Source organism: Pezoporus flaviventris, unplaced genomic scaffold (assembly GCF_033815535.1).
Source record: "Pezoporus flaviventris isolate CSIRO_AGI_PZ_B2104156 unplaced genomic scaffold, CSIRO_AGI_Pfla_v1 ptg000030l, whole genome shotgun sequence".
Classification (NCBI taxonomy): domain Eukaryota; kingdom Metazoa; phylum Chordata; class Aves; order Psittaciformes; family Psittacidae; genus Pezoporus; species Pezoporus flaviventris.
The window spans coordinates 7079684-7223862 of NW_026892578.1; the positions used below are offsets into that span (position 1 = coordinate 7079684).

The 144179-nt window shown below is 38.5% G+C and overlaps 1 protein-coding gene across 1 annotated transcript; it reads right to left on the reverse strand.

Annotated features, from left to right (window-relative positions):
* Positions 1-37992: 37992 nt before the first annotated feature.
* PRKX (protein kinase cAMP-dependent X-linked catalytic subunit) lies at positions 37993-107927 on the reverse strand. The gene is made up of 9 exons (XM_061459842.1): positions 107425-107927; positions 70199-70367; positions 65718-65981; positions 58781-58900; positions 54162-54257; positions 49152-49209; positions 46802-46879; positions 40731-40878; positions 37993-40225 (listed from the first exon to the last, which is right to left on the reverse strand). Exons 1-8 carry the CDS (start codon positions 107606-107608, stop codon positions 40753-40755), a joined length of 1095 nt encoding a protein of 364 aa, XP_061315826.1. The 5' UTR covers positions 107609-107927; the 3' UTR covers positions 37993-40225; positions 40731-40752.
* Positions 107928-144179: the final 36252 nt, after the last annotated feature.

Consider the following 144179-nt stretch of genomic DNA (forward strand, 5'->3'; position numbering starts at 1 on the left):
AAGTATCCACATTCTTCTGTGGTAGTGTAGAATTGTTCCCCATACTTACTGATGAATCTGACAGTTACTGAAATTCACCTTGGATGCCAGAATTGGTGTCAGAAAAGCAGCCAAAGCAATGCTGACTCTCATAGCCCCTAAACCCATTGTGGACTTAGGACATGATGCAGTCATGCAGTTTTAAAGCCCTATCAGCACCATAACACAGCTAGGTCAAAGTGCCTGAATCACAAAACCACTAACATTTTTAGTATTGTTGGAATATAAATGTTTCTCTAAAACTGGGATTAAACCTTACTGGGCATTTAAGATATGTATGGCAGAGTCTTTGAGTGGAGCCAATCACTTGGGGGACCCACAGTCATCAACAGAGGGAATGGGTGCTCCTAGGGAATGGTTCATCCAACTGGTTAGAGAACTTCTTAGGGGTAATCTGAATAGGACACCAGTGCAACTGCTCAATTAATTGTACTATTATTCAGAAATTTTCATAATTCACAAACAGGATTTGAGCCCTGCAGGAGCAGAGTATGGAGGCAGTTAAGTCTATGGACATATTAATAAATTCCCACAAACTTTTTATTGGTGTGAAGTTGGTGCCTTGGTAGGCTGAAAAGTAATAGATCAATTATTTATATATCCCTGTGGAATCCAATGGAAAATAAAATAATTAATCTGAAATAAATATATTCAGTTTTCTCCTTCTGGGTGCAAATAATTTTTTTTTTTTTAAATCTGAGAATACTGAATCATACAAGTCATACAACTCTCTCCTTTACCTCTTCTGCCAGCCTAAGTAGTATTTTATGCAGTTCTGTCTGGATGAGCACTGCTGGACACGTTACAGAACATCTCCTCATATGGAGATTTTTATCTCAAAAGCAGAGGCAGCAAAAGCTATCATTCTCATCCCTTGGCTGTTTCTGTGCTCAGCACTATACATTGATGAATGTCTGAGCATATATCTTCTCCTTCAATCATGCTAACATATTGGCCATACCTCTCTGTCTACAACAGAGGTCTTTCACATTTTATTCACTCTGAACTAAAAAAAAAATCATAGGCAATTCCCAGTAGATCAGGGGAATATATGTGCCCAGGAATGAGTTGAGAATGAACTGGGATCTTCAGTGGTAAATATTTTGACCTTTACTTCTAGAAAACAAAAGACAAAACAAGTGACATCTGTACCTTTGAACTTCAACAGACCTTGCCATACTGACAAAACTTAGCCCCTAGTAAGTGTGTGAGGGCTGTGTCTTTCACAGTAGTTGCATATCCGATGGAGCTCTTTACCTTAAGACACAAGTGTCCTAACTTGCCTCTGGAAGCCCACCACTGGTAGTGCCCTGCCAGGCAGCTGCTTGCTTTGCTCCTGGTCCAAGGCAGAAGAGAGGTCCCAGTGCCATGCCGTGAGCTTAGCTACCTGCAGAGCCCCAGACAGAGATCTGTGGCCACATCTCTTCTGCCATCCCCTGTTCTCCTTCCCACCTCCCCCCCATGCAAGTGGGCAAATGGGTCATGAGTATTTTGGGAAAAGAAATTTAACAAGTCTATTTACATCTGCTCAATTACATCCCTTACTTACAAGAGGAAATCTCTTCCCTTTTGAGATTTCTTTGGTATGTATACAATCAATTATCATTGTAGGTTAATATTCCCATAGAATCAGCCCAACATCAGTCCATACTCTGTATCGACTTCTCCATAAAACTATTTTCCCCAAGAAATTCACAAACTCCTAAGCCCTGAACACTCTGTGATGATAATCAATTGGCTGTTAAAGCAGAGAAATTCTACAGTTATTCTGAAATATGTGTTTTCTGCATATAAATATCTTTCAGATTAATACATACATTATGTCACCCCATATCACATCATGAGGAAAGTCAGTAAACTATGTAATAATTTCAAAACACTAGGGGTAGCACCACATTTCCTGGTGTAGCTACTTAGGAGTGTTTACAGAAACAGTTCCAGGGATAGTATCCAAACTTTTTAAAGGAATGAAAGAAGACAGGTTTTGGATATGCCTTGTATGAAATTAATACCACTTCTTGCATTTGAACCTCATATCCGCATAAAAAAATTAAATTGATATGGGAAAAGCTCAGATTTATAAATTTCCTGGTAAAATAGATTTCTGCTGCATACTGAGGCATCTAATTCAAAACTGGTCTCTTACAGTATTTAGGAAATGTGGAATGTGTTTCTGGCATCCTTGAATGGTAATTCAATCATTTCTAGTGAGCTTGCTCAGAAAAATTGCTCCCTCCAAAGTGTTTGGGTGTGCCTGCTCATACATGAATTCTGTACTTGCAAGTGTCCACATGTAAGTGTCCAGTAACACAGACCTATAAATCCTGTTATGACATGTTTAAAAATAGAACCTATAGAAAATACTTATCAAAAAAAGCCTTTGTTTTTGACAAATTTTCCCAGTTTCTGCGGGGAAATCCATGACTAGGATTTGTAACTTCCACAGCCAGCCCCCTGCAACTATTGTTTGGTCATCTAAAAAAGAAAAAACAGTGGCTGAAGAGCAGGAAAAAAAAAAAAAAGAAAAGTGGGAAATATAACTTAAGCATATATGTTGAGGTTGTGATGGCTTATATCTATTCTAGTGGAGACATTTTGGTTTAGTTTTGTTTTTTTTTCTTTGAAAATGCTCTTCAGTCTTCCATAATGATATTAGTAAATATCACACAAAGCCTGTTTCTTCCCTGCTTTTCACCTTATGGAACCATGACATAAAATGAATAAGCAGAAGGTGTCAGACACCACTTAATCACAATGGGAGCACAGTGACCTTCCTGCTGAGTGGTGTAATGACTATTCCAGGTGTGCATTAATGGTGAATTAAATTAACATCTTTTCAACATGCTTAGTTGAAATATCTCCAGAGGGATTTTCTATTAACTATTTCTTTGTCATTTTCTCAAGTATCATTAACACTTATGCTGTATTAGTGTACAGTTTATACCTATAAATCTTTATCAGGAATATTAAGAGAACTCGTGCCAGGTCCATATCTGAGACAACACCATTTCACCTCCTTTTAACAGAGAAGCATTGTCTCAGGTAGCTGTTGGTCATGGCCCACACAGCTAGCACCAAATCACAGTCTGTGTTAAATAATTTGTGATACAAATGGTGCTGGGAAGAAAATGATGATCAGTATTGTCCACCACCAGTTGGAGTGCAAGGAAAATCACATGGACACTATTCTTACGTATGCTGGATACATCACCTTCACAATTACTGAAGTAGTAAAATAGACTACTGCTGCACATGGTCAGCTTCATGAGTTCTGACAACTATATGCTGGCCAAATGCCAGTAGGTGCTGCCTCAGGCAAACAGTATCCATGACAACCCACTTTTGTGTATTATCATACTTCGCAGCTAAAGATCTTATTTCATAAACAGTCGACATGCCCACCGCCACCCCACCCCCAATATGATATCTTCAGTAATAAGTTTTTTCAATACTGCCACTGTGAGCCTGGGAGGATTGTGCTGATGAAATTTTTAATTCATCATCCCTAAAATGAAACTGGAATGTCAGTATATAACTGAAGGAGGAACTCTGATTTGGCATTATTTAAAATGTTCAGTAGAATTCAATTTAGAAGAAAACCCTTAGACAGTTACAGACTTCTGTGTATGTATGTAGATAGATATCATTTATATATATATGTGAAATTAAATTAATTCAACATCTACTTCTGCTATGATAAATGCACACAGTTGGGGTTTCAATTATGCTGGTAGATAAAACAGACCTGTTTTCCTACAAGCCTTGACTACTCAAAAGATATCTATGTTTTCACTCTGTGTTCATCATCTTGCAACCTAAGCAACTGTATATTTCATTTAAATATCATATTTTGAGTGTTAGCACTAAGGAGAACAGAAAAATTTCTTCCCAAAAGCTTTTATGACCTTTAGGGGGCTCAGGTCCTTCTCTCATCTCTTCCTTTGCTCTTGTGTAGCTCTTGTATAGCAGCGTAGAGTTTCTTAAAAAAGAAAATGAAAATAAAGCCTCTCCTGAGATATTAGAGTCTGCAAGCCGCAAATGATTTTATGAATCTTCATATGTCACAATTGCTGCTACACAGCATCTCCACAAGTAGCAATAACTTGTTTCTATCACTGTGGGAGGGTAAAGGACAACAATGAAAAAACACTTTCTTCTCAAAACACATTATGAAGTATTTCTGAAATCTCTTCTATTGAAAGCATGTGTATTTAACGTCTACTCTTTTTGAAGGTAATCTTATTATTCCTGTTTAGTCATTTTTCTGCTGCACAGTCTGTGAGATCTAATGTGCCAAATATGTCAGATGGTTGTATAACAACAAGGAAATCTGAAAATACAAGCCAGTTCTGAAGAATTGACACCATCTTTCTAAGCTTTCTTCTAAGTTAAATCTCACCCAAGTGCTGCATAGCCTAATCTAGCCTGAGTCATGAGTTTGCACAATGCACATCTCTGGCATTTCCTGACAGATATCTTTATCTGCAGGGAAGTGGAAGTCCTGCTTCCAGGGTGTTCTTTTTTTTTGTTAAATTTAATCCAGGTTCATCAAGATCAGCATTTTGTGAACTGACAGACTATCCTAAAAATGTGCTTTGTTCTCATGGCAAAAGCCAGTCTCGGATATATTTAGCATGCTGTCATATTGCAAGATATATCATGGAAGAATAATAGGCAATGCTGGAGAGAGTTTCAAGTTATACCTGGATACATTTGCCTCCTCAAGCTGCTCTACTTCACTGTCATATCTAACTTGTTTTTAAAAACTACAACTCCTTAACCTTCCTCAGTGACCTACTCCAGTGCTACAAAAGCTCATCCGTTTACTATTCATGTAGCCTACAGAGGCATGGGAGTGATCTGAAATAATCATTGGCAGGTACAAAAAGTAGCAGGAAAACTGAAAAAAGCAGGTAGAGCCAAGTGCTCCAGTAGTACACTCATAGCTTGGAAACCCCCTGCCTGTTCTCAGACCTTCTCCTTTGCCTTTCCATATAGACACAGCTGAAAAAGCCAGCTGGAGCAGCTTGCACTTTTTATGCAAAAGATCAGCTTACAAAATACGGATCGGTCAGATGTCTGCCAGCAAGGGTCCCTGTGTTCCAAGCACTTATCACATAAAAGATTTCAGAGAAAACAGAAGTTTTTAAAGCATAAATGCATTTTTCTTTCTTCCAGAAAAATGCTGAATGAAAATAATGAAATAATTAATTATGATTAACTGCCAGAATCTGAGGCAAAATAACTTAGGCCTTCTGAAGTACAAAGTAAAAACAACCACCAGAAAGTTCATAAATAAAGACTAAGTAAGACTTAGGGAAACTAAAAGAAAAAGGTTAATTAAATCAAGTAATTCATTTGTCCCTTTGAAACAATTAGCCCTGTGCTTACAGCTGCAGTAGAGAGGTGAATGATCACAAATAAAAAGGAGGAACAATTAAAAATACATAAATGAATGACTTCTGCTGCTGTAATTTTCCTCGGTCCAGGCACTGAATCCAGACCTGAATTCATAATGGAAAAGAAATCAGTAAGCCAACAGATCATTAAAAGGAAGAAAAATTAAATCCATGCTGCTCATTAAACATTAACTGCTTCACACTCATACCAGATATGCTTTGAGCTATGAAAGTAACCCTGCTGTTTGCAGATGGAGATCTACACCAATCAACTCTGCAAAGGGTGTTTATTGAACATTTTCAACAGATTTGGACTTGGTCCTGAGACTGAAGGAGAAGAGTATTGGAAAAGACAGTGTGAGTGCTGGTTTCTGGTGTTTTCTTTTTCTTTCCTTCTATTTCTTTATTTTGCAAGGTTTCGAAGAGTTTCTGAGTTTCCGTATTTCTCCTGATTATGTCTATGGAGTTGCTATTCAAAAATTGAGTTAAAGGACAGAATTTTCCTGAGAAGTATTCTTCTTTTTTTCTCTCTATTTTCTTTTTTTCTCTCTGTTTTCTTTTTTTCTTTACTTCTTTTCTTTTTTCTCCAAGTAAAACCTGTTTAAAATATGTTTACTGTCCTAGAAAACAAAATACCCTTTTTTTTTGCCCACAAGTCAAGATCATTACATCACCTTGTCACAGAAATGGGCCTGAGTTACAAACATAAGCACAGATCCCAAATCCCAAATTTCTGGATATTTTTTCTTCCTGAATGTTCTGTTTTATCCTTTTTTTTTCATATAGATGCCAAATCCGTATGGAAATGTTTCCAGAGATTCTCACTCTAAATGCAAAACTAAGTCATTCAGCTCCTTGCTGTGTTTTGGCTGCTAGTGATGTCTTCTTTTACTACAGAAAAACCCAAGAATCCTAAGCTCAAATCTTAGCCAAGAAGAGGACAACAATATCACTTTAATATATTGCCTTCCACTTGCAAATCACCTTTTCAATCTGTAGATCATGTAAATTTGGGCTTTAAAATCCTGTCCTGTTTCTATCTTTTGTTTTTCAGTAAAAATAAAAGAAGTCCCACTACTGTTATTTGTTAGAAAAAAAGGTAGGATTGTCCTGGGTTCAGCAGTAGCAGTCATTTTTCTCCTTCTTAGTAGCTGGTACTGTGCTGAGTTTTTTACTTTCAGCCTGGGAGCAGTGCTAATAACACCGATGTTTTAGTTGTTGCTCAGTAATTTTTAGTCTGACCAAGGACTTTGTGAGCCTCATGCTCTACCAGGGAGGAGGGGAAGCCGGGAGGAAGCAGAGACAGGACACCTGACCTGAACTAACCAAAGAGGTATTCCATACTACAGCACATCATGCCCACTATATAAACTGGGGGCAGTTACCCGGAAGGGCTAGATTACTGCTTGGGTTGGGCTGGGTATCTGTCAGCAGGTGGCGAACGGTTGTATTCTCTTCCCCTGTTATTTCCCTTGTCATTATTACTATTGGTGGTAGCAGTAGTGGTTTGTGTTACACCTTAGTTATTGGAATGTTCTTATTTCAACCCATGGGAGTTACATTCTTTCGATTCTTCTCCAAATACCCCCAGGAGCAGGGAGAGGAAGAGGGGAGAGTGATCAAGCAGCTGCATGGTTCTGGGTTGCTGGCTGGGCTTAGACCACGACAAGGATCTAGCAGGAAAAAGAAAAAAAAAAAAGAGTGGAAAAAAATTGATTATATAAAACTATAAAAGAAACATGAAAGCAACTGACAGAGAAGTATTCTCTTGGTCATTTAGAATTTGTGGAGGAAAATTGCTAGAAAGATGCTGTGCATCCAATAAAACTTCAACCTCAACGCTGGTGATAAAATAAGGCTATCATTTTACGTCTTAGTTTTCTCTTACTTCCCAGACAGATCTCTTTAAGTGTAGACTCACACAAAGAACTGTTGAAACAGGCCAGCCTCACTGAGAAGAATGATCTGTGTGAGTTCTCTATGTTTTTATAAGGGTTTGATTTTCATATATCAGCTGTGTATATGGACAAGCGTTCCCACAGTTTTACGGCTCAATCCACTCGGCAAAACTTGCAGTCGGTGGTTTAATGGGTGTTACCATTTCTCCATATTTAGCAAACCATTTCATGTGAAAATATTTGAAACTGTAAAAAGAAAGACTGCTTAATTTTTATAAAAGTCAATGGTGATGTCTTTTCCAGACAAATAACTCATCAGCAGGCCTAAGTCTTCCAGGAAAATTTATACTGTCCAGGTTAAGATCAAATCAGGTGCCTTCACTTTTTCCAGAAAATTCTGGGTGTTTTTGAACACCTTTCAAAAGATAACACATCATCTACTTTTACTGTACTCACTGTATTTGTCACGGAACAACCTACAGTAGTCATGCATTTACAGGATACAGGAAAGGAGGCAAAAGCCAGTCCATGTGACAGTCAGAAGATGATATTATATTAAGAGGTTAAAATTATCATTTGCCAATGAAAGATTTATTTGTTCAAATACTAAAACAAACAGAACAACCAAGTTGTGTGTAAACCAAAAATGTTTAGACTCACACATCTGTAGCAAGTTCTGCATCCTTACTGAAATTATTATGTCAAAAGATTTTTTTAATAAAATACCTCATATAAGTTTTAATTGTGTCTTAAAGATTTTAGCTGAAGTGTATGTCATGCTTCATACAGCTCTACCCAGAAGAGGCAACAACTTATGACCTTTAGATTGCTAAAATATTCAAAACCATTTCATGTAGACATATGAAAAACAGCCTTTTTGGTTTTATACCCTCAATTTTCAGGAAAGGAAGATTACTAATATCCAGTTATACATTGCTGTGTCGCTGGGATAAATGGTAACCAATGTCTTTGTCTCTTTCCCTTTGACTTTAGGACTTTGGAATTATATCTGTGAAGAATTACTGAGAAACCTAGAGACATCAGTTGTATGTTCTCATCTTGTCTTCTATTTATTTTCCTTCCAAAGTGCTACTTCTGAATCATACCTATTTTCTCACACTGCTCTGGTGGTCCTGAGCTAGTAGGGAAAAAAAGAAAAAGAGGTAATCTTTGTTATCATTTCATTTTGGCCTACTACCATACTCGTAGCAATAAGTTAAGAAAAAACTCCAACATGTATATCCTTTATCCTTTCTCCAATATACTTTCTGAGATACTGATCTTTCTAAAAATACAAACAGAAAAGCCTTAGTTCAAATTTTTTTAGAATAAAACCACCACACTTCTGCTTCCTGTAATAAACCGTTTCAATACAAAATACTTCTTTGGGAAATCAAAGCATGTGATGCTGAAAAAAAGTCAATATAGAAACACCCTAAGAAGCAGTCTAAAAACCAAGATGTTACGTCGACTGAGCATTACTCTCAGTAAAAATAAACAAAGTCAGTACCAAATGGCAAAACTGGCATAAAGTCTTTTTAAGCCTGGAATACAAAACTTTGGTTTTTCCCAAAGAATAAAAATATCAGTACAGGGGTTTTTTTATCTGATATAAGTAGAGGTACTTAACCACACACATGGTGAGAGCAGCTGAAACTGTAATACAACTTTGCAAAGAAAAGCACTAGTGTTTCTATATTTCCATGAACATCTACCCTGAGTCCTACCAAATGTAGGCCTACAGAGCTGGCAGTGGTCTATAATTTTTGGAAAACAGTTATTCAGGATGTACTATTGGAACATGGTGTGCTTTCAGGAGAAGCTAAGGTAGACATGGGATTGCTAGGGTCTGTCTGCTCAAATATCCTAATATTCCATCACTACAGGTAACCTGGATAATACAAAAAGACAAGTAATACAAAGCAAATATACAAAACAAATATACAGAACAAATGTCATCTGGTCTAGAACAGGGAAAGAAATAAGACATAGGTGGTTTCATCAGCCGTGGTGTGAAGAAACTCTGAGCTGGAGATAGCCTGGGAGGTGGAATCCACACACCACAGCAGTTCTCTGAAGGCTGTATTCTTTCATGTAGGCATATGAAGTGAAAGCTCTCTGCATGAATAATGCAAACCCCATATGAACCATATGTAATGCAGACTTGACTATAATATTCTCAATGATCATGGGCTTAATGATGGATTTACTTCAGGGTATCTCAGAAAGCTCTCAAGTTGAATTATCCTGGAACAGTGCTCTTAATCTTATTTTCTTCCCTAAAAATGTGGTTTTCAGAAAAGCTTAATTTTGAGTGAGTATAACTAGGAGCACTTCAGTGTCTTCAATGAAGTTCAGCACATTTAGATGATCAGAGAACTTGGTCATCAAACAGTCATCGACTCTTGAGCAAATGGAAAATAGTTTTCACTGGTATTATTTTTTTTTTTAATGTAGTAGCCTTCCCCACCTCTTATTTATGTAGCTGCAACTGAACTCACAAGGAGTAAGAAAGCTAAGACAATTAGAAAATGAAGATTCCTTTTCCAGAAAGATGGTAATAAATAAAAGAGGAGAACTACTGGTTGGACAGAACCTTGGGAGACATGGTTTAGTGTAGTGTCCCTGCCCATGTTCAGAGATCCTGGCTGGAAGTGCTTAGAGCAAATCAACAAGGAAACCTCTCAGAAAATCAACAGAACCACTAATCCTCAGAGGTGACTGTATGAAAGTCATTGGATTTGAAGATTGTTAAGGCTTTCACTCCGCTTGTTATTATTCTGAAGGCCTTGTTTCCTTTCCCATTTCCCAAGTTACAAGGAAGGGACATTGGAAGATAAAACAGTACACTGCATTCTACTAGAACACTGTTTTCTTGAAGGCTTCATATAAAACAGGCAAGAGCATATTGCTGGCAATAAAATCCTACAATAGACACCATTGTATGTTCATTCCCCTAGCTTTCCTCTTCATAGAGCCATGCTCAGCTGCCAGCCAGCTATTCAAAAGAGAAAATTCATTATAATATGCTTTATAATGTATCCACTGAGATCACATCCATTACTATACTTGGTAGCTATTTCAGCAATATAAAGCAGACATCATACTGACTTGCCCTTCTCCATTATGCTTGGGGGTCTATTGTATTATTAAAGCAGTGGAATGTAATAAAACCACACCTATTTTAAAGTTCATATAAAATACTGATCTCTGTTGGGTAAAGCCTTTCATTTTTAATGTCTTACATAACATTCCCGACTTTAGTGGCAGAGGTTACAGTTTAGGTTATTTGAATTTATTTACAGTTTTCATATGAAAAGGGATTTTTCTCTTTGGTTTCTGCAAAAGCAAGCAAAACTGTTGAGATGCCTGCATCTTCTGGGCTCAAAGAGCCAAAATGTTTGCTTAATAACAAATTCAGTTTTCATTTCTTAACTGGCATATTGGTAAGTGAAATTTTCCTCTGTTCTCAGGTATAGGAGGTACCTTAGCTTCATTCAGGAAAAAGATACAGGCATGCAACATTTCCCAGGAGTCTGATTTCTGTAGGAAAGTACATCAGCATCTTCAAGAGATCCCCAGGATCAGGGGATCAAGCCTATGCCAATATGGTCATAGCCTCACTCAAGTATAACTCTCATTAAAAGTGTATCCAGGGAGACTTTAGCCCTTTCTAACAGTTTCCTTCTCTGATTTTTTCTGACCTTTTTTTTTCTCCTTTCATATTTTACTTTTTGATCTAGACCTGGTACTTGATACATGTTAAGGACAGACCTTGTTTAAAACAGGCAAAGGTGGGAAAACGGAAGGGAAGGCAAGGCAGGGAAAGGTGAGGAGAGGCAAGGCAAGGCAGGAAAGGAGAAGAAATTGAAAGTGAAAGAGAATGGGAAAGTGAAAGGGAAAAGGAAAGGGAAAGAGAAAGAAGGGAAAAGGAAAGGGAAAGGGGAATGAAGAAAGAAAGAAAGGAAAAGGAAAAGAAAAGGGAAAAGGAAAGGGAAAGAGAAAGAAGGGAAAAGGAAAGGGAAAGGGGAATGAAGAAAGAAAGAAAGGAAAAGGAAAAGAAAAGGGAAAAGGAAAGGGAAGGGAAGGAGAAAGGCAAAGAAGGGAAAAGGAAAGTAACTTTTTATAATGTTGTCAGCAGTCCTTGAGTCAAGGCACATCAAACCAGGTTATTTGCTGACCACTGATTTTATTAAGCTTTGTAACTTTTTTTTTTTTAATCATTTCTTTCTCACAATTCTAAACTACTGCTTTTCTGTTTTGTTTTGGTTTTTTAGGCAATCTTCCTTTTCTCTCTCCTGGTATTACCAAAGCTCATTTTTTTTCTCGTATGTTGCCTAAAGCAGGCTCTAGCCAGAGAACTACTCAATAAATTAGGTGAAATGTCTGTAGGTATTTCCTGAATCAGTGTAAAACAAATTATCAGAGTCAGCAATGTACAGAAGAAATACAAGCTAGATCAAGAGGAACTTGGGACAAGTTTTGGAGAAAAACTGTATACAACGCTACAGTTAATAGCTATTTTGGAGCAGGAGGAATTACAAGATGCAGATAGTTTGGTGTGCTTTGAAATTCAAATTGTCAGAAAGACTATGCAATTTTTTTTCCAGTTCAGAAATGTTGCTTAGAGGAATGTCAGTAAGACACTATTGCACCTTCACACAAATTCTTGGTGGCTGTGTGTAGAGAAATCTGGTGAAGTACTATGAGTGACAGGTAATCTGTGTAGTAATAGAAACAGGCTTTCCAGGGAAGTGAAAGTATCACTGTCCCTGGAAGTGTTCAAAAAAAGTGTAGATGAGGCCCTCAGTGACATGGTTTAGTGGTGGCCTTGGCAGTGCTGGGGTAATGACTGGACTTGATGACCTTAAAGGTCTTTTCCAACCCACTTGATTCTATGATTCTGTGATTCTAATGTTATATTTTTGACTAAACCAGAAATTCAGACCTTGGTCAGGGCCAGAGCTCAGCTTTTCTGAGCACGGGGCAAGTACATAAGCAAGAAGCCCATGTTTTTCTGTGCTCGCAGCTGAGGACACCTGTATTGCTTGCTTCTCCCACATAGCTTAAGGATGGAATGAGTTAAGTAATCCCACTTGGCAAATGGACCACAGATACAAAGAATCTAGTGAAGGAAAGGCTAAAAAAACTCATACTGTAAAGTATGTACCCCTTGTAACTCATTCCCAATAACCTGATCAAGCTTTTAGAGCTTTTATGTGTTGCAGGTTCCCATTCAGTGAACGCTGGACAAACATCAGGAATCAAATTATAAAAACGTCAAAACAAATTACTGGTTTGTAATCCCTGATTGATTCCATTGATAATAAATAATGACAAACAAGGACTTGAAGATAATGCTTGTGGAAAATTGGCCTCCCATGTGTATTGTTTGTTTTCTCCATTAGTTTTTCTGTATTTATGTTCTCCCTTTATGTGGCTGGCTCATCTGTGCATTAGGGTTGGAGTGTTGGCTGTGGGTTCTCTAGAGTGAGGCCACTTTTATGTGAAACAGAAGAGCAGAGTCTAATCAGGCATTGTAGCTGTACTGCAAGGAAAGTAAATATGATTAATAAAAAGATTTAATTTTAGTAAATTTTTCCAACTTAAAAAACAAGAAAGTTATTTAATAGGCTATTCTACTGAAAGTAGTATAACCACAAATATGTATATATTTTTCTCTTCTGACAAGTATATTCCTCCATATGCCAGGATTCTAGAAATACTACAATAAAGGACAGGCATTTTGGATTTTTTCATGTTATTTAATGCATTCAATCCAATGGGATAAAAGGATTTTTAAAATCCTGCAGTATATCTCTGGTTCTTTACATAGACTAAACCCCATATAACTACATCTAAGGAATTTACAAGGTAAGTGGGAATTTCAAAAACTTGTTCTGATATAAAGCTGTCATGTTCGGAGAGGAAGACAGTTCAGTGCACACATGTGGTTAAAATGGGACAGTACATCTGGAATATGTCCTCATGCTTATTACAATATGAAATACCATTTTTGTGTTTACTGTGAAAAACCCTATAACTTCAAAATATGCTTTGGAAGAAGATCATCTCTAGAAAGAATAGCTTACTGAATATGGATTTTAAGTCCTAGAAAAAAATGGCAAGATGAGAAAGGAAATTCACAGTACCTTATAACATACTTAGATCACCTAAACATTTCTTCTGTTCCCCCTCTGAATAGGCTTGATTTGCCATACTGATTCCCTTTATTCCTATTCACTGTACATTTATCATAATCATAATTTCTATTTTTTAAAAATCCTGGCATGGCGAAAGTATGTTTAATTTGCATTTCATATCTTTTACAGTGCCCTTCTTGCAGAACATGATTTTGGAAAAGAGGCTAGTGAAGAGCAGGTCTAAAAAGCTTTGAGACAGGCCTGTGTAACTCTAGTGCAATGGGGTCTCCTTGGGGGTGATGGTAATACAAATAATAATAAAATGCTAAAAATTCTTCCTGTCCGATTTCCTTCTTCAGGATATTACTATAGTGCATCTGAATGCGCTTTGACCTGGCCAATCCTTTTTATTTCCCTATTATGGGAACTGTTTATTCCTTCCTACACATTTGTGACTTTCCATTAAGAGAGACGTTAATGATTGAACAGATTTAACCTTATTTTGGCCAGAAAAAGTCAATGAATTGCTGAAGATTCCTTTTTAATTCTTGGTTTCACAGAAGCTTCAGAGCTGCCAAAGGAAATACTACACAAAATATTTCTTCTGAAATCTTGGGAAAGCCATACCTTTAGTCATTTAGCTAAGTGTTAAGAAACCATTCAGATGCGGTCACTGTAAAATTTATAACCAGAACCTACCTTTAATTGAAACCTTACTGCAGAGGAACAGTGGGCTTTTCCACCCAGCCAAGTGCAATCTGCACATTCTGGTTTATAATTCAATTTTTACAGTGCCTTTTAGAGGAGACTCTCTTCTCCTTCCTGTCTGTCTTTGATTATTGCTGGGCTGGTGCCACTATCATGGTCTGTGCACCGCAAGACCAAATTTGAGTTTACGCAACACAAAAGAGCTGGTCCAGCTCCTCAGTCACTCCAGACTTCCATCTGACAGCACTCTGGAAGCACAGACCTTGCACAAACTGCCAATAAAAGCTAACCTTCCCAACTGCGTTCTTTTAAAAGCCACTATTGTTCTCATTCATGACTGAACAGCTCAGCCTTCATTCCAAATGAAAAAAAGAAGTCCAGGCTGCACTGAACAACTTCCAGACTTTTCCTCCACCCTCAGAGAATTTGAGTCCTATCACAAGGCTTTTGTGTGTGCAGTACCCCTGAAATGGGTATGGTTGTTACTATTCTCTCCGACAAGACAAAATCTCCCTAGTTAATGCCAGCTCAATATTTCTTTAATATTTTAAAGAAAGTTTCTGTATGTATGACCATGCAGAACTGGTAGGACTGAATAGTAAATACATGCAAGGCATAGTTTTACTGGCAGACAAGTAGGCAATGGATTAAACATGGCGGTACTTCAGCTTCTTCAGTAATAAGCCATTTTCATTGTGATCCCAAATTATTTGTCTAAGTCACATTCTGGACTTCAAAACAATGCAAGCAATTGTAATTTATTTTCATTTTGCTCAGTGTTATGATAGAAAAACAATGAGACCCAGGAAGATGTCATGAGCTGAAGTGCTTTAAACACAAAGACATCTAGATAACAGTTTTCACCTATTTCTTATGTTTCTAAATTTATCCCTTTATTATAATTACTATCTAAAAATATGCTACCAACTTCCAGTATGCTAGAAACCAAAGACAGAACATGCTTTTTACCCAGGAGACTTAGCAATGTAAAATGCAATGTAATTAGGCAATTAAAAAAAACCTGCCAATATATCCATTTAAAATAAGCAGTTGTATTTTACTTCATCTGTTTTCTTTTTTTTGACACATTACATTAGTAAAAGAAAAATGGTGATATAGATTATTTCTATTGCTTGACAAAAGTTTAGATTCAATACATATAAAAAAAACCCAAACAACTGGTTTCTCTGTAGTGAACCAGCAAGGATGGAACAGGTCAGACAGGATCTGGTGCTTTTCTTCCCATTGGAACAGGAACCAAAACACTGAGGCCTCCCCTCCATAACACAGAGGAAACACTAGGTAGATTCAAATACCATTATTTAAAAAATCCAACCCTGTCAGTAGGAAAGCACTTACGGGAATATGCAAAGTAGAAAGGCATTCAGTCCTGCGTTCTGGTGCTTAAGTGCCTTTTACTATGAGGAAAACCACCTTAAAAACCAGAAGCCTCTGCTAAAGGTGAGTCCTGGCACAGGTTTTCTTTAAGCACGGCCCATGGAGGATATAAGGAAAGAAAGCTTCTGTTGAGCACACTCCTGGACAGAATTAAATCCTTGGTGTGGGAACACTGAAAGTCTCCTTCCACTTGGAGGGATTCAGGCCCAAAGTTCTGATGAAGCTGGGAAGGGAGCATGCCTCAGAACCCCCAGTGAAGCTGTGCGTAATAACCACTTAAAGCTCACTGTAAGAGGAAGCATGGAGACATAGAGCGAAAGCGTATTACACTTTTTGCATGAGCTTGCAAAGCCAAATCCATATCCCCAGCAAAGACCACTCCTATGAACTGCACAGACACCTAAGCAGGAGATCTGTACAGCCCTGTGGAGAACTACTTGAGCTACCTAGTAATAAATGCCAACATTAAGGAGCTGTCCCATGTCATTGCGACATCATGTTGTCCCAGATCACCAGTGTTTGTCCTCATGAGCTGGGCACCAGCTATCTCTGGGATCCTCCCCAAGCAACTGTCATCTCTAACAGCTAATGGTCAAGTTGTTCAGTGTTTACATTGAAAATCATAAAGAAGGATAACCTGGCAGACCAGTTTTCCCTCACAAAAGCAGATAAGTTGGGTTCCATGCTCTATATGGTTGAGTATCAAAGAATTTTTTATGTAGTATAAGTAGCAGTAATTAGCCATCAGGAAAGGACTTTTCCCAGTGCTATGCCTACTGGACAAGAGGTGACATTTCAAATCCTGACAAGCAAAGAAGAAACTGAACTGGATCCTGCACAAACTGGATTAATTTTCTCTCCACTTACATAGCAGGAAATCCAGAAGCCACTACTTTGGGCACAATCTTATTTAGTCCAAATGCTCAGAATGTATCTATAAAACGAGTCCCCTGGACAGCATTAACTAAACCATACTGATTACTGTGTCTTGCTGGGACATTGATGGACTAAATATACCTACGCTGGTCTGGCAGTGGAAGGTACATGCCTGTGAGATAAAGTGGCAGATGAAGGAGAGTTTTGTGCATCTCATGAACACACGATGCTGGTGTAAATTCCTTCATACTAAAGAGATGCACGTTGGCTGGGAAAATAAAGTACGTAATGGGATGAATAAGGTCTGCTATCCTAATCTCTCAAGAAGAATAATATAGTAAAGCATTGTCTACCTACACCTAAATTTAACATAAGGGAACCCTATTGTCTTTATTTAGTGGATTAATAGTTACCTTATCCAAACATCCTTTTCCCTCTCACTGTTTCCTTCCCTTTTCTACAGCTGGAAGGAAGCACCACTTGGTCCTGCAGGACTGTCCATTGGGTCACACTGCACTTGGCCAGTGCCCCTCACCCCAATTTGAGCTGAACACACATATCTTAGAAGTTCCATAAGCCTAAAATAGAGGGACAATGGTAAATAAAGATTAGACACCAGGAACTGGGGAGAGAGGAAGTTTGTCATGAAATATTGGGTTGAGAAGTTATTCCCTCCATTCCTCTCCTTGCTGTCAGGAAGGAGAGATGCTCAGGAAGGTTTCTCATTTAACACAAGTCTCTCAGCCCTTGTATTGCTGGAAATGGGTATCTGATGAATGCAGAGCTTAATTTCCCTTCCCTGCCACCCGTACCCAGCTCCCCCCTAGCTGCTAGAAAGGAAGGAAATCTCCCTTTCTCCCTGCTTCTCTTCCTCCTCAAACAGATGTCCCCTGGCCACTCTCCCATTACAGCACCCTTCAGCAGCTCTGACTGATGCTCCCAGGTCACTGGCATGTTTGAGAGACTGTTCTCTTTCAGGAAAACTCAGTGACATGGGGCCAGACATTCTGCACACAAAACCCTGGAAGGTCCTAATGTGTTCAGCATGTGCAACTTGATTAACTTCTGACTACAGGGAAACATATAATCACCTGCATATAGTTGGAGGTAGTAAGAAGAGAAGTTATTAAACATGGTATAAGGGAGTTTATTACAAGTAATAGGATGAAATTGAGAAAGCAAATCGCTGAACATATGGAAAAACTGCCTGACAATGAGATCAACTCTAAGTATGAAAGGTTAGTGTAAGGAAGTGGTAGAAACCACATTCAGAATTAGGCTTAACACTAGAAAATGCACTGTGGGGAACACGCCTGCCCTGACAGAGAGATGTGCAGCTTGATGGAGTATATCTTTTTTCTCTGCACCTAGCATTTCCTGCTCTGAAAACAGGCCAAATCACAACAAAACCAGACTATATTTTGAGGCTTCATTCCATGTCTGCTATGGTCAGGAGAAAAATGTTATCTTTGTAATATATGGTAGGAACTACTTGAAATTGTAGCCGAGCTGAAAGTCACAAAGATGATGGGGAAAATAAACAAGGGGGATGAAGCCATCCTTGCACTTGCAATGGCCAAAAAAAAAATCTTACAGGACTGTAATAGTTACTTATTTCCAGATTTGCCAGCTGTGCTTTGTCTAAAGATTTTATTATGCATCCAGTATTTTCTAGATGGAGAGGGGAGTGAAAGGAAACTGCGATATGCAAGACTAAAAATGAAATTCCTTAAAATTATGTCCAGGCTCTAGGAAGCTTGTTTTGCCTTTGTACATTTGTAGGAAATACGTTTTGTCTTTCATGCTTTCAGCATTAGGAGAAGAGAGCTGTCAGGAAAGTCTGGCTTGGTTATTTTTACAGCTATATGTCTATTGCTAAACAGAGCATGTAGACACCGCCAACTGGAAATACACACACACACACACCCCCCCCCCCACGTGTTTATTGTGAAACCAAGGCAATAGCAGAAGGCACTGGTGCTGCTGTTATTAAGTCAGCTGGGAATACCAGCAATTCCCCCATCCTCTCAGCAGCCATGCTATTCTGCAGCTCCAGCTAGGTAGTAAAATCTTGTTTCTCAGCTGATAGAAGTGTATATACGGGTCTAAGAAGGCTTGAATTAACTTCCAGACATTGCCTCAGGACACAAAGATGCATAGATTTTTCCAGTCTCCTTTTTTGCAATCTCCCTGCTTAATCCCACACAGCAGTTTCAGTGAAACCTGATAGGTCAGTGGTGGGTTGCTTCCTACAGCTCCTGCTTTCTTCCTCTGCAGACAGTCCCAAATGAAGCAGCTAAATCAGGTTTAAGTGTCTGGCATGCAAATACCAGAAAAGAGCAGAGGTTTGAGTGGATATATTAATTGGCATACAGATTTTAATGGATGAATAGTGCTTTTTAGGAGGTAAATACAGAAATAGCTAAAATTATTGTGCAATATGGTATTTTTGGAGGACATTCTGGTTTTAGGACTAGAGATTTATAGTTTTGAAAACAATCTCTTGCTCTATTTTATGCTATGTTCAGTTTTACATCATCGTTTATGGGCTTTGGGGGTGCCTTTGTCCTCTTTTGTACAAATTTTTATGTACAAATCAAGAGTATTCCACTGTACAAACACACACTCAAATGAGGCAAATTGCACTGTTTCTGTTCCCAACTACCTGCTTTATTTTGGAGTCCCCACAAAACAATTACATGGCTAAATATAATATCTGTAGAATTTGATGCTTTTTCAGTACAAAATATTGGCTAAGAAATTCTGACTTTATATTTAACATCGTTACTGCTGAAGACTTCAACAGCATTACATAAGGAAATCAAGTAATGTCAGTTTCGTTATTTTATCCAAATGATATACGTTTTCATAAGTGTGGTTTTTAGAAAATATTGTCAATAAAATGCCATGGGGAGTCGACGGAATACTTCCTCATCAATATATCCCAAAAACAATAGCAGGTGGATGCTAAAAAAAGACCTTTCAGAAAATGGTCAAAAGATTTCTGTAGCTGTGTAAATTCACTGATGTTGGAAAAAAACCAATATTTATATTAAAACTCATACATGTTTTTTCTTGATAATACTTCTGTTCAGATGCATACATAGCCAAAAGAACATCAGGAAATACTACAAGTTTGTGTTTGCTCTTCTGTAAGTGAGAGAAAAGACCAGTGTGTGTTTACATAACTTTTCTGAATTACATTTTCAGCTGGCCTGTAAATGCAATGAATCTGTCTTCACTTCTATGTAATCTGAAAAACTTTTCCCCATCTAGGTTCCAGATCTGGCCTCTGACATAGGTGACAGGATGGGAAACGGGTTCCTCTTAACAACTGCAGAACACGTTCTTAAAAGGTTGTCAAGAGTTATCTCAACTGTCCTGAAGTCTTTGGTAACTCAACTCCATCATACTTCTTACTTTTCATTTAGAGTAGATGCATGTGAACAGAAGCTACACGGTGCCTTTTTTCCTGCTGTGCTCTTGTGTCATGTGGTATTACCAAGTGACTGATTAGAGAGAAACAGGCTTTGGAGGTTAGGAGTCCTGGATGGCAGGCTGAATTTAAACATTTAATTGAATGACCCTCAGCAAGTCATTTCGTTCTGCACATCAGTTTTCCCTCACGGCTGTCATTTGTAATACCCAGGACACAGATTTCTGGGTGGGTGGCAGTGTTATTAATTATTTGCCTGACTCACATCCAAGAGCTCTGGTCACAGAGTAAACCCATCTGCAATGAACACAGTACAAAACTGACAAATGCATATACACAGATTGTAAAATCGGTGCTAAGAACAAAGTAACAATAATCCATAATGCAAACAACATTAACATTAGCTGTCTTTCATGACTCTTGCAATAGAAATCCCAAAGGAAGCAGAGTTTTGAAAATGAGACAAATAGATGAAGCATCCACTAAAAATGAGTTGATCACAAGTTCCCTGATCACCAGCAGATTGTTTTGAGAAGCTGCTATCTGGAATATTTAAGGCAAAGCAGCTGTTCCAAGCCACCCTGCTCCACAGTAAAGTCCGCATAGAAGGCTATGGCAAGGATACATGGAGGCAGCCAGTGACTATATGATGTCACCATGAAATAATCAGACATGAGGTTTGTTTTATTTCATAACGCTTTTTTCATTAACAAAGCCAAAGGTCATATTCTGTTATCCTAATCCTTAGCACAAAAGGATTATAGCTGTCTAGTTTATCAGAGTTCATTTTTTGCTAATGATGCCCATGTTTCCTTCTCTTTACAGTATGGCAAGACATTAATCTTTATTTTCTACTCATCGGTCCAAGGGTTTTAATACTTTATGCATGGAAAGCAAAGAACTGTCAGCATGATCTAATTAAATTCTCTTTCACTGACCCTTACAATGTTTAACAGCACTTCTTGCAGTCACATAATTACAGTAAATTGCAAGAATAGCTTCCAAATTCAGTCATATCTCCTGACTAACAACGGCATTCTGCATTCCTGAACCCACATCTGTTAGCACTGCTGTCAAGAAGCATTTGAAGAACCTTGAGAGAGTAACAACTATATAGTCACAGAAATACTACATAGAAAATCCTACTTACGTCATGGGAGATTTGTCAGATATCAGAGATCTCATTGGAAAACATTTGATTTTCCATTCAGAACACAGTACCTAGGATTTAATCGAAACAATTTACTGGATGTTGTCTCTCTGCTCTAGTTACTCAGTAACCAAATGTACACAAACAGAAATCAATTACAAACACTTCTGATTAGAGATACTCAAGGAAGTATCAATGAGTTTCAGAAGAAATGACTACCATCTTAGGGCCTTTAGAGGTAAGACTCAAGAACAGGTATATGAAAAACGAAATATCAAAGAAAACTTTAAGACTGTTTGTCAGTCTCACAGACATGGAAAGGAAGCCAGGGTACCAACTGTCCTAATCCTGGGAGAGCCTTCCCTTCATGTTCAAGAGAGTGCCACCTGATAATACAGTTCCAGACATCCTAAATGAAGACTTTTTCTTTTTGCTGTTTCTTAAGATTGCTAACCCTCATTTTGATTCTCTACATGTACTGTATGGGTAGGATTGCACAGACAATTTTGAATTGAAAAAAGCAAGGTTTTTCTTTATTCAAATGTTCTCTTTCACAATTCAGAACTTCCATGCAGTGACAGCTGGGATCATCATACATACCACCCTCCCCCCACCCCCTACAAACATTGTCATTTAAATAACTCTGAGAAGACATTGGTTTGCCATTTGCATTTTCTGCAGGTCCATTTCTTGGCTATTGATTTACCAGAAATTCCTTCCCTCTCCGAATTCTCCACACAGGACTGACCATTCACAACTTCACTGAGCAAGTGAAGCAGAGGACCTGTATTTCAAGGGACATCACTGCTGAGCGAGAGCAGCCATCCTTCTGATTCACACCAGCAAAGCTCTGTTCTCCATAAATCTGATTTCCCTAGACTTTTCCTGCTGATCAAAGTATTGCCCAGTGATAATGTGGAGCAGAAGTGGAAGTTTCTTGGCTGCTAGATGCAGACACGACAGCATTCAAGGTTAACAGATGTTTTTGCTTTATCAGAAAATGATCTCAGCTTCCACCTCCTAAATTTCTCATGCTAGGGGAAAATCAGACCAAATCAATGGAGCAGGTATTTGAGGAGTGGGAGAAAAGCTATGCTTCCTTTAAACTAGGCACCACAAAGAGCCCCAGCCAGCTCTGGCACATCTATCCTCTAAATGCTGTGAGCTTTTAGGATGGGCAAAAGCTGTTTTCCTCTATCTTACTCCACAGCATGTTCAGGGCAGTTTTCAAGGCTGTTATATGTTTCCCCAGCCAGACATAACAGTTGGGTCTGGGGCCAGGAGTCCAGCTCATGATCCAGAAATGTGATTCTGATTTGGACTTTGCAACGGGTGAGGGAGCTGTGCTGAACTTCCTTGGGGAAGAAAGGAGCTTGGCCAAAGCCTTTGTAACACAATGCAAGTGTAAACCCCAGAACTGAAAAAGGCATAGTGATAGAAGCAGTTTAGGCCAGCCTCATTTATATCACTTGCAGCACTACTATGACTTGCAGATGTACCACAATTTTATTGGACATAAATGCTAATACGTCAACACTGTGTTCACAACCATGAAAGGGCACAGGAACCCTTTGACTTATGAACCAGAGTAAATGCTTCACACTGACCTCACAGCTGTTTGCCCCTACTTTGGAAGAGGATTAAAAACACAGAAAGCAAGGAAAGGGGCTCCATGCTGGTATCCTGCTTGTGCAGGGCTCTCCCCCTTGAAAACTGTAAATGTGGGAGAGGAGAGATGCAGGCAAGTACCACTTCCATGAGTACTGGCTCTTTGCACATTCAATGGGGTGTTAGGTGGATGGGGACAGAGAAATTCCGTAAGTCAGGCTGCAGAGGCTTGGTGGCACAGTTGTAATTATTTGAGCTGTTTGCATTTTGTTCATTTTCTTGATTGTTATATGATTATATAAGTAATCTGTTCTTCATTATTTATTCCTTATCCTTCCAGTTTCCTCAGGAAAGAAAGGAACAAGAGAAATTTAATAAGCAGAAAAAGGAACCTGATGTATTTCCAAAGTCTTCTGTCCTGCAGGCTCAGGACTAGAAAAAGAAAGAAAGTTCCTGAATGTATAAGTACAAACTACAATGACTGAAAAAGTAGTTAGGATGCTGAGAAAGCAGGGATATGTGTCTCCCAGTTACACTGGTTTATACGGCATAGAAATAATCTCTGGTGCAGGGATGGAGCCCAAAAATCCCTACCAGGGATGTAAACCCCTGAGGTTTTCTCTCTTCCTTATTCATTTGTACTAGAACCTTGCCCCTCTAATATCACCTAGTTTGAAGAAAAAGCATGGTCATAGCTGAGAAAGTAAATGGCAGTCTCTAAACTTCTGTTTTCATCTTTTGGGATAAGTAATCACTCCATTTTACAAAAGATGGCAGCAGCAACATCTCCTTGGGAGACTGGGTTTTCATGGTGATTTGTGCCAACCTGTATGATGGGATATGAGGCTTTCACTCAGTCAGACTGAGGCACCTTGTGAGTGTGCCTCTGTGTGCTGCCTAAGCTCAAAAAAGGAGAAGAAACTCATCCCCACGACAGAAGTATGCCTATTGTTTCTAGCGAGAGCACTTACGTGCTTTCTCAGATACACACCCAGCTTTTACCAGCTTGCCATTCCTTCAGTAATTCTATGTGAGTAACCATGTGCTTCCATTTTAGCACTTCTCCTAAGATGTGAAAGTTTAACTATGTTGGGATGGTGAGCAGGCAGAGTGGAATTTTGGAAAACCAGCACTCTTTCCTCAGTCACAATCTCTAGGAAATTCATGGCTCCACATCTGCAGGTAGTCTTTTACCAGAATTATCCTGTCAGGAATCACACTTCTCACACCAGTGGGATCTTGTTTGACTTTGTAGGGTTCTAAAAAAGGAACGGATCTTTCTTTTTAATTTGTGGGGATCAGACAGGACCTGGTTATAGCTCTAGGTAGGATATGACGTTTCATGCTTTAAAAAATAAGACCTTTATGTAGAGCAAGTACCAGGTCTGGATTCATTCACACAATAAGACTTTACATCATTCTCTTTTTAAGCTTATCCCATTGGATTTTTGAATCCCATTTGAAAATCTTTCAAATAATTACCCTATACTTTATGCTGAACTTAACTCCTGACCTGTACTGTTACCACCAGACTATCATACTGCAAACAAGTGGGCACAGCAGTTCTCCTGTAGAAAGGCCAGAAAAGGGATAGACAGACACGGGAGTTAAAAAACAGAGCAGAAACTGCTTCAGGACTCCCGGGGAGGTTTTGTTTAGCCAACAGCAAAAGCTAGTTATTAGTAATTAGCCTTCAAACCCAGCTGCCTGCTTACCCGGTACTGTAATTCTTCTGGTGTTTTCTTCATCTCTGGCAACAGAAAAATATTCAGCATTCCCGTCTCTAAATAATTTTATCTTCTCTCCCACTATAGTCTTTCTGTATATGTTTATCTCAAGAGTACTGAAAAATATAAATTCTCACATGGCAGTCAAAGCTTATATACTTTGTACTGCTAGGCAAAGGTACCAGGCAGATACACTTACCCGTAGGATATCTAGCACGGGTAGCACTAATATAGGGTCTTACTACAAAAACTACTACAGCTAACGAGGTTAAGCCATCTATTTATACTAGGAAGCAAGCTGTAATTTAAAGTTCTGGTACTGCACTATGGATAACAGATACCTAATAAGGAAGCTCCCTTCTTACCGTAAAATCTGTGGGAGTGAAGGAGAGAAGCCTGTATTATATATATTAACTATATATATATATATATATTAACTATATATATATAAATATATATATTAACTATATATAAAAAATACATATTTATATATAGTTAATATATATTAATATAGTATTATATGTTATATATTATAATTATATTTAACATATATTTATGTATAAAATAGTATATTAATGTATACATTAATATATATAATATATATTAACTATATATATAAATATATATATGTAACTACAGTAATATATATGTTTATTTAAGTTACCCACAAGATAATGAAACAGTATTCATCAAAAGCCACCAAAAGAGAGAGCCCTGCAGGGAGAATGCAAACCGCACATTTACAGCCTCCACATCCAAAGAAGCCAGGGGTTCCCAGCACAACAATCAGCTTTGCTAAAGGAGCAGCAGCAGCCGCCAGAAACAGGAGCCTTGCCTGCTGAAGTGAATGGGACTACACCACTGTGAAGCTAGGTGGGGTGAGGCAGGCCTGGCTTCCTCTGCAGCTCCCCTCAGAAGGGGATTTTTCTGCAGAGCAGCCTATGCCGTAAGAAAAGGCCTACTCTGAGGGAGCAATGTGTTAAAACCACTTTAAACATATTTTTCCTTTCTAGGGAAGTTGCTGCTTCATTCAAGAAGAGGCAAATGAAACCTCTCCATTCAAGTCCTTTCAGCCTTGTTCCTTCTTATTTCATTTTGGCTCTGTGACAGCTTCCCTTTCCTACCCTGTTGCTCTAAGATCCTGCCTCTTCCCCCAGCTAGCTGTCAGAGCTCCACTTTCTGGCTGCTGTTTAACATCTTTGTTCATACCCTAGACCACAGGTTCTACCCCACAAGTCTTTTTCTTTTCTTTCCCTTGGACTGTGCTTGCAGACTCCTGTCTTACTGAAACACAATGGAAAAAAAACACTCCTGACTTTGGCTCTGATATTTATGCTACTGTTATAGAAACAGTCTGCTGAAAGACAGAAGAGGTGTGCGGGTGTTTGGCTTTGCACATTGCCCAGCAGAATGCTTCGACACCTTCACCACAAGCACACTTACTAAAAAAGCCCTTCCCGGCTGTGTGCCTGCTGACAGGTGGAGGCAACCGCTCTGCTGTCCCTGTTCCTCTGGTCTGCACTATGCTACTGCCAGCAGGCTTTTACCCTCCCCAGCACTAGCTCATCCACCTCCTTCCACTTCATATGCTGACATGTCCTTGTAGAGATAAAAGTTAGCAAGGAATCTTAAGTTCTAATTTCACTCCAGAAGGACATTTACAACAACTGCTGATAGCAAATGCTGGGTAACCACCTGGAAAATGCTAAACCTGGAGTCCAGCTGAAATATGTGACTCAAGGTGCAAAGGCTCTCTTCTGGCATTCCAGCAGCTTGAAAAAGTCTATTGTACACAGTCCTTCAAGAGAATTTTTACCCACTACTTGGATGTATTGTGGAAAACTCAGATTGAAAAAGGTTTGCAGAAGCTCTTTGTTGAATCAAGGCACTGTCATTGTACCCAAGGATGATGCACTTCCAGCCTGCTGAATCATACGTTTTAATGATTGCCTATGGGACCTGGATATGAAAATATTTTGCTATATTAGTAAAAGTTTCTCTCATCTATGAAATCATGTGTTGAAGCATTCTTATGAGTCACAAAATCACTTTGCCCTTAATTTATCTCTCAGCTGTTTCTCTGGACACTATTTAAAGTAAAAAAAAACGAAAAAAACAGAAATTTTTATTCAGATTTTGATTTTTTTAATTTGTTTTTCTTCACAGTATTCTGGTGCTAGCCCAAGTACCACACATTTTTCCCTTCAAAATGCCCGATTTATACATACAAAGTTGATAACCATTGTTTTATTCAGTTAAAAAAGAAACATTATGATGTTAACTCACCATGACTGGTTTAAGGGAGATAGACTCACAGAGAGGGGAAGAAATTTATCCTGTTTTTGTGAAGTGCTTTGAAACTCCTGAACTATCAAGGAAGAAATAATCTTTTTAATCAAATTACCATGTTAAAGTATAAGCCAAATTTACAGGTGCCATTAATGTGATGATAAATACATTTTCAGTGAGTAAAGGCAAACTAAAAGGATAGCAGAACAGATCCACATCACAGGCTTGTTAAAACACTTGCCATCTGCACGGCCTTGACTTAGCTTGAATAGGGAGTCTTTAATAATTACTCAGTTAAACAACTGCACAGTTTTAATATGAATAAACCTATAATTGCCACTTCTCAGATGATATCAGAAAAACAAATAAACAAAATTACCTTTGATTTTGAAAGTGCTCCTACTAAATGGACTGTTTCTTGAGTGTTGTCTACCACACTTACTGATCCCAGTGATGCTGTTACTTTCAGAATCACTAGAATTTGCAGACATAAATATCACAAAATATATAGTTCAAGTTCGGCATACTCAAATCTTGTGACTGAAGTCAAAAAACCCTTCAGCCTCCTTATAATCTAAGTCCACACTTTATGTCTCAAAGAAATCCTTGATGCCCCATGAGAACAGAGACACAGCCCCTCCAGAGGTCACTGCAGTCTCCTTTTGTCTAAGGTCATTCTGAAGCTTCTTGGCCATTTACTTCAATTGTTGGGGCAGAGTTTTCATCTCCTGGCTCATTTATATCACTCTTTTTTGAATCAGGACCATTAGGAGGAATCGGAGCACTTGGCGCATGATAGTTAATGCTATCTCACTCTGCCTTGCTGCGCTTTTACACTATGGATTATACTTTAAAGGTAGTGACTGACAGCATTAGAAGGCAATATATAATGCATTCAAAATACCACAAGCTGAAAGTGGAATAATTTCTGTACACAGTATGAGCCCATTAAGATGTTTCTAACAGTGGTGTGGCTCTTTTTAAAGAAAAAAAAAAACAAAACAACCAAAACAAAACCCAAACAGCTTTTTTACAACACACACTGGATTATAAATTCATGCTTTTAATGTGAGTACATTCTGTGATCCTTGACTAAACAGGACAGTTCATGGGGGAGTAATGTTTGCCAAGTTAATTAAAGAGGACCCCGAAGTCTCATCAATTCACACAGGAAATGAGAGAGGAAGAGTGTTTTGCTTTCCTGCACACAAATTAATTCTCTAACTCCAAATTTAGAACTGTTTGGAACTATGCCTGGTTGAAACAATTGAATGATTTACTATTGTTTAAAAATAAATATGATGACTCTGGCATATACTATAAAAGCACTTCTGTGGTTATTTTATTACTGAACTCATTTGGGGGGGCTTGGTTTGTTTTCTGTCTGGTTTTCTTAGAGGGAGAACAATTCTTCTCTATCTTCCTGTCACCAAAAGGACAAATACCATTCAGGTTCAGTTAATCAACAGTGGTCAAACATTTCTCGACTTTGATTTTTTGTTTTATTATTATTTCAAAAGAGGGGGATTAAAGAAATAGATGGTGTTATTATTATATGAACATAAAATGATTGCCAAGTAAGCAAGCAGTATATCAGAAGAAAGGCATTACTTGGAAATGGCATCAGCCTTCCTCTGTTTTCAATTAAATATATTCCAGGCCAATTCCCATGGCACTGGAGGAGGAAGGAGATGAACTCTCTGTATTAGTAAATCCCAAAATATTAAATGGAATTATTTTGTTGACACACGGCACCCTGCATGAGCAATAAAGTAGTTACACATTTGGGGTGCTTGAACAAAGCTGGGTGGATGCAGACAGGCCTATGTCTTCACACCTATCACACAACTCTGTCACCTAGCCAAGGAACAGACACAAAGCTGCTCCAGCCTTTGCCTTTAATGCTTTTCCTGCCCGAGGTAATGTCTTCTTTTTTTGAGAGATTGTGCTGTCCTGTCTGCCTATGATGAAAGAGTGGGCTGGCAAGCTGAACACAATCATGCTTGCGCTTATGGTTCCTGGAAGGGCTTTTTTGTGGTGATGCATTCTGTTTCCACACTCCAGCTAGCTGTATGGGAGATCTTCAGCCTTTATGAGTCATCCAGACAATCATGTCTGGTTTAAATGCAAGCACAACATTACAAGACTTCATTATTTGCCAGCTTGTTTCATCACCATAGGAAGAATGGGATGGAAATCAGTTTCTGGTGAAACTTCTTCATCTGACAGAGGTGTATTCTGAACAGCATCCAGTACTCTTTGGACTCAGTGGACATCCAGCAGCATGTAAGCACACCAGCCTTCTGTCCCACAGTTTGCAAAGAGCTGGATTCTGCACTTACTTCATCCAGCCAATGAGGTAGCATTATTTCTACCATGAGCTGATTCACGTTAAAATAAATAATTTTTCTTCGAAATGAAAATCCAAAGCTGTTTATAGAGATGGCAAATCAGCACTAACTTCAAACAGGACTTGCTTGTCATGAGCAACTAGCATGTAGCAGTTCACAACCACACATAGTCCATTTCATGACTTTAGAACTCAGTTAAGCACAGAGGGGTTAAACAGTCCTTCCACAGCATTTGAGAAAACAAGCAACTTAGCTCATTATTTCAACTTTGGTAAAGTTCTGAGAACAATTAATTTATTACTTCAGTGTCTGGAAAACTTTAAAAAAGAACAAACAATCTAAAAATAAATGCTTTATTTTTTAGTGAAATAAAACCAAGCATTATATATATATATATTTCTTTTTTTTTGTTTACTTTTGAGGAAAGTGCCAAAAATGTCATTTGGGATGAATGTGAATACTGGTTTATTATTTTGACTCTATGTGGTCCTCTATGAGCAAAGGGCATGAACCAGATGACATCTGGATGACCCTTCCAACCTCAACCAATCAATGCTTCTGTGAAATGGTCAAGTGAATGTCAAAACTATGTCTAGTGAATTTCTTTCCTACCCTCCAAATCAATTTACCTAACTTGATTTTTGAAGTCCTGAGTACCTCTGGTGTAACATAAGGCACAGAGTATGAAATTCAGACAGAACCGAGGAAATAACATTTCCATTCCTGAGATGCTGCTATTCTCTAGTTTCAAGTACTCCCTCCACTCCTCGAAGCTGCATCTGCCTTAAATCAACTACTTCATGGGTGGTGGAGTTTTTTTAGTTGGTTTTGGTTTTCTTCTTATAGACTTAAGAGGATACAGTACCAAAAGAAGTAAGTGTTAAAGACTTTTATTTTGCATAGTCTCTTTTCCAATTCTAAAAAATAAAAACTCCAACCAAAGAAAGGAGCACTGCCTGAATAGGAAGAAACAAATACAATGTAGACATACCCACCCTCCCCCCCCACTGCTCACCACAGGTAAACATTTGTTATTCAGGGTTACATTTTATGTGAACAGTTTGTAGAAAATAATTTTTTCACTTATTCCCAGATGCACTTACTCCCTTATCTTGAGACCTTCTTTTTTTTCCAGCCAATTACTCGCACCCCTATTTACTGACTTGCCCCTGTTCAAAACATGCAATATGAGATAGCTTGGGTAGAGGGAACAATTGACATTTGCAGGAGAAATTGTCTTTGATCCTTAAACTTTGTATCTCAAGAGCTTGTTTTAAGAGGAGTTTTAACATAATCATACTAAGGGAAATCCTTTTAAAGACTCTGGCATGATTGACAGGGCTTTTTCTCTCTTCTGTTTGTCTACTCCTCATTCGTAGTCTTTCATGTGACTCACAATAGTGCATTGCTTCAATCTGTAGTTTATTGCTGCTATCTTCCATTACACCTTGAGAAGAAACAGGATCAGAGATTTTTTTGATAGAATTAACAGAAGTGAACTCCACTGAACATCACCATCAGGGCAGGAGTGAAACAAGCTTGGACATGAAGCAAGCACTTCCAAAACAATACAGGAAAATACAGCTCTGGATGTCTTTAAAGGGAACTAGCTAAAAGAAGCCAGTAAAATGCAACAACTTTTTGGCAATATATGAAACTATATTGTAACTCAGACCTGATTTCCAAGGTGGGTTGTATTTTTTCCTTCCAATACATCATGTATTATGGCCCTATGTAGAGGTTAAAAACCCCAAAACAAATCAAAACCCAACCAAACACATGTTCGGATAACATAAGTTCTAAAAGTCATTGACTGTTCCTATAACCTTCCTGCAGTTTTTCTCTGCTTAGCTGCTCGAAGCTATGCCAATCTAGTATCAACTAAAAAGATTTAGAGAGAAAAAAGTTATGGACTGAATTATTTCGAGTAGGATGAGATCTCCACTCGCTGTAGGGAATAAACTAGAAGCTTAAAGACAATACAAGGTAAACTTCTACTCTTTTGAATTTTTATAGTCTTAAATGCTATTATTATTGAGTGTTAGAAATTAGAAAAAAAACACAGACTCATAACAAAGTTAAATAAGGAGGATATGTTTCAGCACTGCTCATGATTTCTGCACTCATATGATAAGGAAATCTATGTTTTCATTTTTAATTACAATGACAAAATAATCACTCCACTGATCACTGAATCTTCTTATTTTATACTTGGAAATTTGAAAAATCTTTTGCAATTCTTGTCTACCACCACAAGCCCAATGAAGTTTGTTTCCTATGCTGATAGGTTATTAATGGAGGCTATTTCACTCCACAAATCCTATTTTTAGAGTAAATTTATTACATAGAAAAAGCTATCTTTTCTGCAGAAAACCTAGAAGCTGAAAACTTGCTTGTATTGGCAACTTAACTCCCCCTTTGACATCCATATGTACTGTTTAATAAACATATAGCAACAAAACCAGTGAACAAGCTCCATATTCTAAAGCTGCAATGCCTCCTTCGCTTAAAAAATGTGACATCACATAATGAACTTCAAGCTGTTTACTGTTTCATGTAAATACTTAGCAATTATGTATGCAAAAAAAAAAAAAAAAAAATGGTTAAGGCTATTAAATCAGCTACTCCTTCTCCATCCAGGTAAACACTGCTTTTGGGGCAATACTTCAGATTTTGCACTTCTATCAAAGACTTAAGACTTTAAATTCATATAAAAGGCATTTAGAGTATCAATAAATGACAACAAACAACAATATGTTTTCAGAGGTAAACGACTGTCGTGGTTTAAACCCAGTCAGGTAATTCGTTCGCTCACTTCCCCCCCTTTCTTGCCCTCCCCCTGCTCTCGGAGGGACGGAGAGGAGAATCAAAAGAATGCAACTCCCACGGGTTGAGATAAGAACAGTTTAGTAACTAAGGTATAACACAAATCACTACTGCTACCACCAATGATAATAATGATAAAGGAAATAACAAGGGAAGAGAATACAACACCTCACCACCCGCTGACCGATAACTCGCCCCCCAAGCCCGACCAAGCTCCGACCGATACCTCCTCCAACCCTGCAGTCTCCCAGCCCTTCCGGCTAACTCCCAGTTACATCCTGGGCATGACGTGCTGTGGTATGGAATACCTCTTTGGTCAGTTTGGGTCAGGTGTCCTGTCTCTGCTTCCTCACAGCTTCCCCTCCTCCCTGGCAGAGCATGAGGCTCACAAAGTCCTTGGCCAAACCAAAACATCTCTATCAGCTCTGTTCCCGAGCCGAAAGTCAAAACACTGCACTGCACCAGCTACCAAGAAGGAGAAACACGACTGCTACTGCTGAAACCAGGACAACGACTCCCAACATGTCTCATATCATCAATTTTACAATGAAAACACCCTAATAAAATCTAACACAAAACAGAGAAGCTGTGGAGCATTCACCATGACTTGGACTACAGTTTTGAGAAATGCCCGAGATAGTTAAGCTTAACTCTTTTAACACTACCTATTGCTGTAGCTACATCTTTTTCTACTACATAATTTCTGACATGTGAGTAGAAGAGAGGAATGGGTACCAACTTCCTCTTTTCATTCCTTATTCAATAGCTTCCAGTTTTAATCCCCAGCTGAAACATGGAAATCAGCTCACCTTCCTGACATCAGATTATTCAGACATTACTCTAATTTCCAATTTTAAAATATTTTACTTTAAAAGCTTTGATATATTTAAATAACTTGTTCTTAAATTGGATTCACAGATTTTCTTTGACTGCCAAGTCAGTGTATTAAAGTATTAACATTTTAAATGAATTTATTAGTTTCAAACCTGTCATATTTTGCATGTAAGTAATCACCAGCTGCATAAATAAAATTTAAAATAATTACTGGCAGAATCCACAGTATCTAAACAGACTTTACAGACATTTTCACTATCCAAAAATTCATTATCTCATAAGCAAGGGTCCACATAAAAACCTGACAAGTAATGGTTACTCATGTACTAATGACCTGCTAAACAAAAAAAAACACAAACCACCCCCCCCCCCCAAAAACAGCCGAAAAAACAAAACCCTAAGAAATTCCATTTCCTCAGTGGCTGCACAAAGAAGTTAAAGAACAGACTCAGTCTAACAACACCTGCTTAAATGACCCATGTCCACACTCTCTTTCTTGCATCACCAAGATTTTGTTGGGGGTTACATGAGTCACAGGAGCTTATGTAAATACTTTTAAATGGGTTTGGAATATGCTGTTCGAGTTTTGTGTTACTTTAGAACAAATTGCAATAGTCTTGCTCCCTGGTGGCAAATACCTGCAGGGAGAATAGAAGGCCTTCCACTACATTCAGTTATTGAAAATCCCTTTTCAAACCAAGTAAGTGGAAGTAGTGCTTTTGATCCAAAGTTCATTTCACAGCAGGGCAGTATTTTTCATAGATCACTTGAGTTAATGGGCTCACTCGTTGCTATGTGGTTAATGGCAGACTGGCAGGAGGAAGTAAGCATCATGACACGAATGCTCCTAGCCTAAGAGAGAGGCTAGTAAGAAAGATCCTAAGTCTGAATACACTCAAACATAAATGCATTCATCTGGAACAAACTTCGCTGTTTGATAATGTATTTAAAAGTATCTTTCCCAGGTCATGTTTGTTAACATAAAGACAAATATTTTACCTACTTCTGTTTACTCAGCTGTGCTTACTTTTTGCAAAATATGTTGCCAGAATAGGCAGAAGCTTGACCAAGAACTAAGAGGAGAATGTTGAGTAATTTAGTCAACATGCCTCAAAGGAAATTGTTAATCCATAGAAACAAGACATACCACTTGTGAGAGTTTTAATATATTAACGCCATGTACCAGCCCTGCTTCAACTAATTATTTTTACAAGCATCTTGATTACACAAGGGTCCAAAATTAACATAAAATTTCTTTTTAACTGAAAAATTAAGACCAGGTCAGGTAGGTATCACACACACAATTTGAATCACTCCATATTTATGGCATTAGTTCATCCAACTTCAGAAGACCAAACAATTGAGATTTTCGTACCCTAAATCAAAGATTGAACTGTCTAATGCTTAACTCCTGAAGAAATATGGACTTACAGAGAGCTGCCACAGGACAGCTCAAGAGTTTTTCTAAGGCTAGGTCTTAATACTTGCTAAGCTGTGCAGCTAAACTCTCACACAGCTCCTGAAAGAAAAAGACTTTGTTCTTCAAGGTGGGAAGACTTATGTTTATGCTCTGAAGGACGCCTGGCATTCTGCATACTAGAGCAAGCTGCTGTTTCCTTCAAGTGATTTACAACAATAGCAGCATTAAAGCACAGCCCCCTACTCTGCACAGCTTACATTTGTGCAGAACTGAAAATTAAGAGGATGCTGACTATGAAGAACTTTTCCCCTTTTCCAACCATAAGGTTTTTAGTCTCAAGGATTCTCTAAACTAGACTAATTTACTAAAATTGAAATAAACTCTGTCTTGCACAACTCTTTTCTATGCAGTACTGGGAAGAGCAGCAGTTTATAGCTTAGAAGCCAGCATAAAGCTAGAATAGGCAGCATTTTCTCTACAACCTTTAGAGCAAGTACATGTACAAGTACGTACTGTTCAGGCATACCAAGTTATTTATTGGCTTAAAGTCCAGTTCAAGCTTATTTGGTTTCTCTCTTCCATTTGCCTTCATTACCACAGTCCAGAATGTGGACAATATGCTGGAGACAAAAAGGAATAAATAAAAACCTGATAGGCTAGTTGTTTAAGATGAAATGAACGACAATTTTCAAGGTATCTATGACTTACTCTGATAAACTAAGTAAAAATTGGTGCAGTGGAGACAGCACCTGTGCAGCGCCTTAGAGTTTCACATTCTAGAGGTAAGATAGGCCTGCATTTGAGGTGTTACAGGTTACATTATCAGTTTTAAGATTTCCCTTAGAAACTTCAGTGGCCTGTGTCCAAAACTACAGATGCAGCAGAAGGTGCTTGGCTGTCAGCTGCCCCAACAACTCACTCTTACTGGCACTTAAACAAGTGCAGCAAATCAGATATAATTGTTACATATATCCAAGCTGGTATAATAATAGGTCTACTTACTACTGAAATTTTCTGTTTTCACAGTTTGGAATATTCCTACACACGACTAGAAAAATATCTGGATATATTTAAAGAAATTCTAACAATTCAGCTGGTTTCAAGGATAAATATGAAGTTTGACATACATGCACGTATGGCTTTTTTTTTTTTTTTTAATGGTACCTGGAAGGAGGAGCAGAAGAGAGAAAGAAAAGCTAGGTTTTTCTACTGAAGCCAGTAAAAAAGCCTTTTACTTTCCCTCTGTGAAAAGCTGTGTAAACTCTGAAGCTGAGATTGTAGTGCCTAGCAGGAGTTCGCACAAGGAAATACTCAGTATGTGAATTAGATACAAGTTCAGAGCACTGGGCAAGATCCAGAGTTGTAACTCTGTGCCAGTTGCTTTCAACCATTTCTTATAGTATACTGTTACTGGTTAACAACAGGGTTAACTGGGTTCTTGTCAAATGCTGTTTAAACAGTGCTAGGACTAACGAACCATGGAAGTAAGACAGATTTGGGAGTAGCGAGTAAAGCTATGTGAGTGCAATTCAGTTATACAGCAGCACAACTTACCTGCCCGGCGTGAGTGAAAAAGCATATTTAAAATGTGCCTTTGCTGGATAAGATCTGGAGTTATATGTACAGTCAAAAAAGATAAGAGTATGCACGTTAGAACAAGTGAACAAAACCTCTACGACATGGCAAAAGGCTGAGGTAAGAACAAGATGCCAAACCAAATTCTTTACAAACATCCTGGACACTTGCTAACATTCAAGAATTTGGTATGTTTTAACTGAGCAGTTCTTTTGATTCATGTCAAAGACATGACTAAAAGCTTGCCAGGGCTCATTGCAGTGTTCTCTCACTTTCCATTAGCACATGACATAGTGGTTTACAGGAGAAAAACGTCTATGCACAAAATCTAGAATTAAGCCAGGCAGGAAGCTAGCACAAAGTTCTGTGCTAAACCCCCCCAAAACTTACCTATTCCAAACATAAGGATATTTTCTTATGCTTAAAGAAACAGACTGAGTGTTCCAGACAGTGTTCAGGTCATTAAGTTGTGAAAATGTCAAAGCAATTAGGATCATATAATAAAAGTTTAATGAGAAGTCTGAGTTAACACTCTTCATTATTGGTGTACTGAAATGAATTCGAAAATACACTTTCTGGTTCTTCTTCCATGCCAACTGAAATATGTTCTACCACTTGGGTCTTGCTCTGGAAAGACTTAACGCCTGAAAAGAACAAACACAGTTGTTTTACTGCTCCTCTCCCCTTCACCAATATTTTTGATGAATAACCTCTACCTCCTCCCAACACAAATGGAAACAGACTCAGTTTAAGCATTTAAAAAGATAGAAAGGTTTATTAAATGAATCCAAATTTGACAAATATTACATAAATTAAACAGCAATAAAATCTTACTAGGGTTTATGTACAGATCACAGTGATTTTCATTGTGCAATGAGGGCTGACTTTGTAACTTTGAACAGTACTTATACATGTGAGCTACAAGCAATCAGTAACATACAACGTTAGTCCAAGTTAACCTTGCAAGTCTAGCAGTTCAAACTTATTATGCAGTACACAGATGCCTGCTACCACTATCACTACTTACTATGCAACATAGTATTTATAAAGCAGTCAAAGTTTGCGATAAAAAAGTGCAAAACATGGGAAGTCTGTACACAGTACAGTACAAAAAGGAATCATGCTACAGTCATTTAAAGCTGAAAAATAATTCTATAGCATAGAAAACACTGCATCACAACTCTTCTCAATAGCAAGCAGATGGGCTGTGGAACAGCCAGATCTTAATTGCTTTCAAAACTGCAAAATCCCTGTTCATCCATTTAAACATAGTTTAGTACCTATATTTGATCCCTTAACAATGACTTTCTACGGTGGAAGATCACATTAGTTAAAGCTCAGCAGCGGACGTATTCATTGATCAAGCTAATTTACAGAAAAATCTACAGCATATTCTCCATTGAAATCATGAAGCATTTATATTCATTTGGTTACAAGGCAATTTAATTTATAATGCATGTTTATCACTTAAATCCTCCAATTGGGTAATTAAAAATATATATATATATAAAACTCAAAAATAAACGTTGCTTTTTAATGTTTAACATTCTTGTTCATCAAAGCAGAATACCAAAGGCCTATGGGCTCTTGCAAGAAAACAGTCCTTATGCAACAGTTTATACGCAAAAACACATTAACAGATGCAACCAGAATAAAATGAACTTCAGAGAATACCATATTTGAACAGAAAACAAAGAAGTGTTCTAGTCTGTTAAAAAAAAAAAAGAAAAACCAACCAAAACAAAACCCAAAACAAACCATAAATCTTGAGTCCTTAGTGCAGTGTCCATCTGGGAATTTCTGTGTGAGTGCTCAGACAGAACTACATTAGTGGGCCACGATGTCCCAGCAAAGACTTAAAACTTAAAATAAACTCACTTGTGCAAATAAATAAAATGGGCTGCTTTAGCAGCAGTTTAAGACTGCTGAGAAAATAACTGATCACTTAATGCTTCAAGAACGTTTTGGGTTGGTTATTTCTTTTAAGTAAGGATAAAAAACGTGAAAGCAGTTTTGTACTAGAAAGCATGTTGACGAGGTCAGTAGTTAGGCATATGTAAACATGGCTCTGGAAACAATGTAAAGTCAATGGATTAGCATTATTAATAAGATTGTACTGGTTCCTTTAGTCGCTGTCATAATGAGTGTCAGTGCATCCACTGCCAGCAATGGATAAGATTCATGAAAAAAAAAAAATCCACTATCTCTGTTGTTCAAGCATTGAAAGCTTAGCTCATGTAGCACGTAAGTTAAATGCAACTTAATTTCCTCGGCTTTGAAGACTTAAACACAGTGTAGATTTTAAACTTGAAAAAAAATATTTAGCCCATTTGCTTGTTGCAGTAAGTACATTTTTAAACAAGAAACTGGTTTTGTAGTACTCAGAATCCATAAAAGTTAAAGCTCACACACACACAAAAAAAAAAAAGAGCTGAACTGTGGCTGCTCCCATTAGATAAATTCAGTTGTTTCCTGTGCTTCATTTTTTTCTGATGGATATGGAGTAACTCACTCCACAGATACAAAAACAGTGGACTGGATTAATTTTTTTCAGGAGAGCAAGGTATTTTTACCAGGTTGAAATGATCACTTTCTATGGATTTTCCTGTATTTCATTATACATTCCTACACTGATTTTACTGAGCAGCAGGTGGGGTCATTAATCTGTGGCACTTGCATAACATCGAGATGACTTTGTGACATTCCAGAATTACCACTTTGAAGTATCCTCATTTTGCCACATGTTGTGCATTTCTGCAATCTCTTCAAGGTAAGACTTGCTTTACTAAGAAATAGATCTAGTAACCTACAAATTGCAAGATCTCAACAGCATTTCTGTACTCTTTAGAGTTACCTAGAAGAAAATGGAAGTCACTCTTCCACGAGGAGACTCCAGATGCAGATCTGTCACAATATTATGGTAATTTAATTAGAGATTAATAGAATGTCTACTTCATAAGCATTCAGGCTTTAGTTCAGAAAAAAGATTTTTAGCCTATGTTTCTTGTAGCATTTCAGATAAATGTGGAGAGCAATTTGTTGGAGAAGCTTTAGGTATGGTCTACTTACACAGTTTTATGTAGAGCTATCGTAGTGGAACTTCAGTGAGCTGACATGCTTTGGAAAAAAAATTTGGTATAAATATAATGATTTCACTAAAAGTTATCAAAATCCACAACATCTGAAAGAATATCATTACTTTTTGAAATCCAAGCACTTCAAAACCAGTTCCCCTATATTAACACAAGTATCACAATATGTAACATAAAAAAAATCCTAAAAAAATATCCTGACTTTTACACAATCTACCTTCATATTTATGTGTATTCATATACATAGGTACATATATATGCACATACTCATATTTGGTGCTACTTAAAATGAAGCAGTATTGAAAATACTTCCTAAATACAGTGTACGCAAGCTGCTAGAAGGACGTTAGTACAAGATGAAAATAAGAGACTCCTTACATTTGAGGTTTGAATTCTGCACATATGGAATTCCTGTCAGCAGAGATTTTAGGACATTTCCAAAAGCAGGAGCAGAAGAATCAGGCTCTAATATATTTTCAGTCTTCCCTCTGATATTCTGAACTGCCAAGCACTCAAAAACATCTATTTCAATAATGGAAGAAGTCTTTTATGGCTCATACTTTACATTTGGAGAAGACAACAAGCTTGAGAGACAACTCCGGTAAGAGCCAGTTAGAGCCCTTTTATCAGTATGCACTGAACTGCATGTTTACAGAGAGTATTCATGTGAGGAATCTCATTTCAGACAATACATAAACACTCAATATCTTGGTTTGTAGAGACATCGCTGCAATAGAACTTTATAAATCAGCCATTAAGATGATTAAGATGCATCTTAAACAGCAATAAAACATGCCCTTGTCTTTCTGCTTTCAAGTACTATGGTTGCAATTGTGAGGCATTGGAAATTTTAGGTACAAATATTTTTTAAAACTTAATTATTTTTATTTTTTACAAAGAATTATAAAATGTATATAGGATGATGAAAACCTCATTTATCCTTTTAAGATTTTTATTCCTAGAGAACTTCTTGAAAAACACTATTTGAAAAATAAAAATCATAGACTCTGCAAAGTACAAAAATTTACATCTTTGCACAGTTCCTGTGCTTTAGTTGTACTGTATTCATTATATACATACATACTAATTTGTGCTTTTAATTACACAAGTTTAGTATAAACTTATAAAATTAAGTCTATGAATTAACTATGCAAAAAGGATCTGGGAATAGCAGGAAACTTAACCATAAGTTAAAAAAAAAAAAACAACAACCCACCTAAAATACACCATTTTAGCAAGTCTACTTCAGAATAGACTATCAATATTACAATTCACTAATATCAAATGTTTACAGCAAAAAATTATTCTTGCCTGCCTCCAACTCTTTAGATATTTACTATACACTGATATGCATATTTAAATGCAGTATCATTCTTATCCACAAAAATTCTTCATTTACATATGAACTCCATTTTTCTTCTGACTTGCTGTTAGCACTTCAACTTCCTTCCAGTTTCTAAGACAAAATATAATGAAAAAGGAACACAAAATACAAAGAGGAGCATGTGAATTGAATGACGAATATCAGCCTAGCACAGTTGTAAGACAGAACTTAGCGTACAGAATTAATCTGACAATCTTATTTCTCTAACTAGAGTCTTCACTCTTACTAGGAAAATTCTGTGATCAAAACCAATTACATTTCCTTATCTGTCAAATCAATCTAGATATTTGCTTTTAACACCATTTTAAAAGTTTTAAGGACAGAGGCACTTAAATATCTGTACACAAATAACTCCTTATCACAGAACACCAAAGCCTGTGAGATAAATTACCTTTGTCATTCTGTAGACCTGTTTACCAGTATTTTATTTCAACAGTATTACTGTGATTCATGTTTTTTTTTACGAGGTGTAAGGAAGTATTAATCAGTGTTATGGAGCAGATGATGTAATTTCTGCATACAGCTCTCACTCACAGATCTTCAATGTTTTGAGAGGACTCCCAATATTTGGACATACCTCATCAGTGCAGATGTCACATTCAGAAGTTCTTGAAAATTTCTAGATCTTTAGGGGGTACTGGAGGTATCTTGTTCCAGTCATCTTCAGGGTAAGCTTCAAAATTGGAAGTATCCCCATCATTGGATACTTTTGGCACTATGGGAGGCTAGTCAGAACAAGCACAACAAAAATGTTAGCACAGTTTCCTCAAGTTTCCTCAGTAAGTCCCTCTCCATCATATTAAAGCAGAAATTCTGTAAAAGACTGATAAGCATATTTATAGAAGTTCACCTTTTATACTAATAATAAATGGCATGAGAGAAGGAAGCCTGCAGCAAGAGAGACATGTTCCAATGCTTTGTCTATATCATGGTTATGACACTTATAATACAGATACCTATTTTATTTAGCACCCAAGTTCTAGCTGTTTTGCAGACTGAATGTAACTACTGAAAAAGGTTACTACAACTAAGTTTCCAGGCACCTGACATTACAGCAAGATCTACCACTCTCCTTCCTCACTGCTCTTCTGTAGCCTATAAGCAAAAAGGTGTGTAATCACATCAGGTTCCTTTCAGCTAAGAAAGAGTCTTGATAACAGTGGGGGAAATTGCTTTCTAATTGCAGAGAAAAAGCCTCATCTTCACTACTTTCAAACTGATTGCTTTTATAGGTGCAAATGACTAATTTGTGTCTACCTACTATGCTTTTTCCTTTTGGCTAAGAAAACTTTAAGGACAATAACAAAGCTGGCTACTGTAAGTCATGCCACAGACAGAACTATCAAATACAGCAAACCCTAATTCTGCATCTTCTCAAAAAGTGAGTCTGGCTTCTTCTAGCTCTGAGAACTTACCTGATCTTTTGGGCTTAGTTTTTAAACAATGCCATCAGCAGGTTTTCAATGGGAAAGAAAGGGTCCCTTAAAGATGGTACTTTTAAGCTTCAGCCAAAAGCAAAGTCCTACTTCTACAGTCACAGTATACTGTAATGTTTTAGAAGATGCAAACAAACAAGAGGAACTAGAGATGTGTGCACGCCTACAGGGGTATGATATAATAGGCATCGCAGAAACATGGTGGGATGGCTCCTATGACTGGAGTGTTGGAATGGAAGGTTACAGGCTTTTTAGAAAAGACAGGCCTGGCAGACGGGGAGGGGGAATTGCCCTTTTATGTTAGGGATAGGCTGGAGAGTATGGAACTCTGTCTGGGGACAGGTGAGCAGTCAGAGAGTTTGTGGGTCAGGGTTAAACGGAGAACAGCGATGGGAGACATTACTGTGGGGATCTGTTACAGACCACCTGATCAAGGAGAACCTGCGGATGAAGCACTCTATAGAGAGGAAAAACCTTATGCTCACAGGCCCTTGTTCTCATGGGGGACTTCAACCACCCTGACATCTGTTGGAAGGAAGGTACAGCCCAGCACAAGCAATCCAAGAGGTTCCTCGATTGTGTGGAAGACAACTTCCTTCTGCAAGTAATAGAGGAGCTGACAAGGAAAGGTGCCATGCTTGACCTCGTGCTCACCAACAGGGAAGGGCTCGTTGGAAATGTGACACTCCAGGGCAGTCATGGATGCAGCGATTATGAGATACTCCAATTTGAGATCCTCAGGACAGTGAGAAGAGTGTGCAGCAAGTTCACTGCCCTGGACTTCAAAAGAGCAGAATTTGGCCTCTTCAGGAACCTGCTTAGTAAGGCTCCATGGGATATAGCCCTAGAGGGCAGGGAGGCCCAAGACTCTTGGTTGATACTCAAGGATCACCTGCTACAAGCTCAGGAGTGTTGCATCCCAACTAGAAGGAAGTGCAGCAGTAGGGCCAGGAGACCTCCTCGGATGGATAAGGAGCTGCTGAGGAAAATTCAAATGAAAAAAGAGGCTTATAATAAGTGGAAGCAAGGACAGGCGGCATGGGAAGAGTACAGGGATGTTGTCTGGGAAGCTAGGGACCAGGTTAGGAAAGCTAAGGCCCAGTTAGAGTTAAACTTGGCTAGGGATATTAAGGATAACAGGAAGGGATTCCACAGGTACATAGCAAATAAAAAACAAACTAGGGAAAATGAAGACCCCGTCAGGAAGCTCTCAGGCGAACTAGCTACACAGGATTTGGAGAAGGCTGAGGTTCTGAATGACTTCTTTGCCTCAGTCTTCACTGGCAAAGGCTCTGACCACACCACCCAAGTCTTGGAAGGCAGACTCCAGGACTGTGAGAATGAAGACCTTGCGCCCAATGCAGGAGAGGATCTGGTCCGAGACCACCTTAAAAACCTGAACGTGTACAAGTCCGTGGGTCCTGATGAAATCCATCCGCAGGTCCTGAAGGAGCTGGCAAATGAAGTTGCTAAGGCACTGGCCATCGTATTTGAGAAATCATGGCAGTCAGGTGAAGTTCCCGATGACTGGAAATAGGGAAATACAACCCCCATTTTCAAGAAGGGGAAAATGGATGACCCGAGGAATTGCAGACCAGTCAGTCTCACCTCTGTGCCTGGCAGATTCACCTGGAAGGCATGCTAAGGCACATGAAAAACAACAAGGTGCTTGTTGACAGCCAGCATGGCTTCACTAAGGGGAAATCCTGCCTGAGCAATTTAGTGCCCTTCTATGATGGGGTGTCGTGGTTTAAACCCAGTCGGGTAACTTGTTCACTCACTGCCCCCCTTCTTTCCCTCCCCCTATTCCCAGGGGGACAGAGAGAAGAACCGAAAAGAATGCAACCCCCACGGGTTGAGATAAAACCAGTTTAGTAACTAAGGTATAACACAAATAACTACTGCTACTACCAATAATAACAATGATAAAGGAAATAACAAGGGAAGAGAATACATCACCTCACCACCAGCCAACCGATAACTCGCCCCCCAAGCCCGAGCAAGCACTGACCCATACCTCCTCCAACTCTGCAGTCCATCAGCCCTTCCGGCTAACTCCCAGTCACATCCCCGGCATGATGTGCTGTGGTATGGAATATCTCTTTGGTGAGTTTGGGTCAGGTGTCCTGTCTCTGCTTCCTCCCGGCTTCCCCTCCTCCCTAGCAGAGCATGAGGCTCACAAAGTCCTTGGCCAAGGCAAAACGTCCTTGTTATCAGCTCTGTTCCCAAGCCGAAAGTCAAAACACTGCACTGCACCAGCTACCAAGGAGAAAAATGACTGCTACTGCTGAACCCAGGACATGGGGCTACAGAACTGATGGACAGGGGTCCATCCAGAGCAGTTGATGTCATCTACCTGGACTTGCGTAAAGCGTTCGACACTGACCCACACAACATCCTTGCCTCTAAAGTGGAGAGACATCAATTTGATAGGTGGACCACTTGGTGGATAAAGAACTGACTGGATGGCCATACACAAAGAGTTGTGGTCAATGGCTCAATGTCCAGCTGGAGACCAGCAAGGAGTGGTGTCCCTCAGGGATTGTTGTTGGGACCGGTCTTGTTCAACATCTTCGTCGCTGACATGGACTGTGGGATTCAGTGCGCCCTCAGCAAATTTGCCGATGACACCAAGCTGTGTGGTTCGGTTGATATGCTGCAGGGAAGGAATGCCATCCAGAGGGACCTCGACACGCTTGTGAGGCGGGCTGATGCCAACCTCATGAAGTTTAACCAAGACAAGTGCAAGGTCCTACACCTGGGTCGGAGCAATCCCAGGCACAGCTATAGGTTGGGCAAAGAAGAGATTCAGAGCAGCCCTGCGGAGAAAGACCTGGGAGTGCTGGTTGATGAGAAAGTGAATACGAGCTGCCTTCAGTGTGTACTTGCAGCCCAGAAAGCCAACCGTATCCTGGGCTGCGTCAAAAGAAGTGTGACCAGCAGGTTGAAGGAGGTGATCCTGCCCCTCTACTCTGCTCTTGTTGAGACCTCACCTGGAGTATTGTGTGCAGTTCTGGGGTCCTCAACATAAAAAGGACATGGAACTGTTGGAACAAAACCAGAGAAGGGCCACGAGGATGATCAGGGGACTGGACCACCTCCCGTATGAAGACAGGCTGAGAAAGTTGGGGCTGTTCATCCTGGAGAAGAGAAGGCTGCGTGGAGACCTCCTAGCAGCCTTCCAGTATCTGAAGGGGGCCTATGGGGATGCTGGGGAGGGACTCTTCATTAGAGACTGCAGTGATAGGACAAGGGGTAACGGGTTAAAACTTAAGCAGGGGAAGTTTAGACTGGATATAAGGAGGAAATTCTTTCCTGTTAGGGTGGTGAGGCACTGGAATAGGTTGCCCAGGGAGGTTGTGAATGTCCATCCCTGGGAGCGTTCAAGACCAGGTTGGACAAGGCCTTGGGTGAGATGGTTTAGTGTGAGGTGTCCCTGCCCACAGCAGGGGGGTTGGAACTAGATGATCTTAAGGTCCTTTCCAACCCTAACTATTCTATGATTCTATGCTTAAGAAAACATACTGCATCTAGTCTGCTTTAGAGGACTATCTACTCCACTGTGGACAATGCCTGATACTCCCACCCCCTGTAAGTAGTCGTGCAGGAAAGCCCCACACCCACCCTCCCCCTCCCCCCCAAAAAAGGCAAAAAAAGGAAAATCCTCTATTTTAGATTAAGAGAAGTATTTTCTCTCTTTCAGCCAATAGTATCATTTATGTAATACTAACATTTAAGATCTCATCAGGACAGTGAATCAATACATCACATACAGTAGACAAATTCACAGATTTTGCAAGGAAAATGGAGCACTGTACCCATTATTTCATATTTTTAATCTCTTCTTCAGTATAATATATAGCCATATTGTGAAAATTAATTCTGAAGAATATAGCTGCCTCTAGAAATAATGAAGTAAACTTCTGACCCAATTAACATCTTCGCTCTGAGGTATAATTAAGCAGCATCTCACCGTTTAAGAGCTTACTGTAACCATCACAAAAATTAAGAAACAGGCTTTGGATTCATAATAGTCTAAAAGCCATGGTGACTTTTTTTTTTTTACATGAAAATGCAACACACAGGATGTTTTGACCCGAGACTCTCCATTTGTACCTCTAATATTCAGTGTTTAATATTATGGGTTTGTTATTTATTTGGTAATACAGTATGTTGTCATAAACTTCAGAGTTTAAAAACTTACAAAACATGTTATTATTCAGTTTGTGTTTTTTTTTTATTTTTGTGACCAAAATTTACAGTAAATAACTTGAAAAATGTGACTTCATTACAAAAGATCTACATAAAACTAATAACTAAAAATAAAAAAAAAAATCCATGCATTTAAAGAAAATGTGGATTTAAGGAAAAAAGTTACCTATAACTTTGTATTAGGATGTCTACAAGAACACATCAAGATCATTTTCATATCTATGTTGCAAGAACTCAATTTATGATATCTAGCCAGAAATTCATTGTAAGAAACTAATGCAAAGGAGAATCAAACATTTAATTCATATTTGATTGACTGCATATAACAACCTATGCTACCAAAAAACACTAGTAAGAAGTTGTACTATAGCTTTTAAGGAAGGAAAGAAAGAAGTTTTAAAACTTTAAAAAGCATTTTACAGTGTTGATAGCTTTTGCAAACATCTACCCTCACATAGTACTAGAATTTGATGCTGTTATAAAGTATGTCAGAAACACATTCATAAATCCTTCTCTCTCACCTTCTCTATTCCTCCTACTCCCATATGCTTTACATTTTATTAAAGAATTTACCTGAATTGAACTTGGCACAAAAATGTAAAGCCCAGAGTAAAACATTTGCACAGATATAAGGGCAAAGAAAAAAATCAAAACAAAAATCAAACCAACAAGTCACCAATCCCCTCACACGAAACAACCACCTATAACAAATAAATTACAAAATTCTAAAACTGAGAATTAAATGTTGTGTTAACTAAGCTTGAGCAAAACAAGGCAGGGAGTTTTTACAGACATTTTGCATATAGACAAAAATGCAAGCGGACAATCCTATAATTCTGCAGTGTAAAAGGGAAAAAAATGCATATAATTATTGATGTGTTCATATGCACACATACCCATACACACATCTGAGCACACAGATGCAACAGGAAACAAAAACCACTTAAAAGAACAATGATTTCTGGTTGCAATATCCTATACAGTATTTTGCATAATATACCTTTAGTCTCCTTTGAGGTACAGCATCCCAATCTATAGACCTGAACCACCGATGTCTCTTCACATCATCTGCTCCATTCTTTAAAGAAAAAAATAAAAATAAATATTTAGTAAGTTGTATGTATACTAAACCATGTAGTTCATCATAAGAACTGTGGTATAAAGGTAGACTACTGGTCCGTGCAACCTTTTTTAATTTTCTTAGGTAATAATCATTAAAAGATTCTACAGGACAAATTTGTATTTCCCTAGCAGGCCCCTAATTCCAGGAAAAAGATCCACATTTCTCTCTCTTCTTTTTTGTGTTTTTTTAAAGCAGCATTCTTCTGACTCAAGGAAGATCGCAAAACCATTCACTGCAGTTCTATCCACTTCTTTCTTCTCCAACATTTTAGAGAATGCCTCTAATTCTTACACAAATTAAAAGAAATATAACTGAAGTTGATGGTGTCTAAAATAAAAATCACATCTGGCAAGCACACAGTTGTATCCAATATTACTGACATTTAGTGGTGACAAGAAGAGGTTTTCAGTACTGTTACAAAAGTATACATATAAAAGCATTTGTTTTCATTTTAGATATATGGTTAAAAGCATATCTGTCTTGTAATGGTAATTCTCTCTGGGATGCCTATTTTGATTATGCACATAAGGAACAAAAATGTTTTGCTTTTGTTTTGTTTCCCTTTTTCCTTTCCTTCCCCTCCCCAGGACGAAGCTTGATTCAAGCACAGGTTCATTTCTGAGGCATTAAACACTGGAGAAAATCAGATGGCTCTCTGTCTCAGGCCTGATCACAGCACTATTTTAATGCACATCCAAAGCTCATAAGACATGTAGCTCCATGAAATGAAGTGTACCATAGCTCTGGTGTTTGGTTGTTTTTTTTTTCAGATTTATATGGAGTGGGACTATCCATATGCACATCCAAAGATTCAACAAAGAGAGTATAATTTCTCACCTAGTTCCCCCTCAAAAGCAGATCTCATTGAATGGTTCACCAGAAAATGTCCAATAGGTTTTAAGTCTTTTTAAACCAACTGTGATTAAGGAAAAGGATCAGACTTGAGACTGACCTACTGCCCCAACCCCATATTCTGCTTCTAATTAGAACTGTCTTTGATTCTAACATTTTAGCCAATTGTAGGGAAAAACTTCCAGTAAATCAAACATTCACAGACTTAAAAAAGGCAAAAAATCCAAACCAAAGCACAAAACCAAAAAATCCCAAAGAAAACCAGAACTCAACAAAAAACCCCAGCCAAACACATTGCCCAAAATCCATGTTTGAATAAATCAAAGTTTGGTTTTGTTTTTCTTCAAAAGATACAAAAAGTTTTCTGGCTAATATCTTTCTAAATTTTTAGCTTTGGGCTTGGGTTTAATCTCCCTGCTGACTCCCCAAAACACTGCAAAGGATTCTGAAAGATAAGAAAAACATTGATTTCCTAGCTTTTCTTACCAGTCTAAGTTCGTGCCATAAAAGGCTCTGAAAAGGACCTCTGGGCAGCAGGTTCTAGCATCTATGCTTATATATTGTACAAAAAAGCAAAGCTGTAACCTCCTGCCCAAGGAAATGGAAGTTTTAGCTGTCTCTAAAGAATTAAAACATTACACAGGTTAATTTAGGCATCTGCAACACTCTAACAAAGCTAACAAGTCAATGAATAAAGGATTAATGTGTGGTTTAGCTACCCTGTTAAAGCACCTGAGTTAGTTCACATGCAGCTAACTTCCCACTGCATTACCAACCACAGCTACTGCACAGCTGCAAAATCAACTAAGTTTCTAACACAGCTGTCATCTTCTGTGCCTTACAAGTAGTACCAGATCAGGCCATCTTGCAGAATTCACCAGATTGCTTTGTGTTTCATCATGACATATCACAGACATAGCTGTATTTCTCGGGTAGGTTGGAATGCTACCTGAGATGCGAGCAGACTTCTTACTAGTAAACTATTGCCTTCAGATGGCTATTTGGAATAGGATTCTTCTTGGTGCAAGACTACTTGACTGTGCTTAATCAGCCCCATCACCAAACTACCAGGACAATGACCAAACATCATGGTACAACAACCCTTATTCATCTTAAAGTAATTTTTAAGCCTGAAATTTTATTAGTGCTCCTTCTGGGATTAAACAGCTCCAAAGGAAGAATCAAATAAGCTATGGGATTTAGCACCAAGTCTTGAAATTAATCAGTAAACAAGTAGGGTTTCTGAGTAATGTATGGGAAAATGTGTCTCAATTTCATGATTATAAAAACAAAAGCCATAGAAAAGTTGTTCTAAATCTTTCCTACAGAATTCTTTCAAACTTGTGCTTTGTTCTGTGTTACATTTTATACTGACCTTCATATTTCCTAATCGTCTTGTCCTGTCAACTACAAGCAGCTTCTTAATAAGGTCTCTGCAGTAAAGAAAAAATGTTCTCTGTTAAACAAAGGTAACTGATATTTTACTGTCGCACAAAATGCTACAGAATATAAGCATACTTCCCTTTGACTAGCCAATACTGTTCATAATTTACCCATTCATTTCCTTCATATTTTAGATATTTAAGAATGAATAATAAAAAGGAATAGCTTGTTCTAAAAGGGTCTTGCAGAATTTTGGAAGTTCCTTTTAAACTCTTTCAAGAAACAAAGGAGAAACACTCTCTCTCCCCCCTCAAATAGCACCATATTTTTCTTTGTATTTTTGTGTTTTGCTGGGCATTCAGAATCTCAAAATTTATCTCAAGCCTACCTGGCAGAACACAACTGTAACATATATAGCATTCTGTGGCTGCTAAATATTCAAAAGAAGCATGGAAGAGCCAGTCATTTGCTTAAAAGTAGTAACATCTATAAGCTTTAACTTAATTGAAAATCAAAAGCCTCCCTGGAAATTCTAGTTTATTGAACAGTTCTACATAAAGCTAAATAAACATTTTAAAAGATGAATGTAAGTTTAGAGACATAAAGGGTTTCAATTTTAAATAGCAAAGAGCTTTAAATATTAAGCACCAAAAAACACTAACATAAATCAAAGCGAGTATCACACAGTTAGCTTGGTTACTTACGAGTTGAGAGAAAAATCTGGCCTCACATTTCTATGAACAGTTATTTTTATCTCAGAGATTACTTTGCTACTCACTTTTAGAACAACAGCATTCTGGCTTCATTGCATAGAGTACCAATGACAGAAATGAACAAAAGTTTAGCCATCTTTCTTCTTTCTACAGCCTCAAATAGACCTGAGAGATGTAATATTTCAGAAAATGCTGGAGATCTACAAAGCACAGCTAATTCCAATTTTTAATTTGCAGGAGGTTAAAAAAAAAACCCAGCACCTTTATTTACAGAAAATGTAAATGTATTAATGAGACACCTGCATCTCTCCATCCGTAAATATAACATCTACTAACCCGAAAAAAAACAAGTATTCTGTCACCTAACCTTGAAATCACAAAAGTATATACACAAAGAATGTACGAATTGAGATTGAATGTGCTAAACTGTTTTAAAAGCTGTTGTATTTGGCAGAAATGTAGTTCTAAAATTCAACTGGAAAAATATTCAATTGGCAGATAAAAGGAGAATAAAAAAGTCAAGATAGAAAGCAATTTTTAAAACTCTCATGATCATTCCAACCAATCAATGTTTGGATTACATTAAATCATATGACTGACTCCTTTTACAGTCACCTTCACAGAAATATCTCTTTTCAGATATCTCTCTCAGCAGAGAAGTCTATTCCTTATGGAGAAGGCTACCAGAATGGCTATAAGCAGACTTTAAAACAGATGCAGGACTAAAAAGAAATCCAGAAACCCAGAACTAGATTCACAGGCTCTATGACCAAAGGTAAATCATGGAGTTTCCTGTTCCTATATAACCAGAAAACATACAATGGATCATTCATTCTTGGCTTCCTTCAAAATTTTATCTTAGAAAATAACAATTAGGAAAATAAAAGGATGACCTTGATCAGTGATACTGTGTTGTCACCAGAGATTAATACATTTGCTGCATTCAGAAGAATGAATGTCCATTTAATTGAAAGAACTAACAGTTTAGTCATTCTTTACTACGTAGTTTCTAAAGAATAATTTAGAAATGATCAGGTTAAAAGTCCATCCGACAGATACACTGCACTTTGTATTTGGAGACTGAAATTCTACATTAAGGCCTTTCTAGACCAGTTATCATTAAAGTGCTGTAGCGCTCATGTTTGACTTGGTATTTTCCAAAACTGTCTTTGCTAAGAAAAGCTCACAAAAAGCAAAAAAAAACCCAACAACCCAAAAACCAAAGCAACAAAACAAAAAAATACAAACAAAAAATCCCTGAAATTACTTATAAACTCATTAGCGGTCAAAGAAATACGTGGAGCATAATAATTATGTATTACGTATAATGAAGTAACACAAAACTCCACCAACACTTTTATTTTTTAATTTCTAGTTGATTAATTTATCATCATCATCATGGCAGAAGCTGCTTTTCAGAAGAGACCTGACATAATGGTCAAATATGCAAGGACTTCATGTATACAGGACAAAAGCCTTAGAGAAAACATCTGATCATATTGCAAGGCAGCTAAAAAAAGGGCCACAGTAGTGAAAAATGTGAGGAGATGCTGGTTCAGTCTAGAAAGAGCAGCACTTACACAAGACACATAGCAGCATGCAGCAGGAGGGAAAGCAAAAGTTCGAAAGGTTAAAAGTGTGGAAGGGTGATGGAGGCAGGCAGGTAGAAAAATATCAGGTTTATGTAGTACATATAGGTAGAAAAGTTTTCTCAGAGTCCGAAAAGGAAAATACTTCTGCTGTGCGAGACCAGAGTATTAAACTTCAGTTATTATAAACACTATATAGTACTAATACTTCAGACCCAGGGAGGTTGTGAATGCTCCATCCCTGGCAGCGTTCAAGACCAGGTTGGACAAGGCCTTGGGTGAGATGTTTTAGTGTGAGGTGTCCCTGCCCACAGCAGGGGGGTTGGAACTAGATGATCTTAAGGTCCTTTCCAACTCTAACTATTCTGTGATTCTATGATTCTATAACATAGCCTGAATGGATAGTCTTCAACCTTGTTGAGATACCAACTGATAGCAAGAAGAGAGAAAGCAAATAGGATACAAACAAGCTAAGAAGTAGACTGTCTTCTTAGGACAAAATAATCTTGGCACTTGCTTTAAGCCAGTGGTGCAGAGATGTCAAGACTATCCAGTTCTGCTTTTGATTTTAAAAGAGGGGTTGATGTAACAAGAGAGATACATTATGCTAACAACTCACTGCATAAAGCAGGTGAAACAATGCAAATGAATGAGATCACCCAAAACCGAAGTGTGAAATGCGGAAAGCCAAAGCTAGAATCTCATGAGACGCCTTAGAGGCAGGATGCAGTGGGAATGAGCTGCAACGCACACACTGAAAGAACAACTGAATAAGAAAAGCTGGGAAAGAAGTGCATCAACAATTATGTTGACTAACGTATCCTACAGTTCATTGGCAGTCACATCTAGAGTGAAGAGCAAAACCTACATATGCATGCTTACTACCATAAGTAGCAAGCTTCACAGCACCAGACATCCTCTGGATAATAGAAATTAGCGTTGGTCTGTGAAAGTTGAGTGCACATAGAAGCTAACAGCTTCTTTACTTCTAAATGTTTTCTCCATGTTAGACAGGCTGCTAATGATAATAACCTAATTTGAGGTGTTCATCTTCCGGGCACACTCTTGCACTTTAGTGCACAAATGTTATGTGAGGTACTCAATTTTCTTCCCAACACAGACTGGGTTAGGAAGATCAGACAATGAGACTACACTAAATTGAAAATAGTCTCAAGATTGTAAGGGAAAACTCTGTTAAGAGCAGACACAAATATGAAACAGTAATCAGCATATGGTGATGTAGATGTGCTTCATTCAGCGCACCTGATGATTCCGTGGAGGCTTAAAAAATTCTCCCCAAATGATTATTTTTGTAAAAGAATTCATAAAAGGCCAGCATAAGTTGGACATATCTCATCAGGTTTGCTGCACAACATTTTACCTATTATCTTGTGGTGACAGTAAGCGCATGCCATCTCTAAGGTCGCTTCATCAAAACACCTTCAATGATTAACCTGGGAATGTAAGAATAATTTTCTGTCTTGACTCAATCACCTCTGCTTCTGATTACACTTCCTCTATTCTAATGGTTACTAAAAAATTTCAATTCTGGATTTTTTAAATGGGAGAAAAAGCATCTTATCTGCAATACGCCCATAACAATTGCAAAATACGATGACTAAAATACACATATGAATATTTAATACTGCATACTGAACTGGGGCTCTGCTATCAGAAGTGGAAGTTGATTTTACACTGGAACTTGTGAAGTATCAAGAGTTTATTCAGGTAGTTATGTTGAGAGTGCTTTAACTGGTACATATGCATACAAAGGAACAGTTTAGTGTTCACTTCCTGCTCTCCAAATTATTACTCATATTAAATTACCTATCTCCTCATATTTCTCCTCTTTTCTTTCTGCCAGGCACTAACCTGATACCAATAAGCTCTGTAAAAGGTGAACAACACTTAATATTCTAAAATATGCAGAAAAGTAAGAAGTGCAGATACAATCTTAGAACCATATCTCCAGTCTGAAGTCTACCAAAGACATAGTTTTACTTGGACTGCAAGAATAAATGTAATCTAAAATATTTTCCAACATGGTGTTCGTCGTGGTTTAAGCCGAGCCAGTAACTTGGAAACATGCAGCTGCTTGATCACTCTCACCCCTTCTTTCGCCCTCCGCTCCCAGAGGGATGGGGAGGAGAATCAGAAGAATGTAACTCCCACAGGTTGAGATAACAGTCCTGTAACTAAAGGACAATACAAAAATAGTACTGCTACCACCAATAATAATAATGATAAGTGGAATAACAAGGGAAGAGAATACAACCACTCACCACTCACTGACCAATACCCAGCCCAACCCAAGCAGCAATCTAGCTCTGGGTAACTGCCCCCAGTTTATATACTGGGCATGATATGCTGTGGTATGGAATACCTCTCTGGTTAGTTTGGGTCAGGTGTCCTGTCTCTGCTTCCTCCCGGCCTCCCCTCCTCCCTGGGAGAGCATAAGACTCAGAAAGTCCCTGGTCAGAGTAAACATTACTGAGCAACAACTAAAAACATCGCTGTTATCAGCGTTGCTCCCAGGCTGAAAGTCAAAACCACACCACTGCACCAGCTACTAAGAAGGGGAAAAATGACTGCTACTGCTGAAGCCAGGACAGTGTTTTATAAAACCTTCTACAAAGAATCTTTAGAAACAGTACTAAGGAGATGTATAGAATATAAAAGTGTTGGGAGTCATGGACTTACTTTACATATAAATCCAAATGCCTTGGGAAATCTATTTTGCCAGCAAGAATCTTCTGATATATACCAAATGGATTGTCATCAAAAAATGGAGGAAACCTATTTTAATACAGCAAAATTTTAGAGGTTAGAAAAAGAATTTCAGAAAACCTTATAAACAGTATTATGCTAGAGTAATTCCCCTCAGAAATCACTGATTACATAGTTATTTTTGGTATGACATCATTAATCAAATACTAGCTTGAAGAATAACCCAAATCTGCTATTGCAAAATAGAAAAAAAAAAAAAAAATGCAATATATTGAATACAGAATTAAAACTGAAGTATTACGAGAGAGGATTTTGTTACATTAGCACAGTAATTAATCAACTATGAAACATATTTCAATGTTAAAATGTTTTGCCTTTATCTATAAAAACCAATGGTACACTTTCCAAAACAACATTGCCATTTTTGATCTTGTCCTATAACTGCAGACATACCCTTACATACCCTTATTCACTAGTTTCTAAAGCATCCTCATATGAATAGATTGTTCAGTTCAGTTCATAACTCTGCTTCTTGAATTCCTGTATATATCTTGTTAGAGAAGCTTTGAAAGAGACAGACCTGAAATTCTCTCAAAGTGTAGCTGTCTTTCTGTGTGGGACAGATAAAGTACTTATTTCATAATCTTCCCAAGATGATCAAGATGCAATTAAAAATCTAAACTTAGAATTGTCTAGAACATTCATGAAGTTATGAGCAAAAAGTACTTATTTTAAAGCTCCAATAAGAATCAAGTATTTTCTGTTGTGCTTCCTTTACTAATGTAACACATCTCCTAATAACTGCAAGAGGATCAGAATATTACAGTTGGTATAAGCAGCTTAGCCCAAGTGCCAAAGGTTTTTCAAAGTGGCAGTCACCTTTTTAGAAATTACCACCGGAAACCTGTTAGGGGAATGAAAAAACTAACTACTAATCTCAGTCCCACCTTAACTTCTATAACATGACCAAAGCATCCCTTTCACTATGCTTCTGTCTCAAAAAAAACCCTACAGAATAAAGGCATTTTGAGTATCAACTATATTAAGATATTAAAATCCAATGTTTAAAGTATTTTCACATCTCCATCAGTATAGTTAAGAAAAGCTGTCTGTGTGTATAAGGATAAAAAAGTACTACTACATTCTGTACACTACTGTGGTGTAAAATCAAGAACAAGTATGTATATTTACACGTGGTTAAATTGCTTTTTCCTTTCCCACTTTGAAAAACTGAAATTAATATGTCTAGAATTCCTGCAAGAAATTTAAATCACATCTGGCTCTATATTAGCTTAATGGCAAGACCGCTTAAAGTGCATTTGAACGTATGCAAAATGAGAACAGCTTTGAAAGATGACAGATTTTTTACAGACAAACCAACTTGACTTTGAAACTACTTGTAAACATCTATTTTCAACACAGCATGGATTTTAGACAAAAAAAAGTACTGTGATGGAAGCTACCTAATAAATCAACAAGTTTGTTTAGGTTAACTCTCCTAATTTGGTACTACTCATCTGTGCTGTAAAGATTTCTTCTCACCCATGGTTCTCCCCTGCTCTTCTATATTTTATGCTTTTTATTCTTCTTATATTTTATTATCTTAAACCTAAACAGACCTTGCCTTAAATATAGTGTGTGCAGATTTAGAATTCTATGGGCCTCCAGAGATTAAGTCAGAGAAATAAGACACTGCAGAACAGGAAAGTGTGGTTTTGTTTGTTTGTTTTTAGAGAGACCATTTCCTTACACACACATCTATCAATTATTTTCAATTGCTTTTGGGGTTCAGAGAGTAACTTCAGCAAATAGCTGCCAAATGTCTTCAGTAACTTGCAGATAACAATTTAGTCTTGAAGTCAGGTTTTGTTCACCTTCAAATAATTTTCAAATCTTTGAATTCCGAGGGATTAAGTTACGAAGGACTGGTTTTGCATTTAAAGTCTTGATAGTAAATATCAAGCCACATCTTGAGTTGGTGAAGAAGAGTCATAAAACACTACTGCCACCTATAGAAAAAAGCTGATAAAATGCTAAAAGCATATGCCTGATGTCACAACCTGCCCTCCTAAAGAAATCACACATAAGCCACAGTCCCTATTCTTCTCAACCTCCCAAACCCCGTAATCTTGAAAATCCTAAGCAAGTAGTATCAATCTCCATCCCCCACAAAAATGAAATAAAATAAAATAAAATAAAACAAAACAAAACAAACTGAACCAAAAAAAAACAAGCAAACTTAGATGGAGTCCCTCTCCCAGCTTTGGATAAGGACTCCACCTGAGCACTAAAAAGTAAAAAGGAGCATCCAATCATTATGAAGAACATGTCTGCACAGATACTGTAGCAAAAAAACATTACAAAATCAGTGCAGCAGACAGCTGCTCTGTCAATCAGCCCATATAAGAACTCGGTTGCCTTTTAGAAATACGTAGTTTATTTCTATTTATTAAGAGTCTCTATAACCAAACCATTTATGTTAAGCTGGGGTTAATCCAAATCTTATCCCTTGAGCCAGACAGCATCAGGACACAAAGAATCTCACATAGAAATGACTGCACCTGCTCCCTATTTTTATGAAGAATATACGCCAGTCATATTTCAGTAGAATATATGTAGCAGTCATACTTCAGCGCCCTGCAGTCTTGAGGTCTCAATGACTCCAGAGACCAGATCTTGCTTGACTAACACCTGTAGTCAGTATGTTAACTTTGGAAACTACGTTTCTATTACTGCTCTAGCAGGGAAAATTTCATCAACAGCTCTGTAAGGTGCAGAAAGGAAAAATGAAAAATATCCACTTACACCGAGACTACACAGACCAAACAGAGAGTGGTCCCACCAAAACCTGTGGCAGGAACATAAATCACTCAGATTATAGCTGGGAGACTGCAGCACCTGCAATCATGGTACAGCATCAGACACTTTTATCTACAGTCTTCATGGTGTCTGGAACTAAGATTAGTGGTAAAAGGGCTGCTGGGAATCTTTTGCTCCTTTCATCCGTGAGTTGCCCCTTGACCAGCTTGGGCCATTCACCCTTACAGGGACAGGAGACAGAAATGTGAAGCCTGGCTTCTGCATAGATCAGCCTACGTAAATAATGACTTTTTGTTAGACAAGGCAGCCAACCCTGCCTTGGTCAGTAGGGAACTAATATATTTTTATGCCTTTTCTGCCTAGAAATCACCTTGAGATTCAGTCAATGGATATGCAAGCCTTCAGGATATTAAGAAAGCAAACAGTGGGCAGCACTGCTGTCTTGGGATCAAGTTTTGATGCTATTGGGTGGAATTCTTCAGAGCAAACACACGCAATGGATTGGAGCTCTGAAGTGATTGTCCACCAGGGGAACTGTCTGCCTGGGCAACTTGACAAGCTTGTCCAAACACCAGAAGTCCCCAGAGTTACCCTGAACTGACAGTACTGTACAGAGAAAAGAAAGAATAAATCCATGCAAAGATGTTTTTATTCCAGCCACTCAGTGGGGTTGCAGATCCATAATGGAAGGCCACAGAGGCAACTGGACACACTCTGAGGGAGCAAGAAAATACAGGGACCTAATACTAAAAACATTCTAACAACTATGAAACTAAAACGATGCTACTGATACTGATGATACTGATACTGTGTTTCTTTCAAAGCCATACAAAACTTGCTTTCACCAGCATCTGTTCTGCTGCATTGACCAGCTCAAAATAGATTTCTTTCAAAATTCCCCCTCTTTGTCTAAGTACCTTCAAATGATATAGCCAAGATGAAAAAAGAAAAACATGCAGATGCCTTGTTTAGTACACAAGCAAAATTACATGTTCTCCCTACCTAAACCAGTCATTTAAATATTATTCAAAATAGCATTTCTTTTTTGAAATCAGAGCGAATTTACAGTAATTTTATCTACCCAACACTTAAAGTCAGGAGCAGTAAATTATATTAATGCCAGAAAGTCTCTATACAGTTTGAATTTGTATCTTTCAGAAACACTGCTTATCAAGCAAATTCCAAAACATGAGAATTACAAGTTTGAGCAAACTGACTTCCAAATAGACATTTTTCCCTGTTCCTTTTTCTTTAGCTGTACTAGTAAATTTTCCTACTTGCCACAATGCATTTTGGATGACTATAGCTCTCACTGCAAATATGATTTCACTATACTAGAAACTAATTACAGAAGTTTCAAAGAAAACTGGTTAGTCCTCTTCTTCATCCTTTAAATATAAAGGATGTGGTACATAAAAATCTAAACTTCAACAAAACCTGGATTTCCAAAACAGATAAGGAAAAGAGCAGCTGTTAAAAGTCTTAGATTAAAAAACCCCAACAACAAAAAACCCCAACAAAAAAAACCCAAAAGCAAAATTGACCATCAAACTAAATTAAAAAAAAATGCGTAAAAAAAAACCCCGTAACAGTAATGATACATGTTCTTTTGTACACCTTCCCAATTCCTTTCTTCAGGAAATGAAACTCTTGTATCAATAATAAATTGAACCCAAATTTGCTATTCTGAGTATCATAAACACAACAAGCAAAGAACCCTGTATTACTTTATTATATAATATTGCTGTAATATAGTAATCATTATCACTTACCCTGACAGCATCTCAAATACAAGAATTCCTAGAGCCCACCAATCCACAGCTCTTCCATGGCCTTTGCTTTGTATAACTTCTGGTGCAAGGTACTCTGGAGTGCCACAGAGCGTCCATGTCCTGGGAGGAAAAGACAGAAAAAAAATTAAACAAACAAACAAACACAGACTAACCTAAAACTGAAACAGTAGTAATAGAAAAAAAATAAAATAAAAAACAAAACAAAACCAAAACAAAATAAACAAGCCAACCAACCAACCAAAGAAAAAACAAACAAACAAAAAGACTTTTACAAGACCTAAAAAGGATTGCTTCGATGAGGATCTCCAATTCTCCCATAATTGAGATATAAAGAAATCAAGAAACTTCCTGCCTGCAGGAAGTACATGTGCAGTTTGCTGACTGTTGGTATGGTACTTTATCCATTAGGCTATCACACTGCCTTGACGTTATTAACAGCTGTTGTCACCCTGGGAACTGCAGACCCTGGGATTTCATGCAGTACTTCTGACAGGCTCAGCAGAAAGCAAGCTTATTAGCATATTCCAGCAACAATAAATTTTTTTTGTTTGGAAAAAACAAAGGCAAGAGGAGGAGACAAAAAAGTAGCAGCTTTAATCAGTAAATAGCTACAGACATATGCAGGATTCCTTTCACAATTTAAGCGACATTCTTCAAATGGTATTGAAATGTTGCCTGTTATCACTTTAAAAAGAAAACGTTTTATATATTCAATTGTTTAAAATATTTACAAGGTGTAAAATTTTTTGACATAGCTTTCTTAATATAAGCTCAGGATAGAAAACTGTCCTATTGCTACCTAACTGAAATGTGTATTTCAAGTTCTATAAATTCAAGAAATAAATTGAAACTAAGCAGTTAATGTTTACAAAGACCAAGTTACATTTTGAAACAAAGAATATTCTGAAAACATTTCTTTCAGAATTGTGAACTCTTCTTTGTAAAAAATACCCATGAAGAATTTGCCTGGCATCACTACCTTATGTTTAATATGCACTAGAGAAAAAAAAAAGTGCTTTCATTCTGAATAAATTACACTTCCTAGGTAGACAGTCAGAAGATGAAACTATGATAAAGTACAGTTCAAGAGAGAATGAAACAAGAGCACAGAACAAGAAAGAAAAAAGCATACTGCATTTTAAGAAGAATTCTAGTAAGACAGGACAAAGAATATAGTGACAAAATTAATTATCACTGCATATAATTTCTAACTTGCAGCAAAAAAACCCTCTAATTGTTTTATTTGTGAGTGCAGGTAGAATCTTCTCCAATCAAACTGGTTATATGGTGCTAGAAAAATGCATTAGATTGAAAAGCAATCACTCTTAGAAGTCACACATATTCAAGATCTGATTTTTCCTACCACTGTTCTGCTAAACGTAACAAATCATTTTCCTAACCCTAAATAGATAATCAAGATGCACCTTATGGAATCTCAGACTGTCAACATTTTTTTTTCTTTTTTATTGTTTTCTCTTTTGTCTGTTTGGTTTTTCACAACTTAACCCTGACTCATAAAAACACTTAACATCAAGAAAGAGGAGCTATACAGTCAGTCAAGACTTTAAATGAAGGTTTATGATGCACAGAGTTGAATTTCTTTAACCTTGGTTTTAATATGATTTTAATATGGAAAACCTTGGTTTTAATAAGCTAAATCACTCCAGGTAAACTGTCAGAATGTGTTGGACAACACTATACACGGTTCTTGAAAATACATTCATTGGTGTAAATAATACATATTTAATTTTCATCATAAAAAGGTGGCATATTTTTTATTGCTAGAAAATAGAAACTTTTTGCAATTCAAGCATGCTGAAGAAAATCCTTATGTACAGCACTGATTTACACACTACTGCCATCTAGCGGTTGTCCAGATAAGGACTAGGTGATCAGGAAAATCAGCAATGCTTTGTTACCTCTTAAAACGAAACAACCCCTTTATTACAGGGTTTTACATGGCTGCATTACAGTCCATTGTCTTAATTTTTTTTTATACTAATTTAGCCAGCTCTGCAAATAAAGCAGCTGGAGTTTTACTCTATTTGGGAAGAAGGGGCATACAAATGAAGCAAATAGAACAGGCGCATGTTTTAATGGACAAGCTAGATGGTTTACAAAGCAATGTCCCACAGTGGTCGCTCTTTCCTCCCCCAAAATTGCCACAACTATGAAACCCCAAATTCAGCAAAAGTGCAGTCCTTGGTGGTTTTTATCCCTTATCAAAGTCATTTACATACAGAAAAAAAAAAAATAGTCTAAGATTTGACCATGACTTCCAGGACCTCCATAATTTGCTGGTAACAATGTGTCTAAAATGATACTCAATTCATGGCTTGACTTTATGAACGAAGATTTGGGAAGGGCTTTACCCATGCTTACTACAAGCCCGCTGATGACTAAAAAGGCCAATGTGGGATAGGCGAATCTGGCTGCAAAAAGCACAACGAAAAGTCTCCTTGGGTGGTATAGGTGGGGCACAATTCTTTCTATGTTGTCTTTTCTCCTTGAGACTAGTTCTGCATGTGTTCTCAAAGGAGACAACGGCATTATGTATGGTGTCTCCAAGTCTCCCGATTGGAGGCCAAGGTGGACCACTGATGGTTGTCAATATGGCCAAGGCTAAGGTATTGTTTCAGGGAGTCCTTATATCTCTTCTTTGGGGCACTTTTCTTGCGGCAACCAGTGGCAAGTTCACCGTAAAACACGATATTAGGGAGGCGGTGATCCTTCATCCTAGAGACGTGCCCTGCCAGCGCAGCTGCAATTTCAGCAATATGGCCTCAATACTGGTGACCCCTGCCTGTTCAAGGACAGTAACATTTAACACAGAGTCAGTCCAATGGATATTTAGAATTGTACGGAGGCAGCACTGACGAAAGCGTCAGAGGAGTCACAGGTGATGACAGTTGACAACCCATGATTCAGACCCATATAAAAGAGTAGACAGTACAATGGCTCTATAGACACTAATCTTTATACTTCTCTTCAGGTGTTTATTGCACCAGACTCTTTTACGGAGTTTTCCAAAGGCTCTATACACCTTTGCTGTTCTGTTATCTACTTCTTTGTTGATCATGGCATCCAAGGAAATAATGCTTCCCAAATAGCTGAAATGCTGAACTGACTTAAGCTCTGACTCACCAATGGTAATGTGGGGATGGTGATAATCTTGTGGTGCAGGTTCATAGAGAACTACTGTCTTCTTCAAGCTGACTTCCAGCCCAAAAAGCTGAGCCGCCTCCACAAAGCAAGATGTTAAAAGCTACAGAGCTGCTTCTGTGTGGGCAACAAGGGCAGCATCGTCAGCAAAAAGCAGTTCACGGACAAGATGATTTAAAGTCTTAGTGTGGGCCTTCAGTCGCCTTAGATTGAATAGGTTACCATCAGCATTATATCAAATATAAATGCTGTTTTGTTTGTAGAGGTCTACCCTAGCCCTTTGGAGCATCATGCTGAAGAAGACTGTGAATAAAGCCGGTGTGAGAACACAGCCTTGTTTCACGGCATTGGTTATTGGGAAGGGCTCAGAGAGTGCATCGCCGTATCTGACTTGGCCTTGCTCTTGTAACAGTATAGATTAATAACAAGATCTTTCCTTTCAAGCAAAAGGAAAACACAAATTAAGGAAATGCCAACATATCTTGAAGACCCCTAGCTGCACTAGGAAATACAATTTATTACCACCAGTAGGTCATCTACTTAATTTCAATCAATAAATTTATGTTTACTAACTACTCAAAAACTTGGGGGAAGCTCAAATTCTTTGTAAAGTTGTGTATTTGTGCTGTAAGATCATGACTTCCTCATTTTTTAGTCATTAAACAAGCTAATATTTTTTAAAATTAATCAAGAAAGATGACTTCATCTTTTTATAGCATTTAAGTTTTTTGGGGTTTGTATTTTTTTTTCTGGTTTGTTTTTGTTTGGTTGTTTTTTTTGATTTGGTTTGTTTGGGTTTTTTATCATTACTATTTCATGACTGTTGCATATTCATCAGAAATTCCAGATAATCTTTTTGAAGATAAATTAGGAAGCACAAAAATAAGAATAAACCGTGTCATTCAAACTACTACAAAAATAAGTCCATTGCCCTGGGTTTTCAAGATAAAAGCTGAAGGTAAGCAATAGTTAGTAAGTTTGAACATTTAATTTTAAAACATGAAAATAAACCAAAGAATTTACTCTGGTCACTAAGATAAGCTATAAATAGTATTTGCAGGACTTGTTAACAGTATTACTTGAAGAAGTTAACTCTTTATGTTTAACGTATTTCAGCACTCTACACCATTCAGCTTCCACCTCTGCAGTCCCTGACAGGCTTCTCACATACAAGCTGGAGATTAACAACAATGTACTTGTTGGCATTCTTGCCTGGAAGTTTCTCTGTAATTATATTCAGTGGAGATTGCTTTGTGACAAACAATACACTTTGCAAACAAGACTTGCTGTGTCCTGTTTTGTTGTTTTGTTTTTTATTTTGTTTTGTTTTCTCTCTTCAGTCCACTCCACAGACCAGTCACGAGGCACAACCATTTTCAGTAACAGTGCAGAAGTGTCCCCAATGTCTTTATGGTTAATCACTTCTCAAGTTTCTAGGAAGACTTGCACAGTTTAACAACTAAGGGATGTTTTTAGGAATTTAAATTCAACAAACTAAATTTAACACTCCTAAAAATAAAAAAATAAAAGTCCTAACTTTACCTAAAACTTTCACAACATTCTCAGGGAAGTCTATGCATAAAAAACATAAAATTCCATGAACTTTAGTTTCATATGTCTCTGAAACAATTCAGGAATTAAAACAAAAACTAATTTAGAAGGCCCACAAGTGAGAAAGATCAGAAACATGTTTAATGGATATACATTTATTCATGGTGGATTATGTGGTATGTGTTTTCCAGAAAAAGAAAACTCTGAACATGTACTGGCTATAAAGTTTAAAGCAAATTCTTTCTACATTCTTCAGGTAACAATCACAAACATCTCCTCCCCATCTTTTTTTCTTGACTGCCCTTTTTTAAAAGTAGTGGCACATCTATTTTATGTGAATATACTTACAAGAAACTGAAAAGTCTCCAGTTAAGCAACACCAAGGTAGAAGAAATAAACAGCAGCTGAGCAAAGACACTGTTTTGAAGAAAAACTTAGAATTTTTAAGAGTACACTATGACTGAATAGGGAGGAACAAGGATAAACAAAAGGACAAATCAATAAGGAACAGGAGGAAACAAGAAAACTTCCTGGATTTCCTCGTTCTCTAGGTTAAAAATTGGAGCCTAGCCCTTCAGAAAATGTAGTAAACAGGTAAATGTGCAGGCTACTTCCCACATGGGGACACAAGCTATGAGCCAGCCACTCTCTCTGAAGAGCTGCTTAACTGTAGATGGATATGGTGAACACCCTTTCTCACACATTAATGGGAAGAAAAACATGTACAGAAAAATCTCAATTAAGCAACTACAGAATCATTCATGGGACGCATTCTGTATCAAGATTGTAACTGTATTTTTGAAGGTCTTCTGCAGACCATGCTTTATTTTACATATCATGTCTTGTCTTCCCTTCCCTAGGAATACATTTGCTGGTCCTAAGTGGCGTGCTTCCTCACAGTTGTTTGAAAACCATATAGACTGTGCTTCATTTTCACAATTCATATATAGTATATATATATGTATACAGATAGAAACATTCACATACTTCCATATAAGATTCATGTGTACAGACATCTGCTGTGCATAAAGATGACAAAACATGTCTTTGTACTTCTCATCAAACAGTCTATGAAACAAAGTAAGTGGATAAATTGCTGACAATTGTGTACCTTTACAGAGAAAAAAAAACCAGTGTTACGAAAATGACTACAGCTAGGGTGGAGAATACAGCCCAAACCCAAGAAAACCCAAACCAAAACAACCCAAATAAACCAGATTTGCATAGGTAACTGCTTGTACTCTAACTGGTTAAGCCCTTGCTCCTTTCAATTTTATGTTCTTTATTACCTGTTGTACAGTTAAAAGTAAATCAGCTATAAATACAAGACTATTTCATTGTTCTATGTGATCTATGATTCAATTCTGAACAAACTGCTCAAGTTCACTGCTCCCCCCCAAGCAATGTAGGACACACAAAACCCCCACCCAGTTAAAAGAAGCAGTTATAGCTTCTTTTGATGTCCTAAAATATATTTGAACAAATTTACTTTAATAGATTCATCTCCTGGATTGAAAACTATACTCTGAAGTGAACTATCACTTTATTTAATGAAGAGCTACATCTGCTGTGTCTTAAACCCACAGAAATCCAAATTAAGAATAACCACTAAGTGGCAGTATCTACATGTAAAAAGGAAGTGTAAGAATTTGTATGAAAATATCTTATAAAAAGATCATCCTGCTTTCTTACATGGAAGTAGCTTCACCTCTTCCCACAAAAAGTAGTTTTCATTTAAAAACAAAATAGCAAAAAATAAAACAAACCCACATTTTTACACCTATCTGCTTGACCATTGGAAACTAAATTCAGTCAAACATGTTGATATTAAAACATGGTTTTAAAACAGACACTTAGACCTCAAAGGTGAATAGAACCAGTGTACTTATTAGTTGCCTACCATTCATCTGTGCCAAGGCAACTCAGCACTGTAAGAATGTAATCCATAGGGAAGCAACCTTTACGACCTCTGTAAGGTGATTTGATCCCTCAGATCCATCTTCACTTTAAACTGATTTTGTAGAATTTCACATAGACACTGAGATGTTGCAAAAGCAGCATTAAACAGGAAAACAGATAGAGGACTGAAGAGGATGAGCACCTATGTAACACCTAACTCACATATGGCCTCCTTCAAGAGGTAGCCCAAGGGCGTAATACCAAAACTTGTCACACCACTTTTCTATAACAAAAACTTACTTACCTATCCACCAGCTTTTTAGCAAATCCAAAATCAGTAAGCTTGATATGTCCTTCTTTGTCTAGTAATATATTTTCAGGTTTTAAGTCTCTGTAAACTATTTCTTTGGAGTGCAGGTATTCTATTGCACAAATAATTTCTGCAGAATAAAACAGTCCTGTGCTGTTGTTGAAACGCCCCATGTTGCGCAGGTAACTAAAAAGTTCTCCTCCTGGCACATACTCCATTAACATATATAGAAAACGTTCATCGTGGCTGGTCCAAAATCTGTAATAAAAACATTATTTTATTGAATAAATTATCTGTCCAATTTGCTTTAGAAGTATATTTCTGTAAAATTATCTCTGCTCTATGTACATAATCAATTTATGCTTCCTAGTCCACAAATATTAAAACCCCAAGAATCTAAGTAACAGATATTCAATTAGCTGACTTAACCTGAAAAATAAAGCAGATAGTTCAGGATGCACAGGCTAAGAAAGAAAAATCTAACTGACAGACTTTGCTGCATCATACAAAAACAGGCCTGATAAGCAGCTAGTAACTGACTTGGTACACTGCCAGTCTGCTAAGAACAGACAATTCTTACACACCTTACCTTTAATTTATCAAATATTGCCAAAGTGATGGTGTGTAAGCAGAGCTTTTGTAAAGATGTTTATGACAGTGTGTTCAAAAACAAGACACCAGAGAGTTCTCCCTCCCCTCTCCTATCCCCTTCTCCCTAGAAATATACAACCTCGACTAAACTATCAAATCGCAATGCCTGCTCTCCTACAATATCTTTAACAAAAGTAATAGAAACCCCAAAATTATCGCAAAACAAGATTCCTTTCTATACTTCAAAATTAGCCTAATGATAAGTATCTTCCATCACTCAGAGTATTAACTTTAATTTAAGAACTATGATTGTGGTACTCATTACAGTGCACTGAAGAGCAGCTAAGGAACAAGGAAAATCATTCCACATGGCTTTCAAATGCTTCATTACAGAATACAGGAATCTTCTTTCCTACATTCCCCAAAACAGCTTAGTTTTTCTTTCTATCCACATTGAACAACTCATACACCACACACCCAAATATAACTTGATACTTAAGAAGAAAATAAGTATCCAGTAACATCTTGGAAGAATATTCTACCATTTTAAAACAAACAGCTATCCCTATTACTAAGTTAACAGATAAAGAACAGCGTATCCCTACCTAGCTTATTGATATAAGAATAGAAGTTACTTTAGCCTCTAGTAACTGTTTCTGCAGTATCTTAAGAATGGAAAGATAAAGTATCTTTTTGTTTGGGGTTTTGTTTTTTTTTTCCTTCATTATCTGGTTCATAATCAAGGCACAGAGTCTCAAGAAAGATAAGCAGAGCAAACTAAGCTCCAAAACTTATGAGTGACTTTTTTTCAGTAATATTTGCTTTCTTGATATCAGCACTGAAGCAACCAAGAAAATGAGACATCTAACCATCAGGAACAGCTCCCCCATTCCTTCGAAGTGATAAAGAAAGTAGAACACAAGCTTTTTGCTTTTATGGCACTACTTCCCTATCATAGTCATCAGCATCATCAACTGGCTGTTGATGATGTTCATGGTATCTTTACTGACTGTGTAAAAAGAAAAAAAAAAAAAAACACTCTTGAAATGTATTTTAAGTAGGCAAAATTGCACCTACAATAAACAGAGGAATCAGAATGGGCAAAACAAAGCAAACCACATATTAAAACAAAACGAACCAAAAACCCTGAAACATGTACAGGGGAGAGAAAGGGCAAAATCTGGCAAAGAATACAGAGGATGAAAGTGGAAAACCTAGACCATTAAAGACAGCAGTTCTACTGCAATTAATTTCTTCAAGAACTGACTCTTAAAGGTTTCTCTATCCACAGAAAATTTAATGCATTATTTGGCATACATTAAAAACCAGCAATAACAAAGAACAGCATAATAAAAATTCAGTATTTGCAATACGGATTGCTTTAAGTGGTATTTGACTACAAAACCCAAAAATATTACAGAAGCTGTGATGAGCAACATTATAATGCAACATTATGATTCAGCTATTTTACCTTACAGAACTGTAAGACATAGTTGATTTTATTAATTCCTATCCTCTTGAGAAAAAAAAAAAATAAAATCAAAGAGACATGCTGAAATTACAGCACAGTATGAACTGCTGCACCCATAGAGGTATGACACATCACTCAAACATGTCAGCAAAATTGCACCGAAGAGTCTTCAGTGACCAGCTGTTGCAGAAAGCACCAAGAAAGCATTTCCAAAAAACAGTTAAAAAAAAATGTAGACAAATAACTTCAGTATCTCACAAAAACCAGGACCTCATATGCAGCAAAGCCATTTCTCGAAAGTAACAGGTAAAGGAAAAAAAGAAAATCTTGTCTAAAAGTCTTTACATGTAGGAAGGTACAGGGAAGATGAACACCAGAAATAAATTACATGCAGTCTTACTTTAAAATTCTCTACCATAAAGTGCTAAAAAACCCCAGTATTACTATGCACAGACACATATTCATTATTTTGCAACAAAAGGAAGATACTATCCATGTTTAAGATGGTGATGCCAATTGAAAATATAAAAAACAGACCATGGAGATAACACAGTTAAAAGGCATCGAAGCAGAACTATATAGGATATTTTTCCCCTTTTTGTTAATCAATTATAAGCAAAACATCTCTTAGGGACGGGAAGAGGTGCCTGAAAAAAACCTGTTAGCAACATAAAAAGCCAGACGAAGTTTTATTCGTCATACAGTCAGTGATAATTGGCCATCAATCCTTGTTTAACCTAAAGCATGCAAATATTAACATGATTTATATTTTAACTAACTCATTACAGCTAGGTTGCTTTGAGTCTCCTTTGCCAAGGAACAAAGGCATCACATAGACAACTACATGAGCATAGATGATGCAGCATCTCATTGAACACATGAACAGAAAATGCAAAGAGCTAGAAGACATGAAGAATGTTTGCCTTGCTCAGAAGTGAGCTTCTAGTCAGATTGTGTCCTTTGGTTATTTTTAAAATCTGACACTGAAATCTGACAACGGAATCCAAGAAAACGTATCAGTTTGGAATTTTGGTCACTTCTGTATAGACGTGAACCCCCAACATCCCTGTCTCTCTTCTCACCTGTTTCTCTGCTCCCACACTTACTGCGCTGTTCCAGATGCACAGATGTACTGGGTTGAGGGTTTTTCTTGTTTGTTGATTTAGGTAGTTTTTCGTTTTGGTTTGGTTTTTTTTTGCTTCTTTTAAAGAATTTATGTATGATATACATATCATATGTGATATATGCGAATGTACATATAAAACCTTGTTCCCCCTGTTCCATCCAGTCTAAACAGATGTACTCAGACCCTTTATCTTGCCTTCCTGTATGCACATGAAACTGCACATACCCTACAACTCATCTTAGAGACACTATGCCACACAGGATTTCTGAACACTGGTGGGAAACTAATGTGATACTGGAAAAGCAACAGCACACCAATGTAAAAGCCTCCTTCTGCAGGTCTCTTCTCATCTTTCAGATGACTACCATGCTTTTGCCTTTTCCTTTTTCTTCTCATAGTTTCTTAGCCCTGGGAAGAGGTTGCACTCCCTGCAGCCAGAGATTAACTAAAGCTAATTTTGTCTAATTTTATGTAAAGGTGATTAAAGCAGGTAAATGCAAAACAAATTTTAGTCAATGGCTCTGTATCCATGCACGAGAAAATATAAATGCAAGTTAACTGTGCAATTACCCAGAGGTTTAGCTATCCCATTAATAGACATGGACTCATATTTTTGTTGTGGTGCTATGAACAGTAAAATCTGATGCCTTCTTTCCTTAAAAAAGAAATCACTGGGATCGTATGAATCACCGTAATTCCACTAAAAAAAAAGTATTATTCATGAAATGTGTTTAAATCCTATTTCTCAACAGGTTCCATCACTTAACCTCAAATATAGGAACCACAAAGCCCAAGAAATGATGCAGTACTTAAACTCTAAAAATAAAAGTTTTCAAAATAAGAATTTGTACAAGGTTTCAAAAAACAGATACTTAAATGTAATTATAACTTTATCTAGGACATATATATGCAGAAATACTTCTTTTCTCACCATTCTAACATCAAGAATGATTCTAGAAGTCATTTTGATGAGACAATACTAACATTTCTTCATTAGCATTTTCCTCTTACTTAAGAAAGTATCTTCTGCAGCACGAAAACAAGAGACAGAGTAAAGCTTATAATAAATCATTGCTTAAATGTTTAAATTATGCTTCTTGATTTTAAATTCTTGATTCTTCTGTAATAAATAAATTCAGACTGAAGTCTACTTTAGTCTAGATTACATAATAGAAATTAAATGCTTGGTGGTGTTTAAGTACCTAAGAACTTGCAATGAAGTTCTGGAACACTTTATCTGCACTTTCTACATAAGTTAAATGAATTTAAAAAAATAGAACAACTCACAATCTGATCAAAAAGGGGTGGTTGACTTCTTTCAAGACTGACTTTTCATTGTGCACATGTTGCTCTTGCTTCAGTCGAATGACATCAGGAATGCTCATTACTTTTAGTGCAAAGTAACGTTTGGCCATTTTTTCCTTCACCAGATGAACACGCCCAAAGGTACCCGTGCCTGAAAAGTTGAAGAAGAAATGTCAACTTACTGTAAAAAAAAAAAGGAAAAAAGAAAAGGTAATTTACTATATTAAAATCTACAGGAACTCATTCCTGGTTTGGGTTTTTTCCTCATCAATACATCAGTATCACATTTTAACTGTTTTCACACAATGTTTTTCTCAGGATTTCTCAACTTTTAATAATAATGATTTACTAAAAATAATGGTATTGTGATACTGCTTTTCGTTGAATAGGTACTGGAGACATTTCTTGCAAAGAGAAGTGGTCCTGAGAAAGGGTAAAGGAGATGTATAAACAAAGTAAGTATGTAAAATTCAAACATAACCAATGAAATGTAACAAGCAAAACTGCTCTCAAGTGCAGACAAAAGGCTAGGAAACACTCTCTTCAATTTCAGAGATCAGTTTTAATTTAGATCAGATGGCGAGGTGCATGATAAACTCAAAAGCATTCAGCTGGTTATATTCACAGCATGTGGCATAAAAGTGAAAAAAAAAACAAAACACCAATAACCAACCAACCAAAAAAATTAAAAGAAAAATATGACCAAGGATATATGCCAGGGATTTAACAACTCCTCCGCACAAAAAAAAACCCTACTTAACTTTCCATACATTATTTATTAAAGCAAGGTAGCTAAAAAGTCAAAATGTAGGAACTCAGAACACTATGAGCACAGAATATATAAAAATGATGACAATAAAAAAATTAAATATTCATCTACCAAGGTTCTGTGCACAGTTCTGGTGTTCTCAACATAGAGAAGGACACAGAACTTTCAGAACAAGTCCAGAGGAGGGCCACAAGGATGATCAGGGGACTGGAACACCTCCTGTATGAAGATAGGCTGAGAAAGCTGGGGCTGTTCAGCCTGGAGAAGAGAAGGCTGCGGGGAGACCTCATAGCAGCCTTCCAGTAACTGAAGCGGGGCTATAGGGATGCTGGGGAGGGACTCTTCATTAGGGACTGCAGTGACAGGAAAAGGGGTAATGGGTTAAAACTTAAACAGGGGGAAGTTTAGACTGGATATAAGGAAGAAGTTCTTTACTGTGAGGGTGGTGAGACACTGGGATGGGTTGCCCAAGGAACTTGTGATTGCTCTCCATCCCTGGTGGTGTTCAAGGCTGGGTTGGACAGAGCCTCGGGTGACATGGTTTAATGGGAGGTGTCCCTGCCCATGGTATGGGGGTTGGAACTAGATGATCCTAAGGTCCTTTCCAATCTTAACTATTCTATGATTGTGTGATTCTGTGACTGAGAATAGATGTTTGCAGTGACTCAGGTGAGGAGATTATTCCCTTAAATGTGCACAGAGAGGTGAAGTCATTCAGTAGGATAAGAGTGATGGGAAAAAATACTTTGCTGACCCTTCTGAAAGCAAATTAAAAAACCTGCTTACAGTTTTGCATTATTGTATTACATGGAAACAGCAGATCTGAGCCACCCTTTTTTTTGTAGTTAATGTATTCATTTTTGCAATTCACTCTTCAAAATATAAAAGGAAAATAAAAGCATACTGCCTTTTAAGTAATGTATTATGTATTTCTCTGTTCAATACAGTAGTCATTAAAGTTCCTTATAAGCACATTGCACTCAAGGCAATTACACATGACTATTTCTTTTAGTTTGAAGTGAAAGTTAAAACTAGCACATTTAGCCACACTGGTATTTGTACTGCAGCACCACGTTATGCATTTGAAGACACACAGGTCAACTTGTTGGATGGGTGCTTATTGTTTTTTCATTCATTAAGCAACACCATGTAGGTTCCTTTAGAACAATAAAATAGATACTAGGATGCTTGGCATTCAAACCAATTTCCTGACTTGTAAGAAGTCACCGTCTTGTTGAGAAGACTTGGTTCAGTATTATTAACTAGTATGTCAACTGATTTCTGATCGCTCTGGCCAGTTATATATGATCAATCTATACTACAAGACAATTTACTAAGATGTGTAGTGGGTACAGAAAGATGACTAATTAGGTGAAAGGAAACAGATTTTTGAGGAGGGGCAGGGGGTTTTGAGGATGGGCGGAGGGGTGGGGAGAAAGTAAGGGGAAGATGGCAGTGGAATGCAGACCAGAAAATTACGTGGGGAGGGGAGGAAAAACAAGTGAGTTTTTGCTTCCAGTAGGTTGAATAAACTGGAGAAATTATTTTTTTAAAAGTTTGTTTTCCATATGTGCATTCTTACCTAAACCATTTAATTAAGTTATTCTTTCCAGTCACTTGTAATACTGTTTAAGAGCATGCCCTTTACTAACAAACAAAACACTCATATTACAAACTCAAAACTAAAAACTTCAGTGATGCAATTTGATGGAACTTGCAGTTTCATTACCAATACAGCTTTCAAAACCAGCTTTCGAGATAAAACTTCTCACCACACAACCCTACCGAGGATTACAATTGTCCAAGCACAAAAGATTCTATCAAAACAGTTTTACGTTCCCACCCGTCCTGAATTACAGTTCTTTAAGCATGAAAACAGTACACAGGTCTTAGATAAAGCCTGCTGTTACAGTGAAGCAAGCCATCAGGTTACCCTGGGAAATTTACCATGCAATTAAATCTTTTAGCAATGCAGCCACATTACATAACTATACATTATTTGCACATGACAACCTTATTTGCACAGGTATGAGCTTTTAAAAAAAAAAAGGAAAGAAAAAAAAAAAAAAAGAAAAAAAAAGGAAAAAAAAGGCCCAAAAGCTTTCAAGCACAGACACCTGTTAAAGCTATTTAAAATACTGATTATTTACATCTGAATTGAATGCATACACAAAAGAAATTACTTAGGTTAATTCAGAATTAGGAGTTGAAATTTCTGAGTAAAAGCACTGTCAAGAATAAATAGTCGTACTGCACACTGAAAGTAAAAATCATCTTACATTTTGAAGACTTGAAAATGTGGACTCAGGGAAATTAACAGCACCAACCCACAAAGTAAATGCTGGGTTTATACACATTTTGATACTTGTATGAACAAAGTGCTTCCATAGACATATTTAACAGGAAAATCAGAAGGGAACACATACCTAATTGCTCCTAAGTCTCCAGTGATCTCATATTTTATGACTTGTTCTACGTGTCCTAGAAATTTTTATTTTAGAATGCTTTAATTTTTCCTTATGTTATTGGTCTAACTTTACAAACGGTGCTGCTCAGAAATAACAGTAATAATAATAGCAACCACAAGTTCTATCCATTTTCAAAGAAGGACCTGTAAGGGACTTATTTAGCAAGAGTTCTAAATTTGGAAACACAGCCTCTTTAAAAATGTCTCTGCCAGGAACAGCAAAGCCTGGCAGGCTATTCCAGAATAGTGGCAAGCATCTAATCTAGAGAGCCTCTGGGAAAACCAGAAGACCACACAGACAGGCAAGAACACACAACCTCCCTAACCAGTTTTATTGTTGAACTGATTGCAGGCAAGTCTTTTTCAAATGCCTTTAGCCCAGTTTCAAGTAACTATGGAAATCAAGATGACAATACAGACCAAGAAGCCACCTAACATGTTTTCAGACATCTCATAATATGAAGTTTTTTCCCATTCAAGTCTTCCCAGAAAACCCATTAGGTCTGCATCAGTTGGTAGTGACAGTATTCAGACATACAAACACACCCTCCCAGCACTGCTGACAAAAAAATATGCTCTCTAAAAGCCCTAAAGGAAAATAGCAGCAATGTTCTGGAAAGATATCTGGGATTTACTTATATCATTTAAACTGTTCAGTCAAACTTCTCTCACTGCAAAGAGCAAACATAGTGAGCACTATGTATTTCTTTGAACACGACAAAAAAGACTTGAACCATGTGGGGGCCATTAACAACAGGGAGCAAGGGAACCTGCTGAAACTTAAACACAGTTGTATGAAGTATGGAAATGGGATTTAATAGCCACATACAGGACTAATTCTTAAGCTTTTTTTTATCGTTATGCTTTTAGCCAGTCTTCACATAACCAGGTAAAGTTTGCATATAAAGATGACTACAGTTCAAGTATCTCACTTGAAACTTTTGATGTGGATCTTCTGCTCCTGTTTTTTTTGCCATTTCTGCAAAGATTTTAAAATTTCTATTCCTTGAAAATAAATGCAGGAGGCAGAGAAGGACACAACGGTCAAGGTGGGAGGCTGCATGAAGGTGTTGTTATGGTTGTTTAGCACAGTCAAGAAAATCTTGCTGTTTTATACATAAGTCTTACTGCTGGGACCAGGTGGAAATTCTGCCCCTCACATTCATGGGAAGAAAACTAAAAAAAAATTAAAGCAGCAACTTGGCAGTAAGATGGAACCCCAGCTCCATAAATTTGAAATAAGGTTTTTGGAAGCAGAAAAAGGCAGGGTAATGAGTCTTCTATCAAGGTATTGCTGACTTCTGCTCTCCAGAAAGCAGACACTAAACTCATGGAACAGCTTCTGCTAATCCCCAAGAAAGAAGTGTTTTGTTTTGTTTTTTTTTTTCTTTTGCCCACATCACCTCAGGGCTCAGCTAAATTTGACCTTCTGTGACAGGCAAGTAAACATTCCTTAGGTCTACCTTAAAATAGAAATATTCTGTACTTGTCCATCTTGCACATAATAATGAAAGGAAATAGTGTTTACAGATTTGCACAATACTCGACTAACATTTATTTAATGTTTAGTTCAAACCAAGAGAACTGTGGGAAACTGTGTACAGTTCTGTATGAGTGCTAGCCTGCTGAAAAAAGAGCAATGACTACACACACACATAAACCTACCTGTCTCTTATTACAGCATGCTTTAGAGAAAACAAGAAATGTACTTAGATCAGAAAATCATACCTCATGAAAAGTCATTAGAAGGTTTGAAGGAGCATTTGTAGTTGACTTGCACAGTCCCTTTCTCCCTGCTAAGGCAAATAGCAAATGAAAGTTTCTGGCTACCAGTAAAAAAGTAAGTAAAGTGTGGCTGTGCTATTTGCAAACTGCAACACAACTCAAGATTTTCAGGACAAAATGGGCAAACAGAATAAAGCATACAAAATGCTAACCACTAATCCAGTATAATCTGTTTACAACAGAAACAATAAAATTTGGGGATCCCTCTGCAAATTTAATATGGTTGCAGAACTTGAAGGAATGCCAGCAATCTTCTCAATTAGGTAATCTTCTCAGGTTAAACACACACAAAGGGAGGAGACCAAAAACTGCGGAGGACCAGCTTGGCCTAGGTATCAAACACAAGAAGGGCATTCTCAGTCTTACAAAACAAGCTGGATTCCCTAATGCCATGCCAAAATACCTTAGCCAGTTTCCAGGATTTTACTCTCTTTGAAGCCTGGTAGAAAAGACTGGGAATATTTCTGATGCACATTTGGATACTTTTGACACTAGGAAAACCAATCCTGCAACTTCCAATTGGCTAAAACAATTGAGTGAGTAGTCATGTAGTGACTGTTTTGTTAATGATGCAGGTGACTAACTTAATACTCTGCCTCCTTATTTGCTCCTACTAATTAGGGCCAGCTGTTCCAGCTTCCCATCCTTTCAGTACCCAGCTCTTTCTTCAAACCAAGTTTGCCTTGTCAGATGGCTACTATCTGTTTTAGTGAAGAATAAACTAGGTCATGTGAGATCCATGACCCTGAGGCCTGTTTTCTGAGTCCCAAAAGGGTTGGCCCTGACTTCCACAAGATGCCCAGAAAAAGCATTGTATGTATTTGCTTTTATTTAGTTAGAAGAAACATTTGCTATCTTGTCACGTTAGTCTATATTGGTAGCCACAGGCACAAGAGACTTAATTATGTTGAATATCAAGAGATAAACTATGTGAATTGTATCACTACTGAATGTCAAATTTGTCTGCCATTTAATCTCTGTCTCACCTTCGAATGCAACTTGAACAGCCTAGCAATACATGTCTTCAACAGGGGAGCAGGGCTTATCAGTAACTCTTGACAAAGAAGGGGAAGAAATGGCACAGCAAAGGAAACCAGCCTGCTCAAATAGACTGGTAATCAGAAGATTAACAATTGAGAGAAATATATGGGGAAACCACTTGACAAGAGCAACTATGGGCTCCTACAACAGAAAACGTGGCTGGCATATGAAGAGGGCAACACTGAACAAGGATAATAATTTTGGTCATCATAGTAGCCAAGTTTACCTTTTTTTTTTTGTTATTTTTCAACCAATAGACGCCCGGGTGTCAACTGAACATCCCTTGCAGACTGCCACTCAACCTTCTCAAATTCATTGTCTTCAGTGGTCCACAAACCAGCTGTGGATTGCCCACCATAACTCTTAGACCACTGCTTCCATGCTTCTGTACCACTCTAGAGGGTTCTGATCTAAACATGAAAAACACACCAGAGAAATAAAGAAATTTAAGGGAAGTTTCACAGGCTGCCCACTGTTCTGTCTAGAGCTGTACCTCATGTTATTTGAAGAAGTAAATGCCAGACAATACTTTTAGCAAAGCTTTTTTATATCCTTTAATATTCATGTCTGAGGAAACAGTCTGATTAAATGAGCTTAAAAGCACAGAAAGTAGAGATGCCTTGTGTAGTGTTCACCCTGAGCAACATCCATCATATGCAGCTGTGCCAGAGCAGCTTGCTTCTGTGACTTTATTCATTTATCCATTATGCTATAACTCAGTTTACACTAGGAACTCCTTGCACAGAGAAAATGTCTTTCTACTTAGCAGTAATGTGAGATACTACACAACAAGAAATATGCCAGCTACATTCCAGGCAAGACCATTACTCCTCAGTCTACGTGCCCCAGAAACTTTATTGCCACTAGCATACTAGTGGTTATCTCTTACTTCTATTTTGGATTCTAGACTTATCTGTCATTAACCCATTTCTCAACAAAAAACTCAGCATCATTAATTCTTTATCCCAGCTCATGTAAAGCTGAAAAGTAGCATGTCAGAAGCACAGCCTAGCTTTTGACTCAAAAGATGTTGCTGGAAAAAACATCCAAACTCTTTGCTGCTTCCAGATTCCAAACATCTGACATTTTCAGGTTCCTTCTTACTTGCTATACAGTGAACCTACAACGCAACACTAAAACTACATGTAACAATCTAGAATTTGGCGTAGCGTCTTTCCAACTGTGCACAGGATTTGGTATGTCAGAAGAATACCAAACAATTGTGTCAACAACTCCAGTGGTTGACCCGCCCATTTAAATCTTTCTAAATTACAATCCTTAAGAATTGAAAAGGCGGGAATCAACAAGCTAATTAATACCTATCAGTGAAGCTTCCTGCTTTTCACAAACCTCAGAGACAGTTCCCAATTTCCAAAAAGTGCCATTCAACAGAACACCCATGATGAGAGTTCTTTTTCTATTTCTACATTATTTTTTTTTCTGGCTCACAACTTACTGGGTGTCTACAAAACTACTACAAATACCAGCATGCCTTTAAACAAAATAAGCAGAATCCTTGAAAGTTTCTCCTTTTTATTTTGAAATACCAGGAACCAATAAATAAATGAGACCAGAAAGTCACCAGCCTGCTGGTGATAAGATGACCTTTAACCCTTTACATTTCTAAACAGCTCTTAGAACATGGAATTTAAATGCATGTCCATGTCCCTTCACAAAACTTTAGCATTCATAATCTTCAGAACAATTCTTATAAAACTAGTATCTACCCCCTTGGCTCTTCTGCGGTATTTCTGCACCTCCTCCCATGCTTTCCACTATTTGTGATTTGTGCCACATTGATATAAAGATTATGAACAGACAAATGGATGAAAAGTTTTTCCTCTGTATTGAAAACAGTACATTACAAACCCATTATTATTCATACTTTTACCTACTTAAATACCACACATGAAGTGTTGGAAGGCCTCAACTGCAAAACTGTTGGTTTTTTTTAATTAAAATAGCTCAGTAGAAACCTTTAAAGATATACTCTTTTTTTTTACCTAGAAACTAAGCACTATACCACTTTGGCTGAAGTACATTTATGAGGCCTGTTAAATTATATCAAATCCCCTGCTAAAAGTAAAATGTATCAATCTGTATTGACCTGAATGAAAAAGACATTGGTCTATCACGTTTTCAGAAGACGAGCACAGTTAAGCTAAGAATCATTTATCTATCTGGCTAGCAATAGAATCCAAGTTAAAACAACACAGAGTATTATCTATTTCATCTGATAATTAATTAAAGCATTATCAAAACCTGACACTTTTTAATAGCTGGAAAAGAACCCAGAAATTAGAAAGTATACTAGAAAGAGAAGCTATTTTTGAACTTTTCAGAATTATAAAAAGTCACTAAAATCCTTTTCACAGAATTGCTTCTTTCTGGTAGGGAGAGATTAAAATAAGCACATTAACTGAGATCTTTTTGGAATGTAAATATTAAAGAAAATATTCTCATCTAAGAAAAGTAAAAATAAAATTGATGACTAATAAAACAAACACAAATGCAATAAGCCATCAAAGTTTTAAAGAGACACTTTGTTCCGTAGAAGTTCAAGTTGCATGGAGTTCTGACGCCGATCAGATACTACATCAAGCAGCACAGACTAACCTTAAAAGCAGCCCCCTCTGAACTATGTGTGCCTAAATAGGGGTAGGTATCTAATACCTGATTAGCCACTTTCCTTTTCAACCCAGAAATATGTGTCTCTATACATGTCTAGGATTTTTACATAAATCAGCCTATTTTTGTCTCGAGACTCTTGATGCAAGTCAATCCCATATTACTGCAAAGAAAGTATAAGGCTTAATATTCTGACTCTGTCCTTTTAAAAAGCAAACAAGAAAATCTTGTTAAAGTACAAAGGTTTATTATTGCTGAACGAATGTAATAAAAGCCACATTGTTTGCACTTGACCGACTTCCTCCTTCACCAGTACTGAAGAGAAGCCTTTGAGGGACTGGTACTTCTTACAATACATTCCTTTCAATTACATTTCACTTCTATCTTCATCTAAAGTAGTGCTAAAGAAGAAATAAATCGAGGGGGACATTTCACATGCAGTGTACAAAACCTGTAATTATTTTTTGACACAGATTATCCATTTACTTCTTAACATGGTGTTTCTACAATGCTTTTAAAGTATGAGGTTGAGGAGTAAATTATGCTGAAGAGCACCTGGATGAGATAGATCAAAGATTTTGACCTAATTTAAATGTATCCAAGCATGTTTTAGTACTCTTGTATGTTTCAGGAAATCATTAAATAGGCAACTAACAGAAAACTGTTCAAGATTACCTATTCCCTGCCATGTGTTATCTACAATTCCAGCAGGAGTTTTGTACATGAAGATTGCTGAATTCAAAGGTCATTTATAAGCCTATTTGTACTGTTCTCCAAGATTTCTAGAAAAAAAACAAACAAAACAAACCTTGCACTTGCACTTTAGTATTAGTATTGTGGGAATAGGTTGCCCAGGGAGGTTGTGAATGTTCCATCCCTGGCAGTGTTCAAGACCAGGTTGGATGAAGCCTTGGGTGAGATGGTTTAGTGTGAGGTGCCCCTGCCTATGGCAGGGGGGTTGGAACTTGATAAAGTCCTTTCCAACCCTAACTATTCTATGATTTTGCATGTTACTGCAGAATTACACACAGAAGGCCCTAGCCCAGAAATATATTTGCACATTTACGTACAAGTATACCAGCAAAACTGAGATTTAGCTAGGACAGGTTGAAATCCAGATACTAATCTTCAGAAAGCAAATTCTATCAAATTAACAGTGAAATTAAAGTCCAGTGGCAGCCAATACCTACTTCTCAATTTCTTTTTTAAAGTGTAACCTTTTTTCAGTCAGACTTTTAATTTTAAAATTTCACTGACCTAGTGCTACCAGGAGGGAGGCACAAAAACCTACCAAGCAACACAAAACAAACCAGTCAACCTAACACACACAAACACAAACCCCTTGGACACTGACATTGAACACAAAGCCTGTCCACTGAGTAGTAGTTAAAGGCCTTAAAGCATCAGAAAGTTTGTTCTTCACATTATACCTTTAAACCTTATTCTTTCAAAGATCAAAAATTGCCATAGATGGCCATGCAGCCCTATATCATCTCTTTATGGTTGGACATTAAAAGATACAATGGATATCTGTCCCAAAAGGCTGCCATTGCTCTCAGCGTGTTGTTATTTATGGTGGGAACTTATAAAAAGTCTTTTTACAATACTTTTTTTTTTGTAAAAGTAGTAAAATGCAGGCTAATAGTGTACAAACAGTAACTGACCAGCTTGACTGGACCCCAAACACAAGGCAAGAGACAGAATTCCTCCATTATTTCGGCAAACAACAGCCTCCCCAGACACCTTGAGTTGGAGCTCCCTCACTTATTAAACAGCTTACATTTGGAACAACCAGATGAAGTCCTTGTTTACCTTGCACTTGAACTGTTATGCAGGCAAAACCAGAAAAGGATTCCTGAAATAACTAAACCCTATTTTGAAAATTTTATTTAGTTTGGTCTTTGTTTTGAATGGGTTTTACTGAATACTAGAGGCTTTATTCTAATATTCACAAAGAACTTACGAGTTGTAACTATAACAAAATGAATACCTTCCCAAAAGACTCAAATAATTCCTTTGCATCTCTAAGCTATGATCAGTGCGCTGGGTCACTGAGACCCTGTATTCTGTCTTCTGTAAATTAAGTTTTACCAAAAAAAAAAAAAAAAAAAAATCAAGCTACAGTCCAGTAAGAACCTTCTCTTAAAACACTACTTTGATCTGGAGCAAGCACTGCAACTAGATCTATTTTTGGTTAAGGGTTAATACACTGAGAATTCATGAGTGGAACAAAGTACTTCCCAAAGGGAAGGCTTTGTTTATATTCATATGATATTCCCGAGAGACTATAGAGTAAAGATGCATTATAGAAGCCTTCCAGTATCTGAAGGGGGCCTATAAGGATGCTGGGGAGGGACTCTTCATTAGGGACTGTAGTGATAGGACAAGGGGTAATGGGTTAAAACTTAAACAGGAGAAGTTTAGATTGGATATAAGGAGGAAATTCTTTAAGGGTGGTGAAGCACTGGAATGGCTTGCCCAAGGAACTTGTGAATGCTTCATCCCTGGCGGTGCTCAAGGGCAGGCTGGACAGTGCCTTGGGTGACATGGTTTAGTGGGAGGAGTCCCTGGCCATGGCAGCGGGTTGGAACTAGATGATCTTAAGGTCCTTTCCAACCCTAACTATTCTATGATTCTATGTATCTAGAATTTACCTCACATATTCATTACTCTTCCAAATACTCTCATACTATAATATACAAAAAATAGTGTGGCACTGTCCAGGATAAGGTGATGAAGTCACTGTTGTTTGGCACTAGAATGGACATAATATTCTCCACATAAAGAGGTATTATGATAGAAAGAGGAAGCAAGTCTAGAATATCCAAATCAAGTTATATCTGATACGGAAGTAGAGCAAATACACATACAAATATCAGGTTTCAAAATCCCAGTCTCCAAATTCACTCTCAAGTATCAAACATTTCAGAAGAATATCTCTATAGCGCCCTGACATTACATCACCAGTAGAAGACCGAAAATATTCTCTGTATTAATACACAATGTAACTGAAGATATGGCAATGTTAATTTAACACTTATGTTTAGTGTAAAAACTTGAATACTCTAACAGAAAGGGACTGTGGTCTTTAAACTTTTTCATGCTATTCAGGATTGTATGGACCACTCCACTGGTTTTGGTTTATTTTTTTTTAACTCTAGAATGCAGAAAATTTTGTCAAAACTCAACTACAATCCTGCTGTTTTCTAACTTCAGCCTACAAAACTGCTGAATCATAGAATATTCTCCCCCCCCCCCCCCTTTTTCTTTTTTACAATACAGCTTCTTAAACAGAAAGAAAAGACACTCTACCAAGTTTCCACAGTTAGAAATAAATTGCCCTCGTTAGTTTCATGTAAACACTTTCTTTCCCCCCCATCTTCCAAACTGGGATCTATTCTCTCACCAACATATACCTCTGCAGAGGTAAGAAACCCAATCAAGACAACAAATAAGACTTCAAATAGAACATTGTACGTAACTGACAATTATTTAAATGGGTAAAGGTGAACAAGGATGAGAGAATTTGAGAATTTATGGCAGTGTACACCCAAACAGCCTACAAAAATTGCTTTCATAAAATAACCTTCATTTTCAAAATGACTCTCCAGAAACAAACTGTACAAGAAAACATAAATCAAGAGGTGACTGGGTCACTACAGTCAATACTAAAGTAAGTTTCAGAGTCTGACACAAATCATAATAATCATAACAATGATTAATTATGCAACAGTAAGTATAGACATTTTGGCTGATACCAGCTGGCATTTTTGTGCTGGAAATATTTTCTGCACGATTTTTACCCTTTTTTTTTTAGCATATAATCATCTAAGGTAAAATATTTAATCCCTATTTGCATGAGATATATATTGCCGATTTCCTACATCTGAAAACACAGGTGGGAAGATGCAGTATGTCACAAACAGACAAGGATACAGGAAAATCTAAACAGATTTTCCCCATCCAAAAGCAAGATTGTTGCACAAGTTTATAGACATAACTCTCATTTGCAAGGACTATTAGCTGCTCCTGAACAAAATATTTAAGGAATAAACATATACAGGTATAAGAAAGGACTTCTCAGATTTGAAATTATCCATGAGTCACAATATGAAACAGAGAATTCTTTATACAGTCACATGAAGAGCAAAGGACAAAGTTCAAAATTAAACACTAGTGAAAAAGAGAAATAAAATACCATACAGAGCATATGCTTCAATCATACATTGGCCAAGGCTTTTAAGATTCCTCAAAGGATGCTTTGTTGGACAGGTGAGCACAATTTAGCATCCTTTGATATAAGCTTATCAAGCTGCAGTATTCACTCCTAAATTTCCAAGCTAATATAAACCATGGAGAAGAGTTAAGCTAGTTACTTCTTGGAATATTATATCAAAATGCAGATAAGTGATTTCAAACCCATTTTATACTTACAGCATTTTATATGCTTCTTTAAATTTTATACAATCTTTCAAAACACAGACCTCAAGTGTCATTTCTGATGGCAACTCTCAAATTTGTGTTCAAACTTGATTTCTAAATTGCTTAAGAGTAGGCCTTTCTTAAACATTATCTGTCAAGAATTATCTCCATTAAAATAAAATATTAGGAAGTCACCTCATCCTTACACCGTAGGATTTGAACAGCACAAACTAAAACCCATATAAATCCAAAAGGAGGGAAAGAGTAGGCACATACGTGAATGAGCACATACCCTACATAAATCTGCATAAGACCTGAGAACTTGCCATGAAATCTGAAAGCCCTTCAAAAACCATCAAATTTAGTTCCATTTCTAAATGCTTTGAGAAAAAACAAACAAACAAACAAAACAAAGATTACACAACTCTTCAAATGTATCTGAGTTTGGCCTGATAAAATCTCATCCTTACTAAGAACCAGTGCTCAAGACTGACATCAAATTACAGAATCTCAGCTTAACGATTCATTGCATTCATCCGCTTAACTTGATGGTGACTAAGCTCAAAGTAGTACATTGGCAAATCACTTAAGATGTGTAGACAAGTCAATGGAGAAGTTAAAAACTGTATTTCAGGACAACCATTTGGACAATACACTGACTCAGTACACATGGACAGCTCTCTACCCTATGTGGGCTGGTTAATGTAAAGAATGCCTCAAATGGAAAGCAAAGCTTTAAAAAGGAAACAAAACAAAAATCCCCAAGCCCCCTCTGCATTTTCTGTGACAATCAAAAGCATCAGGAGATCAGAATTTCGTGATCTAAAAATGACCTATCCATGCTTAGTGCTACATGGTTACGTCCATTCTCACGAGCCCCTAGTCTAGACGGAAGACTTTAACTCTTACACGTAGTGTATTTAGAACACTGCATGGAAAACAATTCTCAGCATTAAAGATTTCATCAATTGCTCTATTCCACAGGCCATGAGGACTTATTTCTCACATCTTAACTCATACACCCATTTACCCAACCACAGGTTATTTTGTTTACTGCCACAGTTGCTTCTCACTTCCACTCTCTCACATTCTCTCACCCCATAAAATCTCAGAATTAATTATCTGAACCTGGTCGGATATCTTTTAAAACAGGATAATAGTCTGCAGTAAAGATTAATGAATAGCAAAGCCAACACCACTTTGATAGGATAGATTACATTACAGCTAACTGAATTCATGAGCTGTATAGTTCACATGCCAAGAATATGTGACATGCCCTTGTAGACTGTTTCTCCAAAATCGTAGCACCATTGCTTACTAAGAGGTTCACTCGCTATAATAATTGAATTAGCACACCTTCTAACAGATATGTTTTGAATTATTCATTTTAAAGAATCATCTTTTCAATATAATCTATAATTCAGGACTTACTCTTATAGGGCACAAGCACAAATGTGCTAAAATTAGAAGGCAAGGCAGGATATAAGTACCAGAAATTAAAGCAAAGCCAACCGATCTGGTCAGTTCAACAATTCATATATAACCCAAATCAGTTGTAACTGAAAGTTATTGGTATCCAACAGTTATTAGTTTATCATCAATTGACAGTTTTTACAGAAGATGAAACATGTTAGGTTTTCAGCAACAACAATAAAAGGTATACTTCTGTCCTGAAGAGAGATGAAATATGCCAAACAAGAAAATTAGGCGTATTAGATATTTACTGCTTTATGACCTGAACCGCAATTTGTTTCAGATGCTTACATGCTTCCTGTGAACAAGTAACAGTCCCAGAAGACCAAACAGAGATTGACAAAATTATTATTTCATACATAAGAGATCCTCCTAAACCAATCAAGGGAGAGGAAACTAGCATTGCACTATCCAAAAACATACCTCTTCAGGAGGTATCAGAAGGAAGCTGTGCCAACGACTAACGCAAATACCTTCTTGACGTAAAAATTAAATGTTACCCTTAATAGGATTTGCCAGTACACAAGTTAAGCACCATCAATGTTTAAACAGTCCCTAAGCACCTGTTTTCACTGTACTGCCTTTTTTAGTCAAGTTTACTAAGTTCCTCAGTCTTTAAAATGAGATCTGTGTTCAACATGCAACACTCTTTAGAGGTGTCTGTACTTTAAGGTACAGTAATATACACCAAAAAAATAAAAAAATTGTCTTGGTTATAAAACTAAACCAACTATGCAACGAAAGGCTCTCCAAAGCAAAGTGATCAAACAGCATGTTTTTTTTCCTGCTCTCCGCTCTCTCTGCCCTCCCTGTGTCCTAGCATTTCTAGGTTGGGTGGGTGGGTGGTTGTTTGGGGTTTTTTCCCTCTTTTTTTTTTTCTTTCCGATTACTACAATCATTGTTTAATTTTACATCAAGAATCATATTTCAGAGAATCAAGGGAGGTCAAGCAAGAAAGTTGTGTTTGTTCTCAAGCAAGGCAGCTCTTTAGCAAAAATTAAAGCAAATTAAGCCAGAAATCACAACTAGTCTAGGAACATCTGGAGTTCTGAATCTCTCCCTAGCCATTACATCCAATTGTCAGCAGATTATTTTTTTTTCCTTCTACAAATACTTTAAATGCCCAAACACATGAAAATTAAGAGAGGTTTATGCGTGTATTTTATTACAGAAGATAAACTGGCAATATTAAATCAAGAGTTCACAACTTCAGGATATCAGTGAATCCATAACTGGCTTACTTCTACATAAAGCTGCTGGCATCACACACTCAATATTAATCAGCAACAACTACAAGTCCAGGTATAACAACAAAACCAAGCACTAGTAACATTTTTTTCTTCACATACAATCATTTAGAATACCCAATCATGCTCCTAGCCAGGCTTTGCCTCTTTTAGACTTGCTTTGCTCTGAAAAGAAACATTATCATGGAAACACAAACCTACCTAAACAAAATGCAAGGGCATCTTAAACACAGCATTAAGTCCCCTTGTCCTACTCTCTTTTTTCAACACCATTTTTAGGTAGGAATTCCAACATTCTGAAGTAAAGGTAAAGCCTCACCTATGCATTCATCTCAGTTACTGCCTGACAGCCATGTCTGACTATTCACTTTGGTAGTGCCCATTTCAGTAGGAGCCCTCTTTACTAAAAAAGTGAGTAAAAATCAAAAAGAATATTTAAAATTAACACAGAGGTATGAACCCATGCCTCCAAATACATAGTGTCAAAGCATTTCACTTGCAATTAGACATTTAAGATAAAGAGTCAAATACAAAATTTATGTATTGCAGGCTTTTACCACCAAAGTACACTCCTAAGAGGAAACTCCGCAAAGCAATATGAAACTAGCATATGTTAAGCCAAGAAATCAATAACTATGCAACCAACTCCTGCTTCAGCTTTAAGTTATATGGGTTTATCTGCAGACCATCAGAAATAAAATAGATTCCTGAGGGACTGGCTAATTAGCCATAAAGCCAGCTGCCTTTCACATTTCCCATTTCAGTGTTGCTTCTCTATTCACTGTGTATCGCAAGCTTTTCTCAACAGATAAAGAAATCCGCAATAAGTAACATCACCTGCAGTAAGGTACAATTCATACATACTTCATGTTAAAGAATATTAAAAATCCTTGCTACACAGGATTTTTGAGATTAAGTTTCTCAACCTGCCTCTGATGTCAGTCAGGGTGAATATTTATGGAATTACACCCCAGCAACATCTTAGCCTTAACTTCTGCTCACAAAATTAAATCATGTACACTTCCCTCCCCACCCCCCCAGGGAAGGAAGGGAGAAGCATAATTCCAAAATATCCTTTAGATTTCAGGTCTCAAATACTGTTATTTCACAAAATACGTATAATCCACTCAAACTGTCCTATCACAGATTTCCAGAGCATTGTTTTCCCAGAATTATCTCAAATCAAGTCAACAAGGCTGTATGCTGCCTTAACCCACATGCAACAGCGCAGCAGGAGCACTGAAAAATTTAGGCCTACCTAACAACAAAGGCAGAAAAATCATCCCCACTGCCACCAAAATAAATCTTTTAACATTAATAGTGTTGCAGATGAAGAGCTGAGATAATTCTGGAAACTCTCTTCATTTAGCATGAAGGATACAGATGATTTTATTAAACACTTAAAAGGGATAGCTTTCATAGGCTTTATAGCATCAGTGATGGATGTTCCCCAATTTGTTTTCACTTTCCAGCTGATGAAGGATGTAATGCATACAACTGAAATTAAAAAAAAAAAACAAAACCAAAAACTTAAAAGAAACATCTTTCTTCCCCCAGAAGAAATGTATTTCCAAGTCTTTTAAAATATTTTGCAATAACACTGGTGTTCTTTTTTTTTTTTCCAGATTCTTTCCAAATCTCTTCTCAGTTACTTTGTTTTCCTTCTAATGGTTCTGTGTTGTAGGACACTCTTTCTTTCTAGCAGCTTCTTTCCAACTGCCTTTTCCAGAAGGAAAAACAAACAAACAAACAAAAAACCCAAAACAAAAAAAATCAAACTTATCTAAACCAACTTTAATTAAGTAAAATTTTCCACTAACAGATCCAAGGAATCTATGTCAATCACTTAAAAAGGAGGAAGAACAATGTTGTTGATTCAGTATACTTTCCATATCCATCACTTATGAGTGTGACAACTGGGTGGGTTAAATAAGGACGTACTGCAGAAGCCTTCATCGGCCTTTGAAAGTCACAGAATTCAGGAAGAGTTAAGCATCTTCAGAACTCAAATTGAGAGTACCAACATGCAAACTGAAACATTCTGACAAAAGAAGGGACAAATTTAGAAACAGACTGAGGAACAGCTGTCCTCATTGTTCATTCTCCAGGGACGGACTAGGAGTTACCCACTGATTTTCCTGAAAACAAACTAAAATTTTTCAATGCATATTCTTTAAGTTATTTTTGGCAGACCATGCAAATTAAAACTGTACAAGCTATCCTCTCCTGCACCCAAGGAGCTGTAATGGTAAGAAGCCAATAGCAAGCTGCAGGTTAAGAGGTCTGAGGCTAGAAGCCTGTCATCAGTTTTGGGGGAGATGGCTAGAAGAGTCTGCTATTATAGCACCCAGAAGTTTCACATAAACACAGTCAGCTCCCAGTCTCTTGATTTTTATGCATGCCATCTTTATACCTATTACAGTGCATTCTAATTAGTAGATCAGCAAAGTAAAAATCTTACACCTAGTTCAGCTTGCTCTTGAAGAGTCTATGGAGAGCTCTCTTAGCATCTACCGAAACAATTCTGGAGCATTTAATTTACTGACTGGAGCGATACCTGAGAAGCATACAAAGCAGTACTAATTAAACGTTTGTTTTTTTTTTTTTAATCCAGAGAGCTCCCTGCACCTTCAAAAATAATGTCAGTGTCATTACCGTAAATATTTCAGATTGCTCAGAGTCTCCATATTCCCCGAGAAAAACAGAACAACATTAAGCAAATGCCAGAATGCTGTTTAGGAAGTTACATTTTAATGAAGAACCATAACAAAACTCATGAGAAATACTGCATACTGGGCATCTTAAATCGTCACTTTTAATTATTCTGGTAACAAGCCATTAACTCCTTGCAAGAAACAGGTTAGGAAAAAAATCCCATACCTTGTTAGCCCTACATGCTTTCCTCTTGTATTAGACAATGTCAGATATTAATAGTCACATTTTCCATGCAAAATAATGTATTGCAGTGATAGCCTCAGTACTTTTCAAAAGTATGCATAATACAATGCCAAATGTACATAAGAAAAACAAATGCATGTCCACATCACAGGTTACAACTGCTAATAAAAGTTTGTATTATATATCTCTTCTGCCTGGATTTGTCTTTTTGAATAAATGCAAATCATTACACCTGAGTTCTTGCAAATTGCATGGTAGAATCAAATTAACAAATACCAGATATATGATCTTTCATAAAAGAACTAGCTCAGAATCAGCCCTTTAAGGAAGTAAAAAAAATACCCTAAGGAAAACAAATAATTGCTACACATTCTAGATACTGTACGAATAGTTTGTAGAAACAAAAAACTGCTAAGTGCAATACATAGCCAGTTAAAAAGCGTTGCATCCCAATGAGAAGGAAGCATAGCAGGAGGGCCAGGAGACGTCCTTGGATGGATAAGAAGATGCTGAGGAAATTTCAAAGGAAAGAAGAAAGAGGTTTATAAAAAGGTGGAAGCGAGGACAGATGGCCTCAGAAGAATATAGGGATGTTGTCCGGGAAGCTAGGGACCAAGTTAGGAAAGCTAAGGCCTGGTTAGAATTAAACATGGCTAGGGATGTTAAAGATAACAGGAAGGGATTCTATAGGTACATCGCAAATAAAAGACAGACTAGGGACAACATGGGTCCTCTCCGGAAGCTATCAGGAGAACTGGCTACACAGGATTTGGAGAAGGCTAAGGTTCTGAATGACTTCTTTGCCTCAGTTTTCACTGGCAAAGGCTCTGACCACACCACCCAAGGCCTGGAAGGCAGACAAAGGGACTGAGAGAATGAAGACCTTGCGCCCACTGTAGGAGAGGAGCTGGTTCGAGACCATCTTAAGAACCTGAACGTACACAAGTCCATGGGACCTGATGAGATCCATCCGCGGGTCCTGAAGGAGCTGGCAAATGAAGTTGCTAAGCCACTGGCCATCATATTTGAGAAATCATGGCAGTCAGCTGAAGTTCCTCACAACAGGAAAAAAGGGAAATATAACCCCCATTTTCAAGAAGGGGAAAATGGATGACCCGGGGAATTACAGACCAGTCAGCCTCACCTCTGTGCCTGGCAAAATCTTGGAGCAGATTCTCCTGGAAGGCATGCTAAGGCACATGAAAAACAACAAGGTGCTTGGTGACAGCCAGCATGGCTTCACTAAGGGGAAATCCTGCCTGACCAATTTGGTGGCCTTCTATGATGGGGCTACTGAACTGATGGACAGCAGTGGAGCAGTTGATGTCATCTGCGTGGACTTGTGTAAAGCGTTTGACACTGTCCCACACGACATCCTTGTCTCTAAATTGGAGAGACATCAATTTGACAGGTGGACCACTCGGTGGATAAAGAACTGGCTGGATGGCCACACACAAAGAGTTGTCATCAATGGCTCAATGTCCGGCTGGAGACCAGTAATGAGTGGTGTCCCTCAGGGATCGGTGTTGGGACCAGTCTTGTTCAACATCTTTGTTGCTGACGTGGACAGTGGGATTGAGTGCGCCCTCAGCAAGTTTGCAGATGACACCAAGCTGTGTGGTTCAGTTGGGAAGGAATGCCATCCAGAGGAACCTCGACACACTTGTGAGGTGGGCTGATGCCAGCCTTATGGAGTTTAACTAAGAGAAGTACAAGGTCCTACACCTGGGTCCCAGCAATTGCAGGCACAGTTGCAGGTTCGGCAGAGAAGAGATTCAGAGCAACCCTGTGGAGAAGGACTTGAGGGGGCTGGTCGATGAGAAAAACGAACATGATTCAGCAGTGTGTGCTCACAGCCCAGAAAGCCAACCGTACCCTGGGTTGCATCAAAAGGAGTGTGACCAGCAGGTCAAAAAAAGTGATCCTGCCCCTCCACTCTGCTCTTGTGAGAGCTCACTTGAAGTACTGTGTGCAGTTCTGGTGTCCTCAACACAAAAAGGACATGGAACTTTCAGAACAAGTCCAGAGGAGGGCCACAAGGATGATCAGGGGACTGGAGCACCTCCTGTATGAAGATAGGCTGAGAAAGCTGGGGCTGTTCAGCCTGGAGAAGAGAAGGCTGTGGGGAGACCTCATAGCAGCCTTCCAGTAACTGAAGCAGGGCTATAGGGATGCTGGGGAGGGACTCTTCATTACGGACTGTAGTGAAAGGACTAGGGGTAATGGGTTAAAACTTAAACAGGGGAAGTATAGATTGGATATAAGGACGAAATTCTTTAAGGGTAGTGAGGCACTGGAATGGGTTGCCCAGGGAAGTTGTGAATGCTCTCCATCCCTGGTGTTGTTCAAGGCCAGGTTGGACAGAGCCTTGGGTGACATGGTGTCATGGTTTAAACCCAGTCAGGCAATTCGTTCGCTCACTTCCCCCCCTTTCTTGCCCTCCCCCTGCTCCCGGAGGGACAGGGAGGAGAATCGAAAAGAATGCAACTCCCACAGGTTGAGATAAGAACAGTTTAGTAACTAAGGTATAACACAGATCACTACTGCTACCACCAATGATAATAATGATAAAGGAAATAACAAGGGAAGAGAATACAACACCTCAGCACCAGCCGACCGATAACTCGCCCCCCTCAGCCCGACCAAGCACCGACCGATACCTCCTCCAACCCTGCAGTCTCCCAGCCCTTCCGGCTAACTCCCAGTTACATCCTGGGCATGATGTGCTGTGGTATGGAATACCTCTTTGGTCCATTTGGGTCAAGTGTCCTGTCTCTGCTTCCTCCCAGCTTCCCCTCCTCCCTGGCAGAGCATGAGGCTCACAAAGTCTTTGGCCAAACCAAAACATCGTTATCAGCTCTGTTCCCGAGCTGAAAGTCAAAACACTGCACTACACCAGCTACCAAGAAGGAGAAAAATGACTGCTACTGCTGAACCCAGGACACATGGTTTAGTGGGAGTGTCCCTGCCCATGGCAGGGGGGTTGGAACTAGAGATGATCTTAAGGTCCTTTCCAACCCTAACTATTCTATGATTCTGTAAGCCCTATATATGCTAACAGAAAATTATCAGAAGACTTTTCCATATTCTTACTCTTCCTACAACAAGCTGTACAAGCATAGAACTTTGAGTTCATATAAATTTAAATATATATGCATATATATGCAAAATTTTAATCCAATAAAGAGAGCTGTAGGTGATACCCAATCTGAATATCCAGGACAGAAATAAGAGCAAAGAAGATTTTACATAAAAATTACTGTTTTATACACCATCACCTGTTGGCATAAGGCCTATGAAATACACTGCACACCAAATAAAGAACATAACTGTCGTGGTTTAAACCCAGTCAGGTAACTTGTTCACTCACTCCCAGTGAGTGGTGCCAAGCTGACAACAATCAAGGTCCGTGTTCGTCTCCCCCCCCCTCCCTGCACCGGGGCTCTCCCCTTCCCCGCTCCCGGAGGAATGGGGAGGAGGATCGAGAGAGTGCAACTCCCACGGGTTGAGACAAGAACAGTCCAGCAACAAATCACCACCGCTACTATCAGCTAAAACAATGATAAGGGAAAATAACAAGGGAAGAGAATACGATACCACCGGCCAAGAAAACGAGTTCCACCCGGAAGCTCCTGTCCTTCCGGGTAACTCCCAGTTACCCCCCACCCCGGGCATGACGTGCTGTGGTATGGAATACCTCCCCGGCTAACCCGGGTCAGGCGCCCCGTCTCTGCTTCCTCACAGCTTCCCCTCCTCCCTGGCAGAGCATGAGCCTCACAGAGTCCTTGGTCAGGGTAAACATCACTTAGCAACAACCGAAAACATCGGCTTCACCAACGCTGCTCTCAAAACTAGAAGTCAAAACACAGCACTGCACCAGCTAACACAAAGGAAAAAACATGACTGCTACTGCTGAACCCAGGACATTATCCACCCCTTATTCCATACCATTCACGTCGTGCTCAGATCCCACATTTTCAATACACCATCGCTCTCCCACATATATACATCCATATACATACAGACCAAGAGGAAAAAAATCATTTTCTTAGTGCATGGACCAATCCCTATAATGCTGCCGAGTCCATTCGGTCCATGATGTTCCAAGTTCATTCTCTGTTGGGATGATGGCTGGAGGGAAGTCAGGGCCAGTCGCTGGTGACCTGGAGACATCTAGTTGATGGGCTATAAAAGCATTACACAGCAGGCAACAGCATACAATTGAGTTCACTGGCTGTTTTCCCCTAAAATCAAATCCCCTTGAGGTATACATCGGACTTCCCCATCTTCCCGCATTACCCACCAAGTATATCCAGGTCCCTGAGCAAAAGCAATCCCACGAGTGGGTTTGCCTTTACCTGAAGCAGGAATAACCCAGACTGTCTTCCCCAGCAAATTCTTCATATGCACCACGGGAACTTTGTCCCCCTCTACAATATGTAAAAGTTCTGACTGGGCTGGGCCGGCCCTGTTGGCAGATCCTCTGGTGTTGACCAACCAGGTGGCCTTTGGTAAATGTGTATCCCAACGCTTGAAAGTTCCCCCACCCATCGCTCTCAGTGTAGTTTTTAACAGCCCATTGTACCGTTCGATTTTCCCAGAGGCTGGTGCATGGTAGGGGATGTGATATACCCACTCAATGCCATGCTCTTTGGCCCAAATATCTATAAGGTTATTCCGGAAATGAGTCCCATTGTCTGACTCAATTCTCTCTGGGGTGCCGTGTCGCCACAAAATCTGTTTCTCAAGGCCCAGGATGGTGTTCCGGGCAGTGGCATGGGGCACAGCGTATGTTTCCAGCCACCCGGTGGTTGCTTCCACCATGGTAAGCACATGGCACTTGCCTTGGCGGGTTGGTGGCAGTGTGATATAGTCAATCTGCCAGGCCTCCCCATATTTATACTTCAACCATCGTCCTCCATACCAAAGAGGCTTTAACCGCTTGGCTTGTTTAATTGCAGCACATGTTTCACACTCATGAATAACCTGGGCAATAGTGTCCATTGTTAAGTCCACCCCTCGGTCACGGGCCCATCTATATGTTGCATCTCTGCCTTGATGGCCTGAAGTGTCATGGGCCCACCGGGCCAAAAATAATTCACCTTTATGTTGCCAATCTAAGTCCATCTGAGCCACTTCAATCTTAGCCGCTTTATCCACTTGTTGGTTGTTCTGGTGTTCCTCAGTGGCCCGACTCTTGGGTACATGGGCATCTACATGACGTACCTTCACCACCAGGTTCTGCACCCGGGCAGCAATATCTTTCCACAGTGCAGCAGCCCAGATGGGTTTACCTCTGCGTTGCCAGTTGCTCTGCTTCCATTGCTTCAACCACCCCCACAGGGCATTTGCCACCATCCATGAGTCAGTATAGAGATAAAGTACTGGCCACTTTTCTCGTTCAGCAATGTCCAGGGCCAGCTGGATGGCTTTCACCTCGGCAAATTGACTCGATTCACCCTCTCCTTCAGCAGTTTCTGCAACTTGTCGTCCAGGACTCCATACAGCTGCCTTCCATCTCCGATGCTTTCCCACAATACGGCAAGAGCCATCAGTAAACAAGGCATACTGCTTTTCACTTTCTGACAGTTTATTATATGGTGGGGCCTCTTCAGCACGCACCACCTCCTCCTCTGGTGACATTCCGAAATCTTTGCCCTCTGGCCAGTCCATGATGACTTCTAGAATGCCTGGACGACTGGGATTTCCTATTCGAGTTCGTTGTGTAATTAGTGCAGCCCATTTACTCCATGTAGCATCAGTTGCATGATGTGTAGAGGAGACCCTGCCTTTGAACATCCAGCCCAGCACGGGCAGCCGGGGTGCCAGGAGGAGCTGTGCTTCAGTGCCAATCACTTCCGAAGCAGCTCGAACCCCTTCATAGGCTGCCAGTATCTCTTTCTCAGTTGGGGTATAGCTGGCCTCAGATCCTTTGTATCCCCGACTCCAAAAGCCGAGGGGTCGACCTCGAGTCTCCCCTGGAGCTTTCTGCCAGAGGCTCCAGGTAGGACCGTTCTCCCCAGCTGCAGTGTACAGCACATTTTTTACATCTGGTCCGGTTCGGACTGGTCCAAGGGCTACTGCATGAACTATCTCGCGTTTAATTTGCTCAAAGGCTTGTTGCTGCTCAGGGCCCCATTTAAAATCATTCTTCTTCCGGGTCACATGATAGAGAGGGCTTACAATCGAACTGTAATTTGGGATGTGCATTCTCCAGAACCCCACTGCACCCAAGAAAGCTTGCGTTTCTTTCTTATTAGTTGGTGGAGACATTGCTGTTATCTTGTTGATCACATCTGTGGGGATCTGTCTACGTCCATCTTGCCATTTTATTCCCAAAAATTGAATCTCCTGTGCAGGTCCCTTGACCTTACTCCGTTTTATGGCAAAACCGGCTTTCAGCAGGATTTGGATTATTTTCCTCCCTTTCTCAAAGACTTCTTCCGCTGTATCGCCCCACACAATAATGTCATCAATGTATTGCAGGTGTTCTGGAGCTTGCCCCTGTTCCAGTGCAGTCTGGATCAGTCCATGGCAAATGGTAGGGCTGTGTTTCCACCCCTGGGGCAGTCGGTTCCAAGTGAACTGGACACCCCTCCAAGTAAAAGCAAACTGGGGCCTGCACTCTGCTGCCAAAGGAATGGAGAAAAATGCATTGGCAATATCAATCGTGGCATACCACTTGGCTGCTTTTGACTCTAGCTCATACTGAAGTTCTAGCATGTCCGGTACGGCAGCACTCAATGGTGGTGTGACTTCATTCAGGCCACGATAGTCTACTGTTAGTCTCCATTCTCCATTAGACTTTCGCACTGGCCATATGGGGCTATTGAAGGGTGAGCGGGTCCTGCTGATCACCCCCTGACTCTCCAGTCTACGGATCAGCTGATGGATGGGAATCAGGGAGTCTCGGTTGGTGCGATATTGCCGCCGGTGCACTGTTGTGGTCGCAATTGGCACTTGTTGTTCTTCAACTTTCAGCAACCCCACAGCAGAGGGATCTTCTGAGAGACCAGGCAAGGTGGACAGCTGCTCAATTTCCTCAGTCTCCAAAGCAGCAATACCAAAAGCCCACCGGTACCCTTTTGGGTCTTTGAAGTACCCTCTCTTGAGGTAGTCTATGCCGAGGATGCATGGAGCCTCTGGACCAGTCACAATAGGGTGCTTTTGCCACTCCCTCCCAGTCAGGCTGATTTCAGCCTCCAGCACAGTCAACTCTTGGGATCCTCCTGTTACTCCAGAAATATAGATGGGTTCCACCCCTTGACAGCTTGATGGCATCAGGGTACACTGTGCACCGGTATCTACTAGAGCCTTATACTTCTGTGGGACTGATGTGCCAGGCCATCTGATCCACACAGTCCAGTAAATCCGATTGTCCCCTACCTCCACCTGGCTGGAGGCAGGGCCCCTCTAATGGTCGTCACAGCATTGGACACTTAAGTCGTGTTGAAAGGGATTATTCTTCCTTATCACAGGAGCTGGAGTAAAATCAGCTCTTCCACTCCATCTGGGAAACTGCTCACCAGAGACTGAAGCCGTAGCTCTCATGGGACGATCAGTCTTGGCCCTTGCTCCCCTCTTCAGTTCACTCACCCGTTCCTCCAAAGCTGAAGTAGGTTTTCCATCCCACTTTGTCATGTCTTCTCCGTGATCCAGCAGGTAAAACCATAGGGTACCCCGTGGCGTATACCTTCTGTATCTCCTCTCTTGAACAATAGGACGTCTTTTGTTAATAGCTGAGACGCGTGTTGGTACACGTGAGGAGCTGGATAAATCAGATACATCGTCCCTCAATTTGTCGAGGTCCTGGGACAGTTTTTTCACAGCTGAGATGATGGAAGGAGTGAGATTGTCTTCGAACTCTCGGAGTTTATGAACCATTTCATCCACTGTTAGTGGTACTATATCATTCCAGGTCACTGTTGCCAATGAATGGGCATATGATGACGGTGCATTCCGTGTAAGTTTTCGCCACATGGGTCGTGTACATTCAACTTCATCTGGATCTATAGGTGTATCCCCGTTATTCGGCTTGATGTGATAGATCATCTCTACGATGGCCGATTCCCTCAGAGACTGGATGCCTTTGTCTATAGTAGTCCACTTGGCCGAACGACTCGTAACATCGTCCTTGTACGGAAACCTTTCTTTCACAGCTGCCAAGAGCCTCCTCCAAAGGCTGAGGGACTTTTTCTCTCTTGCAATTGCTTTGTCAATTCCCCCTTCTCTAGCAAGTGATCCCAGCTGCTTGGCTTCTGTACCTTCTAGTTCGTGACCATCGGCCCCATTGTCCCAGCATCGGAGTAACCAGGTGATGATGTGCTCCCCTGGTTGACGGGTAAAATCTTTTCGCATATTCCGCAGCTCGGTTGAGGTCCGAGGTCGAGAAGTTACCTCTTCTTCTTCTTCTTCGTCATGTGAGGATGACTCCTGATCAGATTCTGGACCGGGTGGTGAATTCATTGGTTCTTCATCTCGCTTCACCCTTTTTGCCTCCTTTTTGCTTGTTCTCTTGCGTACAGGGGCAACCGATATTGGTACGAATTGGTCCTCTGGTTTGGCTGCAGTGATTATCACTGTGGTTTGAGTAGCGACTGTACTTGTTGCTGGGGGTGGTGTAGCTACCGTGCTTGGAGCTGGGGTAACCGCGCTGTCTGTTGCAGTTGAAGTTTGAGCAGCTGCTGTACTTGCCACTGGGGTAGCTGCGCAGTTCATTGCAGCCAAAGTTTGAGTAGCGACTGTCGCTTTGCCCTCAAATCCGCCGACATTCTTTTCCTTTTGAAGGTGCTGGATAGTGTTGAACAAGGCCCTGTAAGCATAGGCCAAGCCCCAGCACGTTGCCGTGATTTGTCCATCTCTGGTATGGCCAGAATGACCACACACCTCATTTAAGTGTTTTACTAATTCTTCTGGATTTTGCAGTTGTTCGGTAGTGAAATTCCAAAATACTGGGGGGGCCCACTGACCTAAATACTTGCCCATACTATCCCACACACCCTGCCACTCATGGCTGTCCAGCCTCTGGGAAAATCTCTCGGTCCTCCTACATCGTCGTTTGACCCCAGACAAGACCCAAACCTGAATCTGCTTAACTCTTGAAATCAGTAGTGGGCAAAACACACTCTGTATGCGTGTTAGCATGGTGATTCCCATCACCATCAGCAAACAAGTCTCAAGAGCATTAAAAGGCCATTTAAAAAATTCGAAACTCTCAAATGTAAATGGTCTGGGGGGACGACTAGGAGGGTAAAAGGATGTCTCCTTCACAGGTTGAGCACCTGAGAAGGAGAAAAAAGATGTGTAATTGCTAAGCACCTCCATCATATACCTCCCAAAGTATAAAGGTGGTGACCACACTGGGAACATAAGCCAGATCAGTTTCATGATCAATGATTCTATTGTATTACAAGTCATTACCATAAAGTACAATGGGATAAAAACCTTAGCCCAAGCCCCACACTTGAAAAACACTAATACAGCCAATACCGGATGGACGTAAGATATGGTATACTGAAACTGTGAGATCAAGAGGAAAAACCTTGAGAGCCAATAAATCAGCATTGTGACGAGTGACTATCAATCCAGTCAGATCTGTTCTTATCTCAACCCCTCGTGCCCCACGTTGGGCGCCAAAAAGAACTGTCGTGGTTTAAACCCAGTCAGGTAACTTGTTCACTCACTCCCAGTGAGTGGTGCCAAGCTGACAACAATCAAGGTCCGTGTTCGTCTCCCCCCCCCTCCCTGCACCGGGGCTCTCCCCTTCCCCGCTCCCGGAGGAATGGGGAGGAGGATCGAGAGAGTGCAACTCCCACGGGTTGAGACAAGAACAGTCCAGCAACAAATCACCACCGCTACTATCAGCTAAAACAATGATAAGGGAAAATAACAAGGGAAGAGAATACGATACCACCGGCCAAGAAAACGAGTTCCACCCGGAAGCTCCTGTCCTTCCGGGTAACTCCCAGTTACCCCCCACCCCGGGCATGACGTGCTGTGGTATGGAATACCTCCCCGGCTAACCCGGGTCAGGCGCCCCGTCTCTGCTTCCTCACAGCTTCCCCTCCTCCCTGGCAGAGCATGAGCCTCACAGAGTCCTTGGTCAGGGTAAACATCACTTAGCAACAACCGAAAACATCGGCTTCACCAACGCTGCTCTCAAAACTAGAAGTCAAAACACAGCACTGCACCAGCTAACACAAAGGAAAAAACATGACTGCTACTGCTGAACCCAGGACAATAACCATTCTACTTATCCTTTGGTATCAAATAAACATTTTCCAACAAATAGAGAAAAAAACTAAAAATCCAGATATTTCACAACATACTCAAATTGGGGTGCAATTTGGATTTACTTAACTACAATGTAGATCAAATTGAGCTGGACTTCACTGCTCCCTCAACAAACTAACAAAGCTGAGCGTGAAAGCAAGACTTTGGGAATGACTCCACTGACCAGATAATTCAACAGACTCGACATTCCATCACCACTGGTATTACATAGACATATGTTATACCATGCAGTTTAGTGACACGGAAATGATGCTTCCTTCATTAATTTTAATGTGTTTCAGTTGCAAATAAATAAATAAAATGCATACACTAGCAATTTGTCTGAGGTGAAGCATATCGAAGCAGACCAATTGATTCCCTGGAGAAAAAACGGAAACACATTTACACAGAAGTTACTGTTAATGAATTAACAGACCCGCAGATAGAGTGCTCCAAGCTGGGATGAGAATGAAGAAAGAGGGCAGAAGAAAAAAGGCAGCTAAGTGGAAAGTTTTCATGAACAAATGACACAGATCATCATAATTTAAGACTGGATAGAGCAGCTGCCAGAATTCACCAAAAGAAAATTTGAGCATCTACACGTTAGACGAGCAGCTCTGCAACACGAACATCCTCAAACTGTCTTAAAACAGGTATAGGTATTAATACAAATCCTACAGCATGAGCATTACACAGCAGCTGAGGCAGGCTTAGTTTATTAACTCAAAAGCACAGCACTTTAGCAATAAAACTAGCAGTTGTACCGAAATGAACTAACAACAGTTTAAGTCTAGTTTAGGTATGTCTAAAAAGAAGAAATGTAATCGTATATTCTACAATGTAGATATGTCCAGGAGAGCACATTCTGAATATTTCTAGCGTGCCAGGATTTGCAGTTTCAACACTATTTTCCCTGTTCCAGTCATCTTGGGCCTTTCAGTGAAAGAGCTTAGGTATTTAAGTAGAACAGTTATGCTGCTTAAATTAAACTTCAAAACCATAAAATTCAGAGTTCAGTAAGACCGTGGCACTTAAAAACATCTAAAAACAAAAACATAAATTAATCCTCATAATGCGATTGCTATTTTAGTATTTTCAGAATGCTCTTTAGAGTAGAACAAGATGTTTTCTTTAAGTTCAAAGAATCTTTCCAAAATGTTGTCTGCATTATTTTCAGAACATTTTAATTTAATTTTTTTAATATGTATCATCAATGGGTTCAGGACAAAACTGCTCACAGAAAGACTTTATTTTACACCCTGTTCCTCTAAACCTTTAGAAGAAAACAAACATGACTCACTGCTTCAGAGGTAACATCTTCTCAAACACCACCCCCTGAAGATCCTCATGAAACAAGTCTTTTATTTGCCAACTTATAGTCTTACTATCACAACTGAAATTATTTCAACACCCTTGAAAAATATATTCTTACATGAAATAAAATGGTAAACATGACACAAAGGACAATAATTTGAACATTTCTTTTACCAAAATTAACAAAGCGAGGCTACAATTATCCACAGAAATACAATAACAAAACCGACAGTGTTTTTTTAATATTCTCTCATTCTGTAACATCCCACTCACTTTTCAAATATAACGTGTTTTGTTAACTGATGTCACAATTTATTCACCTGTTTCCCAGGTGAATTTCCTTAGCACTTTAAATGTACAGTCTCTATAGTAAAGAGGAGCCTGTACAAAGGAAAAATCTCTGATCCACCTTCACTACTTAAAAATAACAATAAAGCAATATGTATTCAAAATAAAAGCTGAACCACTGTTATAATGTGAAGTGCAAACAGCGGTTAAAAGAATGCTGTATCATATACCTCTCCCCCCTTTTTTTTTTTTCTAAAAAGGGACGTATTTGTTAATTCATTTGAAAGATAGTCTTCTGATGTGAAAACAGAAATACAGTCTAATTTTGAGAATTGCTCATCCCTAATACCTGAATATCCCAGGTGCACACTAACACACAGCGCTTCAGAAAATTTTACTTACCAACATCTTTGAAGCTGAAGCTGCTAAAAAATCTCTAAAACTGTGTAGAAATGGGAGAATGCTTTCCAAAGTAAAGACATTGCGTTAAACTACTCCCAAGTAGTACAAGCTAATGCTGAAGATGTCTTACACTGATAACTATCAACAGTAAGGGAATTCTATTTTTTAACCTAAATTGATTTGCTTAAGAACAGTTTAACACAAGCCCTTGCAAGGTAAACACAAAGTTTCCATCTTTTACTTCTCAACTTTTACTCTTCTTTGCTGTATACATGTCTATGTACCACTTTTGTTTGTTATGAGAAACAAACTCCATCACCCTTTTCTTTCTTACAATATCTGTATATTGCATAATGCCCTTAAAGCGGACAAAACCAGAATTAAATACACTTTAGCCTGGGATTTGTTTACCTAAGTTTTCAAAATGTAAAAGCCAAACCATAAAGACATCGATCTTCCAAATGCTGCTCTCCCTGTCCATTATAAACAGTCCAGACATGACAACTCAGGAACTTAAACACAGAAAAGGTGAGTCAAGCCCTAATAACCTACCTGTTGTCAACCATGGGTACTTTTAAGTTCATATTTCCTCTCTTTCAAGAAGCGGAAAGAAAAACAAGCAAACAAACAAAAAAAAACACAGATACTTATTTCTCTTCAAGTTTTCTATCTTTTTCAGTTTGGGCCGACACATGATGCTTTATGGAAGAATTTTTCAACACTATCTTCACCTGGAACATTACTTTTATTTAAGTATAAAGTTGGCACGGGGAAGGTGTGGTGTTAGGTGCTTTTGAGTTTGTGAGAGAGGAGTTTTGCATGCTTCTTATTTCTGAAATATCAGCACTAACTGGGTTCCAGATTATTTGCATTGCAACAGGCAATTCTGAGCATCTCTGGCTATTTATAGGACTTAAATAATTTATCTTCCAAAAGTATATTCAAGAGTCAAAGCTCATTCTGTAACATGCCATTCAAGATCAAAACATAAGAGAAAGAACAGTCAATTTCTTTCTTCAATGAGTTAAGTATCTAAATAAGATTAAGACAAAACAGGCAAAAAAAGCAGGTGTCAGGCAAACACTAGCTATTCACCTCAACACTGGTTTTAAACACTGAAGACAGAAAAGCAGAAATGCGAACTTCCAATTTTCACATGTTCAGACTTCTTTCATATACTCTTACTTTTTCTGACCTTTCTGAAATATAAAAGAGAATATTTGTTCCAACCCATTTTCTTCTAGGCTAATGAGAACAAGAACTTATGGGAAAGGACCTGTTGCTGCCTACTCATAAACATGCTACTGAAATTCACCTCAGCAATGGGTAACAGGAAGAACAAGAGAAGAAAGCTGAATCACACCTGGTCATTTTCTCTCTAGAACATCAGCTATAACAATACTAACGATTTATTTTGGGACAAGTATGATCTTGTGGGAAGGAAAAATGAAGCAAGAAAGGCTGAAAACAAAATCCAAGTCATTTGGCTTTATGACTAAAGTCTCAAGGATGTACAAAAGTAATGGTGAATTCAGGACACCATTACAGTCACAACATTCAGACTATGTTTTCTTTCAAAACTTGTGGTATTTAAGGACACTGCCAAGTAAAATCGTTATTAGTTATCATTTCAGTATCAAAAAAAGGTAACAAAACAGACAAAACAGGAAAAAATGCTCACATGCCCCTTAGAATATAATATTGTAAATAGGTGAGGACTTAAGTAGTGAAACCAAAAATAACACTTGGTAAGAAACAGAACTAATCCGAGTCTGAAAAAAAAAGAAAAAGAAAAAGCCAACAGTGTTCCTTGCTAGTAAAGAAGCACTTGGCCATTCTGGTGCAGATTTTTTTTTTTTACTTGGACTATACACAGGGAAAAGTGTCTGTAATGTCCTATACAGGATCAGTTTCCTTCTTACAGCATTAGACTGCAGCTCTGTACCTACTGTCCTGCTGATATAATGCCATTTGAAATATATTTGGCTAGCATATTTTGTATGCGAACCCAGTGAAATTATGTATTTAAAAATATGTTGTGCCTCATTTTTCCCATGCACTTTTTAAAATTTTCCCATGCTCATAAAGATTAAAATACTGGTTTGCCCAATTTTCTATTCTGCATTAGTTTAGTGTAAAGCACTTCATGGGAACAGCTGTTTAAAAGAATCTTTTCACATGAAAACACTATTATTAAAATATTTCAATCAATTGAACAGATTTACAAAACACAATTTGCTTTTATAAAGCCTGCTGTGGACTTTGAAAAATGCGCAAGAAACAGGTCTCACAGGAGAGGCAGCGAGAATAAGTTTGTCATCTTTCCCCTCCTGGAGCTCTCTTCCTTCCCCTTTCCCTATTACCAAATATTTAATTTAGGAATGTAACAACTGTTCTCCCAACTTCATCTACTCAAAACTGAAGAATGATCTTCTGTTTTTCTTGTACTTACTTATTCTGTTTACCTGAATTACTTCTTCATGACAGCTTAATTAAAAATTTAGTATCTCACTTTCTGGATATATGACAGGAGTCTGACTGCAGCCTCTCTGGCTACTGGAACAGGAAGGCTGCTCTTGTTAAATGTTCATCAGAAATAAAATAAAATTAAATTTAATTTAAAAAAAGAAAAAAAGGATGACTCAAACTATGCCACTAGCGTTTACAGTCTCTCTCTCCCACAAACCAGATCTACAAAGAATTTGAAATAGGTTCAGATAAGTATGGCTGGGCCATGAACTTTCAGCAGTTAAGCTTCAATGAACATGTGGTCATGACATAAATTTTTGCTTCTGTGCAGCACAGAACTACCTCAGTATTGGCACAGCTGAGTATCTAAATTCAACTGAGATTCACAGAATATTTCTGAGCTGCAGTTTCTGAGCGTGCCACACAAGCATTCGTACTTCAACTTCCTTTGAAAGGAAAATTAATTCAAAAAGAGAAGTGGACAACCAGGCACCTTCAATAGCTCTATTCCTGTTCAACCTCTCCTAGAGCCGGAAACCAGCAGGCACCCTGCTCCCGTGCCCTCCTCAAACCTGTAACTGCACTTCATCAACTAAATATTAGGATACTTCCCCCAAATGCATACCTGCACCCTAGTCTCTGCTCACAGTTCTTTTAATTAAAGGGCCTACAAACACCAAAACAAAGGTTAAGTCCAGGGATTCTGGGGGGAAGTAAATGTCCTATCAATCCTCATGACACACTGTTCTCTCCTTTTTGCTTCTTCTTTCCTCACAGTGAGTTCTTAGCTAAACAAGGCAGAGTGTCCAACACAAATCAGAGATGACACATGCAATCCAGCCTGCATTATGGTGGTTGGGCTAGTCCTCTTCGCCTATGAAGGATATTTAAAACAGTAAAACCAGGTACTGCTTCCAATTATTTTTTTATTATTATTTTTACATTAACTTTATTCCATCCTCCAAGAGGAGGGGCCTGAAGTCAGGGATGACCACAATCTCACAGACACCAATGTAAGTTTGTTACCTTAAATATTACCCATGAACAGCTGTAACAGAATGGAGCTCACCTCCCTATTTTGCCACTTTCTCAAGTTCACAGTTTCCAGGGCCATACTGTCTCTAAACCTGGGTGCATCTATAAGCAGCAATGATCCTCTAGTAGAGAAGACACCAGAACTTCCTGTCCTGTATTTCTGGGTATCCCTGTCTCCACCACAAACATCTCCATGTATCTCAGAGCACATAACTTTTGAGAACAAGAGCAGAAAGAAAGCATCTATTCTTATCACAGCAATCAAGCTGCAGACGACTCTAAACTGCTGTAGTGAAATTGATGACAATACATTAATCTCACCTATCTGTGCAGGAAGATCAAAATGGATGATAGGGTTATACTGACTTAAACCACTGCTAAAAAAAAAAACCTGTAGATATACTCCTTCAGTACATGTGCTATAAACCTAAACTGCATTTAACTAGCTTAATTTAAAAAGGTTTAAGACAAGCAAAAATGAGTTTTCCATGCTAAACTAAACATTTACATACTATTCTGCACTGATTTAACTTAAAGCCCATTTAACTCAGGAATGCAATGCAGCATGTTAGTAGGTGCATACAGAGCAGTCCAACCTCACAGTTACTGGCTCAGATCTCAGATGCTCTACAGAGAGATCAGCAGGGCACTAGATCTTTTATACACTGCCACTCAGAGGTAGGCATACATGTGTTCAGTTTCAGTATCACTCTGGGGCTCCTGTATTGCTTCCTGGTCAGGAGCTAAATTCCTTTCCTCCTCATAGCCTTCTACTGAGGTGCACAAGCATCTCATAAATTCATTTTAAAACCAACTTATAAGAAGTCACCTCAGTTTCTTTGATACGGTGAGGCCTTGTGTACTTTTTGTGCACATTTTTATACCCTCCAAGTTTTGCATTTTGTCTTCCTTCTCCCTACAAAACAATCAGCTACATTTCATAGGGGACGGGAAGAACAGTCACCTTCTCAGAGTTACTCAAGAAAAGTAGAAACAAAAAAATCAAGCTGGGGAAGAGAGATGGAAGGGAGATATTCTTTAAGTATTCTGTCAGTGCCCTGATAGACAGCTATCTGTTCCTTTTACATTCTTTTTCCTCCTCTGTGTCTTCATATGGAGTAGTCGCACTTTTTTACAGTCTCTTTTTACACCTTGCGGATTCACAACTTTCCTCTTCCTTAATATTTAAGAAGCACCTCAAAGAACACTCAAAAAAGATATTCTGTAGAAAACTGACACCAAGATTACTTCCACATTTCTTCACTGGCCTCAGAAATATGCCCATTACTATTACGCTTTCTTTAAAAATTACTACTTTTCTGCAGCCCCTGCTTCTCTTGAAGTCATAACCATCTGTGATGACAATTGTATCCACAGCAATTAGTCATGATGCAGCAAACACTCCTAGCGAAAAAAGGACTGCCTTCCAAGCAGTCTCTTCATAATCTCAGTTAATTTATCAATAGAATGCCTGTTCACATGATCTCAAAAAAACAGTGCACCTCAAGAGAAGATAACACAGTCTTCAGTGATCATAACATTCTCAGGCCTTTCCAACTCCATTTTTAAAGGCCTATTAAAACCCACAACTTCACTTGCAAAAGGGTCCAAATCGCACCTTTCTGGCTGAAGAGATCTTAGGGAAATTAAGAATTACAGCACTTACTGAAATAAACCTACCCAAAATAATTTCACAAGCATAAAGAAAAAAAAAAATAAAACTTCATAGAGTTGAACATAAAAGCCTTCAAACCAGGTGCAAAAATATATGCAACTAAATGCCCCTATGTTCAAACACAGTGCACAGACAGAGTGGATATGAACAAATGCACATCGTCACCAGTGTCTGAAATGACAATTTATTAAACACATGCATTTACTCTGGTTAGAGGCAGCTTTGGTAAGTGTGGCAGATGGAAGATGCAAACCTTGCCTTGTACCAAAATTCTATGCAAGCAAAGCATCTTTGCTTCAAGACTGAGGGCAACGGCATGTTGGGGATGTTAAAGATACTTAGCTGTATTCAGTTAACTTGTTTGATCTCCTCACTGGCCTAACAACTACATTTAAATGATGAACATTTTATCGTGATGCAGGTAAATGAAGTTAAACCAGATGAATCAGATCTTTAGGCTTCAGTCGCGACTGTCCTCGTCTCACAGGCCAAACCCGGTTACCGGCTTGTTCGGCTACAGATCAAAAACACGACCTTGCAGCCGGCGACGCCGACACCGGCCCCGCTCCCGCACAGCACCGCCGGGTAGACAATGCCCCCAGCCTCCGCAACCTCCAGGCACTGCTCCACAACTGCAAGGGGGCTGCGGCGGGTCTTCCCTGGCCGCGCACCGCCACCACGGGCAGCCCCGCGGCCCGCAACACCTACCGGCCCCTTCTCCAGCGCCGCTGCTGCGTGTGTGAGGAGAGGGATAGCCCCCAACAGCACCTGCCGCCTGCTCAACAGCCGACGGTCCAACCCCGCTGCTTCAGAAAGGGCCCACAGCGCCCAGCAGCTACGGCTCCGGGGCGCGGCGGGGGAAAAAAAAAGGGAAGACGGGGAGCGCCCAAAGAGCGCTGGGGAAGAGGAAGGAGACAGGCAGACGTGGGGGTATCCCCTCCCGCCCGGCACAGCGCAGGCAGACACCTAAGCAGCTCCTTTGTTCCTTCCCGGTCCCGCCGCCTCCCGCCTTCCCGCACTCACCCACGGTGGCCAGGGTCTCCAGGTCCTCCAGCTTGTAGGCAGCGGGCTCGGGCGCGGCAGGCAAGCCGTGACCGGCGGGGCTGGGGGCCGGCGCGGCGGGCTGAGGAGCGGCCAGCCCCGCTGCCGCCGTCTCGCCGCCGCTCTTCGCCCCCATTTTGGCTTTGGCGGCGCTGAAGGCGTCCATGGGGCCCCCGGCCGCTCAGCACATGGAGAAGGGCAAGCGGAGTCGGCGAAAGGAAGGGGGAAGAGAGGAAGCCGCGGGGACGTAAAGTTTCAGTCTTCAGCAGGGGGGGTGGCTGCTCCCCAGGGCTGGAGCCCGTTCCCGCTGCCGCCTCTGAGGGGGCGCGGAGCCCTTCAGCATCGCAGTCAGCCGCCGCGCCGCCCGCAACTCGTAGCAGGGACCGCCACGCTCACAGACAATGGCGAGGGTGAGGCCAGCCGAGCCGAGCCGTGCAGGGCCGAGCCGCTCGGCGCCACACGCGGACCAGAGGGGCGGGGTTTGTCTTCCTGCCGCTGCGGCACAGTCCCGCAGAGGGCTGGTGGGGCGGGGACAGGGTGGGGAGGGGAGCGGCACTGCTGCACGGCGGGAGCGTGGAGCCTCATCCCACCGCCGCCGGGGGTACAGTACGCCAGAGAGGGTCTGGTAATGCTGGTGGCGCTTGGCTTCCCTTCTTCACCACTGCGTCCCGCCGGAGAGGAAGCTGCGGTGCGGGGTGGCTGGGGTGGGGTGGGTGGGGAGGCTGCCCCCAGCCTCCCTCGGGGGGGGAGGGTCCCGTCTGCTACCTGCAGAAAGTTACTATCCCTTACAGAGCCAGTTCCTGGCCCACCTGGCTTCCCGCGGATATCTCACAAGTTATTTTACTCCCTGTTTTCAAGCAGGTGTGGATGTCTCGGCCCCTCAGTGTACTCTGCTTCAGGTAGCAAGGTATTTCGGCGACAGGAGCTGACTGACGGGTGCGCTAAGCTGAACTGAGGAGGCACCTAACGTGGCAGCAGTCAAGCACCCAGTATAGCTCCTTCCACAGCGGCCAAGAAACTGCTGACGATTATGCTGTACAGGGAAAAGTGGTGTGTGGGCCAAGTCTCTTGGAAGCCTTCATGTCAAAATTGGGAAGGAAATCCTAATTTTTTCTGTGCCTTGTTCTGTCCCAGTTTTACACTGTTCACAGCTCCCACCCTATGCTCCAGTCAGCAGGATATCTGTAAAGCTTACGTGTAAATCAAGCCACACAGGTGACATTTTGCATCTCCTTTTTATTAAATGTGAAAACAATAAAGTGTAAGGCCTACTAGTTTCTGTGTGGAGTAGGTATTTCTCATAGTAATGAGAAAATACATAAAATGTAAAAATATTAAAATAAGTGTGGATACAAAAATGTAGGTATATAAAAATGAGTGTAAGTACATAAATTATATATAAAAAATAAAATTTTATGTTCATCTTGCACAACTTTTAAGAGCTCCATACAGTCTTATTTACAGCCACGATGATCAAGGGTTATAACATGTATTTTTATCTGTTAGCTTGTTGACATGAAGAGTGATGACTAATTCAGAAAAATGCTAGGTCATTTCTGTTTCCTGTCAGCCTGTGAAAAGAATCGCCAGCTGGGGAGGATGACGTCGCTTTTGCTACAAAATTTCAAATTTCACTTGTGTTCTCTTCGGAATGCAGTTTGGCACTTCTAGTTTGATTTACCACTTAATTTCCTTTTGCATTATGTTTCGTACATTATATACAAAAAATTATTGTGATTCATGCCTTGAATTGAGTATTATAAAGATTCCTTAAATTGTAAATTATAAATGTTTTGTCAGGCTGTGAATTTAGTTCCTGTTTCATCAAAACCAAGCAAGCCAACAAACCTCTCAACAATAACAGTTTGAAAAATAAATGTTGATGGAGTGAGGAAATCTCAGTGTATATAAATTGTAGCTTTGTTTTTTTAGCTAAATAGCTGCAAATTGAGATGATTTTTTAGGAAAAGGTACAAGCTAATTGTGATCATCATTTTCAAGACACGTTCCCTTAACATCAGTTTACCCAAGAAGATCAATATGTGATCTTCCTGAAATCTTTTTTCTTTTTCATGAAAACTAAGAAATCAGTCAGATTCAGAAGAAATTGCTCAAATGTTAAAAAGGACATAAAATACTTCACAGGAGGTATGAGTTGATTTCAACTGATATTTCTTATGCTACAAACTTTACTTGATGATTAGATTACTTGCATTCAAGAATTTAGAACTTTCTTTAAAGGGCCTCCTACTGAAGTGCTTTGGCAATTGGTGGCCTGTATGACAGCTTACATTCAAAAATGCATCAGGTTTTGTGAGCACAATGTTAGCACCCTTCAATGCCATGTCTCTTTTCTTACGATTAAAGTTTGCTTCTTACCTTGGTAGACAGGCATTCGCTGGTTGTAGTTGTAGTAATATAATTGCATATATTTAGAACATCAATGTATTATTAGTGGGCTTTACCACCTCTGTATCCTACTTAGAATTTATCTTGCAGATACTGATAATTAATCACAGTAATTCAGGGAAAGAAAATGTTGTTCTTTCTAAATACAATGAGATTGAGAATCGAATCATAACTTCATAAATTGCATGTGGAAGTAGAGCTGGCCACTGGGTTGCAACAGTGGATATGAAACTTGGTTTCTTGCCCAATTTGGCCACACTTCATAGGAAAGTCTGCTGCCCCATCCTTTTTTCTTTCTCTGAGAAAGGAATCGGTCATTTAAATATCTTCATGACAGCAGACAGGAGAGTCTCCCCTGTGGTCTGAACAGGTTTGCATTTGTCTACCTGAAAGCATGTTTTTTTTTTCTTCCCTGCAAATATGTAATTTTCCTTATAAATCTTGTTAGAGCATACCTTTACCATCACAGTAAAACTACTACAACAAGTTTGCTAGAGAACCTGTTCAAACCTGCAGGGAGGAAATGGAGAAGTCCTTCACTGGTGCTTATTAATAATAAACAGCTCCATATCTTCTCCTTTTGTCACATTATGCACAGTGCCTAAAAACGTGGGACTGCTCTGAGAAGGAAGAATAACTAGTAAAGATAATTAGTACTGGTATGTATTTTTCATTTGCTTTGTTTTGCTAAAGAAGTTCATGATCAGGCAAGTTCTATGAAGTAAACCAGCATCCTTTCGTGCAAGAAATCCCTGCCTGTGACAAAGGAAGAGGGAAATTGTTCCACCCATCTGAAGTAGTTCCTCCACCGCATGGAAATAAGATTGTTTGTATAATGAACAGTCACACATCATGCGAATGGATCTACACATTCATAAAACAGCTATCACACTTATAATATGATTATGTTTAATCTTCTTTTTAAAAGCATTTAAATGATTATGACTATAGTGTCTGAATCCAAATGGGAATTTAAGCACCAGGAATATAATGTGGATGCCTACGTCCAAAGCCATGATTCTGTCAAGTCTTACCGAGTTGATGTATTGCTTCGGAAGTTCACCAACTTAGCCAGTTCAAACATGGAAATGCTGTTACTAGGGTGTCTAGACTTCTGCCCAGTCTGAGCAAGTTTGGGCCTAGCTTCTGCCGAAACTAGATTGAGATCTGGAAACAAGGCATTGCTTTGCCTGCGTTTGCTGAGGAACTTGTTCTGTTAAGCATTCGGAAAGCATATCTCACATACATGCAAAGCAGCTCCTCTCACAAAATTAAGTTGTGGCCACCTTTTTAGAAAAAAAACGTTGGAGGAATGCTGCGTTACCCAGTAAGAGACACTAGCATACCAGTGTGCTGTGCAAGCTCTTCAAGACAGATGGTGGAATTTTCTTCAGATGGAAGGCAGAGTGAAGTAACAATGCACTAAGACATCATTTTGTTCATTCTTTTCTCCAAAGAACTAGTTATATATATTCATACTAGCAAATCTCGTTTTGAATACTCAGGATAGCGTGCTGCCTACAGTCACTCAGCAAATGGAATATCCAGCATTTTTGATCTTAATTGTATGTAAAAAATTCTCATTCCAGCCTCCTTCTTTAAATTACTGAAGGCAACTGCAGACAGGTTCTCTCATATTTTGTATTTCTACTTCACAAACACTCCTTTTTTCCTGTGCCCATGATATGAAGTGTTTGGTTCACTACTCTGCGCAATGCTGCAAAAGTTGTAGAAATTAAATATAGTACAAGTAATTTATTTATAGAATTTATGGTGTATAACTGTGGTGTGTTTTTTACAAATTATTGTAAAATAAAAAAAGTCCCACAAATTATTAAATTGGTATGAGTTTTATCCTTTTTTTTTTTTTTTTAGCAAGACATGCATTATGTGAACTTTATAACATTCAGTGTACTTAATCAGAATAGTAAAGCCCACGTGTTGCTACCAACTTCAGGGAGCTAAACTGTTTCATCAAGGAGTCTTCAGGTAAATGTAATATTTCTGTGCCAATACTTAGAATAATTAAAGGACTTTTAAAGTGGAGTTGTATAGAATGTCTTTTCTAAGGTACAGACATCTAGTACGTGAACAGCATAAATCTTTTAATTAAACATTTTTTAAAATTCTATTTGGTTTCTTGTTGGAATCTTCATATCAAGACCGGGGACTTGTGTAAGGAAAATGATGTAGCTAGAATTTTCCTGTAGTCACAGGCATCAAAGTGAAAAGGATGCCAGGCTTAAGAGTCCATCGTATCTTTATCTCTTTAGTGTCAAGTTTTCCTCATGTCACAACATATGCAGGCTTCAGGCTCTAGAAAGGTGTGGTTCATTTTAAGCCTATCCAAATCCAAGTTGCCACAATCCTGTCCTCCTCCTCCCTTTCTCCTATCAGCAGTCCCACCCACACTCTTGCTTTTGCATTTGACATTTATGTAGCTCCCTGGTAAGCAAGTTCAGGAATTAGTTCAGGAATGTATTTATAAAGTTGTTGTGATTTTTAGCCAGATCAGTTCGTCAAACTGTTGCCACTCATAGTGTTTTAGGACATTCAGGCCTAATCACTCAACCGTGGGGATTTCCGAGACAGACTTCATTTCCATCAGTTTGGTTCAGCTTTATCCTCATCTTCCTTCTCCTTATGCCTTTGCTGTCCCTCCTGTTGCCCCTCAAAAGAAAAAAATCAGCATTTGAATACTGCATGGGTGTACATCGCTGCAGCTGAGGTCAGTTATTCCCACTAATGTTTTTTAAAGAGATCTTCATTCAGCGTTCTAGATGAGTAAATTGCTTCACAGTGGCATTGGGGCTGGTGGTGGATTTTATTTTTCCTTGTATATTGCTTTTGTGTAGTATAAAATCTGCAAACCAGTCAACATGAGAAGTATACAGTGCAGTGAGTGCTGGACAACACAGAATGTAAATGTAGATGAGTTCAGCAACATACAAGCAAAATACCTAATGACGTAACACACCTACTATACTTAGCAGCTGATCTCTGGTCTTTGAGCTGATCCTGTTTCTAGTCTTTGTGTTTGCTGGGAGGAAATGGATCATTTCTATGGACAGATGGAGTGGATCATTTGTTCATAGTTCTGTTAAGGATGAGAACTTTCAGAAGGCCAAGGTTTGGTGCAGAGTCATGCTGTTATCCAGGTGTCAAACTGATGTAATTTTACAAACTTTATAGAGATTAAATTAGGATTATTTTATTGAATGTAAAATCCAACAGCTGGAATTCAGGCTAATAGCATTTTATAAGATGGATTCAGCTGGCACACTGGCAATCAATTTACTGGAAGTCCGAGGAGAATGAGGAAGACAGTGGCTTGAATCAGAGAACAAATTCATTTAGGGAAAAGTGATGCTTTAAGTCATGGAAGCATTCTTTGCCAGGTTTGAGCATAGTATATTTAGGAATCAGATCATGTCCATCATGAGGCAGAGAAGTTATTCTTATCATTAACAAATTCACTTTATTAAGACTTACACCAAGTGTTTTGGAGAGTTTCTCAACATATTTATCTCTTTTTGCCATGATTATTTTTCTTCATCTATACATCTACTCCTCATAGGCACAAGGATATTTCTGTGATGACAGAGGCTTTGTAACATGTATAATCTATACACACTTAGAGTTGGTGGTTGGTTTGTTTGTTTGCTGTGATTAGTTAATAATGACGCACTTGAAGTATTAAAAGCTAGTTGTTCAGATACTGCTTCAAACCTAGTACAAATTAATGTGAATCTTACACTTACTGATGTACAAGATTAGTTAATAACATGATTTTGTAAAAGAAGAAATTATGGTTGGGAGTCTCAGTTTACAGGAAAAGGATCTTTAGTTCTGATGTTTCCTTCTCTAGGTTTTAGTAAATTTCTCAAAATGCACTTATTCACATTTCCTATGATGTCTATATATATAAAAAAATATTACAACTTTACTTTGTTTTAAAAATTGTTTCAATTACCATAACTTGTATTCCAATTTTAGACATTACAATTTAAATGTACCAAATGTTTTCCTTGCCATTAATACTAATAATGTTTTCCTTACTTTTTAGATGTTTTCTTTGCCATTAATACATTAATATTTGTAATACTTTTTGTATGAAATGCTGGGGATGCCATTTTGCATGCATGTGGGCATTCATCTTGTGCAAAAGTCTTTCACTGGTTTTGACTGTAGCTTTTTTCCTATTTTGTTATATTTGCAGGTAAAGGAAACTGCAGGAAGAAGAGATGTTTAGGAGATTGTGCTGGAACTTGTGGATAACCCTTTGTAGCTGCTGCTATCCTTTAGAAATGTGATGGGCAATCCTCCTCATGCTAAAAACAAGAAGAGTTTTGCCACTGATTTTATTGGGCTGACCACTGAGAGCATGGAGCTGACTGCTCATCAGCACACCACAAAGCAAGAGAGACCTCTCATGAGTTTTCTATTGAAATGGATTATGAGGTTTTGTTTTCAGCAATGGCTTCTCTCTTCACAGTCCCCAGCTGCTCCAGATGGGCTTCACAAGACAAGCACTTGTGTCCACAGCCTCTGTTGAACATCCTGCTTCTCCATTTCTAGCCATGCTTGAGAAAGGGACACAGTAATCCCCTAGAACTCCTCCTTTTAGTCTGATACTGCCATGCATAAACAGATACAGAAGAATAAGGCAATGATCTTTCACTTAGGTATGGTAGAGTGTATAACATTTCTTTAATTTGTGCACCCTTAATATTATGTATTATTTTGAATATATTTTGCATAATGTATCTGTAGTCTATTTTATCTAATACATCTGTGCTCACTTTTTTTCCACATATAAGTTTAGTTCTTGTTGCTATTCTGCTCTCAGATGTCTCATGTCTGCAAACCAGAAGTAGAAGGGGTAAAAATAGAATTTGAGGTGGGGAAGAGGACAAAAACTATAATAATGCTCTTTCTGCACTTATTTCAGAAAGATTTTTTTTCATTTAATTGAATTATTTTCTTTTTGAACAGTTTTGTTTCCCTTCTATCTCTTTCTTGTATGTTACATGTGTCGTGAAAGCATCGCAGATACATATACTCTACTAAATAACCTATGACTATATATAATTTAATACTTTTTGTTTGTTGGTTAACTTTTTTTTTAACTTGGGCTACGTTTAACTACTTGGTAGGTTCTGTAGCATGGGGATGAGATTTTGTTCTCTATTTGGTTACTCCTTTTTTGTGACTGTTATTCTTCAGATACTTCACTGCCTTGATCACTTTATCAGTAGTGCTGCTTTCATGTTATAAGCTGTTTATATACTATGGGTTTCTTATCTGCTTCTGTTTTTACACGCCCTTTCATCAGGCAGCCAGGCAGTCTCCTTGCTTAGAACAGGGTTCATATCTCCCAATAACACTTGCACAGCTGAGGTTACTACTCAAAACTGAATAGAAAACTGTTCCAGATGGTTTTATCTTTTTCACATCTTCTCCATCAAAAAGGATACCCAAATTCAATGTACAAAAGCACAGCATGTGAAAAATGACAAATGTAAATAATAAATAATAGCAGACATATAGGCCAAAGAGGAAGAGTGTACCTGTTTGACAACTGAGTGACATGCAGGATGGGTAGGGTAGTGGGAATCATGGCAGTACTTCCAGGTGGCATGACCAAGGAAGAGGGCTGCCAACCATTTGTTTTCAGTATCTGAATTTGAACAGCTGGAACTTGGGGAATATAGAATAAAAATAAAAATAAAAAAAAAAAAAGGAAGAAAACCCCCAAAGAAATGTAGATAAGAGGATACAGGGATTTCAGAAAGAAACAGTACTGAAGAGACAGCAGCATAAATGAAGAGCTGACCAGGGGAATGCCTGGCATGGCGTTTCTGAATGAGCATATTCTCTTTAGGCTGGACAGATGCCCACCTCAGTTTTCTGTTAGTGGTAATATCTGGCTGTGCCACCCTAGCTCACCAGAGGATGTCACACAGGATGAGAGAGGATCTTAAGAAAGGGGCATGCAGTCTGATTTTTACAAGTTAAGAAATCAAGAGCTGAATATGTGAAAATCATATTATGATGGCGTTACAGATAATAGAGTAACAAGGCTAGACTGGAAGATGGAGACATCAAGCATTTCTTCAAGTTTATTCACTACTCTTCTGCTCTGTTTTGTAGGATGGAATAACTTTTACCTTGCCATTGATATCCTGTTCACGATAAATATTCAAGACTTTCAACAATATAGTCTGCTATTCTACTAAAATTATTTCATTTATAGTATTTGGTAAAAAAAAAAAGGGACAGAACAAAGATGATTTGCACATTTGACAGAGATGTGAAAATAATTGGTGATATTTTTTCTGAGATTCAGTGAGAAATGAAAAGCACTACTAACATTTATTTGGCAATATTACAAATATTGCATATCTTAATCTCATTAAAACATGGGTTATTTTTATTTCTTAAAAGTCAGTAGTTATTTGTTGAACATAATTTGACAACTTTGACACTTCTTTAAAGTTTTTTGACAGAAAGTTTTTATCTTTAGATAAGGTTTCCCCAGCTATACTCAGGGATTTTTAGCAGGATAAAATCTTTAACGGATTTTAATGGAATAAGATGACAGCTTGAAGGTTTTCTTGGATAAAACCATTTAAAATTTAGTTCTCAGTTAGGCCTTGTTTCATGAGAGCAAATAGGTGTGTGTTTCAGTTTAAGTTGGTATATGATTTGAAGTCAGTAGGAACTAAAGAAATATTTAAATGCTTTGTTGACTAAAAAAAACCTAAGCACATACTTAACAGCAAGTGCTTTACTAGATTGAAACTCTTGCAGTTTAAATGTTTTCTCCAGTTGTGGTGAGAGTAGAGTGAAAGAGTTAAAAATTACCTTTGATCTCACTGAACCATTTAAATTACAGGCACGGCTCTTTAGGAACCGAATCAGGCCAATTTAGCAGAATGAATCTTCAAACTATTCTTCTTACATGTAACACTAATTTCAGTGGGTGTGAAATTGTTTTCTCCTAATCCAAAGGCATGAAATAAGAACAGAACAAGGAATACCTCATAAAAAAATAAAGCGCCCCACTGATGGTTTATTACAGTGGGTAGAGATATGGCAGAGGGAAAAGGTGTGCTGGTTACACAGGTTTGCTGGAAACTCAAAAATTCACTTTCAAGTATTTCTTTAGCATCTTTTGCAAAAGTGTACTAAATTTTAGTTTCACAAATGAAATTATTGAAAGTGGAAATATTGATGCAAAGAAAATATATTAAGAATGTACATTTTTGTGGTTTTATACATTTGCTGAAAATATGAACTCATTTTTTGCCGAATGAACCCTCCAGGGCAGTGCAGCAATAAAAGCTATGCTAGCCTATACTAGCAAATGATTAATCATTGACACATGTAAACCTCTGTGATAAGGCCTTCCAAAGAATTAAAGTATTTTCTGTTAGTCCACACATGTTAATATAAAGAACTGAGTTCCCCCATATTACAGACATACGATAAGTTGTCATTAGAAGTGATAGTGTGTTAGACATGTCAAAAAAATACCCTGCAGTGATATAAATATCCTGAAAAGATTATTCATTGCACAAGAGGAAGGTCTGCCTCTGTTCTTAGAAGTGCTCTGTTGAAGGTATGACAACCATTCAAGACCACTCCTTTGCAGTGTATTCTGGTGAGTTCTAAGTAGAGAGTTGTTTTAAGATGGGGAAAATTATATGACCTCTGGAGCCCCTCAAGACCAATTGCTACAGAACAATTTCTGGTGGTATCTGTTTGTCCTTACTTAGAAAGTTTTACATCATTACAATAAGGAAGTGTTCATATCAAAGCTTTTAAGAGAATTTTATATGTTGACTCCAAAAAACAACTCAAATTATTAACTCACTGGCTTATTATTTAGGTTTTGCATTTTTAACTTGTAAACATTAAGATAAAGTAGTCTATCTCTTATTTAAGTCTATTTCGGTGTTCCTGTTTTAATCTCTCCTACAAAGACAAGTTGAGTGAGTTGGGATTGTTCAGCTTGCAGAAATAAAGGCTCCAGTGAGACCTTAACAGCAGCCTTCCAATACCTGAGGGGACCTACAAGAAATCTGGAGAGGGACTTTTGACAAGGGCATGTAGAGATAGGACAAGGGGGAATGGCTTTAAACTGAGAGAGGGGAGATTTAGATTAGATTTTAGGAAGAAATTCTTCATTATGAGGGTGATGAGACACTGGAACAGGCTGCCCAGAGAAGCTGTGACTGTCTTACCCCTGGAAGTATTCAAGGCCAGGTGGGGTGGGGCTTTGAGCAATGTGGTCTAATGGAAGTTTTCCCTGAAGGACTAGAATTTTTCTGTGGCACAAAAAAAAAGCAAGAATGAGCAGCACTAACTACACTAACATAGTACTGAAACCAGAGTTGCAGAGCGCAGTGCACTGAGTGAGAAACTAATAGTCAGCCATGAGTGAGTGGAGCTTAAGAGGAGACAAGGGCTAGTGTGGTGTGGGTAAAGCTAAGTCTTTACCTTTGACATGCAGATTAGTAGTATATAAAATCAAGATGGAAGTGCAGGTGCCTTATCACCTCAGCTTTTGGGGCAAAATGAGATTTAGGCCACGATAAGCCCTCAGCTGATTCTTTTTCCCCTATCCCCTCCCACTTCCCTCAGTTCCAGAACCTCCCAATGGTCTGGCAAAGTCATTAGGCTGAAAACTGAAGTAATAGAGTTTTTTTCAGCTTCGCCATTTCCTTGGTTTGGGTCATTCTTTACTGCTGTAGAAACAGCTCTTCCAGAAAAACATAAGAGGCAGTCAGGAGCAGAGGATGTATGTGAGACATATGCGATGGTGCTGCAGCTGTAGAAACCCACATAAGATGATGATGATCTCACAGACATATTTTTCTCAACCTGTTTCTTGCCATTGACTCACTTCAGAATATAGTGGTGTCACACCACCTGTGTTTCCTACTGAATCTACGTAGCATCTAAAGCTGTTTTATAAGACTGCTGTTCTTAGAAACAAAAAAAAACTCAAAACTTCCCCCCCCCAAAAAAACAAACAAAAACAAACCTCAAAAAAACAAACCAACCAACCAACAAAAAAAACAAAACAAAACAAAACCCCACCAAAAAAACAGCTTAGAGTTGCTTATCTCTATTTAATTACGAAATTGGCTGTTGGACCTAAGAAATAATCTAGTTCATCAAAATTAGTGAGAATAGTCAATAAAGACACAGTGAAACCTGTCTTTAGTGATTTGTAATATTCTTTGAACTGCTGAATTTTAAACTGTAGTGCTTGACAATATACTCCATAAATTGATTCCAAATGAAGCGATTTCATTTGTATTCCTATTTCTTTTGCATTTCTACAGAGCATTATTTACCTTTTATAACAGACATGTCTTTTTTGTTGTCTTTTTTTTCCTTATTTTGGACTTACCTTCGCAAGTATTTGAGAACCCATCTTCATGCACTTGAAAAAGAAGTCTGACATTCTAATTTATTTTGTTCTAATTCTATTTATTTTGTTCTAATCTTATCACTGCATTCTCTCATCAGAGCCAAACTCAACCCAAGATTTTGCAAATCTTGAATTCTTTCTATCATTCATAGTTATTTATTATCTTCCTTTGAAACATATTGCCACAAATATTGGACAGGTCCCCATATGAATTTCTCAACATTTATTATCAAGGTGCTATTATCTTTTCTGATTTTTGTCATTTTTTTCTTTTCTTTTTCCATTATTTCATGTCTCTATTATTCCTGTCTAGGGCAATCTCTTTTCTTCTGTAATTGCATCTCACCACTTAAGACATAAAATATGTGAAATCTGTCAATGGATGTTAGTTTGAAGACCGGACCCTTTGCTGCTGTAAAATACATCGTAATTTACCTGAGTTAGGTTTTGTTCTTCTTAATGATGTATTTAACATTTCTGCGTCTCCATATTTCTCCCTGTCTTTCATGTATTTCATCATTCTGGAATGCAAACAGTATGTTTTGGAGCTCTTGCTGTTTTTTGTTGTTTAGTAGACTACTAATCTACTTACCCTTCATTCTGTCATATTTTTATTTCTGTAAAACGTGTAACAATTTCAGGCATATTTCACTCATTCTCATTCACAACTGTCTTCCCTTCTGCTATTTTAGCTTTATTTTACGTGCTGTAGTGGTATTTCTATCTGTTTATGTTTTGCCTGTGTGTCTGTAATGATTCAATGTTTTTAATTATTCTGGAGGAATGTACATATTTAGCAGATTTCCTATGCCATTGACCTTCTCTGTCCTTCTCATCCGTTTCATATATATTTATTTTATCAGCTGAAACTTTTTTTTTCTTTATCAGAAACTTCCCTTTGAGGGGATTAATGGGTTGGTTGATTATTGCTATGACATATGAGCATAAGGTAAATACAGCAATAGAATTTCTCTAAAAAGGATAGGAAATCAGGAAAAAGTTAGCATTTGTTTTCACTGTGGAGTGAAAGGTAAAACAGAGTCCATAATTATCCAACTTGGGATCTGGAAGCAGTGAAGTCATGCAAGTACCCTGCTGACAGGGCTTTTTAACTCATGTGCAATGATGGCTAACATGGCAATGCTGCTTCTATGATGAACCAGGTGAATATTAATGCTATTGGGACCTGTAGTTGTGGCCTTAGTGTGGGAACATTTTTAAGAAAACGTCAGTGAAGACCATATGGAAATAAAAATTCAGCTGAAGAAGAGAAACATGCTGACAGAGTATGATATAAGCTATATATGATTTTATAGTCTGCTGCTTTAAGTGCCTCTCTCAGCCCAAGGTATCCATTTCCACTTTTGGCCTCACTGTGCTCTTCACAGCAACACCAGAGTCACTTCACTGCTAAGCTTTGTCTGTCAGAAGGCCCTGGAAAAAGCCCTCAGAGAAAGTGTAAAATAGTGCAAAATTAAAAGAAATAGCTTCAGGCTTCCTAATATTTTTTTTCAGGTTGTGAACAGCCCTGGTTTTGATCCCTGCATCACTAGCTCCAGAAAATGGGCTACTCAATAACCATTTCTTCTTCTCTGTGTGATTCATGACATCTCTGTACCAGCTTAAGGAGGCTGGATGATGTCAGAGAGACAATCAAGCCAGTCTTCTGCGCTACAGGGGAAGCACTGGGAAGAACTGTACATGCAGGGTCTCCTCACAAGCTGCCTTTCAGAAAAAATCAGGCAGTTCTAGAGTTTCAGAAATAATTCCTGCCTGGAGTAATGGAAGATTCACAGATCAAATGTCCTGATTTTATAAGCGCTCTTCACAGTTTATGAGAACTGCTAATTGATAAGCAGAATTTAGCCTTTGTGTAAGAAAGACTTTCTGCAGCATCTTCCTTAGGGCTAAGAAGCACTGGACACTTTAATGTTCTCCAGCATATTCCCAGGTCCTTATTAATATGGGAATGAAGCATGCTGTGTCAAATTGTTCATTTGAGAGCAAGTCCTTTGATCTTGTTTAACATTTGACTAGAGCTTAAAAGTCAAGCTGGTTTAGGCAGCTACAAGAGCATGGTCCACACTCTTTTCATATTATTTCTCATTAGATATTCTTTCTCCCACACTTTATTCTTTTAACTAGCGTTTAACTTTTCCAGTCTTCTAATTACATTCTGCTGAGTGTATGCTGTGTTCCATTACCTCTCTTGCTCTCTTTTCATGCTTGTTACAGACTCTCTATTGATTTTAAAGATTATTGGTTTGGATTGCAGTAGAAAGCAGACATTGATTATATGAAGGAGTGGATATGGCAGTGAATATTCTCGTTTATTGCTCGGAGACTAACCACTCTACTGGCTTTTCCAGAAAATAAGTTGTTTTAAAATAATTATACTTAAATAGTGCTTTATGGTAACTTCTTCTGAGAATTGTTTTTAAGAATGTCTGAACTTAAGACTGAAAGTTCACTTTTGGCTCCTAAATTAAGATCTGAGTTTCATTAATGCTCACACTCTGGTAATTTAACCCAAGACAGTTGCTGCATACTCTACCAAATCAGAAAATCATATTTTGGTGTCCTTATGTAGACATAGGAAGCCAGGTTTACATTTGGTTGAATTTGAACATCTCATGAATTTTAGCTTTACATTTTCAGGAAGAATTCACATTGGGTTTAAGTTCTTAAGTTTGTGCTCTTATCTGAAAGGACGGAGATTATCCTGTATGTTGCTCACTGGAATTAATTAGGAGTAACAATCACAAAAATACCATGATGGTCCATCATACTTCTTAGGTGAAACTGATACAGCTATTTTTATGCTCATGGACATTCAATAAATCATGAATAATATTTTCTACTGAATCTTGTACTGATAATCTTACTTGTAGTTTCTCAAAAATATTATTTTTTCATTATTTTAGATGAATAATGAAAAATATTTTGTTATATTTATGTCCATGTTTGATCATGTATACAATTCTAGGACATGCTACACCTTTAATTTATGTACTTTTTTTGCCAGATGATTCCATGGTCATTAGCATGCCTTCAGATTGCTACTGTAATTAGTCACCATGTAATCTAGAGCCTAATAATCATACATAAATTCCCTACTAATTACCCTATAATTTACTATTTGTTGATTAGAAGAGCAGGGGTTGAGTATTTCTACTATTATTAATCTCAATTTACATGATAATTATAGGTCTATTACAAATTTTTCTTGTTTACTAGCTTGGCTGTGTTGTATGATATTTTGTTGTGTTAATAAAATACTGCTTTTTTACGTTCATCCATTTTAATCCCTACTCAGCCAGCTTCTTACTTGCACTTCTAAACTGCATTGTTTTTGGGCTGGTACACATGCAGGTCATTACAATAGGTCATCCTTTGTTGTCTCTGAAAAGTGCCCTGGCAAGTTTTGAGGCTTCAGGATATAAGTCAACATTTATGTGAAATAGTTACAATGCTCTTGTCTAGTTTAAATATAAGGCGAAACCCTGCCTGTGCTGAAGGAAAAACATAGGGAGCAGCTGGTCTGTGGATCAAGAATGTACACATACCTGCTCTGAAGTTCAGGAGGAAGCAGTGTGGTTGGATACTTGGGTGAAGATGAAAGGGGAAAAGAATAAGGTTAATTTAAAGTTATAAACTGCCAAACAGAAGGAGTAGGTGGATGAGGCTATTTTTGTGTATTTAAATAGAAGGGTTGTAGTAGATGGGTTTAATTAAATTTGTGTCTTTGAAAGAGTAATTTTGCTTTTCACACACGTAATAAGAATGCCAGATGGACACAATATTTTTATTTGAATAAATGATTAGTGCTAGCAGTTTTAGATGTGATTCTAACGAGCCAGATAATACCACTTGAAAATCTAAAGACAGAAGATACGGTGATGTAAGTGATTATGAGGTGTATGGGGTATAAGAATGCAGGGATGGAAGAGGAGGAGGATAAAGACTATAGAAGTATATTTCAACAAAGGAGACAGCAAATTCAAAATGCTATTAGGTAGGGTTTCTTGAGACGATGGAATGAAACAACAATAACTATCAGGGTGGAAAGCTGTAACTCAGAGAATCAAATTTTGCAACAACAAAATACCTCAATATAAAAAAAAAAAGAAAAAAGGGAGAATTTAACAAATCTGATAATTAGAGTAATTATATGAAGTCAGTAGATAAAATCCAATAAAGAAAAATGCATATTAAGGCACTTAGGAATAAAAACAAACAAACAAAACAAATAAAAATGGAGAGTCGTTCCTCAGGCAGAAGAATTACAGAAAAGGATTTTGAAGATATTGCATACAACCGCATAATAAATGTAAGTCAACAGTGTGATGTGGTTAAAAGAAGAAATCAAATTTCAGTCTAGGGTGTATTAGTGGCTATGCATAACACAGGTAGTAATTACTCTGCTTCTTCCAGATCTAGTGACGCCTCGGCTAAGAAGTGTCTAATTTTAGAAATTACTCCCTAAGATAGAATCATAGAATTGTTAGGGTTGGCAAGGACCTTAAGATCATCTAGTTCCAACCCCCCTGCCGTGGGCAGGGACACCTTACGCTAAATCATATCAAGGCCTCGTCCTTGAACACTGCCAGGGATGGAGCATTCACAACCTCCCTGGGCAACCCATTCCAATGCCTCACCACCCTAACAGGAAAGGGTTTCCTCCTTATATCCAACCTAAACTTACCCTGTTAAAGTTTTAACCCGTTACCCCTTGTCCTGTCATTACAGTCTCTAATGAAGAGTCCCTCTCCAGCATCCCTATAGGCCCCCTTCAGATACTGGAAGGCTGCTATGAGGTCTCCACGCAGCCTTCTCTTCTCCAGGATGAACAGCCCCAACTTCCTCAGCCTGTCTTCATACGGGAGGTGCTCCAGTCCCCTGATCATCATCGTGGCCCTTCTCTGGATTTGTTCCAACAGTTCCATGTCCTTTTTATGTTGAGGACACCAGAACTGCACACAATACTCCAGGTGAGGTCTCACAAGAGCAGAGTAGAGGGGCAGGATCACCTCCTTCGACCTGCTGGTCACGCTCCTTTTGATGCAGCCCAGGATACGGATGGCTTTCTGGGCTTCAAGCACACACTGCCAGATCATGTTCATTTTCTCATCGACCAACACCCCCAAGTCCTTCTCTGCAGGGCTGCTCTGAATCTCTTCTCTGCCCAACCTGTAGCTGTGCCTGGGATTGCTCTGACCCAGCTGTAGGACCTTGCACTTGGCATGGTTAAACTTCATGAGGCTGGCATCAGCCCACCTCACAAGCATGTCAAGGTCCCTCTGGATGACATTCCTTCCCTGCAGCATATCAACCGAACCACACAGCTTGGTGTCATTGGCAAACCTGCTGAGGGCGCACTCAATCCCACTGTCCATGTCAGCGGCAAAGATGTTAAACAATACGGGTCCCAACACCGATCCCTGAGGGACACCACTCATTACTGGTCTCCAGCCGGACACTGAGCCATTGACCACAACTCTTTGCGTGCAGCCATCCAGCCAGTTCTTTATCCACCGAGTGGTCCATCCATCAAATTGATGTCTCTCCAATTTAGAGACAAGGATGTCGTGTGGGACAGTGTCGAATGCTTTGCACAAGTCCAGGTAGCTGACATCAACTGCTCTACCCCTGTCCATCAGTTCTGTAGCCCCATCATAGAAAGCTACCAAATTGATCAGGCAGGATTTCCCCTTAGTGAAGCCATGCTGGCTGTCACCAAGCACCTTGTTGTTTCTCATGTGCCTTAGCATGCCTTCCAGGAGAATCTGCTCCAAGATTTTGCCAGGCACAGAGGTGAGGCTGACTGGTCTGTAATTCCCCGGGTCATCCGTTTCCCCCTTCTTGAAAATGGGGGTTATATTTCCCTTTTTCCAGTCATCGGGAACTTCACCTGATTTCTGCCATGATTTCTCAAATATGATGGCCAGCGGCTTAGCAACTTCATTTGCCAGCTCCTTCAGGACCCATGGATGGATCTCATCAGGACCCATGGACTTGTGAACATTCAGATTTTTAAGATGGTCTCGAACCAGTTCCTCTCCTCCAGTGGGCCCAAGGTCTTCATTCTCACAGTCCCTGCATCTGCCTTCCAAGACTTGGGTGGTTTGGTCAGAGCCTTTGCCAGTGAAGACTGAGGCAAAGAAGTCATTCAGAACCTCAGCCTTCTCCAAATCCTGTGTAGCCAGTTCTCCTGAGAGCTTCCTGAGGGGGCCTACATTCTCCCTAGTCTGTTTTTTATTTGCTAAGTACCTGTAGAATCCCTTCCTCTTATCTTTAATACCTCTAGCTAAGTTTAATTCTAACCGAGCCTTAGCTTTCCTAACCTGGTCCCTAGCTTTTCGGACAACATCCCTGTATTCTTCCCATGCCGCCTGTCCCTGCTTCCACTTATTATAAGCCTATTTTTTCAATTGAATTTTCCTCAGCAGCTCCTTATCCATCCAAGGAGGTCTCCTGGCCCTACTGCTGCACTTCCTTCTGGTTGGGATGCAACACTCCTGAGCTTGTAGCAGGTGATCCTTGAATATCAACCAACAGTCTTGGGCCCCCCTGCTCTCTAGGGCTGTATCCCATGGAACCTTCCGAAGCAGGTTCCTGAAGAGGCCAAAGTCTGCTCTTTTGAAGTCCAGGGAAGTGAGCTTGCTGCACACTCTTCTCACTGTCCTGAGGATCTCAAATTCGAGCATCTCGTAATCGCTGCATCCATGGCTGCCTTGGAGTGTCACATTTCCAACGAGTCCTTCCCTGTTGGTAAGCATGAGGTCAAGCATGGCACCTTTCCTTGTCGGCTCCTCTATTACCTGCAGAAGGAAGTTGTCTTCTACACAATCAAGGAACCTCCTGGATTGCTTGTGCTGGGCCATACCGTCCTTCCAACAGATGTCAGGGTGGTTGAAGTCCCCCATGAGAACAAGGGCCTGTGAGCATGAGGCTTTTCCTATCTGTCTATGGAGTGCTTCATCCGCAGGTTCTCCTTGATCAGGTGGTCTGTAACAGATCCCCACAGTAATGTCTCCCGTAGCTATATTCCCTTTAACCCTGACCCACAAACTCTCTGTGAGCTGCTCACCTGTCCCCAGACAAAGTTCCATATTCTCCAGGCTATCCCTAACATAAAGGGCAACTTAGAATGAGTTCAGAGGCAAGTTAGAATGAGTTCAGAGTAGAACTAAAAATGGTAAAAGATTTTGACAATGTGTCAATTTGACAATGAGGACAATTTGAAAACTCTGAGTTAACTTAGTCTAGAAAAATAAGATTGCTAAAGGATATATCCTCCAGTATATGCAGGCTGTTACACAGTGATGCTCAGTTATCTTCCATGTCCACTGGAGGACAACATTAGCTGAATTTGCAGTAAGAGAGGTGTAAGTCAAATGGGAAAAGATAATATTCAAAACATAATGATTAGTAATGCAAACAAACTGCCTAATATAAAAATATGTGTATTTCTATTAATGGAGGCTTTGAAAGAGAGAGTAGGTGAACATCTATTAAGAATGGTCTATCCTGCTTCCGTAGAGGGAGATGAACTCAATAACTTTTTTGTTCTTATGCCATTCTGACATTGCCAAGGTTCTTTTAAATTAATGGAAGTAACACCTTGGACTTTTGAGAGGATTTTACCCCTTGAATGAGTTGGATGTGGCTAAGCATGGAGCTATAAATGGGTAAAAAGTTAAACCCCATGGAGACTAGGAAGCTAAGGATTTAATTCAAGACACAGAAAATGCAATGGCAGAATACATGAGTGAGCTTTATGCCTCCTTAATTCTTACCAGTTTTTATTCTGGATCAGTGGACCACATAACTTAGGGTATGTTCCCCAGAAACTAGGCAATTAGATGGAAAATACACTGAGTCTGCAGTATGAAATCACATACCTCAGCTACACCATATTATTTGAAATTTTTTGTAATTATAGTTCATATTGATGCTCACAATCTTAAAAGAATTACCTTTATTTGCATGATCACAGGACCTGGTCTCATAGGCCTGCATCACAGCACCTTAAGTTTCATTTTCACTGCAGATAAAGGCTTTGAAAAATCAGTGTCTCACATCCTATAAAATAAACACCATCTACTCTGTGTACTGCAATTATTCACTGAATGTAGAAAAAGAGTAATGAACATGTAATAACACCTAGGCTAATGCAGGTGATGTAGTGGGAGCTTGAATCAAGGTGGCATACGTGACCTTAATTTAGTTGCTTGATTTTTTTCTGAGAGCTTGATTTTGTCCATTGAGTTCTTCTAGTCTGAGCTGTTCTTTGCCATGACCTTAGCTTTAGCACTCCAAAATTGCCTGTGAAAAGCATGACTTATCATGGGTAAATATCTCTGCAATCTAACTGGTTTTTGTTTATTGCAAAGGGGAAAATTTGCTTTTAAAAGCTGCTTTCTCATCCATTGGAGCTTGTTATTCTCATTTCTAGGCAGTTTTATACTGATATTTCTCATCTATTTGTAATTTTTTTTTTTATGTTCATGTTCATTCCTGCTTGATAGTAGATGGTTCTAGACAGTTCCATTTTTATGATATATGTATTTTATTCAGTCAGGATTTCAGATTTCTTTTTCAGTGCATTGTCTCCTTGGCATTGTGACAAAAGAATATTTTTCTCCAAATAAAAAGTTTTTTTTTTATTTCTCTTTTGATATTTTTAGCTATTTCCCTTCTTTCTATTCCAAACCAACCTAAAATAAAGCTTTTCAAGTAAGCTATAAACACTTTGTCTGACAGAGTCATCTTGCCTTGCTGCCCGGTTTGTGTTGTTCTTGAAGCTTTATTGCTGTGGTCATGGAGTTTTTCTGCTGGCACTTGGTATGTGCATCTTGATTGTAACTAAACAATAAGTGGCATTATTTTATTCTTATAAAATGTTCATGAATGCAAAGCAGAATTTTGATTCAGTTGTATTCTGTATCCTTTCTATTTTTTTTTTTAACTCCTCTCCTTCTAATATAAGGGGAGTGAGAAAAAATATCTATTTGTACATTTAGGGAAAAAAGTCCTCATATTTCCCCTCCCCCCCTCCTCAATTTGAAAAAACTATCATTGATTAAAGGAAGATGCAGCATAATTGAATGAAACTTCTATTAAAATGTAAGAACAAGTAAAAAGTAAGTGTGTAGGTGAAGAAAAAGAGATGGAAGAAACCTGGTGAAAAGATTAAGATGTCTCACAGGGAAGTGAGAAGAAGGGAAAAGAAGAGTTTAAAGGACTCTGTCTCAATGTCTGGAGGCCTCCACATTTGCAGTGCGCAACTTTACCTTTCCTGAGCATTTCTTCTGTACACAAGTTGGGGGAAATCTGTCATGATGTGTCCTTGGAGCTGCTGTGACACTACAGGTAAACCAGAAACACAGCCTAACAAAAAGGAACTGGTCTCTGGAAGTTGTATAAAGCAATCCTGTCCAAGACTAATCACCCTTCTCTAGCAACTGAATGTCTCTCTGCCCTTTGGGAATGCTGTTGCCCCGGGATTGTAACTATAATCCCAGAAGTCTGATCCTGGCATGAGCTAGCCCTTCATTTAGTGGTGCCTATGCCTAGGCACAAAAACTATGTCATTCAACTCAATCCCCACAAATATAAGAGTTGCAAAGGATGTGACAGGGCAAATGTTCAAAAATGCACTGTGTAATGCAATTTCACTCATGTTACAAAAATAGGTAAATGTAAACCCTGCAGACAAAACATTAATTTAAATAGTGCCATAATTCATCTACTGGTAGATTTTCTTTGTGGGAAGAAAAAAGATGACTGGAACTACTGAGATAGCAAAACACAACTGAAAAGGAGACAGGCAAACAGAAAAAAGCTGACTTGCTAATTATCACTATTAAGAAACTGTTAGTGTGTTCTCTGTGTGCAAAATGCTGCTTTCAGTGGGTAGGATACAGTTTATTCTTCATTGCTTGCTCCTTCCTTTTCCCCCTTTTTGCTTAAGCAAACCAAACAAAACCAAATGATCTCCAAGAAAAAGGCAGCATATGTTTTAATAAATAAAAGCGTTTCTGGCTTTGTTTTCTCTCACGGACATGGTAGCACATTGTGGAGTAATCTATTCAACAGTTGTTGAGGAAAGCATGGTCAAAAATCTGTCAGAAAACAGAAAGGTGACTGTGGCATATTCACTGCATGCTGCAGTACTTGCTGCATATTAGAAAGCTGGAAAGTTTTCTATGGTGGTGAAGAAGGTTTAGATGGTGTGTCTGTGGACCTAGCAATAACCTCTCCCTGAAGCATTATCTATCTACTGATATCACTGAAAGTTTAGATACAATAGGTAAACAATGGCTTCTGACACACATTAGGTTTGAAATATATGGTAGGCACTGTGAAATTAAATATCAGGGTCACTCGGTGTGCTTTCTTTCTTGTTTTCCACCTTCTTGCACTGCCCTGTTGAACAGGTATTTGTTCATCTATTATTACATTTATATAAAATGTCATTTAACTAGATTCAGCAGCACAGTCGCATTTGAGAAGCTAAAAGAAGACTGAAGGTTGGCAGTTAGAGAAAGGATAAATGGGTCCTCAGACACCTAAACCAGCATAAGGCAATGTTGGGTTTTTAGTATTGAGGGACCAGATTCAGAAGAGAGATTATTTTTTCATTCCCAGACTTTACTGGCCAGGTAGGGACTTACTTTAAACATTGAGTAAAAAAATGTGAATGTCTTTAACCTCACACAGCAAACGTTTGCCAAAAGCTGTAGGTACATCCAGTGTGGGTTATCACCTAGTAGTGATCTAGCAGAATCAGTAGTGGAGTGATTGAGGTTAAGAGAATTGTCACCAGAATTCAACAATAACATCCTGACAGGACATACAAGTCAATTTATGTCATTTCAAGCCATTGTTCAAGACTGTAAACTCAGAGAGACATGGCTGCATTGACTACACACTCATTTTATGTTTTAAAGGATTGGGACTAGAGATGTTTTAAATATAAATGATGAATGTGGGAGATGGCAGTATAAAGAAGCACCTGACATAGCACAGCAGCGTGCCCAGGTCTGTAATCATGCTATACTCATTCCCTGACAGTAAGACATAGGCAAAGTGGATGGGATATATCTGGCAATCATTACCCTTGGCTTTATGTGAGCAATAGAAAAAATAATATCTTTGTGACTATTCTATGATTCTATGATTCTGTGACCAACCTCTCTGGTCCTAATGACATTGTGGATCTTGTGGCTAATTATTGTCAGGCCACTGATGACTTTTTAATAAACAATGTTAAAAAACAATGTTTTAAAGAACTTCCTCACATTTGGACAGCATTCTGTTGTCCAGAAACCAAATCTGCAAAGTCAGACGTTTGGCTCAGTGAAGGTCCTGTGACCTTAGTAACTGGTGATTAAAACTGGTGATTAGAACAGGTTTGTTACCTGTCTGAGCATGGATTTAAATCACTATTGTTAGATGCATAAGCTTGACATTTTAGAGCTGCAGGTGTTTTGTTTTTTTTTTCCTGACTTTGTGTTGCACTATGGTATATTTTGCTCTGGTGGGTCAGAACTATAGTATTGGACAAATACCAAGTGACTTTTTCATTCCATTAATTTTCTGCAACTGGGAGTGAGCAGGCCAGTGTACCAAAACTTATCACCTCTGACTACTCCTAAAATTATCTGGTTTGTAGAAAGATTTAATGGATAGACTTACACTATTAAACAACATTTCATAGTTATATATAAATCATGCTGAATCTTGTATTGAGATCTGTTGCTTTCAAGTAGAGGAAGAGACAGCATGTACCAAGCTGGAAGGCGTTTCGGATTAGATGCTCCTTAAGTGTTTTGTGCACCTGCAGGCCTGGAACAAAGTAAAATCAAGTCTGATCGCGGGTACCAAAGAACAGGAGGCACTGTGTTTTGATGCATGCCACATGTCAGTGTCACACTTTTTAGCCCTTTGAACACAAAGTGAGATGCTGAGCATCTTTGTTGGCCTGGTTCTTCTGGCAGAGGCATAAGCAGGCAGAGACAGGATCCTGACCTTTATTTTTATGTGTTTCTTTGTGAGAAGGCTCTGGCTGTTTTCAATATTAGCTTTAAACACACTTCTTGCGGTGAAGTGCCTTGTATTTTGACCTCTATGTCCTTTATAGGATTGTTGCAACTCAAGAGATGGTGTTCAATTTATTACTTAAACCAGGAAAGACTGGCAAACTCAGAAGCTCATGTCAGAATTTAGAGTGAAGATATGCTATTATTAGACATTTTTGTATTCTCTTAGCTACGAGTATGTTGTCTTTCAAAGCTGATGTTTACATTCAAACTCTTATCGGTGCCAACAAAAGCAACCTTGCCTCTTTTAACAATAGGAACCCTGTTATTACATCTTGACGAGTGCCAGAAGAATGTCTTTCTGCTGCCATTGCTCAATTGGGCAGGAACAAGCAGCATGAAAGGAAAACGTGACCCATCACAGCTTATCTCTGAATGTGACTGTATCAAGAAAAGGGATGTTTTTGCAGCCTGACACACAAAAATACTCCAGCTCTCTGCCTATTGTTAAGGAGCTGTCAGCACCATGGCAGCCTAGCTCTGCTAGACTGCTGCCCAAAGAACGTTATCTTTAAGGGGATAATGCAAAATGAAAGAGGTGGAAAACAAGATGAAAGAAATGAAAGTAATTAGTCAGAACAAATGATGCTGAGCCCTTTTCCAAAAATAGCGACTTTAATATTTCTTATTAGCAAGAGCAGAGGTATCTCAGTGACAGTGGCTTTGTGGTAGGAGAAATATAAATAGAAGCAGGCAGTTATGAAAGCTGTTGAAAGGAGAACTAGAAAACACATGAAAGACCTTGAAATCATGTAATCTGATTACAAAGAAGTAAGAACCTCAACATGAAAGCTAATGTTAATATTCTCAAAATTAATTAACAAGTTAAAAATAATTGAGATGGAATAGGAAGCAGGGAGACTCACTAGTCTGCTAACCTAATTTGGTTAGAAGAGCTGTTTATTGTTTTTTTTTAGGTTTTTTTTTCTTTTTTTTTTTTTTTAAGTGAAAGAGTTATAAAAGGCAGAAGGATAAATGGACTTGACTTATTTTCTTTCTTCCTTTGTCTGATATGGACTGTAAACCTGATGTCTGAGGACCCTGTCTCATTTGGATCACCTATCTGTTCAGTGGGAAATGGTTCTAAAAACTTCATTTTCATTCTGTTTCTTGATGAAGTGTATCACTGCAGTTTTCTTGGGAACAGGGAGGAAGATAGTGGACAGAATGCAGTCTTATTTTTAGGTCACTGGTTTGTTTTGGCACAGTTCAAAAGTGACAGTCAGATCCTTGGTTGTCAACCAGCCCTTTGAAACTTTTACTGAGGTTTGAATCTGATGAATCCCACCCTTAACCACTACCCACCCTGTGCCCATATTTCTCATATCTTGAGGCAAGATCCAGCAACTTCCTAGGAAGAACAGAGGCTTGCACAGAGCAGGGAGCTTCCCCACTGTGTGAAAAGGTAATGCATTTTTATCAGCCCTTTTTGAATGTCTGAGTTTTGAAAAAACATTTAACTTCAGATGCAAAGCAACAAAAACACTTGGAGTTGACATGCTTTTGGCTGAATCTTTGGCTGTAGATTACTCTGGCACAAAAGCAAATGGCTCAGATGTACCAATTAGGTTGTAGGGAGAGTGTTCAACTGATTGGCATTTGTGGATGTGGTGTGGTTATGTTCACAGGAGGAATGAATTCAGGTTTTTAAGGTACTTGTGGGGTTTGCACTAATAAATTATTCAAATGAAAGGATGTTGAACACATCAGTTTTTTATGCAATAAATCCAACGTCTTTTGCCAACAATAAGCTTACTTGTAATATAACAAGTAATAATGTGATATTACAACATTATGTTAAAGAAAAAAAAGACAACCGAATACATGACATGAAAGAACCTACATAAAAATGGGGGAAAAGTATACACACCCCAAAGCCCATTGTAGAAAGAAGTATTAAAACAAGTAGCAGAACGAAGAATGCATAGGTGTCCAATGGATGGAAAGTCACTATAGAGAAACAGTTCTGGTTTTCTCCAGTGACGAAGGACTGGCAGACACATGAAACCTTAGACAGGAATAGAACCTAATGTGAGGGGTGTGCTCTATCTATTGTGTTGCTGAGAAGCCACAATGTTTTACCACAGCCTAGATTTACTGAGAGTCAAGCAACAGTCAGCCTAAGGTCATGTAAGGACTCCTGCATTCACTAAACCGCCTCAGACTACAGCCAGCCAGCTAGCTCCTGAAGACAACTTCTCCTAGCTAGAAATCTGAGGAAAATGAAAATGTTTACATTGCAGAGAGCTTGAAATAATTAAATATTGATTAATGAAAATTATCAAGCATTTGCTAGTTCACTATAGTAAGAAGATCCATGAAAAGTTCCAAGATTTTCTGCTAAAAGTGCTGTTTGTGATCGACAGCAGGAAGCAGGCACATATGGGCTCTATATGCTTCTCCTCAGGTAATCCTTATACTGCATCTTATTCTGGATTTGCAGTATCTTCTGATTGCTCTGACTAGAAAGGAGTTCACACCTTGTGCTGGGTGACTGAGGCAGTTAAAACTTGCTGCTGGGATAGGCCCATGTGTTCAAAAGGCAAAACTTTTAGGGTTTGTGTTCTGCTTCCTGTCTTTCATAGCAAACTCAGGAAAAAATATAGGTGACAGGAAAATCTGTGCAACAAGCTGATATTTAATAAATTGCTGTTCACTTGAATGAAATGGAACAATTACCCTCATTAGTGTGATTTGAATTTCATTTCATTCATCCTGTAAAGCATTTCAGCTGCTTAGATAAAATTAGTTCTGCTAAATTAACATAGAATTTAGTTCTGCTAAATTGAACAGTGCTGCTAGGATATAATACTTTAAATTTTCATATATAGCTAATAAGCATTTTTCAGCTGCAAATATTACAAATTTTGTTATACTATGATTGCACTTTCAGAAGGAAGTAAATGATGCTTGTGGGCATCTTTGGCTGTTGTTGCCTTCTAATAGCGCTGCAGTACCCGGCAATGTAGATTACAAAGGACACAGCTAATTTACAGTAAATATTTTGCTGATCATAGTATGTCCACTGTATTCAAATAGATGTTTCTTCTCAGAGAAATGTTTGGGATATGACCTCCAACCTGAGTGATAAACGCTTTACACGCTGAACGCTTAAAAAAGAAAAAGGGAAACAAAATTTGTTTTGGACTTTTGTCTTACATTTCCATTGGTAGAAACACTGATTCAGCATCAGTACATGAAAAGCCACCTTTGCATTCAAGGGATTACCAATTGAAATCCAATTGCAAGTTTCTAAGTCATTTTCCTGTTAAAAACTATTGTGGCCATGTAATCACATTAGTCGTTGACTGACTTCTATCTGGGAAAGGCAGAATGTCATGGTTGGTGCAGAAACTTGGCACATGCTAGCTCAGGCCAAAGAGCATTTTTAAATGGATTATCCACAGAACAGCTCTTGGTACAGGATCACAGAGGAATCCACAACTGTGTTCACCCATCTCTACACCTAATGCATTTTCATGGCTATTCAGTGGAGAATTACTGAAAAGCATTTTGTAGAGCTGTTCTCTGTCTCTTGTGTATGTTTTTTGGCTTTAGGCTTTCTTTGCAGATATACAGTGGATCTGCTATACCACCAGATACTCTCTTTTTGGTCTATCATTGCACAGCTGGAGGCAGGAAGAGCTAAGAAACTGTATATTTAAAGTATGTAAACATTTATGCAAAATATGTATTCACAAAATAGAGGAAAAGTTGAATTCACCATGCTGTGTACAGTACTGTCTAGAAAACAGATGCATGGTTTAGGCTAACACAGATCAAACATACAGAACAGATTGATTCATGGTCATGCTGTTAAGATATGAGAGTGACTGTTTATTTACATACATATTTCCATCCATTAATCCAAACCAGCTTAGTACCAAAACCAACTCTACTATCATATATTAGCATATTCTAATACACCTCACACCAACCTAGCTCTAGCATTCCTTTGTAATATCAACTCTTCCAGGGTACTGAATCCTGGTGGCATCAGTCACATTCTCTGATTTTTATGGTGGTGGTTTACATCTGAGGTCATCTCCAAGCTCCTTTCTCCTTTTCTGGTTCTGTATTAGTATAGTTTTATCTGTGGTCTTCATGTGTGTTAGCCTAAATTACATATTTTCATCCTGGCAGCGCCAGATACATTCACTTCCCAGGCCACACCTGTAGACCTGGAACTATAATGAGAGAGCTTCACCAGTCCAAAATTGTCTGCATATGACTTATACTTCAGAAGTGTGGTATGAGAAGAGTCCTTTTATTCAAAGGAGCTCTAACAGGAATTGGGATGCAGCCTGTCAGAATGTTTTTTCTCCAAGGCATGGAAGGAGAAGAGCAAAATTACACAGGAGACACATACAAAAAAGAAAAATGCAGGAGAACATAGGGAGCAGAGTAGCAAGCATACAGAACATAGCAGGCACACATAAGGCCAGTGTGCTGGCAGAGTTTTGGTATTGCATCTGTGCTTCAAAAGAAGTGTGTGAGAAGGGCATTTTTAGTTCCTTTAGCAGTTTACTTGTTGAAAGATCCTTTATTATGGTAACTCTGTGATCGCTCCCTTCTGAAAAATTACCCAAAGAATGTGCTGGTGAACTTTGTTCTGTGTCACCAGCATATTTTGTTTGAACTTCATGCATGGACATGCCCATTTCTCAATATAACACTCTCAATTTTCTTTCTCTTCTCATATAATTCTGCAGCCGCTTGAGAGAAAAAGCAGAAAGAGCCATTTGGTCTTGACACTTACGAATGCCTTGCTCAGTCACAAGGAGAAAAAAAATCAGTAATGCGAACTCAGGCTGTGTTTAAGTCATCCAAGTCTTTAACTAGATCTTGTTCTAAAAATAGCTTCAAAACTAGTGTGCATTTATGTGAATAATTTACATTGTGTGTGTATAAAAGGAAACACTGAAATCACTGACTTTACAAAATAGAAATCTTATGTTCTGTCCAACATTGCACTAACTCTAAATATTTCCAAATTTATATCTTTGGCATAAAAATCAGAACAAAATTAGGTGAAAGGATGAGAGAAACTTGACTCATGCAGTAGTGTAATTTTTCAAGGTTCAGCATGTGGATGCTCTGGCAGACAGAATTGGATTAGGTTTGCCTTTTGAAATGCTCTCTAAAATATTTTTAAAACGTTTATGTTACAGTAGAATACAAATCCAAATAATTCAGAATTACATGATAAACATGATTAACTTTGTAGTGGAAGCTATTCAGAATGTTTTAGGCAAAAACTGGTGCCATGCTGCTGAATTAATCACTGTAATGGATACTTTTGTGTTAGTGTAAGTCATAATACTTTGTAATTAAACAGTCTATGATGAAATTGCATGTGCCTGTTTTGACAATATGCTGTTTTAAAAATGAACTCCCTTTCATCATTATCTTTAGACACCTACACACTGATAATCTGTAGATAACTTTCCTCTCTGCACCTGCAAAAAGACCATGCAAAAAACATGTTTTCCTCTATCTCCTGAGTTAAGACTGTATTTTGTTCCCTAAAATACCTTTCACATATCTGGGGGTTCTTGTTTGGTTTGTTTGATTTGGTTTTGGGTTTGGTTTCCGAATTATTTCTGTTTTCTTTTAATATGCACACAGACAGATGGGCAACTTGATCAAAGATAGCCTCCATCTAAACTGTGAATATGAATCAGAATCAGATTATCCCAGACCTTTTTTTTATTCCTGTATATATGTGTATAGATATGTATATCTGAACTACTATTACAGAATGCAGATAGTAAACTGCAGTGACTTCTTTGCCCCAGAAGAACATGGATTTAAGGTGTCCTTCTGAGACTGGAGACCAATCTTGCAATGAATGTGATATTATTTATTGCTAATAAAAAGCTGATTATGAGCTTTCATTTGTGTGTCAGTAACACTGGGAAAAAAACAGTACAACCTCATGTGGTCAAGTCCTTCTGCTCTTAACTGCAGAAAGGTTTTCCCTTATAGCACCTCTTAGTTTCTTCAGTTTATATCACAGGGAGTTAGGTACCCTCTGTAAAAACACCCAAGCAGAATAAAGCAAATGCCAGTGATGAGTGTGACTGGGTTTCTTTGCCGTGAGGGTATCATTCTTCAGTAACAGAAGAATAACGAGTATATGACCACGGATTCCAAGTGGTTAGGAACGTGAGGCTGGATCAGCTACCCAGAGAGGCTCTGGAGTCTTAGACTGTACAGCTGTTCTAACCTGGACTTGACGAAGCCAGAGCAACTTCACCTGCCTCAGAAGTTCACTGATTTGGGACTTCCAGAGTTCCCTTTCATTCTAAGTACACTTATGCTACTATCTGTGTATGCACATGCATTTCTTAAATGTTCATCTTGGCAAAATCAGAAGTCTAATTATCGGACTTAGCACATTTCCTTTTTTCAATGATGTATACATCTGTAAGTTTGTAATGAATACAGTATTTGATAATTTTTATGAACCATTTGTGATCACTTTTTTCTTTCTTTTTTTCTCTACTAGTGTATTTGCTCCTCTCTGGTGTCCAACTAGCATTCTGTGCTAGCAAATAGAAGCTATTTAACATATAAATAAATAAATGCTAAATAAAAACTATATAACAAATAATAGCCTAAAGTTATTCCTACAGCTTTAAGAATGGTGCTGTCTGTGTTCAGTAATGGAAGAACAGACAGGGACATTTTGGCCATGAAGTTCAAAAGACTATTTCAAAGAATTTATAGTTGGGTACTTAAATGTGTAGCAGAGGTGCTCCTCTTACAAAATTCTGGAATTAGGCATTGTTACTATCACTCCTGAGCTCTATAACAGGAGTACCATAGGACCATCTTCAAATGGTTTGTCTCAAAACTTGTGTGTTTAACAGGAATTATCCCAAGATATTCAACAGCTTTTGTATATGACTTACACCAAGTGGGTAATGTATCTCTTTGTTCTCATTCTGTTTCCATGAAAGGTGCCAGAATTATGGCAGTCATGCCTGGCTTTTTGCATGACAAAATATTAGCCTGCTGACTTGGCCATCACAGAGAAAGACATTCAAAGGGAAGAACTAATTCTTGTGCAGTAATGTGAAATCCTTGGGTAGAAGAAGACTGCTTCATTATTATGTCACCACTCATGAGATGATGTTTGATTTATGCTACTTCTCTAAGCTGTTTTTGGTGCAGAGTATACTGGATGCAGTACTCTATGCTGTTGCAAAACAATTTTGGAAAAAAAATTTCTTGACAGTAACAGATGAGTATAAGGCACAAAAGTAGAAAAGGCAGTGATGAAGGTAGCTTGTTATTTCAATTTTCTACTTACATGTACAATATGTTGCATTCTTTAATGAAAAAAAACACAGAGAACAAGATTTCTTAACAACGCAAATCTTAATTCTGTTTTATTACAAATACGAAGTTCAATGCAGAAGTCTTCTTCACTCCCTTCCTCCTTTTTCCCTCCTTTCCTCTGTCCTGCTCTCCTGTGGTCCTTTAGGCCCATGCCTGTGTCCCTCATTGAGGACTCGACTTTGCTGCCTCCCTACAGGGCTGGTGTCTCCAACACTGTTCCTGAGCTCCCCAGGCCACTCGTGGATTCCCTGAGGGGCTACTCTGTCTCCTTGGCAGGGTCTGTCCTCCTCACTGGCCCCCCTACCTAACCCAACTGCCCAGCATCCCTCATGGCCTGAGGTGTGACCACAGCCACCTCTCACTCTGTCCCTCAAGCCAGCAGCCTCACCAGGCCTCCTGGTGGGTCTCCACCTTGCCCTCTGGGCAGGGTCTGTCTTGCCTGTCATCCCCTTCTCTCATCAGGAGCAATTTTTGCAATGGGTTAATAACTAAGTAGTGCTAATAACTAAGTAGTGCTAGTCAAATGAGACTTTCTGACAAATTACTACTTATAGTGACCTAGATATGCATAAACTGGGTGGAAAAAAAGCAGTTATAGATATCAAAGTTTTACCTACCAAATAAGCACACTTTTTTATAGTGAAGGCATTGAAAAACAGCATTACAGCTTAAAACCATCTTCTTTAATGAAATAAAAGACCGAATTTAAGACTGGGACAATTGATTCTCTCTGACAAGTGAAAGAATGTAGTTGTTGGGCTTACTATCCTTCATCACCAGTCTGAACCTCCATAGACAGGTGTTGGCTGATGCTGCATAAACGATGTTGCATTATTTTGGATACTGCATTGAAAAAAAAAAGATGGCCTCAGTCTAATATTTAAGGATGAATATTCATGTTCTTTGCAATTTAAGCTAAAATTACATGTATTGCTGCACTCAGTAGAGGACAGTTATATCCCAGTTGGATATTTCAGTTACAGTGATATAGTGATACTGATTATTTGGTGCCATAATTCATGCATCCTTACTTTGTCTTTCTCTGGAAGTATTTAAGAGAAATAAATCATACTGCTATCCTTTAGCAGCAAAATCTGATGCCAGACAATTTTCAGTTCAGCAGTTCTTCAGACTGCTTTGAGATATTCTGACCTCTAAAGATAAAAAGAAAAACCAACCAGCCAAACAAACAAATTATATTTGGAGTTGTTCAGGAGGGAATTACCTTCTCATAAGTACTGAAAATGAATCTCACAGTCTGACCACCCATCCCTAACCTTGTGGTAGCCTTCTGGCTAGCCTGGTAGCCTACAGCTAGCAATATTAGTTTAGTGAGTATGGACTGCACAAATATGAAATTTAGAAACTTGACCCTTGCCAAGAGACCAAAAGGCAATAATCTGTGATCACTGTGTTAAATCAGGCTGGTGGCAAAGCAGGACTATCACTTTTCATCTTAATCAGAAGAAATTTTTCAGAGGAAAAGACAATAAAAGTTCATCATCTTTCCTGCTGTTGTGAATGGGCATATGCATGTTTTAGTAATTTTGTAGGAAATGAATATTCTTACTTGTAAATCTACCTCTACTTTACTATTTCTTCTTTCCACTACTTCAGAAATTTAATTCTGTGAAATTTGTATGAAGCAACAGGAAAAATTCATTTGACCAATCCAAGTATGCAATATGATGCTTGGTGCATGCTCAAGCCTGCTTTGTTTTCTAGTCTTCTTTGCCTTGAAAAAGGTTTTGTTCATTTCATTGGCACAACAGACAGCAGAACTCCTCACCGCTGCTACAATATTTTCATGGCAATGCATATTATTATGGACCCATAACCTGTACCTTATAATGCATGACATTTTTTTAAAAATCCTCAATCAATAGTATTTTATCTAGTTTATACAAAAGAGCACCTCTAATCCATGTATCGTAGGTATAAACATACCTAACATTTTAATGAAAAATGGTCTCTGCACAGTGATTTTATTGTTTCTTTTAAACATCAACTTGGATTTTTATTCATGTTCCAAAAAATTTTGCATTCTATTCTGCTGGCTCTCTGTTTCTTTCTTTCACATAATTTAATATGGAGTTGCATTCTTTATTATAGGATTTTTAAATCATCTCACAAAATTTTCTGACTGAAACAGTTATCAACTAAACCTTAACTGATTTAATAGCTGCTACAGAATATACTTAGTATTAACAGAAACAAACATACTTAATTTCTAATACATTTTATCAGGTTTTGCTGTAAGGCACAGCACACAAGGGAATAAATAAACAAATTATTGGTTTATTTATAAACAATAAGTCTAATACAAACACCTAAATGAAACACTGAATAATTATTTCCTTCCACGTGTTCTTCCATAGGAATATATGCAGCTATGAGGCATTTCTGAATAGAGACATGCAAATTATTGTTTGCATTTTCTGTTTATTTGTTTGCTTTGGAGTCAAAAATCTCATTTCAGCCTCTGCTCTGCTCCAGTGCAACCTTCTGTGTTTCTTTATTATTAATGGAAGCAAAATGGTGGCCTTCATATTTTAAAACACTTTTCAACTAACCTATTCCTAAAAAAAATCTGTTCTTAATCTATTTAGCTGTTCTTCTGAAAATATGTTAATTAATTTTGTTAAGAGATGCTTTAAAATAGTTGATACATCCTGTTTATGACTGGATCTGTATTTCAGGAATTATAAAAGCACACAAAAAAACATCTAAGCAAAACCAACTTCACAGTTATAGTACCTTTATTTTGGCTTATTGGATATTAATTCAAATACTTTGCCTTGTGCATGCTGTAATAATTGGACACACAAAAACAATGAAGATTTCAACAGCAGAAATATGTATCTATACTGCTGTCTGACACAATATTTGTTATGAACTATATCTTTTATAGGACTCATTTGACAAATCGTAAGCAAGTTTTCTCTGATTGCTTAGAAGCATTTCAGAATGCATTTGATGAAGAAAAAACAAAGAATAAAAGTCGATGGACTAGTAGATTTAGTCAATTATAGATTATCAGTGTGCTTGTAATACAATTTTTATTATTAGCAATAGTAGAGTGATCTAGAAGAAATATTTGTGAGAGAAAGTAACTACCCTTATCTCTTGGGTATAAAGTGGTCCAGCTACATCAACAGAGGTGAAGTATGTTGCCTCTTAGTCAACCCTAAATTAAGATGGCTGGATCCTTTCTTAGAAGAAGAATTAACTAATAAAATACAAGAATTTCACACCTTATCTGAATACCTTAACTACTAGGGTATTAGAAAAGTGGGATGGTGACATGCCTAGCTAAATTACATCTTCCTTACCCCTGCTAATCTGGGGGCAAAGGTTTGGATTCCCCACAAGGGATGGGCTAAATATCTCCTATCATGCAGCTTCATACAGTTTCCTTGTTAGTGTGCACAAATGCTGAAATGCCCGATTAGAGATATTTAGCTTTTCCTATGTATTGTGTATTCAAACTATGAAGTCTTAACTATATGTGTGGATACATATTCAGTCTATTTCGTCCGTTCTCTGGAGTGTATGGACACACATGGGGACAGGCCCATGTCTAAGCTGGTAGTCTGCTTTTCTTCTGACTAACTCAGAATGGAAGTAGAGGAGCAATTAGGATGATTTGTAACGTTAAAAAAAGAATATATCAAAAAGTCCTGCATGTTTAACAGTATTAGAGCTTACCTTGCTAAGGACAGATGTCCTTGTTTTAAGTACTACAATAGTTGTCTGCTGCCTAATGCAGTCAGTTAAATGTTGGCCCACCACTGAAACAGGTCTGAGCAAATCTTTTTAATACATGAAGTTGAATTGAGACTTCTGAGGGACCTTGTTAATGTGTATGTATGAAGGGAGTTTATAAAGAAGACAGAATCAGGCTCTTTTCAGTGGTGCCCAGTGACAGAGCAAGAGCGACGGGCACAGCCTTAAACACAGGCAGTTCTCTCTGAACATCAGGAAACACTTTTTCACCAAGTAGGACTGAGCACTGGCATAGGCTGCCAAGAGAGTTATGCAGTCTCTGTCACTGGAGATAGTCAAAAGCAACCTGGATGTAGTCCTGGGCAACTAACTCGAGGTTTCTCTGAGCAAGAGGGGTAGGCACAGGTGGTCACAAGATGTCCCTTCCAACCTCAACAATTCGGTGATTCTGTGATGGTATAATGTGTGCTTTTTCAACAGGATTTTAGAGGTATAGCTTGTTTCACTGGATCATTGTGAAAGAGATTGGTATCTCTTATACTACGGGGTAGGAAGAAATACTACCCAAAAATATGCATGTGGCACTATTTTTAAATAAAGATATAATCTCAACACTTGGCTGGGTTTCTTGGGCAAGAATGTATCTAAGTAGTGCAATCATTGGAACTAAATATGCTGTGCAAGTTGGAACATGGATTGGGAAATGGGATGGGGTTTTCTGCTTCTGAAGGTGTGGCAAAGAAATGGTTTTCCTACCAGTTAATTCCAAATTCATGAGATTTTCCAGTCAACATTTATTTTCATTCAATATTTTAAAAAAATTACATTAAATTCTTAGACATATTTGTGTTGTATGACCAACTTGAGCTTTACATTAACTGCACTTCATTGGTGGAAATCTTTTACTGCTAATCCATTGGAACATCATTAGAAGAGGCATACAGTGAAGCTGGTATTTGGTTGAGTTGTAAACATGCAACATCATCTCTACATTGCAAATGTCTTTTTTTTTGCATACAAGTATTTGGCACTTAAATTGTACTGCATTTTTCCATCCTTTAACATGCTCACTGTTTTGCTTTTTTTTTGTAAGTGTTTTTCATTGCTGAAAGTTCTGATCTCAAATACTCCCAGCAGTTTCTTTGAAATGTCTTTACTGCTAAGTTGCTTGCATGTATTCTGAGACCTAATTATTTCTTTGCCATTAAAGTCAATGGATTATGACTGTTTTCTTCAACAAAGATCAATTGCATAGTATTTTCTTAAAAATACCAGTAAACATCACACAACTTTCAGAACCAGTCTGTGGCTGACAGACCAGTAATCTAACACACCGAAGGCAGAGACAGACCCTGCTAAGCAAAGGACATGGCCAAGGTAGAAAATGTCATTCCACATATAAGTTACCTTTTTTTTTTGGTAAATATACCAATTTTATTAATGTGTATCACAGTTTCTTCCTAACCATAATTTTCCATTACTGTGTTTTGTAATTTTATGTTTTGTGAATACTACTATATTCTAAGAGAGCATTTGTCTCTCTAGGCAGTGCTTACTGGCTTTAGAGAAGTTTTTACAACTCTGCAACATGACCACAAACTGAGTGATTCATGATATCTCTGCTTGGGTAGCATTTAGCATCCTATTCCACCTGCTTCAAAGAAGCATAAGTGATCACATAGGAACAGACTTACAGGTACTGG

What these genes read in the sequence shown, in the direction of transcription:
- PRKX (XM_061459842.1), bottom strand. Translation starts at nt 107,608, where the DNA reads ATGGACGCCTTCAGCGCCGCCAAAGCCAAAATGGGGGCGAAGAGCGGC. An exon ending in GTATTTGAGATGCTGTCAGG is followed by an intron (nt 54,258 to 58,780) that starts GTAAGTGATAAT and finishes GTATTAAAATAG; the next exon opens with GTTTCCTCCATTTTTTGATG. An exon ending in GACGATTAGGAAATATGAAG is followed by an intron (nt 46,880 to 49,151) that starts GTCAGTATAAAA and finishes TTTTCTTTAAAG; the next exon opens with AATGGAGCAGATGATGTGAA.